This window comes from Eutrigla gurnardus (assembly GCF_963514095.1).
Source record: "Eutrigla gurnardus genome assembly, chromosome: 13".
In the NCBI taxonomy this organism is placed as follows: Eukaryota; Metazoa; Chordata; class Actinopteri; order Perciformes; family Triglidae; genus Eutrigla; species Eutrigla gurnardus.
The window spans coordinates 3,501,200-3,638,710 of NC_139936.1; the positions used below are offsets into that span (position 1 = coordinate 3,501,200).

At 44.9% G+C, this 137,511-nt stretch overlaps 14 protein-coding genes across 16 annotated transcripts in view; 6 read left to right on the forward strand and 8 right to left on the reverse strand.

Annotated features, from left to right (window-relative positions):
- The first annotated feature begins 2,673 nt into the window (after positions 1-2,673).
- On the forward strand, positions 2,674-8,260 carry LOC311023223 (aldehyde dehydrogenase 1A1-like). Its single transcript, XM_084024928.1, has 14 exons — positions 2,674-2,841; positions 4,306-4,475; positions 4,927-5,031; positions 5,140-5,280; positions 5,361-5,490; positions 5,805-5,866; positions 5,949-6,077; positions 6,202-6,315; positions 6,421-6,523; positions 7,046-7,230; positions 7,302-7,466; positions 7,549-7,706; positions 7,821-7,895; positions 8,181-8,260. Exons 1-14 carry the CDS (start codon positions 2,781-2,783, stop codon positions 8,251-8,253), a joined length of 1,671 nt encoding a protein of 556 aa, XP_083881054.1. The 5' UTR covers positions 2,674-2,780; the 3' UTR covers positions 8,254-8,260.
- Positions 8,261-8,403: 143 nt separating this feature from the next.
- tmc2b (transmembrane channel-like 2b) lies at positions 8,404-17,028 on the reverse strand. Its single transcript, XM_084025561.1, has 20 exons — positions 16,836-17,028; positions 16,638-16,679; positions 16,007-16,406; positions 15,003-15,152; positions 13,918-14,008; positions 13,757-13,838; positions 13,567-13,673; positions 13,392-13,490; positions 13,164-13,306; positions 12,929-13,076; positions 12,316-12,510; positions 12,039-12,218; positions 11,620-11,778; positions 11,406-11,534; positions 10,882-10,949; positions 10,505-10,744; positions 9,628-9,753; positions 9,450-9,528; positions 9,234-9,366; positions 8,404-9,147 (listed from the first exon to the last, which is right to left on the reverse strand). The coding sequence occupies exons 1-20, from the start codon at positions 16,879-16,881 to the stop codon at positions 8,921-8,923; spliced, it is 2,844 nt and encodes a 947-aa protein (XP_083881687.1). The 5' UTR covers positions 16,882-17,028; the 3' UTR covers positions 8,404-8,920.
- Positions 17,029-20,627: 3,599 nt separating this feature from the next.
- Positions 20,628-29,820, reverse strand: tmc1 (transmembrane channel-like 1). Of its 2 annotated transcripts, XM_084025559.1 has the most exons (22): positions 29,797-29,820; positions 28,350-28,622; positions 27,480-27,569; positions 26,097-26,120; positions 25,367-25,814; positions 25,105-25,290; positions 24,931-25,021; positions 24,779-24,860; positions 24,597-24,703; positions 24,399-24,497; positions 24,182-24,324; positions 23,965-24,109; positions 23,681-23,875; positions 23,217-23,396; positions 22,957-23,109; positions 22,496-22,624; positions 22,229-22,296; positions 21,910-22,149; positions 21,718-21,843; positions 21,522-21,600; positions 21,123-21,252; positions 20,628-20,855 (listed from the first exon to the last, which is right to left on the reverse strand). In XM_084025559.1, exons 3-22 carry the CDS (start codon positions 27,559-27,561, stop codon positions 20,632-20,634), a joined length of 2,931 nt encoding a protein of 976 aa, XP_083881685.1. In that variant the 5' UTR covers positions 27,562-27,569; positions 28,350-28,622; positions 29,797-29,820; the 3' UTR covers positions 20,628-20,631. The 2 variants fall into 2 exon arrangements, with proteins under 2 accessions (XP_083881685.1, XP_083881686.1); XM_084025560.1 differs by lacking the exon at positions 20,628-20,855 and having other exon boundaries at positions 21,127-21,252; positions 21,720-21,843.
- Positions 29,821-34,776: 4,956 nt separating this feature from the next.
- zfand5a (zinc finger, AN1-type domain 5a) lies at positions 34,777-42,236 on the forward strand. Its single transcript, XM_084024518.1, has 6 exons — positions 34,777-35,001; positions 38,378-38,539; positions 39,124-39,226; positions 39,343-39,428; positions 39,946-40,074; positions 40,224-42,236. Exons 2-6 carry the CDS (start codon positions 38,380-38,382, stop codon positions 40,370-40,372), a joined length of 627 nt encoding a protein of 208 aa, XP_083880644.1. The 5' UTR covers positions 34,777-35,001; positions 38,378-38,379; the 3' UTR covers positions 40,373-42,236.
- Positions 42,237-44,157: 1,921 nt separating this feature from the next.
- snrnp200 (small nuclear ribonucleoprotein 200 (U5)) lies at positions 44,158-56,029 on the forward strand. Its single transcript, XM_084025601.1, has 44 exons — positions 44,158-44,420; positions 44,634-44,797; positions 45,163-45,334; positions 45,445-45,637; positions 45,750-45,805; positions 45,919-46,017; positions 46,123-46,275; positions 46,361-46,460; positions 46,547-46,683; positions 46,773-46,850; positions 46,994-47,167; positions 47,293-47,430; positions 47,523-47,678; positions 47,783-47,953; positions 48,037-48,230; positions 48,332-48,455; positions 48,541-48,690; positions 48,771-49,013; positions 49,097-49,285; positions 49,370-49,567; positions 49,646-49,798; positions 49,888-49,968; positions 50,117-50,200; positions 50,426-50,532; positions 50,615-50,733; positions 50,815-50,969; positions 51,049-51,238; positions 51,331-51,504; positions 51,627-51,787; positions 51,870-52,097; positions 52,182-52,373; positions 52,461-52,639; positions 52,728-52,879; positions 52,964-53,072; positions 53,157-53,265; positions 53,352-53,541; positions 53,631-53,795; positions 53,896-54,017; positions 54,109-54,252; positions 54,327-54,503; positions 54,592-54,752; positions 54,854-54,935; positions 55,029-55,121; positions 55,400-56,029. Exons 1-44 carry the CDS (start codon positions 44,376-44,378, stop codon positions 55,547-55,549), a joined length of 6,411 nt encoding a protein of 2,136 aa, XP_083881727.1. The 5' UTR covers positions 44,158-44,375; the 3' UTR covers positions 55,550-56,029.
- Positions 56,029-59,425, reverse strand: ciao1 (cytosolic iron-sulfur assembly component 1). The gene is made up of 7 exons (XM_084025602.1): positions 59,016-59,425; positions 58,133-58,281; positions 57,942-58,053; positions 57,770-57,858; positions 57,496-57,697; positions 57,329-57,398; positions 56,029-56,463 (listed from the first exon to the last, which is right to left on the reverse strand). The coding sequence occupies exons 1-7, from the start codon at positions 59,152-59,154 to the stop codon at positions 56,229-56,231; spliced, it is 996 nt and encodes a 331-aa protein (XP_083881728.1). The 5' UTR covers positions 59,155-59,425; the 3' UTR covers positions 56,029-56,228.
- A 992-nt stretch (positions 59,426-60,417) lies between these two features.
- Positions 60,418-62,937, forward strand: tmem127 (transmembrane protein 127). Its single transcript, XM_084024252.1, has 3 exons — positions 60,418-61,171; positions 61,259-61,423; positions 61,510-62,937. Exons 1-3 carry the CDS (start codon positions 60,922-60,924, stop codon positions 61,818-61,820), a joined length of 726 nt encoding a protein of 241 aa, XP_083880378.1. The 5' UTR covers positions 60,418-60,921; the 3' UTR covers positions 61,821-62,937.
- Positions 62,938-63,609: 672 nt separating this feature from the next.
- Positions 63,610-69,130, forward strand: gatd3l (glutamine amidotransferase class 1 domain containing 3, like). Its single transcript, XM_084024778.1, has 7 exons — positions 63,610-63,830; positions 63,904-63,956; positions 64,034-64,147; positions 64,249-64,380; positions 64,464-64,556; positions 66,768-66,931; positions 68,498-69,130. Exons 1-7 carry the CDS (start codon positions 63,714-63,716, stop codon positions 68,632-68,634), a joined length of 810 nt encoding a protein of 269 aa, XP_083880904.1. The 5' UTR covers positions 63,610-63,713; the 3' UTR covers positions 68,635-69,130.
- Positions 69,131-70,399: 1,269 nt separating this feature from the next.
- igsf9b (immunoglobulin superfamily, member 9b) lies at positions 70,400-94,032 on the reverse strand. Of its 2 annotated transcripts, XM_084025030.1 has the most exons (22): positions 93,511-94,032; positions 88,349-88,444; positions 86,754-86,960; positions 79,911-80,057; positions 78,936-79,087; positions 78,636-78,753; positions 78,106-78,247; positions 77,584-77,729; positions 77,310-77,452; positions 77,078-77,218; positions 76,872-76,988; positions 76,639-76,789; positions 76,450-76,561; positions 76,186-76,361; positions 75,867-76,105; positions 75,627-75,711; positions 75,371-75,541; positions 75,219-75,255; positions 71,778-75,113; positions 71,496-71,641; positions 71,127-71,320; positions 70,400-70,945 (listed from the first exon to the last, which is right to left on the reverse strand). In XM_084025030.1, exons 2-21 carry the CDS (start codon positions 88,407-88,409, stop codon positions 71,139-71,141), a joined length of 6,009 nt encoding a protein of 2,002 aa, XP_083881156.1. In that variant the 5' UTR covers positions 88,410-88,444; positions 93,511-94,032; the 3' UTR covers positions 70,400-70,945; positions 71,127-71,138. The 2 variants fall into 2 exon arrangements, with proteins under 2 accessions (XP_083881156.1, XP_083881157.1); XM_084025031.1 differs by lacking the exon at positions 71,127-71,320.
- Positions 94,033-96,901: 2,869 nt separating this feature from the next.
- Positions 96,902-100,011, reverse strand: tmem230b (transmembrane protein 230b). The gene is made up of 3 exons (XM_084024563.1): positions 99,674-100,011; positions 97,390-97,512; positions 96,902-97,305 (listed from the first exon to the last, which is right to left on the reverse strand). The coding sequence occupies exons 1-3, from the start codon at positions 99,767-99,769 to the stop codon at positions 97,165-97,167; spliced, it is 360 nt and encodes a 119-aa protein (XP_083880689.1). The 5' UTR covers positions 99,770-100,011; the 3' UTR covers positions 96,902-97,164.
- A 5,554-nt stretch (positions 100,012-105,565) lies between these two features.
- adra1aa (adrenoceptor alpha 1Aa) lies at positions 105,566-115,328 on the forward strand. Its single transcript, XM_084024769.1, has 3 exons — positions 105,566-105,674; positions 109,524-110,929; positions 113,343-115,328. The coding sequence occupies exons 2-3, from the start codon at positions 110,053-110,055 to the stop codon at positions 113,897-113,899; spliced, it is 1,434 nt and encodes a 477-aa protein (XP_083880895.1). The 5' UTR covers positions 105,566-105,674; positions 109,524-110,052; the 3' UTR covers positions 113,900-115,328.
- Positions 115,329-117,256: 1,928 nt separating this feature from the next.
- Positions 117,257-124,021, reverse strand: dpysl2a (dihydropyrimidinase like 2a). Its single transcript, XM_084025452.1, has 14 exons — positions 123,668-124,021; positions 121,141-121,229; positions 120,740-120,924; positions 120,439-120,603; positions 120,167-120,228; positions 119,973-120,053; positions 119,820-119,888; positions 119,592-119,712; positions 119,348-119,504; positions 119,058-119,199; positions 118,752-118,922; positions 118,129-118,308; positions 117,853-118,045; positions 117,257-117,763 (listed from the first exon to the last, which is right to left on the reverse strand). Exons 1-14 carry the CDS (start codon positions 123,707-123,709, stop codon positions 117,672-117,674), a joined length of 1,749 nt encoding a protein of 582 aa, XP_083881578.1. The 5' UTR covers positions 123,710-124,021; the 3' UTR covers positions 117,257-117,671.
- A 1,696-nt stretch (positions 124,022-125,717) lies between these two features.
- Positions 125,718-129,005, reverse strand: bnip3la (BCL2 interacting protein 3 like a). Its single transcript, XM_084025019.1, has 6 exons — positions 128,910-129,005; positions 127,547-127,823; positions 127,383-127,464; positions 127,188-127,294; positions 126,950-127,099; positions 125,718-126,774 (listed from the first exon to the last, which is right to left on the reverse strand). The coding sequence occupies exons 1-6, from the start codon at positions 128,959-128,961 to the stop codon at positions 126,726-126,728; spliced, it is 717 nt and encodes a 238-aa protein (XP_083881145.1). The 5' UTR covers positions 128,962-129,005; the 3' UTR covers positions 125,718-126,725.
- A 470-nt stretch (positions 129,006-129,475) lies between these two features.
- ppp2r2aa (protein phosphatase 2, regulatory subunit B, alpha a) overlaps positions 129,476-137,511 on the reverse strand; it is a 9,030-nt gene continuing 994 nt past the window's right edge. The window contains exons 3-10 of the mRNA XM_084025315.1: positions 136,358-136,455; positions 136,044-136,209; positions 135,811-135,923; positions 135,464-135,641; positions 135,070-135,234; positions 133,823-133,992; positions 133,590-133,681; positions 129,476-133,148 (exon numbers count right to left, since the gene is read on the reverse strand). Coding sequence (XP_083881441.1) covers positions 132,869-133,148; positions 133,590-133,681; positions 133,823-133,992; positions 135,070-135,234; positions 135,464-135,641; positions 135,811-135,923; positions 136,044-136,209; positions 136,358-136,455 — 1,262 coding nt within the window. The 3' untranslated portion in view covers positions 129,476-132,868. The remainder of the gene's footprint in view (positions 133,149-133,589; positions 133,682-133,822; positions 133,993-135,069; positions 135,235-135,463; positions 135,642-135,810; positions 135,924-136,043; positions 136,210-136,357; positions 136,456-137,511) is intronic.

The following is a 137,511-nucleotide window of genomic DNA, read 5'->3' on the forward strand; positions in this document are numbered from 1 at the left end:
CTATCATCCATCCATCCATCCATCCATCCACCTACCCATTCATCCATCCATCCACCCACCTACCCATTCATCCATCCATCCATCTATCATCCACCCATCCATCTATCCATCCACCCACCTGCCCATCCACCCAACCACCCACGCATCCATCCATCCATCCATCCATCTATCATCCATCTATCATCCATCTATCATCCATCCATCCATCCATCCATCCATCCACCTACCCATTCATCCATCCATCCATCCATCTATCATCCATCCATCCACCTACCCATTCATCCATCCATCCATCCATCCATCTATCATCCATCCACCCACCTACCCATTCATCCATCCATCCATCTATCATCCATCCATCCATCCACCTACCCATTCATCCATTCATCCATCCATCCATCCATCCATCCATCCACCTACCCATTCATCCATCCATCCATCTATCATCCATCCACCCACCTACCCATTCATCCATCCATCCATCCATCCATCCATCCACCTACCCATTCATCCATCCACCCATTCATCCATCCACCCACCTACCCATTCATCCATCCATCCACCCATCCATCCATCCACCCATTCATCCATCCATCCATCCATCCATCCATCCACCCACCTACCCATTCATCCATCCATCCATCCATCTATCCATCCATCCATCCATCATCCATCCATCCACCCACCTACCCATTCATCCATCCATCCATCCATCCATCTATCATCCATCCACCTACCTATTCATCCATCCATCCATCCATCCATCCATCCACCCACCTACCCATTCATCCATCCATCCATCCATCCATCTATCATCCATCCACCCACCTACCCATTCATCCATCCATCCATCCATCCATCCATCCACCCATCTATCATCCATCCATTCATCCATCCATCCATCCATCCATCCATCCATCCACTTACCTACGCATCCACCCATCCACCCACCTACCTACCCAACCATCCACCCATCCACCCATTCATCCATCCATCTATCCATCCATCCATCCATCCATCTATCATCCATCCATTCATCCATCCATCCACTTACCTACGCATCCACCCATCCACCCACCTACCCATCCATCCATCCACCCACCTACCCATTCATCCATCCATCCATCATCCATCCATCATCCATCCATCCATCCATCTATCCATCCATCCATCCATCATCCATCCACCCACCTACCCATTCATCCATCCATCCATTCATCCATCCATCCATCCATCCATCCATCTATCATCCATCCACCTACCTATTCATCCATCCATCCACCCCTACCCATTCATCCATCCATCCACCCATCTATCATCCATCCATTCATCCATCCATCCATCCATCCATCCATCCATCCACTTACCTACGCATCCACCCATCCACCCACCTACCTACCCAACCATCCACCCATCCACCCACCTACCCATTCATCCATCCATCCATCTATCCATCCACCCATCCACCCATCTACCCATTCATCCATCCATCCATCCATCCATCCACCCACCTACCCATCCATCCATCCACCTACCTATCCATCCATCCATCCATCCATCCATCCATCCATCCATCTACCTACCAACCCATCCATCCATCCATCCATCCATCCATCCATCCACCCACCTACCCATCCATCCATCCACCCACCTACCCATCCATCCATCCACCTACCTATCCATCCATCCATCCATCCATCCATCCATCCATCCATCCATCCATCTACCTACCAACCCATCCATCCATCCATCCATCCATCCATCTACCTACCAACCCATCCATCCATCCATCCATCCATCCATCCATCCATCCATCCATCCATCCACCTACCCACCCATCCATCCATCCATCCATCCATCCATCCATCCATCCACTTACCTACCCATCCATCCATCCATCCATCCATTCTGAGCAGGCAGAATGTGGGTGAATCATTTCTCGATGCTCCAGTATTCACACTATACGGTAAAACCAACCTCCTTCTCAGCACAAGCTCCAAGTCAACTCTAACACATTAGCATGGGAAGATGGTTTCTACTTAGTGTTCTTTTTTCATCATCACTCCCCAACTCCATTCTGCTGATCCTTTCATTGTCTAACAAGGGTTAATTACAGAGACCGTGATGTCCCGGGGGATGATTCTCAGAGGGATGTGTTTATTTCCAGGCAGCCGTGATTAAAATAGACGCACCAGACAAAGTTATGTGACCACATTGTTCCTGGGAGACAGCGAAGCAGCAGGAGGCCCCTTATCAAAGCAAGCATCTTCCCAATTAGGTTGCTGCCTTGTCGATGTGGACCTGCATGTTGTGTGCTTCAACTTCAGCAGGGAAAACTCAGATTATTAGACATTTGTCAAGTTATTGTAATTATCAGTTAAAAGAAGGAGGCAAAATAAATTAAAGAGGATCAAAAACAACAAAAGAATACACATTTTTAAAGAAAAACACTTTAAATCCACTATATCAAAATAATATGATTGATTATTCATAAATGAACAATAACTCATTGTTGGGCTAATAATTTAAAACAGGCTACTTACCATGGGGCTATAATGTCACGCGCCCATCAGAGGCTGCGCCTGTCGCGCGGGCACGTGGGGTGAAGTGGGATTGGTTCCTCTGAACGGTGATGAGCGCGTGCGGCGGGAAGCAGAGGAGGACTCCCGGTGCGCCGGTGGAAGACGTGATGCTGCCGCCGTGTCTCCCCGTGCTGCGGCGCCGAGGGGCGGCAGGTATATAAGGCTGCCCGGCGGTGAGAGCGGGCAGACGGCGGCGACATGCCTGTGACCGGAACCGGAGTCCACCAGACCGGAGGCGCCTCCGCAGCATCCCCGACAGGTAGACACACTGCTCGGGATTATTATTCATTATTATTGTAATTCCTCTAAACCTTTAAATCCAGGATAAATACCTCAATCTTCTGCCTTTAAATTAACTTTCATCATAAAGCTTTAATTCTTCTCCATTTTAATAATGTTTTGGATGTTTTATCAGCTATTTTTCTTTCTTTTTCTTATATTTTAATGCAATTCATTAATATGATTAATAATCCGATTTATGGGCAACATTCAACACATACTGTCTTTGTTTTTTTTTGTTTTAATTGTATATGAATTATTGAAATATAACAATTATGTCAATAACTTACTAAAAGTACCATGGCTGATTAAACATGACAACAATTTTAAGTTTAAAGCTAAATGATTAAGACGGTTATAAATGCTCTAACCTGTGATTAAGATCATTAAATATATAATAATCTAATATAATATTCCAGGTTGTAGTAAAACTAGAAGACGTGTTCAAATGTTACAGCAGATCAAGAGTAAAAAAAATGTATCTATTTATTTAAATTTATAATAATACATACATATACATAAGACATAATTAATACAAAGAATATTAGCCAGTAGAATGATCAAATATAAAATTATAAACTAAAAACATAAAATGTAAGATCTATGTAAAAATAAAAATGTAAGATCTATGTACATAATATGCACATATATACAACATAAGATTGATTGATAAAGAGATTCCTCATTATTGCACAGAAATAGATTGCACATTAAATGTTGTGTATATATAAATATAGACAGACAGACAGACAGACAGACAGACAGACAGACAGATTAGTGCAAGTAAGATGACTATTTGTTGTGCTCTGAAGAAAAACAACAACAGTGCTCCATTATCCCATGATAATATTTACTCTAATATAAAAGCAGAATATTCCTAATCATGCAACGCTTCACTGTTTCCTCGTCGAGTCCGTTGAGACTTTTCCCTCAAACCTGATCCGCCCGGCCAGCATCCTGCTGTTCCCCCTTCCCTCTCTGCCCCAAAAAGGGGGTCAGTCCAGTCCACTGCCCAGAGCCGGAGCCCGACTTTACGGTGCCAGTCGCGACCCCTGACCCCGCGGTGTTACCCTGCTGACAATGCCAGTGCCTCATTTGGAGGCAGCTCCTCTGCAGCGTGTTGGGACGGCGACTTACACACAGGGTTACGATGAACAACCAAAGGAGCCATTCTCACGCAGTGATCCCGATATTAACTTTCACAATGTTCACACACACATGCAGTGCATACGAACACACATACACACACACACACATACACACACACACACACGCACACACACACACACACACACACGCACACACACACACACACATGCAGTGCATACGAACACACACACACACACACACACACACACACGCACACACACGCACACACACACACACACACACACACACACACACGCACGCAAACCAGCTCAAGTGGACACTGTGTCTGTTTCAGAGGGAAAGCATGGCAACACGAAGCCCGACAACGGCCACCAGCAGCAGGCTGACAACGGGCGCAACCACCAGAGTCCAAACCAGAACCACAAACCGCAGCAGCGTGGGGACGGACCTGAGATGCAGGGCCTCCCCATGCCCATCCCAGACCCCCCCATCCAGTACACTCAGGTAAGCTGCACCCAACAAGACGGGACTGAGATCCACAACCAAGTGTTGCTTTTTGAGTCACAGATTGAAAACAAATGTCTTTTTGGGGTATTTTTTTCTTTTATCCTCATCCCTGCATGTTGTGAGTTAAACCATCTGGTTTGTATTCGGGGTGAATCAACCTGATGATAAAGGATTCAGTTCAGCCTTTAATATGGCAAACTGGCACCAGGATAGTAATTCAGTATTTCTGGTTCGTGTCAAAAATAAGATACGCTGTGTCAGCTTCTAATTAGAGGAGAATGGAAACGTGATTTTAACGAGACGAGTTCGGGTATTGTTCAAAGTGCAGATCTCATAAAAAGATGAGCCTGCTGTTAAATCCTGGGGCTCAGAGGAGCTGGTGATCGTCTTTGATCTGCTTTGAAAGAAGGGATTCCTCTGAGCGTCCGATTCTCCTCTGGTGTCTCAGTTGTTCATCAATAACGAGTGGCAGGAGTCGTGCGGCGGAGGGAAGATTCCCGTGTACGATCCGGCCACCGGGAAGCTGCTGTGTGAAGTGGAGGAGGCCGACCCGGTGAGCACATCACACATCATCGACGCATATCATGATGTCATATGCTGCACATATATGAAATATTGTCCTATATGTGAATAAAAAAAACTCACATTAACCCTCTCGTAGGAGGATGTGGACAAGGCAGTGAGGAGCGCCAGGGCTGCCTTCCAGATGGGGTCGCCGTGGCGACGCATGGACGCCTCAGACAGAGGTCAACTACTCAACAGACTCGCTGACCTGGTGGAGAGAGACCGTCTGCTACTGGCAGTGAGGGACACACACATGCGCGTGCACACACACACACACACACACACACACACACTAAGACTGTGTTTTTTTATCTCTAGACTCTAGAGGCTCTGGACTCGGGCAAAGTGTTCCTCATGGCGTATTTTGTAGACCTGATGGCCACGATCAAAACCTTGAGATATTACGGCGGCTGGGCAGACAAGATTCAAGGCAAAACCATCCCTGTAGGCGAGTTAACTCCTTTTCACTTTTGCCCACTGATGGATGATGGGGGGATAGGTCCATTGGTGACTCTAAATTGCCCGAAGGTGTGAATGTGAGTGTGAATGGTTGTCTGTCTCTACATGTTGGCCCTGTGATAGACTGGCGTCCTGTCCAGGGTGTACCCTGCCTTCGCCCAATGACAGCTGGGATCGGCTCCAGCCCCCCCGTGACCCTGAATACAGGATAAGCGGTAGAAAATGGATAGATGGATGGATGGATGATGGATTTCGGTTGCCATGTTGGACATTTAACTAAACGTTTTATGGGTATTTTTTCAGATGGAGAGTATTTTACATTCACGCGTCATGAGCCCATCGGAGTATGTGGTCAGATCATTCCTGTGAGTAGAGAGTTCATGTAACCACGTACCTGATGAAGATTATTAGATGTTTTAGAAGTAAAACACGTTGATGACCCAACAGTGGAACTTCCCAGTGATGATGTTTGCGTGGAAGATTGCCCCGGCTCTGTGCTGCGGGAACACCGTCGTCATCAAACCTGCCGAGCAGACCCCATTATCAGCCCTGCACATGGCGGCCCTCATCAAAGAGGTACTTGGATTATCACTACCCCCCCCAAAAAAGCCATAAACGTACATTCAGAACTTGCAAAGTGGCTGTAAAAGAAGAAAGACTGTGGTTTTAAGTGTCACTTAGAGATGAACATGTGTCTCAGGCCGGGTTTCCTCCAGGAGTGGTGAACGTGTTGCCGGGTTACGGACCGTCAGCAGGCCGCGCCATTTCCCACCACATGGACATCGACAAAGTGGCCTTCACCGGATCTACCGCCGTTAGTACCTTATAGAACAAAATACAACATTTCTCTTCCAGCGTTTTAGGGTAATTTGCTTCTATTTGTTTTAACTTGTAATATGTTGTGGTCATCGGTTGCCAGGTTGGGAAACTCATCCAGAAGGCAGCAGGTGACAGCAACTTGAAACGAGTTACACTGGAGCTCGGTGGAAAGAACCCAAACATCGTCTTTGCCGACTGTGACTGTGAGTAATCAGTTACTTTATTACTTTATAGTTACTCCTTTAATGTGAGGATCTTCTTGTACCTTCACTGTGTCATAAAGCTGACGTTAACTGTGTGTGAATGCATCCTTCTGTGCTGTTGATGAGGGCAAGATGCTTGAAAATGACTAACAATGTATGATATAATGATATGCATGCAATAATAGAAATATGACTAAGTAATAATGGCAGCAGGTAGATCCACTGTATCACCGTTTTCACTAAAAAGCAGCACTTTCTATGAGCACATCAGGCGGCAACCTCCTCTTCCGAGAAGTGAAGCCAACCCTGAAGTGCCTTATACTTGCATTCTCTCTGCTGGCCATCAGGGGGTGACTCCTCTGGTTGTAAAAAGAAGTCCGACTGCGACTTTAAACAGTCCGGGATGGTCACAGCCCAAAATGCCAGATTCAAGGCTTCTAAATCGTAGGCCCACAAACCAACGTGTGACGTTACCATGACTACGTCCACCTCTCATATAAAGTGCCTGTTTCTGTCTCGTAGTGGAGCATGCAGTGGAGCAGGCCCACAGCGGCCTGTTCTTTAACCAGGGTCAGTGCTGCTTGGCCGGATCCCGGGTGTTTGTGGAGGAACCCATCTACGACCAGTTCGTCCAGCGCAGCGTGGAGAAGGCCAGATCCAAAGTCCTGGGAAACCCACTAGTGCCAGGGGTTGACCAAGGACCACAGGTAGGGGAGACAGTTCAGACTTCAACACTTGCTTTACATGCAAAGATAAGCATGTAAGCCGTTGTCTGCAGATTGACCAGAAGCAGTTTGATAAGATCCTGGAGCTGATCGAGAGTGGGAAGGAGGAGGGAGCCACGCTGGAGTGTGGGGGGTCGGCGTGGGGTCAGCCGGGACTCTTCATCCAGCCCACCGTCTTCTCCAACGTCACGGACGACATGCGCATCGCCAGGGAAGAGGTGCTGCTGCTCGAGAAAGCACACACCTGCACCTGTGTGTGGTGAACTGAACTTCCTCCTCATGAAAGTTGTTTTTCCTCAGATTTTCGGTCCGGTGCAACAGATCATGTGTTTCCGTAGCACCCAGGAAGTGATCCAGAGGGCCAACGCCACACACTACGGGCTGGCAGCAGGCGTGTTCACCAGCGACATCGACAAAGCCCTCACGGTCTCCTCCGCTCTGCAGGCTGGCATGGTCTGGTAGGGATCCACTCCTCAGGATGATCTGCAAAATCCTCACAGATACTCTCAGATTACACTTTGATCGAGTGTTTTCTTGTTGGTGGTTTTATGTAATGAGGTGTTGTTTTTCAGGGTGAACTGTTACAACGCCATGAGTGCTCAGTGTCCCTTTGGCGGCTTCAAGATGTCTGGGAATGGACGGGAACTGTGAGTTATACCAGGTTTTATCTCAGCTTTACATTTATTTGGCCTTCATCCAAAGCGGCTGAATAATCAGGTATTTAGAAATAATCTAAATTATGTTTTCTTCATTTATACATTCTAGTAAGGAATACTTAGTGATTCATTGGTGATAACCGAAGATGCTCAGACAAGATATTATAGTAAATTAATTAAAATGACGCCCCCTGGCTGGTAATATAAACATGGCAACATGGTCTTTTCTGTTCATGTCTCTTACATAATAAATGGCGTTTTGTTTGTTTACCACAGGGGGGAATACGCTCTTCAGGAGTACACAGAGGTCAAGGCCGTCACCATCAAAATCTCCCAGAAGAACTCTTAATGTTTTTTTATTCTTCAGATCCTCCAAACAGATTTTCACCATATTGCCCCCAGATGTTTTGAAGTCTGTATCACTGAACATTTCTCCTGTTCAACACTGACTTTTTATTATAGTAGAATATTCAACACTGTTCTCTGTATTAGTGTCTGTTATGTGTATTGAGAGACCCCTTTTTTTTTAAATAGCACTTGCCAGAAAATAATTATTTTAATAGTTATTAAAAAACAATAGAAAGACATTTTACATAACATTTACACAGATTTCTGAATGAAATCATTTAAACTGCTGACTCATTAAGAACCGGTGATCTTTACAAGGATTACAATGCAGTAGCATGATCGTTTTGTTTGTTTTTATTTTTACATTTTGTCGTAGTTCTACTAGTATTACAGATAAAAATGAGGATATTATAGGATATGACTGTGGAGGCCGTTTCCATTGCATTGATTATAGACTTCTTCACTCGTTAATTACTCTCAATTATGCATTTGGCATGTTCGAAATCCTGGTTTTATGCTTTTCATTAAGGCGAAAATGAATAAATTAATGTATATTTAGCATTTTCCTCTGTCAATCAATAACATGTAAATAATAAAAACTGATGTCTTCGAGGCTCATGTGTGCTGTATGACTGTCTTGTTGTCTGTCGTTAGGGTTTGTCCATGAATCATTGCTGTGGTCTCCTTGGAGGCCCACCCCGACCTCTTCCTCTCCCAGGACCAGGGTGAGGCCCCCGGGCATTCCCAGGAGCCCCTCTTCTCGGCCCCGGGGAATGGGTGACTGGGGCTCTCGGGTTTGGGGCAGCCAGTGACATATCTTTTTGCAGATTAACCCCTTTCGCCGCTGTACCAGGCTTTACTTTGGGCGACTTGCTGCCCTTCGGCGTCACGACATCTGAAGAAGACAGACGGAGGTCAAACAGTGGTGACGTGTCTGATACCACGGTGCAATAAAGGGAATACAGGTGTGTTTTTGTGTACCAGGTGGGGGGGGAGGCTCCTCCTCGATGGGGGGCGGTATCAGAGACTTGTCTGGCAGCAGGTCCTCCAAGTCCTTCATCACTTGATTAGTGCTGTCCTTGTTGTTCCTGCGGTTCTTCTCCTCGTCTCGGGCCTAAAGGGTTCAGCAGTAAAACAGATGGTCTTTAATTCAATCTTCAACTCAGGAAATTATGAAAAATAACTGCTCAAACTGACCATTTTCATCTTCCTTTTAAGGTCTGCGTTTGCTTGTTGGTATCCCTTCGACACGGCGTTCAGGTAGTAGAGAGCCAACCTGCAATATTAGAGGCACAGTACAACAGATTAGACCACAGTCTGGCTTTAAACACAAGACACATTATATTAATATTATGCATAATAAAGTCACACTTGCATCATGAGAAGGACAGCGGGCAGGATGAGTCCGGGGTTGGTGGCGTACGTAAAGATGTTTGATATGAAGGACGGTAAATCTTGTTCTATAGTCTCCATCACCACGTCGTACATCTTTTCCTGGCCACTGGGGGGAGAAGATGATCAAATACATCAGTACCACAGCTTTCGTATGTTTTAAGTGCAAATATTATTTTTTCAAATAGCCCCTTATTATAAAGACAATAATATTAAACAGGGATTTTGATCTAGGGCTGCAACAAATAAAATATAATGAATCACAAGGTAGCCCCGTCCCCTAAAGCATCCCCTGCTTTCTGGTCTGGTGGACTCTAAATGGACCATAATGTACTAAATGAACATCATGCTGGATTGAAGAAGACTTGAAACTAGAGATTGAGACCATAAACTCATGTTTACAATGTTTACTGAGATAATACATCAAGAGAGAAGTAGGACCATTTTCTCATAGACTTCTATACAACCAGAGAGGAGTCGCCCCCTGGTGGCCAGCAGAGAGAAGTAGGACCATTTTCTCATAGACTTCTATACAACCAGAGAGGAGTCGCCCCCTGGTGGCCAGCAGAGAGAAGTAGGACCATTTTCTCATAGACTTCTATACAACCAGAGAGGAGTCGCCCCCTGGTGGCCAGCAGAGAGAAGTAGGACCATTTTCTCATAGACTTCTATACAACCAGAGAGGAGTCGCCCCCTGGTGGCCAGCAGAGAGAAGTAGGACCATTTTCTCATAGACTTCTATACAACCAGAGAGGAGTCGCCCCCTGGTGGCCAGCAGAGATAATGCAAGATTTGGCTTCACATTTAAAATATGAGTTGATGGTTCACAATCATGTGGATCACCATGACAGTCTCCTGACCTGAAGGGCCCACAGTCGAACGACGGGGACAAGGTCATGATGGTGTAGACGACGGGCAGCAGGCTGAGGAACAGCACCAGCAGCAGCAGGCCCATGTAGAAGTTGTTGGACCGCGACGCCTTGAAAACACGCTCATGAGGAACGTTGCAGCACATCACCGCCCAGCACTGGTAGTACATCGAGGTCAGGAGGCGCAAAATGTTCAGACCCACCAGACCCGGGGCGTAAAATGCCCCCATCCTGAGGAAAACAACGGCAACATAAGTATCATCGGCTGACTTTTTAAAATCCTAACAGTATTATATTTTATGATTTAATGTCATTAAAGGAGACAGACAAAGGAAAATAAATCAACCATGCACATGTGTCATATTCACCATATCATTCCTTGGTTGAAGACGAGCCCCAGCACATTTCCACTGATGTCAAACTCGGCGTATGAAGGCTGGAATCAACAACATGATTACCTCAAATTAATTAATAAGAACTAGGTACACTTTGCATCCATGTCTCCGTTTCTCTCTCTTTCTGTAATTAAGTTCTCATTGCAGTGTCCCGTGTCACTGGATGTTCGGGATCGGCTGTCTAACCAGATGTCATCGTATGGTATCGGGTTGACCTGGATCCAATACGAACTGCTGCTGCACTCATTAATAGCCAAGTGACTCGCGATTCTCGATTCTTATAATGGATGTTCTTCCTCACATGAACTTTTAAAGTTCCACCATCCTCCTGAATTACTTTCTAAATGTATTTGGTGTTAGTGTATAACTGCTATACAATGATTAGTCACATTCAGACTGCAGACAACGGCACTAAAATTGTGTTTTGTTAGGTAAATAAAAAAAATATATATTTATCTAGATAATCTAACCAAACAGTGTAGACAGAGCCTACTCACAAATCCAGCCTCCAGGTCCCAGCACCAGCAGTAGTTGAGATAGCGGACGATGACGGCGTTCAGAAAGTCACCAATCAGGATGGTCAGATAGCTCACCTGGATGTCCGACACAACCAGCTTCACAAATCCCTGCAGAGCATCAGACACCGATGAGGAAGGAGGGAAGAAATAAGGAACAAACAAACTAAATCGCCAGTATAAAGCCACTACTGACTATTCCCACTGCATTCTCCCAGCAGGGCCCTCTGATGACGTCAGCCGGGGGCACATCTTGGGGAGGCACATCTGTGGTGTTGTAGCGGGAGCTGTAGTTGGCGTAGTACAGGTTGTAAGCCCAAATAGTTTCGTTCTTGATGGTCTTCTCTAGCTCCAACTCAAGAATGAATAAAATGCATCAAACCTTAACGTTAAACAGAGATTTATCCAAGGCTTCTGACATGTTGCGTGCACGTTTCAACATATTACTACTCCTCATTTGTTGATTTAAAATCCAGCCAGCGTCCATGGATCCGCAGCGAAGGTCCTTCAACTCGCAGTGAAGGTTGTTACCATGGAGATACAGCAGACGGCCTGAACAACAGCGCCACCTGTCAGCAACAGGAAAACAAACACATAAGGGCACATCTTCCATACCTTTTCGGTGACTTCATCAAACAGGGCGAAGAGGAAGGTGTAGAGGTTTCCCAGGAACAGGGCAAAGATTCTTCCCAGCTGCCACTTGAGGGCAATGCGAGGGTGATAATCTTCCAACTCTGCAATGGTTTCAAACAGAGGAGGACACACCAGCCCCAGCAGTGACATCACAAACTCCACCTGATGCATTTGGACGAGAGAGAGAGAGAGACGGGGTCACCCATCTCATTTTCAAGCAGTAGCTCCCGAACAAACACCACGTTTAACGTCGACCTGCCTCGTTCTTCTCCAACCACGACAGTTTCTCCTTCTCCATTTTTGCAAAGTCTTGTGATCGCTTCACCACGTAGTAGATGAGGTACCCGCTGCCTCCCAGCGTGCACAGGATCAGGAAGTTGGCCAGAACCCGGAGGAAGCGTCGCAGGTGGATGTTCTCGTCCTTCTGGTTCTCCTGTTCGTCCACGATGGATTCCTGCAGCGAAACCAGTCCGTTTAAAAGGGGCTGAACTCTGTAGTCAGAGCATTAATACAGCAGCTCAGCTCAACTATTGTTGTCATGTGATGGTTTACAGTCGATAACGACGTCCAGACCGAAGCACCCGCCCTCTGCTTCCCCCTCGGGTGAATATTTTTCAGCTCTGTCTGCACATTTGTTAGTTTGCACCGTTAGCTGCTAGCTGCCGGCTGAGCCGTTGCTATGATCTATCCAAGTAGACGACCTTTAGATTTCTTCGATATGTCTTATGGCTGTGTTGCATCCTGCTCTGCTGGTATCTCAGGTTCTTCCAAAATAGATGTTTCTATGTGTAATATAATGTGTTATAATGCACATCCTCTCTCTCTCTCTCACACACACACACACACACACACACACACACACACCTGCTCACCTTGAAGCTGGTGGTGATGGAGGCGTACTTGTTGTCTGCGGTCTCCGGGTTTCCTATCAGGTAGTCCCAGCTGGTGAACATCTTCCAGCTGAAGGTGAACTCCCCCTCCTCCGCCCCGTCGCCTCCTTCATTGGAGTTGCGAGCCATCCTGAGCCGAGGAAAAAAAAAAAACACGTTAAAAGAAAGGAAACACACACACAAACATTGTCTACATTTCATCAGGGTCCTGCCTTACGTTCTTATGACAACCATGAGGCTGTATCCAAAGATGCCGACGCCCACCAGCAGGTAGGACAGAGGGAGTCTGAACTTCAGCACCCCGATGGTTCGCACGCTGTTGTAGTAGCCGTAGAACAGGAAGGAGTACTTGCAGTATCCCTGTTGGTGTTGAAAGGTACTTAGAGACACATTACAGCGACACTAACGCTATGAATAAATGTATGAATGAAGCTCAGATCCTCACTCCGAAGTCATTGAGCACAGAGAAGTCCATGGCGGTGGCCTGCTCCTCTCGAGGGACCGTTTTCCTGGGGATGGAGCCGTAAGGAAGACCCATCAGAACCTAAACACAGGAGATGGATTGAGGTGAAAAGGTAGAGCTGAAAACGTGCTGACATGTATTAAGAGGAAGTCCGTACCTCAGGCAGCACCACCAGGCCGAACATGAAGCCGAACAGGACCAGGTTCAGACCGTACATCCACCTCAGGAAGATGAAGTAGGACGCCACAGACGATCCAAAGTGACCTACGACGAGGATAAAACACCTTGACTCAGAAATGTGGCACTAAAGTGTGATTATTCTCCAATAATGTCACAGTGGTACCGACTTTCTACATCCTTGATCTTCCTCTCCCAGGGGATGCAGGCGGTTTTGAAGTTCTCAAAGTCACGTTTGAACTTGATCAGTTTCTAAAAATATGGTTAAAATGGTTAAAATATCATCCTCGTTCTGAAGGTTGTAGTAAGTTTTGCGGAGTGAGCAGGTTACCTTGGTCATCATGACTTTGTAGGCGTACAGCTTCCTGCCTTTTCCTTTCCCAAGAGCCCCTTCAAATTTTTCAACAAACTCCTGGGCCTCCCTGTTTAATCAGAGAAAACATCCACTGATGACATAAAGAGGGAGACACATCATCTACGTCATCAGTCATTCAAAAAGGACAGCTTTGGGATGATTTACTGACTGATGATGATTTACTGACTGATGGTGATGATGGCGATTCATAAGGCGAGGGCACCGGATGGAAGACTTGGCAGGCGTGCAGGTCAGTTAGCAGCAACATGCATTAAACAGTGTCAAGCTCATGAAAAAGTAAAGGCAGCATTGTGTTGCCTTGCTTACACTGATGTGTACATGGAGCAACGTACACACACACACACACACGTACACACACACACACACGTACACACACACACACACACACACACACACACACACTCTCTAACCTACGCTGGCCCTTGCAGGGCGGCTGATCGACGGCCAACCTTGTGTGTGTGCATCTCAAACGGAGGAGAATTTACATCCAAGCGTCGTTGAGCATATGGAAAAGCTCTATATAAAACCAATGTACTATTATTATTATTATGTTTATTATTATTATAAGTGTATACAATTCTGAATGTGGATTGAGGTTTCCATAGGCCATGTGTTTTCATGTTGATCCCTATCTAATGGGGCAAACTTTAGCACCAACAAAAGGTCTTATTTGGTCTTTATTTGCTAAATTAAGCCCGTATTTGTGCTAAATTTAGCCCGTATCAGAGTTCAGTTCATGTCCAGATTCCTGAAAGCAGAATGGCGGGGGTTTGTAATGTGATGAAAACAGGGTCCCAGGAAACCTGCTCCGACCTCTCTGGTGGCAGTTTGACCTTCCACACATCAAAGAGACGTACCAAGCAGCGACGGTAGCGATGAACAAGTTTAATAAGGAATAATCAACATCACATGTACATGACATGAGTGATGGGAGCCTTTTAGGAAAGAGTCCAAAGAAAAAGTAAACAAGCGAACAAAAAAAAGGACAGTAGCAACAAAAATAAAAAACAGAAATTGAGGCTGTAGGTTTTGGTTTTTACTTGAGCAGCACGAGTCTCCTCTTCATGCGCCACGGTTTGTTCCTCAACGTAGCGATCAGTTTCTTCTTCTCCTCGACCTCCTCCTTCAGGGCCGCCATCTCTCCCTCCGACAGCGACTCTTCATCAGAACCGGAGGAGGAGGAAGAGCTGCTGGAGGGAAAGAGCTGTCACGGCTTTGACGAGGCGCTACAACATCACAGCATCAAAACCAGCAACATTGGTTTCATGCGTTGGTTTTATGCTGCTTCTTATTATTATTTTGGGTCTCCAATATTACGTACTGCGGTTCTGCATCATTGTGACCCGTGATATTAGGTCTGTAAGGACATATGGGCTCTGCTAGATAAGGCCTGAGCTTTAGTAATTCAATATTAGTTTAAATAGGTTCAATATGCTAATCGTCTTTTCATCAAAATAACTAGTTGTGTCCCTTTGCAGCACTATTTTAATAATATAAATCTTCTTTGTCATCACATTAATGAAAAGCTCTACACAAATGAAGTCATCACTATTAAATGAGCCGAGGTATGGATTTGAATTCTTCCACTGCCGAATAAGTCAAAACCTTCTTCCTTGACACTGGATAGCCGGAGCCGGTCGTTAGCTACATTTTAAAATGCTGCCAACTCCCAAAGCCTCCCTAATGAATGAGGCAGATCTGGTGTCTCAGGATGTTTTGTCCCGTTGCCTTTACTTTAAGGCAGCAGGAGCCTCAATAATAGATGACCTCATCATCCATCACAGGGTCACAAATCCGGATGAGATCTGTTGTTTGAATGAGATACCGGCCATTATGAGGCTTCTCTCAGTGAAGGAACAGCATCTGACTGTAACGACATATATTCAGGGGAACGAGTATGTTGTATTAAGTAATTTCCGCTGTTGCTGCTTCACCTCCCTGAACATATGCCTCATATCACCAGCTCCCTCCGAGGTCTGAGGCTGAGAGGAGGAAGCCCATGCAGGTGTGTGGAGAGTACAGGTAGGTTCAGAGAATACTGCACCTGCTCAACTTCCCTTTCTTCTTTTTCTTGTCCTTCTCACCACCCACATTCTTCCCTTGTTTCCCTTTAACGTTCCCCTTCTTCCCCTTGTTCTGCTCCTCCTTCTCCTTCTTCGTTGCGGCATTCCCTCGCTTTTTCCTTTTATTTTTGTCTTCCTCGCTCTCCTCGTCACTCTCCTCCTTCGCTTTCTTCCTGGAGGCTTTTGAAACTTTTCTTTTCACGCTCCGGTTGTCTTCCTCATCCTCGTCTTCGTCGCTGTCCCGCGGCTTGGCCTTCTTCTTTCGTCCTCTTTTCCTCGGTGCCTCATCCTCCTCCTCATCGTCGTCGTCGTCATCGCTGACCTGTTTGGCTTTATGTTTGGGTTTGGTTCTTCGGTTTTTAGATCTCTTCCTGGCCTCCTCTAAGAACAAATATACATTACAGATAAGTAGATGAAAGATCATCAAAAGTACAAAATACAATAATCAATAATTAACGATAAAAGTGGACATTTTGGAACAAGTTGTAAATAATCTTAAAGAAACGAGACAAAAAATAAGAAGTAATTTATTCTAAATAGTGAAAATCATTAAGACACAGCTATAACCTGCTCGATTTAACAGCTTATTTGATGAAAAGCAAACAAACTCACCTTCACTTCCATTGTCTGACACAGCGTCAACCTCCATCCCAACTGTGGACATGAAAAAAATACACAAATAATAGGAAAACATCGCTTCACAAATAGATATTTACCACTTAACTAATTACTTCTACTCGTCAGCATCAATACAAACAATTAAAGGAGGTTATTTCCAGCGTACTGGTATCACAATAAAAATCTTCTCACCATCTTCAAGGTTAATAATAACGTCGCTTTTCTTCTTCGGAGGCATTTTGCTGCATCTCTTTTTTAGTTATTTCCCGCTGTTTGTCCTCCTCTGCTCACTTCAGACTCCGTCTCCTCTCCGTCCATGAGTGCTTTCAGTGCAAGAGGCTGTTACACTTGTGAAGGTACCGTGTCAAAAGGCAGGATATACACACACACACACACACACACACACACACACACACACACACACACACACACACAGCAACAGGTGTTCTTCTGTTTAGGCTGTTCAATAACCGGGCTCCTTGACGACCGTCAAAGACAACACAGTTGATGAGATCGTAATCAGAAGGCCGGGAGTAAAACAGGATCAGACTATGGACTCAATCCAAACGCTAATTGATATTCACCGAAGCAACAAGAGCTGCTTTAATACTCAAATGTATTCAGATTGGATAATAACGGGTTAACAACTTGCATCAGGTAACGTATGTGATCATACAAGGGAAAAACCTGGATGAACTGTGACCCAGAAAGGAGACACCCTGAGCAAAAAGTAGACACGAAGGTCCGGCCCCATTAAAGTTGGATGAAAGCTTAAGTAATCCTGAGTGAAAAGTGAAACAAGTCACTGTATTTAAATACTGTAAAGAGTCCTTGCGTTGGAGTGAAAACTGAACACAGAGGAGTTACTCTGCAACTGCACTAACAGTGTTTTATTACAGCAAACACAACACTTCTCATATGCCCCGTATGGAAATTTAAGTGTCTTGTTGTTCTGATAAAAAAATAAATAATTAAAAGCTAAATAGAGGCTTCAGCAGTCTGAGTTCACAATCTTTGTGTTGTATTTCCACTGTAGACCAACAAGGAAACACTTATTATATGTAATAGTGTTGTTTAGAAGAGACATGCATTTGATAAACCACAACCGTGTTTCATGTGTGTTAGTGAAAACATATAATTTCAGTATAGATGGATAAAAATAATGCATTTAGGCGTAATTAACAGGATGTCTCATTATTTTAATTTTCCTCTCATCTGTTATATATTTAGGTGGAGTTAACAGGTTTTTCCTCACATCAAAACAAACAGCAGAAGAAGGCTACAATTATCACAACAATAACATCAACACCCTCGTGTGGCTCAAATGTGTACTGCAGATATACATGATAAATAAAAGACAATGAAAAATGCTACCTGACTCGATTTTAGCAAGTCAGACTGCTGAAGAATCACATAAAAAAGTTTAATCATCATGGATCAACCTATCCCTTTTACGAGATAATAGCGGAGTTACTTTCTATTGCCTCTACACGGCTCTCAACATCGAGTCTCCAGAGGGCTCGTAGCTAACTGAGCTAACGGTGCTAACAAGCGGTACAAAACTACGTAATGTGCCGTCGGAGCTAACAGCGCTTACCTGAGGGGGAAACCGGAGGCTTGATGCTACATTTCCGCGACGATGCCGCCCGGTTTTTCACCTGTAACCGCCGTAGATTAGCGGATCGGAGCAGCGGCCTACATGCTAACATGCTAACAAGCGCTCAAAGCGGCCGCGAAAAGGAGAAGCTCAGCTAGCGACACGTCAGTCTCTTCTCTGGTAAATCCTAGCCCTTTATATCTTCACAGCTTTATTTTGATGTTATATCTTAAGTGATATATTGCCCCTTAAAGAGTCTGTGAGGTTAAGAACAAAAAAAAGAAGCTAGACTGGAGGACTGAGGGATGAATGACGTCACCTAATGTTCCTGTTATGGTCAAATGTCACCTTTTGACCTTTTGAATAATACAGGAGGAAACTGGAGATACCTGACAGCCATGATGCTAAAACAGAGAGCAGTTCACGTCCGGCTCCAAGCTTTGTGCCTGACAGACGAGGTACAGTTGGTTAGGTTGGCCGTGACCCTGGAGGTTACAGCTCCAGGCCTGAATCTGCCCCTTTTCTACCCATAAACCATCGCGTTTGGGTCGGGGAGAGGAAGGAGACTCTGGAGGGTTGTCCATGTAAGGCCTTTATTTATTTTATTTTTATTTAATAAAGGGGAGGCAAGGAAGAGAGAGAAAGGAAGGGGGAAATAAACTAATTTAATTTAATTTAAAACTAAATATAATATAATATACAAAATTAAATAGGATTAAAGAAAGAAAACTGCAAACCGAGCATATGTACATGTGAGCAGAGGTTAACAAAGTAAAAATACTTACTGTAAGTAGAATTTTCAGGTACCTGTACTTTACTTTCTACTGCTCACATTTTCAAAACATGCTTTTTACTTTACTTTTAATGCATACTTTATACTTTGAGTACATTTCAGAGCTTGTACTTGGCTGGTAGTCAAGGTGCAAATTAAATTAAAACAAGAAAAAAAAATAGGTAAAAAGAAAATTATTATTAAAATGATGCTGTATCATATGTTGTGCATGGGTCATGGTTTTACTGTTGGCGTCCCCTTCACTTCCTGCATCCATTCAACATTCCCCTCCATCCTTTCTTACAGAATGTCTAGATGCATTATTATTATAATGTTAACGTTCCACATGTCCACACTCGATGACGACCTTTGCCCTCCAAAGCAAACCTGGACACCGTCCCCAGCCGTCCAATCAGTGCTTGAAGTGCCTCTGCAGAGAGACGATGGAGGCTTCACTCTGTCTTCCTCGGCCTTTATTAAATAATGTGATTGACGATTCTTGGCCCCCGATAAAAGAATAAAGCATAGAGGTTTACTCCGATCCCACCTCCTTCTCAAATAACTGCAGGATGAATACTTGATGCGCCTGCCATGAATTGATCATGAGCCCCAACTGGAAGTGGATTTGATTGGCACTGTAAACTAGCGTCGGTGAAACTATGAGCTTGTTGACTTGAATGATTTAGACGCAGCACTTACTCCTCAATGACAGCCCCCTTTACACTGCTCGGATCTTAAGTTTCCACTGAGCAAGACTTTGAATGACTTCTCAATATATAGAATTTCAGGTTAATAAAATTTTGACTAATGAGACAACAAGGCCAGCTAAATGACGGGGGGTTGATTGACAGCAGCGGGAGTGGAATCAGCTGCTGTGACACTGGATCTGCTCATCAGACGATACACTGACGGCTCAAATCTGAATATTTGGCACAGATTTGTTTCATTAATGTCTGGAAGGAGAAAAAAGAGAATAGTCTGGCTCTCTTTACGTGTGTTTTCCAGGTTCAAAGGTTCACAGTGCGTCATATCGTTATTATACAGCTGAACAACAGATTAAAGTTGAGTGCTTAAGTGCAGCCAGAGTAAAGGATCCGTGTAAGCCTAGCTAGGTTAAATGGCGTCGTGTCTGATGAATTGTTTAATGCTTTGGCCCAGTCACAGGTCTGGGGACAGCGAGAGGCCAAGAGGAAACATTATGTCAGTGGGTTTAGTGGATGAAAGATTAAAGGAAAGTGTAAGTATGGTGCATGTGATTTCATCTTTCTGAAATTCCTAAAAGAAATTTGTAGAGTTCATCAAAAATACTTTAATATAACATAGAAAAACAACACCTTTCTATAACAAATATATCGTAAAGACACACTTATATTATTCTGTATGCTTTACAGATTTAACTGACTAATTCACTGATCAGTGGTTTTAGAAAATTAAACAAATGTCATGCAACATTTAAAGGAAATGAGACTCTTGTTAATGTTTAATTGGTAAACAAAGCAACAACTACACATTTTTTAAAATCCTGAATACACAGTATAAATTCCTGTTACTTGAATGTATCGATAAAGTTGCCTTTGAGTGACATTTCCTGACACAATGTCTCTTAGTTTTTCAGTCCCTCAGTGTCTCTGGAGACTCGGCACCCTGTGCATCCTGGGCTCACTTTGCCGAGGAAAACCGGGCAGGTACCCGAGGGACCCGTGGTTGCCATGGTGATAGGCCCTGGCCACAGGGGCCCTGGTGGCGGGTAGTGGGCCTTCTTGGTCTCTAGCTGCAGGAGGAAGCTTGCGTCCATTCTTGCCAGGATGTAGCCTCTGACTAGAGCTGTGGTCTTCCTCATCTGCTGGATGAGAAGGTAGGACGAGAGAAATGCATCATTTATTATCATAAGTCGAACTGATTTGTAAAGTAGGAATGTTTCTGCTTTTCTTTACCAACTGATTTGAGGTCAAAAGGAAAAGTATAAATCTTTGTATTTCTTTTGACACACCAGTCAATTATTTATTCAGATATATTTTTGAGTCTAATAACTTTTTTTTTTAGATTTAGAGATCCAAAGTACATTTTATAATTAAAGTGTAACAGATTTATGAATTTTTTAAAGCCTCACCCTCTTGTAGTGAAGCGTTGTTATTTTTTTGTTGCTCTGAAACCTGCGATGAAGCTTTTCTCGCCTCCTCTACATCCATTTGTGCCTTCAGCGCTGCTAATTTGTTCTTCTTCTTGTTCTCCTCATTTTGCTTGAGAGGGGCATAAAAATACTTTATTATTACAGCACTCAAGAAATCACAGTAAAGACGAAGAGAAATGAACATCACTTCTTATATTACTGTTTATTCAGCTGCTCTTTGGACAAATATGAGATGTTACTCTGCTGCTCTCTGCTGGAGGGATGATGCTATTACAACTACTGTTTCACCTTTGGAAATACACCAGCTCGACTTTAAAGCACATAAAACTAGAGTCAATAAGAGAAGTAGACAAGAGGAAAACATTAATTTTAGGTTACCGTTTGCAGTTTTTTCTTCAGTTCCACATTTGCTTCTCTGTAGCTTTTGGATGTGGATTGCAAGTAATAAATGGCCAGACTAAAAGATAAAATAACAGGGAAAGGAAGGGAAATTATGACAAAATGATCATGCAATCTATCTTATCTTATTTGCAGAAGAATATTTATATTTATATGCACTCTGATGATGACTCACACCATAAGCAACATGAAGGGAAGCACCAGTCCAGGGTTAGATGCATAGCTGAACACCTTACTAAACCAAGCTGGGAAATCCGACTCCAGAGTCTCCTGGATCACATCAAACATCCGTTTCTTCCCACTAAGGAGAGGAGAATTATTCAGGAGGAAGTGTAAAATGCCAGATCACCTGAGCAAGCATCGTTACCTGAAGGGTCCACAGTCGAAGGAAGGGGGGATGGTGACGATGGTGTAGATGGCCGGCAGAGTGGACAGGAACAGGATGACCAGCAACATGGCCATGTAGAAGTTGTTGGAGCCCGAGGCCTTGAAGACCCTTTCCTGCGGCACGTTGCAGCACATCACGGCCCAGCACTGCAGGTACATGGACACGTGGAGGCGGAGCACGTTCAGGGCGGGCAGGCAGGGGGCGTAGAAGGCGCCCATCCTGGGGGGAAAGGTCAGGCAAAGCGTGGAGAGGAGACCCTGAAAGTCTTATTCATCATCACCAACGCTGTTTTTCTCACCATATCATTCCCTGGTTGAAGATCAGGCCGAGCACATTCCCGCTGACATCAAACTCAGAGTAGGAGGGCTTACACACACGCACACACACACACACACACACACACACACACACACACACACACACACACACACACACACACACACACACACAAAAATTCTGCAGTGAATCATATTTTTCAAAGCCAACATTTAAATTCACCTCTGGGAGATGATGCACATTTGTAGGCAGTGATATGACATCACAGTTAGATGAACAGGTGACTCACAAACCCGGCCTCGAGGTCCCAACACCAGCAGTAGTTGAGGAAGCGAACGAGCACGGCTCTCAGGAAGTCACCGATCAGCAGCGTGATGTACGTCGTCATGGTGTCGGATATGATCAACCGGACAAACTCCTGCAAACCATGGAGAGGCTGTTTAAAACATCAACATTAATTATGTAGAAGCCACCCAACATATAAAACCCCCTCTATTGTTTCATTTTAATGCAAACCTGAAGGTTTTTTTATCACAGATTTCTCAAAGTAACAGGGTTTGATTGGTTCGCATCTCTTTTTCCATCACAAATCATTTCTAAATTCAAACAAATGTCAAACACTCATTTACCACTTCTTTTTTTTACTAAATGTAAATATAAATATAAAAGGCTATAATACTGAGTATCCATAACTTGACGCTGTATAACTGATGACATCATACAATCACATAGGCGTTTCCACAGGCTGACCTGGCCCACCATGGTCTCCCAGCAGGGCCCTCTGGGAACATCAGCAGGCTGGATGGTGACGGGCGGAGCCGTGCTGTTCTCGTACGCCGTTCCATTTAAAAGACTGGCCTCCCACGTGGAGATGTTAAACTTTACTATCTGCTCCTCTTCCCTCTGCAACACACACACACACACACACACACACACACACACACACACACACACAGTGAAGTGTATTCCAAAGCGATGAACGTATCTCACGCCGCCGCCGCAGGTCTCACTTTGAGGTTGATCTCGTCCATCAGTGCGATGATGAAGGTGTAGAGATTCCCCAGGAAGAGGGCGAAGATGCGACCCAGCTGCCACTGGAGGGCGACGCGGGGGTGGTAGTTCTCCAGGGCGCTGATGACGTCGAACAGCATGGGGCAGAACATCCCCAGCAATGACATCACCATGTTCACCTGAGAAACGCGTTATTTTTTATTGGTGCAAAAGCAAAAACAAACAGTAGGGATTTAACAGATACAATGCGTACAACAATAACTAAACAAACCAAACAGATAAATAATATAGATAATATGCATCTACTGTGTTTTTCAATTAATTTAATAATAGAATAATAGTAATACAATCTTAATAGAAATATCAGTAGTACCAATAAGGAGGATGACATGATCCGATATAGGCTTTAAAATCCTGTATCACATACTCAACATGCAGTCATTCCTCTACCTTTAGGTCTTACCTCGTTCCTCTCCCACCAGGTGTGGTTCTCCAGCCCGTCGAGGGCAAACTTCTGCGAGCGCCGCACCACAAAGTAGATGAGGTATCCGCTTCCCGCGAGGCAGCACAGCACCAGGAAGTTGGCCAGCACGCGCAGGAAGCGGGTCAGGTGGATGTTGTCGTCCTTCCGGCTCTCCTGCTCCTCCAGGATGGCCTCCTGGCAGAGGGAGGAGGAGGAGGAGGAGGAGGAGGATGTTGGGTGAATGGGATATGAGTCGGTGGCTTTACTGGAGCGGCTCCACTGACCTTGAAGCTGGTGGTGATGGAGGCAAACTTGTTGTCGGCCGTCTCAGGGTTTCCTATCAGGTAGTCCCAGCTGGTGAACGTCTTCCAGCTGAAATTAAAACAGTTGTCGTCTCCGACCCCCGACTCGTTTGCGTTACGGGCCATCCTTTAATCAGAAGTGATCACAGGGTCAGTGGAACGTTGTGGGATTAATCAGCGTTGTCATCAAAACACATACGTTCTTATGACCACCATGTAGCTGTAGGCCACCGTTCCCACGCCGACCAGGAAGTACGACAGGGGCATGCGGAACTTGAGCCAGCCAATGGCACGCTGGTTGTTATAGTAACCGTAGAAGAGGACGGAATACTGTGCGTAACCCTGTGGATGCAAGGTTATTTTCACTACACTGACGCACACGTAAGAAAAGACACTTAGTGACGTTGCATACTGACTCCGAAGTCCCATAAGACGGCGAAGTCCATGGCGCTGGTGGCCTCGGCCCTGGGGACGGTCTTCCTCGGGATGGTGCCGTACGGCCGGCCCATTAGTGCCTGTTAGAAATAAGCAGAATGAACAATATGCATTAGAGGGAAACTACAGATATGTGCTGAATATATTACGTTTGTGTGTGTGTTTACCGTGTACAGTACCTCTGGAACCATGACCAGACCGAAGGTCAGACAAAACAGGATCATGTTGATGCCGTACATCCACCTCAGGAAGATGAAGTAGGAGGCGACCGAGGAGCCGAAATGACCTGAGAGGTGGAGGGAACAAATACGAGGGTGGAGCTAGAGAACGAAACGTGAGTGTAGTTCTAAACCAAACCTACTTTCAATCTCCTTGATTTTCATCTCCCATGGGATGCAGGCGGTTTTGAAGTTTTCAAAGTCCCGTTGGAACTTCATCCATTTCTACAAGAGGAATGTGATTATGTTAAAAAAAAAGCGTCATATATTCAATGTGACTCCTGTGAATGGTTACCTTGGTCATCATGACTTTATAAGCGTAGAGCTTCCTGCCTTTCCCTTTCCCCAAAGCTCCCTCGTATTTCTCCACAAACTCCTGAGACTCCCTGCGAGGAAGAAGATGATTTGATGATTTTTACAGCTGATTGCAAAGTGCAAATAAAAAACTAAAAAAACTGAGTGAATTGACCTCAAAGTCACCAGCTTCTTTTTCATCGACCAGGGTTTCCCCCTCAGAGTTTGGATCAGCTTCTTCCTCTCGTCCACGGCCTCCTTCAGCTGCTCCAGCTCCTCGGGCGACAGAGACTCCGGCCTCACCTCCTTCTCCTCCTCGTCCTCTTCGTCGTCATGGTCGTCTTCCTCGCTCGGCTCTGAGCTGAAGAGAAGAGTGGTCAGCCTGCAGAATGGGAGGATTTAACTCATCCAGAGGGAAACGTAAGATGACACTTTACCTTGTTTCGACTTTCTTGTGCTTTTTCTTCTTCACTTCCTGTGCTTTATCCTCCCTCTTCTCTTCCTCTTTGTCGCTCCCCTGTTTCTTTTTTCCTTTGGCAATTATTTCTTCAGCTTCTCCTTCCTCCTCCGTTTTTCTCGTGTTTTCATTTTTGTGATTCTTCCGTGTTTTTGCCGCCTTAACACTTTTGATTTTGGGACTCTCCTCCTCATCCCTCTCTCGCCCTTTTGCTTCTCGATCGCTCCTCACTCTCTTTCTCCTTCCTCTCTCTCCTCCTTTCTCAGGCCTGGCCTCTAACTCCTCTTCTCCTCCTTCTCCCCTAGATGCTCTTTTTCTCCTCCCGTCCCCCCTCTTCTTCTTTTTCTCTTTATCGCCGTCCCTTCTTCTTGCTCGGTGTCGTTCGCCCTCGTGTTCCTCTTGAAAAGTGGAAACCTCGTCTTCGTCACCTGTAAAAACGCAGACGCTGCGTTTATCCAGTAAAAGCATTAACATGCTGCAGAAATCATTTACACTCACTCACTTTTTAACTTTCTGCAGTGCTACAATCTGTGTTTTGATGACTGTAATTGTTAAACTATATGATAATCCTGTGATAATTGAGACATAAATATTATATGGGACTCAGTTTGGGGGAAGAAAACCTGCAGTAGATGATCTGGTGGAGCAGCGAGGTCAGATTTAGTTGATTATGATCACTGAATTATAGTGATTATTGTAATAACGCTCACCTTCAAAGTCCAGGCCGATATCGACTGTGGGAGAGAGAGAGAGAGAGAGAGAGAGAGCAAACTCAACATTTACAAGTTATTATTTCTGTGTTGCCGCCGAGTTACGATGACTTGCATCGGCATGTTTTGGTCACCGTCGGTTCATTCTTATAGGCTTTGAAATTGATTAATTCGAGTGATATGAAGTGAAATCTTGTGAGCCGCGGCGTTAAGATGTTGTAAATCAGATTATGCATCTACATGGATTAAATATCTTTATCATCACAGCATTGCTTTTTATTTTCATGACTCAGATAATCAGATAATAGGAGGCTCTTTGGTGAATTTAACCAAATGTAATGCATGCTGGGATAATTTGTGCTAATGAGTTTGATGAGTCACATGACCTTTTAGTCGACTAAAAGCAACGAGACGGCGCTCGCAATTAAAAGTCTGAAAGCGATCGCTACACACATTAACGTAAATTCAAACAGACAAACGTGGTCCAATCAGGTGATCGTAGATGCAGAGTTTATTTAATGCAGCCGATGATGAGTTTTCACGGTGCAGAGAAGTCTAACTGGAAACATTTTGTTCTTAAAATGCTGAAAATGCATATTTAGAAATCTGATCAACAGTTTTGTAGCTAAATACATTTAAACACCCTTCTTTTATTCTGAAAAGGCAACATAACTAAAGCCTTCCTCCTCTGATGACCTCAGCTTTATAAATCCAGCCCATTTGTTTTGAATATCTCAAACCACCCCTGACCCCTGACCCCTGTCCCCAGTGGAGCTCAGACTCCCTTACTGGATACCTGGCGCTATTGTCCTGCGCTAAAAAGGGGGATAAAGAGGAAAACAAAGGGCAGCACTGACAAATTGAACTGATATTTATGTAGTCGGCCCTTTGATGTGTGTCATTAGTGTAACCGGAGTGGCCAGCGCTCGGGTCATTACGGCCGTGTGCAGCAGAGGGGCACAAAAGAGACAAACAATGGTCTAATGAAGGGACACGGGGTGGGGGGTGGGGGCAGAGGCCAGCTCCCAAATATGCGGGTTGGATACCAGAAAGTAGAGGACGAATATATTTGAGGTGGTTCTTTTTTTCATAATTAAAACCATGAATCTGCAATTAAACAGCTGTTTTTACATGTCTGATGTGTTTATATAAATGAATCGAAGGCTCTATAAAACATAATAAATATTTGTGCTTTTGTCACAAGATATGTTTGATTTATCGCAACCATGGCACAGTACAAACACAGAAAAATATGCAATAACCAGTAATATTTTATCCCACATAAACTAGAAATTACAGTTAATTTCTCTGAAAATATCTTCTTTTAACAAAACGACATATGATGTGAAAACCAGGTGGCAGTAATGATGGTGATGGTCTTACTGTCGTTCTCAGAGGTGATCAGATTGTCTCCAGGCATCTTCCTCTCATGGTCCTGTAACGCTTCAAGCAGTCGCTCCAGCATCCGGCAGACTGAGGAGGAGGAGGAGAGGACGAAGAGTCAGTGGTCTCTCAGCTTCTGCATCGTTACAGGTGAGGATGATGCTTATCCCAGCCCTCACACACTGGCATGAAGAGTGTGTGTGTGTGTGTGTGTGTGTGTGTGTGTGTGTGTGTGTGTGTGTGTGTGTTGAGGGGCTGGTACATGATGAGTAACCCGCATGAGAAGTTTACTTTTTCCTCGCCACCCATCGACCCGAAACAGTAACAAAGACAGCACGGAAACCCTAGAGCCACGCAATTTCACTAGCGATCAATTATTCACAACAGTTATGACTGCCTTTATGCAGCTGTGTGTGTGTGAGAGTGTGTGTTTATGTGTATGAGTATGACGAGACAAAAAACATAAGGGTTATGAGAGAGAAGCTCTTTGTTTTTCCGCTGCAGCAGCTTCTCGGTCCACAATTAGCTTTTCATCCTGAAATAATGACTATATATGGTGTTTTATGGATTTTGTTTATTCACACATGCATCAGTTGTTTCTCGCTATTTCCCATCTGTTCTTCACACTCACCCTTGATACTCTGGCTAAAAGTAGCAGCATTAAGCTGCAAAAGCAGCAGTAAGGATGTAAATAAAGTGAAACATGAGAGATAATGTGGAATGAAATGTATGATGTCATACTGACGTGACAAAAAAATTAGACAAACGAAGCAGAGGCATGGGTGAGTGCCAAGACAATAAGCCTGTAGAGGGCGCTGTTACTCTGTAGTGGAATGTGCATGGTCATGATTATTTTTATCTTTAACTCACTTGTGTTTTTGCTGCATGCTTGTCTGTATTTGCTCCCAAAGCGTCACGGCCGGCACGTTTGCATTCATGGTCATCGCATCATGTGACGCGGGAGCGAGGACAGCGGGACGGATACACATCAGCTTCCTCTCGCTAAACTTAGCTGCAGCTCTGAGGGAATGGTTGCACAGGGAGGTGAGCGAGGTCGTGCAGGGCCAGTTGAGCGGAGGGTGGCATCAAAACAAAACTGAAAGATGCATCAGACTGTAAACGGACCTAGACATGCAGATTTCTCTGAGAAAGAGGATCATTGAAGGAAAATATTTGAATACACACATGGAGCTATGTATGTGCATTCATATACATGGTGCTGTATTTCTTTAAAGTAATATCTTCTTGGAGTTTCTGTGCAGAACAGGACATATTCACAGGAAATAGAGGGATTATATTAAAGGAGCCATATCATATAAATCTCCTTATTGTGAGTCAAAAAATGACAATCATACAAATCAAAAGCAGATATGTGTCTGCGTGTGTTTGCATTCTGTTCCCGTCCGGCCTGATTAGTATGTTAGCATGACTCGGTGTCGGCACAGTTTGTCACGCAGGCTGTTTTCTTTTTGTCCGGTACATACAGTGAAAGACTCGCAGTCATCGGCGTGTTTTGTGCAGAGCAGGCGTTAGACAGAGATCCAGCCCACTGCTGGTACGGTAAAAGGCAAAGTGGCCTGTATGTTCTGTATGTGTACGTAACATATGACCTGTATGTCAACAGGACCCCCCCTCCCCCTCTAATGCAGGTCAGAGAGGCAGGAAAAACAACACAGACTCACAGGAAGCCTGTCTGCTGAGGACTCAGCCATTGTGCTAAATGTGAAAAACATGAGCAACTACAAAGGTAAATCAATCAAATCTCATTTAAAGGTTCTTTGCTGGTCATATTAAACATATTTCCTCTATGTGGACATAAAACCAGCGGCGCCTGTGTGACTCTGCCTGTCTTTGTCTAGCAGACAACAACCAGTGAACTTTGTTTAGTGTGAAAGTCTCCTCAGCTCCACAACTGTTGACAATAAACGTGAAGCAGCAGGGAGTTGTGGCCCCCGAGGGCAAAGCCTGGCTGTTTTTGTCAGAGAGAGAGAGGGAAGGCGGCTCAGAGAGGAGTGCAGGTTAATCAGTTGTGACTGCAGGCTGTAAAGCACAGAGTTGCCAAAAGGGATTCGAATCGAGACAATCTTTTGCATACATGTGGCTTCGATGCCTTCTAGGTGGTTTATCTGGAAGATGGTTGGGGATGATTACTTAGAGGTTAGACCTGCTTTTCAGAGACTATAAGAAAAGAATCCATACAAAAACAGATAATGTCCAGGTAGAATACTGTTTCTGTTAAGTTTACGAACAAAAAGGAAATGCTTTTACAGAATATCATCTGTAATATTCACAGAAAATCCTGTGGATAAAAACGTACCTGCTTACTACTTTGCATATTGCTGTTTGAGTTTCATCCTGGTCATTACAACATCCTTAGAGGGGGAAATGGAGCACAAATAAGAACATTATTCCATCATAAACCCACGTGTCTTTGCCTAGAAACTTAGCCTTTGCCCAGCTGGATCTCTCCCTCCCTCCCCCACCTTCACTAAATTCCTTCCTCCTGTTTCCGGCTGTTTCTTGCAGAAGAGAGCGGACTGTTGTCCCAGTATGGAAGAAGAAACACAATTCAGGAAGAACAACATATCATGAGCTGGAGGGAAAGAGAGAGCAAAGCGATGGAATTTGAGAGGAGAGATGGTGGACATGGAGAGGAGGAGAAGCAGCGTGGTTGTTGTGGACGACACATATAGACTCTGTGGGGGAGAGTGAGGGAGAAAAAGTGAGCATGGTAAGTATGCGTGAGTAAAAAAAAAACAGCATCACCGAGCATGTGGGCGGGCCCTGTCAGACTAGGGGTGTTGTTGTGGGCGGGACTTGGCAGCTGCAATTGACAGATTACAGCGGCGGAGGCGTGGCGTGTCCTCGCAGACGGGGAAGCACGTGGCCAGACCCGTCTGCACGAGGGAGCAGCAACAAAGAGCAGCCAGTCTGGGGGAACAGAACAGAACACAGGACATCTGCTGCACACACATGTGCACGACACACACACACACACACACACTCTCTCTTTCACACGCTCACATGCAAAGGGTTCACATTTGTTCAACTCACGCAGGCCCACATCGAGGCTCGTAGATCAGCTGCAAGGGAGAAACCCCCACCCTCCTCCCCTCCTCCTCCTCCTCCCCCTGCACGGCAGCATGCATTTGTCACCCACAACTACCCTGATTATTTTACAAGCACATCAACACTTCATGCATACGTACCACCTTTGCTGCAGCTTTCCACAAGAACCACACTTACACACACACACACACACACGCCGTGTTATTCCAACAATCATCCAGATACCCATGTACGGTGAGGTCTGTGTGTGCGAAGAAGAAGAAGGGAGGAGGGGGGGAGGAAGAATGAGAGAGAGTTTAGACAATTTAGTGTGTGCTGGGAAAGTTTGAGGAGGGGACTCCTCCCTGGTCAGGAACAACAAGAAACACATTCATGGGAGATTTAGGAGGAGTTGTGCAGCAGCAACTAAACAATCAGGCCATGCTGATTCAGCAACATTAATACTGTTGGTCTCTCTGTTGTTGCTTCATGCCTCTTGTAGTTTGTTTCGGGACACCTTGACACCCCCCCCGGTGCATTGTACCTCACGTTTTCCTCCAGTGTGTGAATGGAGCTGAAAGTATAGCGAGGTTTCACAACAAAGCTGTGCCTGATCGCCTCACAATCATACAGACAGGCGCCCTCTGTTCATGAAATGTTTCTCTTTACTTGTGTTAACACACACACACACACACAGGCACGCAATACATAGTCGCCCCCCTTTTAACAAGGGGCTGCACATGAAGTTGAATGTGGACAGAGCAGGGTGGTGAGGGGGGGGGGGGGGGGGGGGGGATCAAGTTTTGGAGCAGTGGGTTTTAGTCAGCCCCAGTGCAGAGCTTATCAAGCCCCACACACAGCTTATGTAAATGGTTAAGCTGCTATTTCCACCACTAGCCCCTTTATCAACAGTGTCTCACCACACCGACGCCAGACACGGGCAAGCTGTGCCTCTGCTTGTGTGTGTGTGTGTGTGTGTGTAAGTGTGTGTGTAAGTGTGTGTGTAGGTGTGTGTAAGTGTGTGTGTGTCGGGTGTCGCCCCATATCTGCCTAGTAACTACAGACAGGCTGTTCCAGATTCATATAAGTAATCCTCAGACACACACACACACACACACACACACACACACACACACACACGCACAGACCTTAAAAAACACAACAAAAAGAAATAGCTGCGAAATGCATTGTATGCATCTGTTGTCATGGCAACATCGTCACCTATTAGCTCCACGCATGTGCCTGTCATGGTGGTGCAAAAAAAAAAAAAGACTTATTGTCCCATGTGCCTTCAATACAACCAGCAAGCACCATTACACCTAACCACCCCCCCCACACACAGACACACACACACACAATACTGGTACCGAAACCTACAAACAGACACACGTATAGCGCCCACGCCATGACAACCAGGGGGATGGGTATTGATACTCGACACCTCCCACTCTCCCCTCAGCTGCCTCCTCCCTTCACTGGAACCCATGAACCTTCACATACTAAACAGACACACACTTCACACACACATGCCCCTTCTTTTCTGCGTCCCTGTGCAGGGCTGCGTTAACACAACACACACACACACAAAGACCTCAGTGTAAAACACAGACCAGGTTTAACCTCGCCTCCCCCACCTTCTCCACTCGCATATGAAAAGTTTATATCCAACGTGGTCACATGATGTCGTCACTTTAATCAGCTAAATAATGCCCCTGGTTTCTGAGGACCCTCACCTGATACTTTGTTGCCAATTGCATGCAAATTAACTCACAAAGGGACGAAGCATCATGTGATATTTAATGAATTACTGATACCTCAGACTAGCACTGCAGTTATAGTGACTCAGATAATCACCAGCTGTTTTTTTTTTTTGGTTATTAGAGATTCAAAATGTAAATGATTGCCAGGTCTCCTCCCATTCTCACGTTTTCCACATTTGTGAGGTGTTTAATGAACGGGCTAATCAGGTGTTACACGTTAGACGTCTTTCTTTTGTATTGAGTTAATCAGACGCTATTTAAAGGACGCACATGTGATTCATTTATTTTGTGTGGGAGACACAATGTTATAGTGTGTGTGTGTGTGTGTGTGTGTGTGGGTGTGTGTGTGTGTGGGTGTGTGTGTGTGTGTGTGTGTGTGCCCTTTAAAAATAAAAACAAGGGAATTTCAGCAGCAGCACCTACTTTTACTGGGCTACACCTTTTTCCAGTTTCCACATGAATTCTGGTTTGAACTGGAGTGAGCAGACCCTATTAGCCAATGTACTCGCCTTCTAAGTTTCCACGAATCCACTCACTGATAGATGACAGCACGTTCCCTCACACACACACACACACACACACACACACTGTGTATAAACACACACACCACGAGGCCCTACCCTGAGTGTTTGTTTTCCGCAGGGTGGCTGTATAGCGCCTGGAGACTGTGTGACGTTACGCTGACAAGGTGGGGGGGGGATACGTTGGGACTTGTTAGACCTGCAGGGCAAACTATACGGCACACACACACACATGACACACTGCGAGTGAGGGGAAGGAACGTGTTCTTTAATGTTTCACAAAAAACACGAGTGGGAGGGGATGCCAATGTAGAACAAAACAACCAACATAATGAGGCCAAAGAGTCCAAAGTCCCACGGTTCAATCCCACCCCCACATGACATTTTTCTCACTTTCTGTATATTAATATATAATATAGAAAACACACTATAATTCAGGTGGAGAAATGTGAAATAGCTTTGTTAGATTTAGCCCTAAATAACCCCGAATATAAGAATTTGGACTTAAATTTGGGATTTTTAAGATGGTGTAATTTATGTTTAGCTGTAAAAGTGCAGCTGTGATCGCTTTCTCACGTTGCGTAAAAACCCCCAAATCTGAAACAGCACCGAGGTCATGACATCAGGGTTTACCAACGGAAACTAGTATCTAACCAATAAAAGTCACAACCCTTTTCCAACAGTACATCCTGAAACCATCGTCATGTCTCTTCTTATCTTGTGTAGCCTCCCACGGGGCATGTTTACACTCCCAACATCAACACAAGTGTGTGTGTGTGTGTGTGTGCTCTGTTGTATGTAACGGCATTTTTTTTTTTTCAAAGTGACGTTATTGTGGCCTGTTTTTACTTGGGCCAGATCTTCTTTCTTTTGTTTCAGGGATACAGAATGATGCGGAGGGCTCAGTTAAGTGTGAAGGTTTGGGGTTGGGTGTGTTGTTGTGATAATTAACATTAAGATTAGGGCCTAAGAGGCCAAACAATGCCTTAAATGAGGGCCCTCACTAGGGTTTGAGTGAATAAACCTTAAGCAATGACACTAGAATACATTAGATCGCTTCCTAAACCTGAATAAATGCAGGTTGTATTTCTGTTGTGTTTCACAGGTTTTAACAGACTATAGTAGTACAGAACTGGCCTACATGCGATATCACATTCACCAGTTTTAATAATATATATTTTTTAAGTATTGTATCGGCATCGGTATCTGTGATCCTTGTCCCGACTTGGTATCAGTTTGAAACGTTGTGGTATCACACGTCCAACTGCTCGCCTCTTGTCTGTTGTTACCTAGAAAACATGTTTACGGTCTCAATGTCAACAAACAAGTGTGTGTGTGTGAGTGTGTGTGTGTGTGTGTGTGTGTGTGTGTGTGTGTGTGTGTGTGTGTGTGTGTGTGTGGGGAGCCAAGTGTCACCCTCTCCCATAACAAACAGGCTTGTATATCTTTCTGGATATAAATCTGCACTTGTCTTTGTCCCTCTGACATAAATAAAAACACTAGGTGGCAGGAGGAGGAGGAGGAGGAGGAGGAGGGGGGGGGGCTGTTTCAATAACAAATAGTGCCATCTCACAGATATGAAGGAGATATAAAATCTGTTCCAAATCCCCCTGATAATAACCTCTTATAATAATCACACATTATTTTTTATTTTTTCATTTATGTCATGTCAGCACCATTGTTCATTTAGGCGGATTACTCACTAAAAAGGAGATTCGTGGCCTTGTAGGAGGATGACGAATCGATGTGTAATAACGCAACACTTTGCTGCGCGCATGCGCGTCAGCGACACCCCCCCCCCCCCCCCCCCCCCTTTCCTCCCCGTCATCTCACGGAACTGTACCGAGCGCTCGGGGGGGAGGGGGCTCCGCTGCCAGCCAATGGCGGCGCGTTGCTTCGCCCGTGACGTCACCCGCCACTCCTCTTTTACTAAAGAAGGAAACAAACATCCATCCAGAAGGAACGGGGAGACGGAGAGAGAACGAGAGCGAGGCAGGAGGGCGAGAGGAAGGGAGAAATTAAACCCGTCTGACACGAAGGACCAGCAGACCAGGAGGAAGGACGCCACCGGGACGCGAGACCCCCTCCCCAACGAGCCCCCTTTATTTTTTTCTCTCCTTCTTCTTCCTCTTCTTGCCAGGACTAACGGCTACTTCCCCCTGTCGTCTCGCGAGAAACTCCGATTTTCAGCAGGTGATGATCTTGGATTATTTTTTTTTTCGTGTGGTTTTTCTTCTTAATCTTTAAAACGGATGAGTTTTGAAGTGAGCTCAGCTCGTCGAGATAAACAACGGGAAGGAGGGGGGGTTGTTTAAAGTAAGCTAACGGTCGGTCACGGCGACCTTTAACGGCGGATTGAAAGGTCGGGGGGTGCATGCGTGATGGGTATTGTGTGGTAAACAAGCTCCCCTTTTTTCTTGTTGTTGTTCTTGGGTCTTTCTTTTCGCTGGTTGGAGTTGTCACCACCAACACCATCTCCTCCTCCTCCTGGCTGGAAATATCACAAGCCCTTAAACGTGACTCCGTCTGGTTTAGTGGGAAAACAAGGGAGGGAGCTAGCTAGTGCTGGTCGCTGTCTCTTGTTTTTCTATTTGCCCCGAGCTGGGGGATGGGGGTGTGGGGTGGGGGGGTCCAAAGCCAGCTAATTCCTGTCTAGAAATAGAAAATTCACGAGCCGAATGGGCGAGTAGAGCAAAAAGAGTTGCTCTGAATCCACTATAGATCATTTACGTGGGTCGCTAAATGAAAATGCCAGCGCATCTTTACTGTTTTCAGCTGTTTTTTTAAAGCACCACCGAGTCGCTTCTTGTGGTGTTTAAGTGTGATTATATTAGTCGTTGAAAACACGTAGAAAAACGTAGACATGGTAGAAATTCGGCAGAGATAGAGCTACACACACACACAGAGAGAGAGAAATAAAGCCGATGTCTGAAACAGGAAGCAGAGAGATTGCAGACAAAGGAGGAAAGAAGAAACAAAGGGAGCAGCAGAGACCACACTGTCTAGACTGTGGGGTTATTTCACAAAACATCAGTGCTGGTTTGCCTCCCCGACAGGTCTCTAGGTGATTATGTGCAATATGATGTTTTTTTTTAAGAGAATAATTTACTACAATGTGCTTTTTCCCTCATCTCCTGCTTCAGTGTGACTCAGTAGTTTTCAGCACAGCAGGGCCTGAAATATGAGCTTAGCCTATGTCTGATATACAGGAACACTATACCCCTCCTTGTTGTTGTTTTTTTTGCTAGAGATTCTCTATGAGGCCAAACAGCACACTTTTCCAGCCAGACCAGGTTTTGTGTGTGTGAAAGGAAGTTGGTGGTGAATGATTGTGGCTGGAAAACCCCCTGACTTACCCAGGCTGTTGTTCATAGTTTCACAATCCATTGTAAATGGGCATGTTAGGGGCATTTCAGCTAACGGAGCTGTAATGTGGCTGTTGATTAATCAAGTTAGATGGATGGAGTAGCTCCAAATGGTGCCAGGCACCAACAATCAGTTATGTTTAGTGCCTAACGTGTGTGCCTCTCTCTTTAAAAAGGCATTCAAACATTCTCCAGTATGCAGCGTAATTCTTGTCGGGTTGATTTAAACGTGTGTTTTTATTTTACCCCGGTTTGTGAGAGGTCTTGGTAGAGGTTAGGTTAACATGCCCGCTGTTTTTGTCTTGACAGCTGGGCCCAAACGTGACAGCTGAGCCACACGAGCCCATTGTTCCTTTGTGTCAGAAAGTCAACAGCGGTGGTTAATCTGTTAGCAGCTTTTGGTCCTTGTCGTGTTCTTTGTTGTATCCTTCGTGTTGTTTTTCTTTCTTCTTGTCAGACGAGCCGTGGTCTGAATATGATATCCTGTTTGTAGTCAGAAGACCACTTTTTGATTGTGGGGGTGTAGCGGTCAAAGTGATAAAACTGGTTTTGTGGGTTTAACGGGAATGATACTGTTTATTACACACGGAGAGAGGTAATTCCTGTCGAAGCTGCCGCGGTAGTTTACAACCTCCAGGTCAGTCCTCGGTCTTGTCTGGTATTTTTCAGCAATCAGCAGTTGAACACGTGACTCACGGGGAGAGAAGGTCTTTTGTGGGCTTTTCCAAGGAAACCCATTGTTGACACTGCAGTGATAGCATGCGGGGGTGGATCTGAGAGGGGAGGAAAGGGGGGTGGGGAGGGAGGGGGTGAGTTTAAGATTTGATGACACATGTTAGTTTGTCGGCCAGGCCAGGACACCTCGAGTGAACCGGCAGGACGTTCTGAAACAACTGCCAGCCTCTCCTGGCACATGAAGTTTGTGTCCGTGGCCAGAATGTAGATGAGTTTCACACCAGCTGACGTGTAACAGCCTGACAGGGCCAAAGGTTATTTACAAAAGAAATATGGTTCTGTCGCCGCGTATGCTGCGTTGTCTTCTTTTCTGGGGGGGAGTCTCTGTTGCTAAGAAGATTTAGAAACCAGTCAGGGCAGGACTGGCAGACAGGATGCCTCTTCCCCAAGCTAATCTAGACCTTCCTGTCTGTCCGCTTGTTCATTCATTACGGTGTTTTTGATCTGTTGCCTCAAAGGCAGCGACTCTCATTACACAACTTCCTGCTGTATTGCGTTGCAGCGGAGCGGGGCGATGTCGACGTCACGGGTCGACACGTTTTGCCAAGTTACGCACACACACTTGTTTGTGGGCGTGTGCGTGGGGCGAAATGACTCGGGCGGTTTTGGAATGGTGTAAGAATGGCGGGGGGAGGGAAATACTTTCTGAAACTGACCTACTTTGTTCATTCACTATCTTGTGTCTTTTCGGTAAGAACAGGGTTGTTATTGTAGCTCCTGGTTGTTGTTTTTTTTTGTTCTTTTCATGACCGAGATACCACCAGTGAGTCAGTTCTTCGTCTATCTGGAGGAAGTGAATAGCGTGACGAGGCAGTATTAGTAACTGAGAAGTCATATAATTATCATGATGCAGACCACAAGTTCATTTTAGATATGAAGGGTTGATTCAGTGATGCTGACTTTGTAATTGTGTCCGGCTATGTTATCGTAAAGAGGGTAGAATTGATGAGTGGATGAAAGCTGTATACATACTTGTGTTACTTATGATAGGAATATCATACCATAATAACTGTTCTGAGAACTGTGATAAAAAGGGGTTGATGGAAGAAGGGTGGTGGGATGAAAGGAGGGCAACGACACTGAACAAAGCTGTGGGACAGAACAGAGCCCAGTTTCTGCCAAGGTGCTGGACAGAACACAGCAAGGGTTGTTTGTTCTCTGGACTTCCTGTGGAGAAGCGTTCATTACTGCAGTCGCAGTCTAAAGAGTCTGTTTTTTCCACCCGATTTTTTCATAACATATCCTGTTATCTGTGAGCTCCGTTGACACAGCAGCAAGCGTCTTTGGGACCAGATTCACTGGACAGCAGTGTCTTTTCAGGGAAATGTGTCCTGTGATGGAAAACATTGCAGCTCTCCGTTATAATCCATGTTGTTTGTGATCGTGGAGGGGAATTAAATAAAGAAAGCTCTCTGTGTGTGTTTCTGTCAGTCCTAATTCTCACTCTGTGTTTCTCTCGTTCTGTTTAGCGATGGCCCAAGAGACAAACCAGAGCCCGGTGCCCATGCTGTGTGCCACAGGCTGCGGTTTCTATGGCAACCCGAGAACCAACGGTATGTGCTCTGTATGCTATAAGGATCACCTGACACGGCAGCAGAGCAGCGACCGCATGAGCCCCCTCAGCCCTATGGGTAAGTTAGTTCACAAACACACACAAACAAACAGAGATGGAGAATTCTGTCCCGATCCCAATCCAGATAGGTTTCAGAGGCACCTGAGTTTGTGTGGTAAACAAATACATGTGCCTTAAACTATATATTTACAGTTAGAGATAAGAAGGGAAGTGTCAACATTGTTTTGAAATATAACCAGTACGAGGCCAGTCAGAATATTTTCCCAGCTCTCCCCCCCTTGCCCTCCCTTGCTGTTTTTCCACTCTGCGTAATGAAAGACAGCTGTTTTCTTCATTACAGTGTTCAATGTTAGGTGGGTGTTCACTCCCCTAGAAATTTCTAAGGTCAAACATCTTCTCTCTCACAATGCGACACTGGGAACCTGTTGAGACACATTTTTCAGTCGAGACGTCGCAAAGAACGGAAAGATTATCTTGAACACAGCTTTGGGAAGGGGGAGTTTGCCCAAGTGGAGAGATTTTAAATAATTAAATTTGGATTTTGAAATTAATTTAGTGCAGTGCTTGTTGTTTTGTTGTAGACAAACACATTTTCAAGCTGTGATTGTTTTGTCTAACGGCGTTCACTCTGTTCCCACCCAGGCTCAGCTGGTAGTTCTACCTCAGAGGCCTCCGCCATCCAGAGACTAGAAGCCAGTCTCGCCAAGGTCGATGCCTCCCCTGCCTCTTCACCAGTCATGTCTAGGTCAGTATTAACTGTGTATTAATTGAAGGTAGTTTTTGTAATTTGGTGAATGTGATAACTGCTGGTCCCTTGTATCCTGTTGACCCCGGTTTCTCCCTTTAATGTTTAACCCACAGAACTATTCAAGGATCTCTTCCTGTGACCCAACAAATGACAGAGATGAGCATCTCGAGAGAGGACAAGCCAGAACCCTTAGAGCCTGGTAAAAACCAATAAACACACTTGGAGTAACAGACTAGCAGACATAAACAAGCAGCCGTTAGACTCCCAGGCAGAGAACAGGCACGCAGGTGACTGCTCACATACAGGCTTTTTAAGGCAAACATCGACCCACCGTAGCCACCGTTTATTTTGGATGCTTCGCTGCATACCTTAAGCCCCACTGTTGGTTTTACTTACAGCCTCCAAGAAAGAGAGAGAGAGAGAGGAGGCCTAAAAATAAACCTGGTTAAAAATACCTCTGAACCAGAGGGCAATCTCAGATTTGATGCTGCCTGCCAGAGGCTTTCTCAGTCGTGCACTATTTTCTGCCAAGAACAAGAGGGGGGCAATTGAGAGATAAGGAGACAATTTGAGTTGGCGGATAGTGTGTGCATGTCTCATAGAACTATGGAGAAATATCTGCTGCTTTGTTTTTGTTTATTAAAAATATCCCATAATTGCAAATTAAACCTAGCATGACTAATGAGTATTTTTTTTTCACTGTTTATTTTTTGTAGTTGTAAACCAGCCTGCTGCTTCTAGCCCTTCTCCTGTAGCTTCTTCCAGCAGTGAAGAAGGCAAGGGTGACACCCCAAAACCCAAGAAGAATAGGTGCTTTTTGTGCCGCAAGAGGGTGGGCCTTACAGGTGAGCAGGGGGGGCATGATGGGGCATCTGATGAAACACATATCATTCCTGTAAATGGTGCAGGTTGTGATAATTGATTGTGATAATTGCTCATAAATGCAAACCACCTCCTCTTCTAGCTTTGACCCCCATGACCTTTGTGCTTCCAGGGTTTGACTGTCGCTGTGGCAACCTGTTCTGTGGCATCCACCGGTACTCCGACAAGCACAACTGTCCATATGATTACAAAGCCGAGGCTGCCGCCAAGATCCGTAAGGAGAACCCCGTGGTGGTGGCGGACAAGATCCAGAGAATATAGATTTTACAAAACAACAACGGCGGCGGCGGCGGCAACGATGACAAAAAAAAAACCTTTGACAAAGACTGGAGAATGAGTGTGAACCTTTTGAAATGAGCACCGGCACGAGTGGCTAAGTGAGGATCGAAAGGACTAAAATTACAACCTCAAGAAAATGACGGAGGAAAAAAAGAAGAGAAAAAATGAAAAGATCCTGTCTGAGGGAGATGCATGAATGATCACATTTCTCTTTTTTTATTATTAATTCATTAGTTTGTTTTATTCTACTTTCTGTGGTGTGACTTTGCCGCTGTTCAGTCCTCTTTTTTTTTTTTTTTTTTTTTTCTAAGAATATGTATCGTCTTATCAAGAGCAGCCCAGGCTCACTGTCCAGGATATGCTGTGCTCCTCTCACCCAAAACCAGGCGCCATTTTGTGCCAAACCCGTAAACAGCCATTTTACCAAGACCCTGACGCAGTGTCAAGACACGAGCAGGTCTTTCAAATCATTCAGACCACACAGTTAACAGTCCACACGAGTCCCGCGTCCCTCAGCCGTCTTGTTCTGTGCTTCGTTGGTACTGGAGTCGGTCGACGTTTTTGGAGAACCGTACAACTGTCCCCCACCACGCACAAAGGGGCTTTGTTACTTTGTCTCTGTCTTTCCTAGCTTTACCTACCTCACAGCTGCTGTGTTAAGCTTTGTTGTCTTCCCTTTTTACTTTTTTTGTTTGTTTTCATCCGACCCCAGCAGAACTAATGGATCATCTTGATAGTCGGCCCGAGTGACCCTCTGATCAGCGTGTCTGCGTTGATCGGTTTGATTGTGATGAGGCCGTTTTTTTTTTTTTTTCCATTATGGCTGGAGGTATCATGCTAGACAGGGACAAACAAAAGTTACTCCACGTTTCACTGAATCTAAATCTTTTCAATGGACATGATGGGTAAAGGAGTTCCCCCCCCAACTGGTCTGAGACACCCGGCGTGGGGGATGTGTGTCCCAGAGTGTTGCCTGAAAGGAAGGATGGCACCCTTCCCTTGCAGGCCTGCTAGGTGAATTTTTAAAGCGAACAATATTGTTAGGGGGGCAAGAATGAATGGGATAAATGCATGAATTACTCTTCATCTGCATTAGTGTTTCAGATAATATTTGGCATCTCTTAACTTAGGGTTTCAGACATTTTATTTGCTGAGAGACAATTATGTTATGTTTTTATTTTAATTTTATTTTTTTCTCTTCCATTGGTATTGTACTGATGTTAGCGCATGTATTCAGTGCATTTGTGGAATTAGGGTTTGTGAACCATGATTTTTTTTTTTTATGCGCTAACAGAACGTTCATGTGAGCACAGTGTGTGTGTGAGAGTGTGTGTGTGTGTGTGGGTGTGTCGTTCCCCAAACCCCTTTTTGTCTGTGGAGCTACCCGGTTTATCAGCACATGTTTACAGAACTACAGGAGCATGCCAGAGCTAGATTTATTAAAAATAATAGATACCGAGATTAGATGTAACTTCTCATCTGTCTAACAGCTATTGGTCTGTGTGTCTGCTTTAGAGCACCGTAGAGAAGTGTGTGTGTGTGTGTGTGTGTGTGTGTTTTCATGGCTGCCTGACACATTGAAACCCACGTATGTTTGTGACTTGTGTTAATCCCCCTCGTTTTTTTGGTTCTCCCCCTGTGAGGATGTTTTTATTTTTCATTTAAGAGACAACTGTATGTATCCGTTTTTGAGTTTTTCCTTTCTGATTCTTAGTTATATGCAAATTTGTACAAAAAATTGAAAAAACAACAAACTGTGTTGATATTTATGTATTACATATAATCTTGCTATCCAGCATTACGACAGAATAGTATCATGTAAATAAAACTGTACAGAGAGACATTATCAAGCTTTGTTGTGTGTTGACTTTCGCAGCTCGCCATTTGTGTGTTTGGCTGTTTTTCCAACGGTGTTGCACATTTTTACAGCCTTCCCTGTGCAGGCAAGCCTCTCGGTTCAAAGGGGCACATTTTTAAACAGAGGTAACAGGGTAAATATGCCATAGCGTAGTAAATATGACCAACGAATATGGCTCTTTTGGGAAGCTAGTGATGAATCGTCATGAGATGGTTGTGAGTGTATATCGTGGAACTAATCTTAGTCAGGACAGGAATAGTGTAGGAGCCACATGACAGGAGCTGCAGCCTCTAATACCTTACCTAGGCTAACCCTGCCTTAATACAGAGCTCTGGCAGCACAGACCGTAAACCCTCGCTCAAGAGGCCTTCTTCCTGGAAGACAGCGATCCTGCTCCACTGTCTCCGGGCTAACGCCATACATGAAGGCCAGGCGTGTTTTTTTTTGTAGACAATGTGTTTTTCTCACACTCCTGTCGGGAGCTCTGGGGGCACCGAGTGTGTTCACAGATGGCGTCACGGTAACAGCTGCTCAGACAGCTGAGGTGTGCTCATGTGGTGTCCCTGTGACGGAAAGCCACAGAGATCACATTGTCTAGTGGACACGGGTCCAAAGTGCAACGGGCGGATTTACACACAACGCATGTTGGTTGGGAAAAACCCTGTTATGTGCTCAATCATAGGCTTTCTAAATCCGGCCAATGACAAAGTATTAGGAGGCAAATGAATCACCGACCACGGTGTCCTCCTTGCTGTCCATCACAAGTCCTACTTTGAACCAGAAGGGGACATAAGAGTGGGATCCTGAATTGCACTTTGTGTGTGTGTGTAAAAAAAAGAAGTTGGACACACATTAACACATGCTCCAGTGTGAGTAATCCCTCAACCCTTCCACACTCACACTTCCCCGTAATGTGTTTCACTGATGTGTGTGCAGCCCATTCCTCTTGTGTCTCCCTCTGTCTCTGTGTCTGTCATCGGCTGTGTGACTGAGGTTAAAAGGCTGGCTTAGTATGGATGGGGAGCATCAGAGAAAACGACAGATGTTGCTGCCAGATGTGCAAAGGGAGATGGAAGACAGCAAATACAGACACGAGCACCCTCTGCTCTCTCAAGGAAACGCTCACACGCACGTTAACGGCATCTTCCTCCTTTTACTTGCGTTTTGCACCTGTTTCAAATAATTGGGGCCTCGTTTAGAGGAACATCCACATAGACAGGAAGCATTTGCACATACGGGCGGCTGGCTGTTACTCAGAAAGTGGATTGTGTCATCCTTTTCATCATTGATTCTTCCTGGTTACCAGGATCCTCGGGCAACACACTGAACTGCCAAATCGCTCTCTATGCTGCCACCTGGCTGTGAGTGCGGTGAGTGCAGCCTATTTATATGTGTATATAAATATATACTGTACATACATATTTACATCTATATTAGTCAATATATTTCACAAAGTAAAGGAAACAGAAATAAGAAAATAGTTTTCGTTATAATAAAATTGAATCACAGACAGACAGACATTGTTATGATAAGATAGATGGATAGGTTTCTTAGATATATCAATATTATACCTGAATAGCAAATAAATTCTCCTTTTTTACGTTGGGGACTGCAGCTGGCACATTTGAGGATATTATTATTATTATTGTTTAATACAATTTTGTTATTATTATAATAATTTAATTCCAGTATTTCCCGCTAATCACTTATTAATGAAAAACAGCATTTTAAAGTTTTTTTGTTGTTGTTGAGAAGTATTTTTATGGGTAGAAGCGAGTTAAAACTGAAAGTGTAGTTCCAGAAACAGCCTGCGGGGGCGCTGCTCGTTTCTACTCTTTGTTTCCGGGTCCGTCCTTTGACCACCGGAAACGGAAACCAGCGCCAACAGCGGCTTGTTGTGTGCTCGTGTTAGCACTTCTTCTGTAACGTATGAGAGACGCATTCAGTCGCATGAAACTCGGGACATTCTTTACAAACAATCTCATGCTACCACTTTAAATATCGCACCGATGTTCCCAGCGTCTATTTAAAGGGACGCAGTGAAATCAACGCTGGATGTTTTTTTAGTCGGCGGGCTGCTTCAAGTTTAGTAAAAGTGCGCTAAAAGCTAACAGACGAAGCTCCACCATGGCGGATGTTACTGCCCGTAGCTTGCAGTACGAGTACAAAGCGGTGAGTAACAAAACATAAGCCGTGTTGGATCTCTTGTAGAGTTTTTAATATACTCACATCATCGAGCTAACTAGTAAACACCGTGTGTGTTCTTTAATTCATTCTCTGCGTTTAGCTAGCAGCTGTGCTAACTAGCGGTTAGCTTAGCCGGAGCCGGTGCAGGCTGATGCGCCGCGACTCATCGCCTTGTCTTTCTTTGTATTGATTTGTTAGAACTCCAACTTGGTGTTGCAAGCTGATCGATCTCTGATCGACCGTACAAGGAGAGATGAGCCCACCGGAGAGGTGCTTTCCCTGGTGGGGAAGCTGGAGGGGACCAAGATGGGCGACAAGTCTCAGAGGACCAAACCTCAGAAGCTGGAGGAGAGACGAGACAAGTCAGTGCTGCCAACGCTTTTTAACGTAGTTTTTTTATTTAAATTAAACAACCAACTGATGCTTTTACATGCACATGTTTAAACTATTATTAATGATAATGAATGAATGAGCAAAATGTATACTCGCTGACAACATAACCTTGAAAACTAAAAATAAAACTGACTGAAATATTCACTTTGGATTATGTGTCACAAGCACATTTAAAGGGCCGGTACGTTGTTTTTCATTTTGCACTGAATTCTGTGCTATGATTTTAATTGCTCGATCATTTGATGAAGGTTCCTCGTAAAACACCCACTTTTGTTATTTCGATGACAGACGCCACTCTTAATACTTTTCACTTCGTCTTGTTACTTCCTTGCAGGAGGCGAAAAAGAGATGAGGACAGACACGACATCAACAAAATGAAGGGTTTCACCCTTCTGTCTGAAGGCATTGATGAAATGGTGGGCATTGTGTACAAGCCCAAAACCAAAGAAACCAGAGAGACCTATGAAGTGTTGCTCAGCTTCATCCACGCCGCTTTGGGGGATCAGGTCAGAAAACTCTTAAAACAACCGTTTTGTTTAAAGTTGAGTTTGTGTTTTTTGCAGCAGCGACTAGCACCCGAAGCTTTAATTCACCTGGTTATTGTATCTTCTTGCAGCCGAGGGATATTCTGTGTGGAGCGGCCGATGAGGTGTTGGCTGTGTTGAAGAACGATAAAATGAGGGACAAGGAAAGGAGGCGTGAAGTGGAGCAGCTTCTTGGGCCTGCTGATGACACCCGCTACCACGTGTTGGTTAATTTGGGCAAGAAGATCTCCGACTACGGAGGAGACAAGGACTTACAGAATATGGGTAATTACACCAGAAATGACCATGTAGTATTTTTGTAAGTTAATAATGTTGTCAGTCACGTCACATATCAGTTTTCCATTAAAATATTGTGGACTATATCTTTGCTTTACAGATGACAACATCGATGAAACGTATGGTGTGAACGTCCAGTTTGAATCTGATGAAGAGGTGAGGGCTTTTTTCCTCTTCCTTTTTAATAAAAGTTATCTCTGATTTGTGTCTGCAAGGTCCTGGTTTAAGTAGATTGTGTCATTATTTGTTTTTTTTTTGTTGTTATTTAGGAGGGTGATGAAGACCAGTTTGGAGAGGTACGAGACGAACACTCGGATGAAGACAGCGAAGGAGAGGAGGCCGGTGTCGGCTGTGCTCTTTCAGCCAACGTAAGTGCAACATTTAAATCAATATTTAACAAAAAAAATGTTTGTTTTTGTTCAACTACTGCACACAATATTACACAGAAAGTTAATATATTTCTTGTCATTTAGCTCGGTGCTACAGGCGATGTGATGATGGTGAAGAAAAAAGACTTGCATCCTCGGGACATTGACGCCTTCTGGCTCCAGCGGCAGCTCAGCCGTTTTTACGATGATGCCATCGTCTCCCAAAAGAAAGCAGATGAAGTGTTAGAAATCCTCAAGGTATGTATAGTCTGCTGTGAGCTTTATGATTAGCACGTGTTTGTTTTTCAGACGTGCTCATCCGTTGCGTCTCTGTCTTCCACAGACTGCCAGCGATGATAGAGAATGTGAGAACCAGCTGGTGCTGCTGTTGGGCTTCAACACCTTTGATTTCATCAAAATCCTCCGTCAGCATCGTCGCATGAGTAAGTCGTTGTTGTAGAAAGGTGTCGTTTCGAGTTATTTGATCCTGTGTCTCTTTTCTAATCACTTTCTTTCTCCTGACGTACAGTTCAGTATTGTACCATGCTGGCAAGTGCACAAAGTGAGGCTGAGAAGGAGAGGATCATTGGAAAGATGGAGTCTGATCAGGAACTGTCTAAGATTCTTTACCAGCTGCAAGAGACGGAGAAGGAGGATATTATTCGGGTAAGACCTCTTGCTTATAGCAGACATTTCAAAGTATCTTTTAGTTTCGTCCGTTAAAATCTGTTATTCATGTGGTTTTGTGTTCTTAGGAGGAGCGATCTCGCAGGGAGAGGGTGAGGAAGTCTCGTGTTGATGACATGGAAGCCATGGACATTGAACACGGGGAGGTAAATAAGCTTCCTCTTCATATATCAACTGCAATCTATCTTTGGTATTTTCTCTGTACGGTAATCACTTCACTGAGTAATAAAATGCATGTTTACCATCAAATTGACACATTGTTCTTGTTGTTGTTATTCTTATCCTGCAGTCCATGGCCACTCGACAGTTGCTGGACCTTGATGACCTGGCCTTCACTCAGGGGAGCCATTTCATGGCCAACAAGCGTTGCCAGCTGCCCGACGGCTCATTCCGCAAACAGCGCAAAGGTTACGAAGAAGTCCACGTGCCCGCCCTCAAACCCAAGCCCTTCGGTGATGACGAGGTTCGTCATCAAACTAAACATCCACACACTGTGTGAATACTGTCAGGGAGCAATGCAAACGTTTCAGTGATAAGCAGTGTATAAAGTGTTCATGTTCTTCGTTTGCCATGTTATTGTGTCATCAGGTGCTTGTTGCCATTGAGAAGTTGCCCAAGTATGCACAGGCTGGATTTGAAGGTTTTAAAACCCTGAACCGAATCCAGAGCAAAATGTACAAGACGACCCTGGAGACGGATGAGAACCTGCTCGTGTGTGCACCTACGGTGAGCTCACTCTCTTCAAGACAAAAACGGTGACGTTTTTTTCCACATAAGTGAGTTTTCTACTGTAATCTGATTATTCTTTGCGCCCCCAGGGAGCCGGTAAAACCAACGTTGCTTTGATGGCGATGCTGAGAGAAATCGGAAAACACATAAACCTGGATGGGACCATCAACGTGGACGACTTCAAAATCATCTACATCGCACCAATGCGCTCACTAGTACAGGAGATGGTGGGGAGTTTCAGTAAGGTGAGCTCCAACTACCGTCACAAAGATTTGAAAAATTAAATCATCTCATTTCTTTGGCTTTGATTTCAATGATCTGATTTCCTAACTTTCTCCCCTTTTCACAGCGTTTGGCGAGTTACGGCATCACAGTGTCTGAGCTGACAGGAGACCACCAGCTCTGCAAAGAGGAGATCAACGCCACTCAAATCATCGTCTGCACCCCCGAGAAATGGGACATCATCACCCGCAAAGGTGGCGAGCGTACCTACACCCAGCTAGTGCGGCTCATTATCATCGTAAGTGCTGAAAATGTTCCGTCATCAAACGTACCTGACATGTTTGTTTTCATGATGATTTGACCTAAAACTCTGGTGTGCAGGATGAAATCCACCTGCTGCACGACGACCGCGGCCCCGTGTTGGAGTCTCTGGTTGCGAGGACCATCCGCAACGTGGAGCTGACCCAGGAGGACGTGCGTCTGATCGGCCTCAGTGCCACACTGCCCAACTACGAGGACGTCGCCACCTGCCTGCGCGTAGATCCCGCCAAGGGACTCTTCTACTTTGACAACAGGTTTGGAGAATTTATATATATATCATATTCTTTAGTTCACACGCCTGTCTTTTCTTGTTTGCACTTTCGTCTTTGATAACTGCCTGTTTCTGTCTCTGTAGTTTCCGCCCTGTGCCCCTTGAGCAGACTTATGTCGGCATCACAGAGAAGAAGGCCATCAAGCGTTTCCAGATCATGAATGAGATCGTCTACGAGAAGATAATGGAGCATGCTGGAAAGAACCAGGTGAGAAACTTTGATTTGCATTGACTATAATTACATGCATGCAGTAGCTCTGATCAACTGCTGACATGGTCTCGTCTCCCATCAGGTGCTAGTATTTGTCCACTCCAGGAAGGAGACGGGAAAGACGGCCAGGGCCATAAGAGACATGTGTTTGGAGAAGGACACCCTGGGTCTCTTCCTCAGAGAGGGTTCAGCCTCTACTGAAGTGTTGAGAACGGAGGCTGAGCAGTGCAAGGTGAGGAACAAATCAAGGTTAAGGTTCTTTACTGCTCATTCAGAACCCTGTTAGACATAAACCCTGGTCTTCTCATCTAGAACCTGGAACTGAAGGATCTGCTGCCCTACGGCTTCGCTATCCACCACGCCGGTATGACCAGAGTGGACCGTACGCTGGTGGAGGATCTGTTCGCCGATCGCCACATCCAGGTTCTGGTGTCCACGGCGACCCTGGCTTGGGGTGTCAACCTGCCGGCACACACCGTCATCATCAAAGGGACTCAGGTGTACAGTCCGGAGAAAGGCCGATGGACTGAACTCGGAGCCCTGGACATCCTGCAGGTGAGTGTGTGGAGGCTGGATTCTAAGCTGCTTTGTACGCTTCACTTAAAAGTAATAACTCAATTAACGACGTCGTCTCTTAGATGCTCGGTCGAGCCGGCCGTCCTCAGTATGACACCAAAGGAGAGGGAATCCTGATCACGTCCCACGGAGAGCTGCAGTACTATCTGTCCCTGCTCAACCAGCAGCTGCCCATAGAGAGTCAGATGGTGTGCAAGCTGCCCGATATGCTGAATGCTGAGATAGTTCTGGGCAACGTGCAGACCGTTAAGGTTAGTGTCATCTATGTCCCCTAATGATCAAATATTCTATTTCTTTTACGATTCCTGTAACTTATTATATTTTTGCCGTGTCAGGACGCTGTGAACTGGCTCGGCTACACCTACCTGTACGTGCGCATGCTCCGCAACCCCACCCTGTACGGCGTCTCCCACGACGACCGGAGCTCAGACCCCCTCATGGAGAGACGCAGGGTGGACCTGATCCACACAGCAGCCAATGTCCTGGACAAGAACAGTCTGGTTAAATATGACAAGAGGACCGGCAGCTTCCAGGTATGCACACACCTATCGGTCATCATCTTTTTAGTTAGTGATGAGTCCAGGATTTGAATCTCGTCTCTCCACCTGAAGGTCACAGACCTGGGACGCATCGCCAGTCACTTCTACATCACCCACGACTCCATTCAGACTTACAACCAGCTGCTGAAGCCCACGCTCAGTGAGATTGAGCTCTTCAGAGTCTTTTCACTTTCCTCAGAGTTCAGGAACATCAACGTGAGAGAGGTACGGGTGTCTCTCCGGACGGTTACAACCACCAATAATACTCCATTTAAAATGCTTGATTTAAACACCCGAACGTTGCTGTGTCTCAGGAGGAGAAGCTGGAACTTCAGAAGCTGCTGGAAAGAGTTCCCATCCCGGTGAAGGAAAGCATCGAGGAGCCCAGTGCAAAGGTAGCATTCATGATCGGTTTGCCAGACTGGTTCCAGATGGTCGTCGTGGCGTTTCTGTTCTTCTGCTGTTCACATGAGGTGTCGATGAGTCGCATTAATGGAACCCCAGTAAAACAGTTTCCTTGTATTTTGTGTCGTATCCTTTCAGATCAACGTGCTGCTGCAGGCGTACATCTCTCAGCTCAAACTGGAAGGCTTTGCTCTCATGGCCGACATGGTCTATGTTACACAGGTACACCAGAACCTACTTATTGCAGTTTTCACACATTTGCAAAAGGCCTTGAAGTTCTGTGTTACATATTTGACCTGAGAAGATGGAAAGAAATTCCCTTTTCCGTGTGTTTGGCTTCCTGAAAATGCTGATGCCAAACATAACTGTTTATTTCATTACATCATAAGTAGTTATTGAAAATATAGTAATACAATTAGTAAAAGTAGTTGTTTTTTTCCCTTTCAGAGTGCTGGAAGGTTAATGCGGGCCATATTTGAGATCGTTCTCAACAGAGGCTGGGCTCAACTGACAGACAAGACTATGAATCTTTGCAAGATGATTGACAAGAGAATGTGAGTCACTCTTTCCTCTCCGGATGAGGCTCTGCTGTGTTTTCTTTGCTGCGGCAGGCCGCTGATATTCACCTCTCCACAGGTGGCAGTCGATGTCTCCTCTGCGACAGTTCAAGAAGCTGCCTGAGGAAGTAATCAAGAAGATCGAGAAGAAGAACTTCCCCTTCGAGCGTCTGTACGACCTCAACCACAATGAGATCGGTGAGTCTTCTTCCCCCACGGCATGCTAGCTGACTTCCATCCTCAGCACGAAGAGCAATAACAAGCTGTTTAATGTTGCAGGTGAGCTGATCCGGATGCCAAAAATGGGCAAAACCATCCACAAATATGTCCACCAGTTCCCCAAACTGGACCTGGCTGTCCATCTGCAGCCCATCACCCGCTCCACGCTGAAGGTGGAGCTCACCATCACGCCTGACTTCCAGTGGGACGACAAGGTCGGTGATTAGACCCATTGATGCACCTGAACTGTTCCGGTTCCTCAGCCTCCTGACACGCTTTCATTCCCCCTCTTAGATTCATGCATCGTCTGAGGCTTTCTGGATCCTGGTTGAGGATGTGGACAGTGAGGTCATCCTCCACCACGAGTACTTTCTGCTGAAAGCCAAGTACGCCCAGGACGAACACCTGGTGACGTTCTTCGTCCCAGTATTCGAGCCTCTGCCACCACAGTACTTCATCCGCGTGGTCTCGGACCGCTGGCTCTGTAAGAACCTTTTATTCAGACATGTAGAGGTCACATGATGTTTATGATGCATTTTGAATAGCTTTATTTTGTTTGTTTTCTTTTTTTTTAAGCCTGTGAGACTCAGCTCCCGGTGTCCTTCCGTCACCTGATCCTACCAGAGAAGTACCCCCCACCCACCGAGCTGCTGGACCTGCAGCCGCTGCCCGTCACGGCTCTCAGGAACTCTGCCTTCGAGGCTCTCTACCAGAACAAGTTCCCCTTCTTCAACCCCATTCAGACACAAGGTCCGAAACAAGGAATACATCACCCTGCACTACACTTTGTAGCTTTCACTCTCGTTGTTGCCTCAAGGCTCTCTGTCCATTTCACGCCGTTTTCTTGATGTATTATTTTTGTGTCCCTCCAGTGTTCAACGCCGTGTACAACAGTGACGACAACGTGTTTGTGGGAGCTCCCACCGGCAGCGGAAAGACCATCTGTGCAGAGTTTGCCATCCTGAGGATGCTGCTGCACAACGCCGAAGGTCGCTGCGTCTACATCACCCCGATGGAAGCGTTGGCTGAACAGGTGTGAAATCATTTAAAAACTCCCAAGAAATCTGGCTTTGCTTTAATTCCCATCTAACACTATGAATCATCCTGTCACCCAGGTGTTTGTGGACTGGCACCAGAAGTTCCAGGACATCCTGAACAAAAAGGTGGTGCTGCTGACTGGAGAAACGAGCACAGATCTGAAGCTCTTGGGGAAAGGCGACATCATCGTCAGCACCCCTGACAAATGGGACATCCTGTCTCGCCGCTGGAAACAAAGGAAGAACGTGCAGAACGTTAGCCTTTTCATCGTGGACGAGGCACATCTTATCGGAGGAGAAAACGGAGTAAGAACACAAATACATTTCGTGTCGTATGCATTACAGTTTGCATTGTACATCTCGTTAATGTGCGTCGTTTCTTCTCATCAGCCGGTGTTGGAGGTCATCTGCTCCAGGATGAGGTACATCTCCTCTCAGATCGAGCGTCCCATCCGTATTGTGGCCCTCAGCTCATCTTTGTCCAACGCCAAAGACGTGGCCCACTGGCTGGGCTGCAGCACCACGGCCACATTCAACTTCCACCCCAACGTCAGACCCGTGCCTCTGGAGCTGCACATCCAGGTCTGTAAACGGCACAAATGGGGGTTGGCGTGCACCAAATGTGCAGACATCACTTCCTGCTAACGTATCGTATGTGTTTTTTTTAAGGGCTTCAATGTGAGTCACACTCAGACTCGTCTGCTCTCCATGGCGAAGCCAGTCTACCACGCCATCATGAAGCACTCTCCCTCCAAGCCGGCCGTGGTGTTCGTCCCGTCCCGGAGACAGACTCGCCTCACAGCCATCGACATCCTCACTTTCTGCGCCGCTGACGTGGTTCCTCAGAGGTCAGTGGCTACGATGACATCACACCGTGACGCTGCCGTTAACATCTAGACACTGTTGAACTCAGAGCATGCGTTTGTCTCTCTGTAGGTTCTTGCATTGCGCCGAGAAAGACCTCGCTCCATTCCTGGATAAAATAAACGATTCCACCCTGAAGGAGACTCTGGCCAACGGCGTGGGATACCTGCACGAAGGCCTGTCTGCCACCGAACGCAGGATAGTGGAGCAGCTCTTCAACTCGGGTGTGACTCATTCCTAATCTGCACTTCCTGCTTGGACTGCACAGGTTTCTGGATTAAATGCTTATATTTGGCGTCTCTTTACAGGTGCTGTACAGGTGGTTGTGTCCTCCCGTTCTCTCTGCTGGGGCATCAACATCTCAGCCCACCTCGTCATCGTCATGGACACCCAGTACTACAATGGAAAAATCCACGCGTAAGCCTCCTATAAGTCTAAAGCTCTCATTAAGCCGTGTAAACATGTGTATTGTGTCCGTGACATTATTCTGATTCCTCTCAGATATGTGGACTATCCCATATATGACGTCCTCCAGATGGTGGGAAAGGCCAACAGGCCGATGCTGGACGACGAGGGCCGCTGCGTCATCATGTGTCAGGGCTCTAAGAAGGTAGAGATCCTGATGTTTTCCGTCTCGTCGGCGGCGTGTCCACCGTGCGACAGTAAGAACCGTTTCTTTTCCCTTCTCCTCCATAGGACTTCTTCAAGAAGTTCCTGTACGAGCCGCTGCCGGTGGAGTCTCACTTGGACCACTGCCTCCACGACCACTTCAACGCCGAGATCGTCACAAAGACCGTGGAGAACAAGCAGGACGCTGTGGACTACCTGACGTGGACGTTCCTCTACCGCCGTATGACCCAGAACCCCAACTACTACAACCTGCAAGGTGAGCCTGGCTCTTATAGGAAGAATAAATAGGATGCTTTACTCTGGAGCAGACGTTCAAATGTCACATTTCCTGTTCACCGTTTCCAGGCATGTCCCATCGCCACCTGTCAGACCACCTGTCTGAGCTGGTGGAACACACGCTACATGACCTGGAGCAGTCCAAGTGCATCAGCATCGAGGACGAGATGGATGTAGCGCCGCTCAATTTGGGCATGATCGCCGCCTACTACTACATCAACTACACCACCATCGGTTTGTGCAAAATAAACCTCACTACTTCCTGTCATACGTCCTTTTTAAAGTATGTAAAAATGTGTTTTCTGATTGTCTGTTGTGCGGTTGTGTTTGGCAGAGTTGTTCAGCATGTCTCTGAACGCCAAGACAAAGATCCGTGGATTGATCGAGATCATCTCCAATGCTGCCGAGTACAAGAATATTCCCATCAGGCATCACGAGGATTCACTTCTCCGACAGGTACAAAGACAGAATTTACTTATAATAGACCTTTTTTTTATACATTTCTCTGCCTAAACTAATTGTGTTGCAACTTATTTTTGTCTTTCAGTTGGCACAGAAAGTTCCCCACAAACTGAACAACCCTAAGTTCAACGATCCCCACGTGAAGACCAACCTGCTGCTGCAGGCTCATCTCTCCAGGATGCAGCTGAGTGCTGAGCTGCAGTCGGACACCGAGGAGATCTTGAGCAAGGTAGAGATTGGCGGGAAGACGTTTCTGGATCGTATTCCTGTGCGTATATTTAACCCGCGTGTTGTGTTTCGTAGGCGGTTCGTCTGATCCAAGCCTGCGTCGACGTGCTGTCCAGTAACGGCTGGCTGAGTCCTGCACTGGCAGCTATGGAGCTGGCCCAGATGGTCACCCAGGCCATGTGGTCCAAGGACTCGTACCTCAAACAGCTGCCCTTCTTCACCTCGGAGCACATCAAGCGCTGCACAGATAAGGTGCGTCGTTGTTCTCCTGTTACACTAAATAAACGTAGACGGATCATACATGTGGGACTGATTGTCTCATCCCCGCTCTGTCCATCAGGGTGTGGAGAGCATCTTTGACATCATGGAGATGGAGGATGAAGACCGGACCGCTTTGCTGCAGCTGTCCGACGCCCAGATGGCCGACGTGGCTCGCTTCTCCAACCGCTACCCCAACATCGAGCTGTCGTACGAAGTGGCAGAGAAGGACAACATCAAGAGGTTTGTGTGGATTCTGGAATCACACACTGAACTCATGCAACATGGAAGAAATAAAGAGCTCATGTTGTTATATATGGTAAATGTATGCCGTTTCTTCACAGTGGCAGTCCAGTTCTGGTCCAGGTTCAGCTGGAGAGAGAGGAGGAGGTGACCGGGCCCGTCATCGCGCCGCTCTTCCCACAGGTAAAAGCCGTGTTCTCATCCAAGTGTGTCTATAAAGTTTCCTTTTGTCCTTGACGTGTAATGACTGTTTTTATAAATGTATTCTCGTTACAGAAACGTGAGGAGGGCTGGTGGGTGGTGATCGGAGACCCCAAGTCCAACAGCCTGATCTCCATCAAGAGACTGACGCTCCAGCAGAAAGCAAAGGTCAGTGAGAGACACGTAACTAAAAAGTTCCATGTTGACAGTTGTATTTCTGAAATAAAGTACACAGTAAACTTGTAACGAGGCGTTTTCACCTCAATGTACTTGATGTCTGTTGAAGGTAAAGGTTTAAATCTATAGTGTTGTGTAGTTAAATTAATAATTCATCATATTTTGTGAGAAAAATCTGAATCTCCAACCAGTTTTAAACAGCTTCCATAAGAATGCCCTTTAAACCAACAGAGGCCTCATTCTCTTATCATGTCCCCCTTCCTCTGCAGGTCAAGCTGGACTTTGTTGCCCCGGCGATGGGCGTCCACAACTACACGCTGTACTTCATGAGCGACGCGTACATGGGCTGCGATCAGGAGTACAAGTTCAGCGCGGATGTGAAGGAGGCCGACAGCGAAGGAGACAGCGACTCGGACTGATCAATGGCTTGATTATTGAGTTTCCTATGAGAGGGTCAGTCGGTGTTTGTTTGGTTTTTACTGTAGATACTCATCTGTGAGCGCGTCATCTCTGCCTCTGTGAAAATGTCATTTTATGTCTTTAAGTTGTCCCATTTTAACTCACCTGAGTGATGTCAGTCCAGAAACATAGTGTACAGGATCGGTTTACACGTAATATAATCAGGCATGTATTACAGATACATGACAAGGTCCCTGTCTGGGCTCTGATAGGTCGATACAACTTTGTATTTGGTGATTGGTTTTGATCGGAATGACATCATGATGTCCTCGGCTCTGTTAAATTAGCGATGCTCTTATTCCAGAAAGGAAAGGAAAACTGTCCGGTTATATTTTTGGACTTCAATTGTTTTGTTATGAAATGTAATTCTTGTACTGGTTTAAATGTTTTTAGTACGTCTGGAATATTTTTTTTTTTTGCAATAAAAAGAATCCACACAATTGTTTGTACTCTTTTATTTATAGAAACATGAAATGTCGATAACTTTGTAAAGCTGTTAGACTAGAAGCATTCAGGCACGTAACGTAATATGCTCAAACCTGCCGAGCTCTTCAGATAAACCATATATTATGTGTTGACCTCAGGGCCGCACAGTTCCCAGTGTAGCGATAGCATCTTGTTCCGTGAGGCTGCTTGTGTTCAGTGTTCCTCTTGGAACCTCCAGATGGAGATGTCTCCGTCGTCGCTGCAGGAAGCCAGGAGTCCGGCCTCCTTCGGGTTCCAGGCGACGCAGTTGACGTCCTGGCTGTGAGCTTTGGTCACCTGGGCGACCATGGAGAACACCGGCTGGTCCGGGTCGGCCGTCTCGTCCTCCTTGAACACGCGCACTGCGTCGTCGCCGCTGGCGGTCGCCAGAGCACCAGTCAGGCGACACCTGAACGGGGAAAATCATACTGGTTTTATTTGATCTAGCAGGATGATCAGTGAACATCATGTATGTTCGTGTGATAATGACATTCCATTGAGCTAGTGATCAATTAAACCTAAAAAAAATCATAGTATACCGATAGTATGAAAAGGCATAAAAAAGGCATGGTATAGTATGTTGAAAAAAAAAAAATGGTATAGCATGGCAAAAAAAAAGTAAAAAAAAAAAAAAAAAAATCATAGTAGTATGTCAATAAAAACTAATAAAAAAAGTCCTAGTAAAGTATTTAAAAAAAAATAATAAAAAAAGTCATAGTATAGTATGTTGAAAAAAGTCCAAAAAAAGTCAGTATAGGATGTCAAAAATAAATAAATAAAAAGTCACGCAAAAAAATCATAGTAAAGTATTTTGAAAAAATTATTTTAAAAAAAAGTCATGGTAAAGTATGTAAAAAAAAAAGATCATAAAAGTAATAGTATGTCGAAAAAAAATCATAGTATGTCAAAAAATTCAGAAAAAAAGTCAGCTAAGTATGTTTAAAAAATGGAAAAGAAAAATCATAGTATGTAAAAAAAAAAAGTCATAGTTTAATATTTCGAAAAAAAGTTATGGAAAAAAGTCATAGTAAAGTATGTCATAAAACGTCATGAAAAAAAGTCAGTTTAGTATTTTGAAAAAAGTTAAAAAAAAATCATAGTATCGTAAAAAAAAAAAATTATAAAAAGTCATAGTTTAGCATATTGAAAAAAGTCACAGTAAAGTACGTCACTCTGCACAGTGTTTGGTAATCAAGCAGCCTGATCCACAGATCTCAAAAACCTGATGGGAACGAGCAGACTGCCTTTAGACGACACATGAAGGTGAGTCTTACCAGGAGACGTCGTACACGGCCCGTGAGTGGAACCCAGACAGAGTGCAAACACACTTCCACGTCAAGTCTCCTGTTGAACGAGCAGAGACAAAGACAGCGGGACATCAGCATCCGTCCACTTACCCGCAATCATTCCCCTCGTATGCAATCATGTGACTCCAGCTCACCCTCTGCACCGTCGCCGGGACACTCCTTCCAGATCTTCACGGTGCGGTCGTCGCTGCAGGAGGCCAGCCGCTGTCCGGTCGCATCGAAGGCCAAGCTCCACACGGTGGACGTGTGTCCCTTTAAGGTGGCGCGGCACTCCCAGTCGTCGTCGTCCTCCTTGTAGATGCAGACGTTGTTGTCGTAGCTGGCTGAGGCGAGGAGCTGCACAAACACACACATACGGGTTAGACGATGTGATGACCCCGAGGTGCAGGGATCCGAGGGGCCGCCTACCTCCTGGGTCGGGTGCCACACGATGTGCTTGACGTCCTGCGTGTGAGAGTTGACGACGGTCACGCACTCGTACTCGTCTTCTTCGTCCACTGTGAAACGTGAGAGGGAGACAGATGGTTAACTTCCTGCTGAATTCAGATTCAGGCCAAACGTCTGCAGCTCCAACACGAACCTTCCCAGACCCAGACGCTCTTGTCTCGGCTGCACGTCGCCAGCAGATTCCCGGACGGCGCCCACGCCACGCACTTGACCTCGTTCTCATGTCCCTCCAACACGGTCAGACTCTAGAAGACGAGGAGAACGTCTGGGTGGAGATCTCTCCACCAACAAAAGGAACATTCAAAGTGAAACATGTCAGCTGACCTCAAAGTCGTCGTTCTTCTTCTTCCAGATGCAGGTGGTGGCGTCGAAGCTGGCGGAGGCCAGGTAGTTCCCGCAGGGCGACCACGCCACCTTCCTCACGGTGCGCTGGTGTCCGTCCTGAAGCACGCTCTTACAGATCCAAGAGTCGCCTACGAACAGACCAATCAGCAACGAGTTTGTATTTACAGGATTAAAGTCTTAGTTTTAAAGTATTTCTTTAAGTGATTCAACCCAGATTTTATCCAAGAAATGGTGTCTTCCTACTTCCCATAAATGTATTATAACTCAGTATTAATTTTATAGAAACATGTATTCATATTAGCTACACATAACCTATTACCAATTACAAGTTATCATCGAAATATGCTAAAAACATCATCAGCATCATAGATAAGACGTGTCTTTTTTGGGGGGAGAGAGAATAATAATATAATAATAATATAATAAAAATAAGATGATTGTAAATCATGAGATTTCCTGCATTAATATATATATTATATTAAACGTTATTCAAGACACAGGAAGGTCCATAAAAACAACACAGAACATACATTTTTTTTAGAAATAATAGAAAAACATATATTTTTTAAATGTAATCAGGCTCTATTTTTCACTTTTCCACAATGATAACACATTTACGATTTTTATAATTAAATAAAAATCAACACAATCAACATATTGTTGTTTTAATCACGATCAGTAAGAAGTCACTGCAAGAATAACTATCGTTAAATTAATTAAATTACCTTTACTTCATTAAAAGTTGTCACCTTAATGAGTCTTAATGGGTTTCTGATGATGTTAATTATTATGTAATTTGATTATAAGTTATAATTGAGTATTTATTTTAAATCCACTGGCATCCTGTTCGTTGACAGCTCACCCTCTCGTCCCCAGATCCGGATGGCCTTGTCGCCCCCGCATGAGGCCAGCAGAGTCCCGGTCGGGTTCCAGCTGACGAACCAGCACCGGGAGTCCGGGTGCCCGTTCAGCGTCTGAACCAGGGTCAGGCCCTCCTTCATGTTCCGAGCCGCCAAAAAAAAAAGTTCGAGTCCCTGAGAGACGTCCGTCCTCCGGTCCGTCACCGCTGACGGTTCAACTGACGCGGGATCAGTCGGTCAGTAGAGACCCGCAGAGACCGGCACAGACCCGCACAGACCCGCAGAGACCCGCAGCGCTGCTGTCAACGACAAAGTGGGGAACAAACGAGGGTTGTTTCTGCACTAATGAACAAAGTACAGAAGTTCACACAAACCAACATGCCGCCATCTTTTCTTATCGGGTGCTTTTTTTGGTTTTTTATTTTCCGCTTCCTACGTTTTCTTCTTTGGTGGTTTTAATGGTGTATGAGGCGCAACACCGCCACCTGGTGCTCCGGACTGGGATCGGAGATTAGATCAAACCTGTGACTGTAATCGGGTTTCTATGAGAAAATAGAGAAAACTGCACCCTTTCCTCCACTTGACAGGCTCATAGAAGTAAAAAAAAGAATAATTAAAAAATGTCATACTGTAGTATGACGTTTAAAATATATAGTCATAAAAATAAACATATGGTATGCCATCAAACATTTTATATAGAATAACATGGCATTAATACATTCATAATTTAGTATTTCATGAAAAAAATCATCATAGTATATCATAAAAAGACAGTGTTTGTGGTATTGTATGTCATAAAATATAATAGTATATCACAATCAATGTCATAAAATATGTCATAGTATAGTATGTTACAACATACTGTGATATTTTATGACATACTATATTATTTGTTCATGGCATAGTATACTATACATTTTTATGGTGTTTTTTAATGACATACTATAATTGTATATGGCATGTCACACGATTCAATTTTATGGTTCATTATTTATTTGTGGCATACAATATTATTACATTGCTAATGGCATTTCTATGTTATCATTTACTATGATTTTTTTTAATGACGTACCATAATATTACAGTATTCTATTCTTAGTGAAGAAGAAAAAGAATGAAGTTTATGATCATCAAATCAAAATGTAATATTAATTTCTCATTTTGGATCTGAGGAAGAATTACTTTAAACCATTCATAAAGCTATAAATTAATACTCATCAGAAAGTGGCAACTAAAATTCTCAAACCATTATTATTGAACGTAAATCATGTATTTTATAGTATAAACATAATTTACGTCTATTGTTTAGCTGCCTCGTCAGTAGGGGGAAGCACTGGCCACCACTCGCATTTAGAATGCAGCCGATAGAACCCACGAAGAAGAACGGTGTAAACGAGGAAGTTCATATTTTTACAGGAAGTCAGCGTAAGCTGCCTTTTGTTTTGTTTTGTCTTTGTTTTCTGTCTCGGATTGGTGGTCGTTTTTCACCAGAGAAGTTCGCTGCATTCGATAAAAGATTGTTTTTCATCTCATTTCTTTCCGTTAAGTTTGTTTTTTTTCATGACGGTAGGTGACATTTGGCGTTAGCTGTAAACGAGCTATACACGCTAACAACAAAGCTAACGGGCCTGTAGGCCATCTGTCCATTGTCTGCCCGTCAGGCGAATACTTTGCCTTTTTTTATATCAGACACAGTTTTAAGGCCGAACGTTGTTTGGAAACGTTAAATCCCACGGTGAACTCATCGCCAACACCGCTGTCATCCGTTCGTCGCACAGGAAACAGTTAGCTTTAGCTGTACCGGCTAACTTTTTTATTTTGGCCAGTCAGTTGGCTGACCTTACTAACGGCTCGTCACTGACAAGAAAGGAGGGGAAGCGACACTCCAACAGTCGACCGGGACGTTGGATGACCATGTATGCCCCGCCGGGTTCTGCTGTCCCTGGAGGCCGGAGGAGGAGGGGAGGAGGAGGCACCTCCCTGCCCAAGCAGCCGGAGCGGAGCCTGGTGTCGGCTCTGCCCGGGGCTCTGTCCATCACCGCGCTGTGCACCGCTCTGGCCGAGCCGGCCTGGCTCCGGGTTCACGGAGGCACCTGTCCAAGGCAGGAGCTGGGGGTGGCAGATGTCCTGGGGTACATTGACCCCAAGCTTCTGGACGGTGAGGAACAGCAAAAGTGCATTAAAACCCTACAGCCAATAATCCGGTAGCTCCCTTGTAATTCTTTGCCCCCCCCCCTCCTCCCAGATTACTGTGTAAACCCACAGACCATCCTGCTGATGAGGGTGATCGCTGCCTTCTGTTTCCTGGGGATCCTCTGCAGTCTGATCGCTTTCCTCTTGGACGTGTTTGGACCCAAACACCCTGCCCTGAAGATCACACGCAGATATGCATTTGCACATATCCTCACAGGTATTGATCCAGCATATTGGCTTCATTTTTTTCAATAAAGTATATGTAGTCATTGTCGACTAAATGTTTTCTCTGTCTCTCATCAGTTCTGCAGTGTGCCACCGTCATAGGCTTCTGCTACTGGGCCTCGGAGCTCATCCTGTCACTGCAGCAGCAGCATAAAAAATACCACGGCTCCCTCATATACGTCACTTTCGCCATCAGCTTCTACCTGGTGGCGGGGGCGGGCGGAGCCTCCATCCTGGCCACGGCCGCGAACCTGCTGCGCCACTACCCCACCGAGGAGGAGGAGCAGGCTTTAGTGCTGCTCTCGGAGATGGAGGACAGCAGTGAAACTTTTCCTGCCGATTATGACATTGCCAATCAGTTTCAGCCGCCGCCTGCCTACACGCCCTAATGCCACCAGACTGGCCTTGTTAACACTCGCTTCTTTCTCAGCACGGCTATTGGCTTGATGAGCAAAACCCCCCCCACTCTTTATCAGACGGATATCTTCGCAAAAATACTCTCCATAATGAACACAGCGTGCACAGTTAGTGCACAAACTCCTCGACTGACAGTGCTTGGGTGCATGAAAGCTTTCTTTATGTGGTGGCAGAGGTTTAGGAGATGATTCTTACTTTCGCCACTGAAGTTGGTAGTGATCTGCATGTAAATGGCTTTTAGGATTTGGTTCTTACATGTAAAAGCAAAAACTAAACTGCAAGGAGAGCTCAACGTGGCGCTTAATAAGTAATTAATGAAACAGCCGCAGCCCGAACGGCGCCAATCACAGTATTGAGGCTGAAGTGTCGGTTGTGTTGCTGTCTGGTTGGATCGTGGCTGGAGATTTGTTAGCATCGTTTTTATTTACATTTTTGATATGCTTGCCGTGTGTATGATTTTATTCCCCCCACGATGACTCAAAAATGCAGAAATGCTCTGAGAAGATTGTTTTAGACTTTCATATAAAAGTTAGAAAATGGACCTGATTATTTATTTGTCTGTGTTGTTTCTTATTTTCTTTTCTCTTGCTTTGTAGACACGCGTCACTGGTTTAGTCTTATTTAATCACATCTTTTACTTGAAATATGAAGAAATCTGTTGGAAAACTGTGAGTGGTGTTTTTTAGAAAGGATCATGGCACGCGTTGTGTGTCGGGAGAGAAACATGTCTGTATTTTTCACCATCAGAGACATTTAGTAACAGGAAACTCACCACACAAGTAGGATGTGTCGTGTTTCTTGTATTTGATTTGACCTTATTTCAGTTCCAGTATGTTCTTTTGATGCATGAGTTCCTTCGTGTGCACATTTTAAACCTTCAGGCAGTCGTATGAGAGCAGCTCACAGAAAAAAAGGTGCCAGCTGAGGCTTTAAAATTGTGATTGATGTGGTGACTAGCTGGTTGTGTATTGTTCTGTTTACTCAATTTCTGCGTTTTGTTTCCTCAAATTGTCAACATACTTTCATCACCAGTATGTAAATATTGATTGTTTCTATATAAAAGTGGTCATAATAAAAATTAATGCCATATCTTTGCCTCGTGCGTCATCTGTACACTGATTACTCTTTGCTAATTGTAAGTCCTTCACCAAACGCAGCCTATAGGCAGGAGCTGCAGTTTTGAGTTAACGGCATATTGGCTTTGACATTCTCCGTCTGACCAGGGTATTTCAGGGTTTACCGTCTAGACGTTTTAGACGCAACATGGCATTAAAGCGAGTAAGAGCCTTACAACCTAATAGACTTTAAAGGGCATACAGTATGCCTTGTACTGTATACAGGCATCACATCCACCACATACAAAGAAAAACCAATAAGCATCATCAAGAAGCTGCAGGAGGAGGCAGCGTTGTGTACAAGTCGTCATCTTCTCCTCACAAAACTATATTAAAAACCATTTTTTGCATTCTTCCTGCAGGTTTGTTTATCTAAAACTCCACGATTAAGAGGTTCAACCTAAATGGGTCAAGATATTTCATGGGTTAAAGCGGTGTTTAGGATACTCACCAGAGGTCACGTATCACTCAGCAGCCAAATGACTTAAGTTAATCAGGTGAATAAACAAGGTATTAATAGGGAAGGGTGTTGGGCACGGGAATAGGCCATTCAAGGCGAAGAAGTGATGGCTATTCTCAGAAAATGCAGCTTACGTTGGAACGTCACCTGCTCACACTCTCCTGGTATATAAACGCCGGGAGGCGCAGCGAGATCAATACTACGACCATTCCAAGTCTTCACCGTCTCTGTGGGAAACTCTGATTTACACGTTCCTCCTCGGGAAACGCTGAGAGCTCCAACGAGACATCATGCTGGCGTCCAGGACTCTGCTGTCAAAACAAACACTGGCTGTTCTCTCTCGCCAGCCGGCCTGCTTCGTTCACCAAGGTGACTATGGCAACTGGGGAAATACCAATATTGCAGTGGTAAGTGACACATATTTGGACATATTTATAGATTCACGTGGGCATTATTGTGATGAATCCAAATGTAATGCAGGTTTTCTCCGGATGCGGCTGGTGGGACGGGACTGACGTCCACGAGGGAGTCTAGTGAGTATCTCACATCGTTGTGTGAACCTGTCACCGTGCAGAGATGGTAACCCGTCTGTCTGCCTGTCTGTCTTCAGCACCATGTACCACCTGAGCCGGAACGGCGCTCGCTTCCAGATGTTTGCTCCAAACCAGCAGCAGATGCACGTGGTGGACCACATGAAGAAGCAGCCTGGCTCTGGAGAGAACCGGTAGGCCTGTTAGAGGGGGAGGGGGGGTCACACACGGGGGTCAGAGCGGCTTGATTCATTCCATGAGTTAGTATTTATGATTATTTCTGGCCGTCAACTAGGAACATGATGATGGAGTCGGCTCGCTTCAGCCACGGTCAAGGGTCGATGCAAATGCAGGACCTGTCCAAGCTGGACGTCAACAGCTTCGACGCCGTCATCTTCCCCGGCGGCCACGGCGTCATCAAGAACCTGTGAGGATTCATAAACGTATGATGTAGAAATATGAAGAAAAACGAGATTACGAGCCGGCACGATAAAGTCTGTCACTCTTCAGATCCTCCTTCGTGAAGGATGGGAAGGACTGCAAGCTGCACAACGACGTGGAACGAGTGCTGAAGGAATTCCACCGCACACGCAAGCCTATCGGGTCAGTATCATCTTGTCACTGTTCTATCTATGACTCAGTACTGTGTTACTCTACTTATGTACTAGACGTAGGTTCAAGTGTTATGGCAGCTGTGGCTTTGGGTGACTCTTCTAATTCATATAATTCACATTTTCAATTCCAAACGTGAGGCAAAACTGCAGACCGCCTCCGACTCGTACCACACTTTTAAATCAGATTACATAAGATTACATTAAACACAGATAAACACACGAGATTTAAACGATCCCTGTAATGGAATTGGGACATTGGGGCAGCTGGAGAAGGAAAAAGGTCAGACAGAGAATACTGAGCCATTTCTTCATACCTTTTGGATGACATTATGAGACGTGTTTAAAACCCATTTAAATTGTATTTACTGTACTTCCACATTGTCAGAGGTGTACTTTTACCACTATTTCATTATTCTGTCATTATATATGTCTGTGGAGATGCAGCTGCTGAAACATTCACCCACATTTGCAAAAAAACAACAACGAAAATCTGAAAACATTATTCAAATCAAATAACTGAAGTAAAGCCAGTAAAGAAATAAAGTGCCACACAGGAAGCTGTCTGCTGAAAGCCTCCATGTTGGCTCTCACAGTAGGAAGAGCAGGTAAAAGGAAGCTTACATTAAGTAACGAGAAGTCAGACCACATCCTGAAGGATCCCACGCCGAGACAGACAGTGATCCTTTTACCATGTTGGCAAACCTCGGTGATGAAGTGAGGAAGGGCAGCTGTGCAGACAGGTCACGGGGTCAGGTGAGGGGACACCTGGTGGCCGCGGGCAGAATGGCAGGAAGTTTGCAGGAAGACGGAGGATTGTGTACTTTTCTTTTTACTCTTCTGCAGCTGGACTTACAAAGTACACACCGCTGCAGGCAGTAGCTATTCCTCATGACCTTTGACCCTCTTGCTCATATATAGTTTCCCCTGGTAGCCCCCTTGTTTAACGTCACAACACTCGGGCAAAGTCTGCAGAAATGTTGACTTATGGAAAGTGTGCAATGATTTCCCAGTGGGAGAGTCAGACCTCATGGCCTTTGGGATCAGGCTTGCATACTTCAATGTGCCACCAGATAGAGTAGGACATACTACATTATGCATACTAAACAGCATGGTAGGAGGAGGAAGAGGAGGAGGAGGAAGCAGCTGTCACCGTGATGAGTTTTGACCTCGGCCCAGACATCACTTAAAGGATAATACCAGCGTTAATCCTTTCCTGTTGCAAAGAAATTCACTGAAAACACAGTGGAAAAAATACTGGCACTTATTTATGTTATAGAGGCCGTATAAATATGTGCAAAGCTGGCTTGGGTGTGCAATGTAGTATCGTTTATTATAGCAGACAGGAGACGAACGCCCTCCATTGTTCTGTTTTTGGCAGAGCTGTAATCGTTGTGATCGGATCTGTCGACACAACGAGCGGCGTATCCATTTAGAAGCAGCTTCCTCAAAGCAGTCATTTAGCTCCGGGTGGCAAACTCCTCTCTGCTGCAGCTCCTCCATGATGCAAACCCCCTCTCCTCCCATGTTTCCTCTGGTTTCATCACGGTTTCTCCTCTCTGGTTCAGGAGCGTAACAAAGAGATGAATGTGAATCTATAGGCAGAAGACATTTTGACTTGAAAGCTCAGGAGTAAATAGTGAAATTAACGATGTCTGAATTCCATTAAGCTGCTGTGGTATCCTGGTGTTGTGCATGTTGGCCCACTTCAACACTTGAATAGAACAGAGCCACCGTTAGTGGTTTAAGTACCGTTGCTCCTCCGACTAGGACAAGTCAAAAATCCCATTGGATAAGCCTGGAATAGTCACGTGTGTTGCATGTTTTTGAGATAGTGGAGATATTCAAAGTGCTTCAGGCAGACAGTTAAAAATGTCTCTTTGTGATCAGACTGTATTGACTTTAAACCCCAGCAGATCTTTCAACAGAAGTCATTCGTGTTAAATTGCTCGATTTGATTAAAAAGGATGGAAAGCTGGAGTTGGCTTGCTTCATGTTTTGGTCACAAATGGCCTAAAACACTCATCTTCTGGTCTGATAGTAGATTTAAAAGTACACCCTGAGCTCCACGCTGACGTCCCACTGCCTCATACTGGTAGAGCCTTGTTTCTCTCCCTGTCTGATACTGGTAATCCAATTATTCTCACACACTGATCTCAAACTTATTATCCTAACCTCCACCCACCGTCTGCTCCCGTTCCAGCCTGGCCAGCATGGCGCCCGTGCTGGCCTGCCGCGTGCTGCCCAGCATCGAGGTGACTATGGGCTACGAGCGGGACGAGAACACCCGCTGGGGGAACTGGCCCCACACCAACATGGTGCAGGCCGTGAAGACCATGGGCGCCCGCCACACTGTCCGCGAGCCATACATATCCTTTCACAGATCTGTTTTATTCCTTTTCTATCTTCTTAGACATGTGATGAAACGTCTGCAAACCATCCATACTTAAATCAAGTACATAGGAAAAGTATGAACTTGACACCTTTTTTTAGAGGGGAGCCAGGATGATGTAGGAGGGGTGGATTATGGGACCCAGAAGGAGGTTCGATGGATGGAGGAGGAAGGGTCGTGGTTAGATGGATGGAGGGATGGAGGAGGAAGGGTTGTGGTTAGATGGATGGAGGGATGGAGGAGGAAGGGTTGTGGTTAGATGGATGGAGGGATGGAGGAGGAAGGGTTGTGGTTAGATGGATGGTTGGAGGAGGAAGGGTTGTGGTTAGATGGATGGAGGGATGGTGGAGGAAGGGTTGTGGTTAGATGGATGGAGGGATGGAGGAGGAAGGGTTGTGGTTAGATGGATGGTTGGAGGAGGAAGGGTTGTGGTTAGATGGATGGAGGAGGAAGGGTCGTGGTTAGATGGATGGAGGAAGATGGAGGAGGAAGGGTCGTGGTTAGATGGATGGAGGGATGGAGGAGGAAGGGTTGTGGTTAGATGGATGGAGGAGGAAGGGTCGTGGTTAGATGGATGGTGGAGGAAGGGTTAGGGTTAGATGGATGGAGGGATGGAGGAGGAAGGGTTGTGGTTAGATGGATGGAGGGATGGTGGAGGAAGGGTTGTGGTTAGATGGATGGAGGGATGGAGGAGGAAGGGTTGTGGTTAGATGGATGGAGGGATGGAGGAGGAAGGGTTGTGGTTAGATGGATGGAGGGATGGAGGAGGAAGGGTCGTGGTTAGATGGATGGAGGGATGGAGGAGGAAGGGTTGTGGTTAGATGGATGGAGGGATGGAGGAGGAAGGGTTGTGGTTAGATGGATGGAGGAAGATGGAGGAGGAAGGGTTGTGGTTAGATGGATGGAGGAAGATGGAGGAGGAAGGGTCGTGGTTAGATGGATGGAGGAAGATGGAGGAGGAAGGGTCGTGGTTAGATGGATGGAGGAAGATGGAGGAGGAAGGGTTGTGGTTAGATGGATGGAGGGATGGAGGAGGAAGGGTCGTGGTTAGATGGATGGAGGAGGAAGGGTTGTGGTTAGATGGATGGAGGGATGGAGGAGGAAGGGTCGTGGTTAGATGGATGGAGGAAGATGGAGGAGGAAGGGTTGTGGTTAGATGGATGGAGGGATGGAGGAGGAAGGGTCGTGGTTAGATGGATGGAGGAAGATGGAGGAGGAAGGGTTGTGGTTAGATGGATGGAGGGATGGAGGAGGAAGGGTTGTGGTTAGATGGATGGAGGAAGATGGAGGAGGAAGGGTTGTGGTTAGATGGATGGAGGAAGATGGAGGAAGGGTCGTGGTTAGAGGGATGGTGGAGGAAGGGTGGGATTAGAGGGATGGAGGAATGGAGGAAGAAGGACTCTGATCTCCGGTGCCAGGTCCTGTATTCAGTAAAGAGAGGGAGAGACAGAAGACGGGATGCGTTCTTGTTCCTGAAACCTGGTTCTGAAACTTGCGTTGTCATGTGACCCCTGCGTTGACCTTGACCCCTCCCGTCTCTCACGAGGCCCATGTGGACGAGAAGAACAAAGTGGTCAGCACTCCCTCCTTCATGTGGGAAACAGATTATCACTACCACTACATCTTCGACGGCATCGGAAACATGGTCAAACACGTCATGCGTATGTCCACCAAGTAACGTGACGTTTTCAGCCACGGGCGAGAAAAAAAAAAAGAAATAGAGGAAGTTGACGTGCACCTGTGTGTGTGTGTGTGTTGTGATGAATTTAAAACAATATAAACGCTTTAGTTAAAGAGCCAATGTGACTCATAATGATGGTATTGGTTACGCATGCTGAAAGCACATCTGCAGGGGCTAACGGGTCGCTATACGTTTACCTTTCCACCTTTATCTTTTGACAGAATTGTCCAGACACATCTGTGAAACAGTCAGTAAAAAAACACCTTCAATTACAATCTTTTGTCACAGTTTTGGGACGAGGAAGAACCACCTTAATAGTACACGACATCAGCAGAGCGAGGATGCACACGAGCTTTCTTAGTATTCCTGGGTCTCATTAAGGCTGAATCATTGAAGCACTGTGAACATTTTGTAGTTCTTCCCTCCATATCACTGTCTAAGATGTTACATTTCTCCATCAAATTGAAATAAAAGGTAATAGTATGGACAATTACTTACATTGTTGTGCCGTTTTTGACGCCCACGCTGAGGGAAAATTCAGAATATTTAAGAACGGGAAGGAGTAAAGCCATGCTGCCATGTCGTCATGACGATTCATGGTCCCCAGATAATGAATCCTACTGACTTCGCCCAACTTTTCTACGGAAACACAAGCGGCCAGATATTTCAGGCTTTTAACGAAATGTCTCAGTGATTAATGAAATTATAAGAAATTCATGAAATTTTGTAGATTCATGCTCCCCTCAAGATGAATTGCAATACCTTTGGTTATATAGCACCATCTTAGGGACAATTTGTCAGTTAATTATAAATATATTCAAATAAAAAAATACCCCAACACATTCTCTCAGTCTGATTCGTTCAGAATAAAACAATTTATTCATTACAAACATATAAAAATGACAAAAACAACCAGGTGGTAAGATATAAAATTTCCAGTTTGTACAAAAACTTCCAAAAACCATCATCATAAAAATGCATACTCACTCCATGTGAAGACTGTCATCTGGGTCATTTAAGTAAATATGGTACAAATCTCAAATCTTAGCTTCAAAAAGGTCTGAAAACCTTCGACGTAATAAAAACAGCTTATTTTTCAGTCCAAAACAAAAAAAGGAGGCTAACGGGCACAAAATTCATGACGGACTTCACAGCAAATTCAAATACAGAATCAGAAGCCGATGAAAGATTCACAGTGTCGCCTTCACGTCAATGAAGTGAATTGTAAACATTTTTGCATATCATAACTCACTTTCATAAATATACAGAGTCGTGTGAGCAAAAGGAAAAAAAAGGTACAGCTTTTCAGTCATTTTTTAATCCCCTGATCCTCAGTTTTTTTTTACTTTAGCTCATCAGGTCAAACCTCAACTAGTGCGTTTGTGACATTAACACAAATAAGGCAAAAATCATTTTACGTATGGTTATTATGGAGTTTCCGATTCGGGTGGAGTACATTTTTGTTTTCATCTCATGAATTTGATGAAGTGGAATATAAAATACAGCGGGGTTCATTCACATTAAGGTACATATAAACATTTGTACATATGGAACATATACTGGGATTTGGTTTATAAAAGTCTCAACAAGGTGAACGTTGTTGTGGAAGATAATACGTATAAAACAAAAAAATGAGTTCAGGGAACCGACAGTAAGAACCACAGTGGCAAAAATAATAACAGATTCTTCTTCTTTTAAATAAATGATCGTTTGAAGTAACAAGAAAAAGTCATGTAATGTTTGAATACTATTATTTAAGTACTTAGACGGTGGCGTTTGATTGGCGACGCTGCAGACAGACAGACGTTATCTCAGACACAGACCTACATAATTGTCATAAGCCTCCCTTTATTATTAAAGGTATTTAATAATAACCGTTATAATATAGCATGCTGCTGCTTTTATAAAGCAGCCCGTCTCAACTCTCGTGTCTTAAGTCGGCGGTGAGCGTTTTATTTCTCAGAGGAACCTGTGTGTCTGATTGTCAAGGTTTTCTTACAGTTGCACGAGCTTCTTAGAAAAATAAATAATCCCTTCTCAGCTTCATTATGCGAAGAACAAAGTAGGAGGAAAAAGATGTCATCCGATAACAACTGAGGGGGGTTTGCAGCCCGTCACATTTGATGGCGTGCGGCGATACGGCGCCGTCTGGTTATATTCCTTTACTTTATTCTGCTGTAACAGAGGATGAATAAGAAAACAACACTTTGAACGCTGAGAAAGCTCCAGTGAGGTGTGGAAGTGTTCGGCGGCACAGTGCCGTCGTCTTCTCATCAGAGCTGCTTTTTGGTATCTGTCTTAGATGAACCTGTGAACGACAGAGCGGCGTTAGAGAACGGGAAAGAAAATGGAGCTGCATAGATGTCGGCATGCACACATTCACTGCACATGGATGATACAGCAGCAGGCAGGAAAAGGATGCAGGAGGATGAGCAGCGAGAGGGGGAAAAAAAGAGGGAAGAGGTGAGAGGTCAGGCAGAGGAACGGACCGGGTGAAGCTGCTAGAGCAGCGCTGAGCCGGAGTCCGAGTCTGAATCGTGTCCAGGGGCACAGATGGACTCCTGAGCCTGCCTGAACTCCTGGTACTCCTGGCGGAGAGCGTTGAAACGCGCCTCGCTGAGGGAGCGGCTGTACTGGCAGCGAGGCGGGTTGGAAACTGGCGGGCTGACTGAGGAACACGGGCCTGGGGAAGGCATGGAGGGGGGGGGAGGAAAACGCATGGATGGGCAGGTCATGGGACATGCTCACAAATAATCACAACACGGGGGTGAACAGCATGCTGCGCCTTCACATCACGCTCACAATGACACATGCGACACCAATAACATCAAACACAACAGGGAAGAAAAAAAAGTCACCTTTCTGTCGCCGGTCCCGGAGGCCACCGGTTTGATCGTGACCTCTCGCTTGTGACCGATCAAACCTCATGGCCTCCAGGACCTCCGAGTCCACGCACGCATCAGCAGAGTCCCACTCATAACTCTCATCTACTGATGTGTTCCTTCTAATGAGAAAACAACAAGTGGTCAGGTGACACAAGCAATACAACCGGTTATTTTGGCAACATAAAGAAATCCCTCTCCGGAGACGACACTCCGATGACGTCCGCTGTTATTTCCCCAGGTGTGGGGGTGTTTCACCTTTTCACTCTCCTCTCGGGCAGCTCCGTCTCGCCTCTGTGCCGCTCGCCCTCCTCGGTGGTTTCGGGGGAGCTGAGGAGCGTGGGAGTGATGGACAGGGACTGTCTGAAGAGACCGGCGCTCCCTCTACCGCTGCTCTGACTGGCGTAGCTGGTCCTCCCTCCCTCCCTGCTCTCCGCCTCCCCTCCCCTCCTCACCAGCCTGTCTGGCTGTCTGTAACTGTCTGGCTCTCTGGGTGGACAGTGGGCGTAGTATGGCGAGGGCCAGCTGATGCCCCTGGGGAGGTAGGACCTCGGAGGGCCCCTAGTGGCGTCCACGTGTCTCATGCTTTCCCCTCTGGATCCTGGCCAGTGTTGGTACTGGGGGACAGGAATGGACGAGGGCATAGGGACATATTTATGCTGGGCAGACCTCATGGTGTCTTGGTAAGAGGGAGACCACCTGGAGGACTCTGGGAAAACAGTGGCTTGGCGTCGTGGATCTGAGGGTTCCAGCATCGGGGACACGGTGGTCCGTCTGGGGGGGTACATGGAAGGAGTGAGGTAGGAAGGACTAGCCAAAGGTCTGTGTGCGGGGTGATGCAGCTCCAGGCTTCCCATGCTCGGGCGCCTGAACGGGACATACTCCCTCCAGGAGGAGCTCGGCCGGGGGAGGGAAGGCGGACTGCGACCCAGACTGTAGGACTTCACCCTGACGTCAGGGTTTGGGAACTCGTCCCAGTGACACCTTTCAGAAATGTACGTCCTCGGGTTCTCAAAGTGCTCCCACCGCTGTGCCCCCAAGCTGATGGACTTCTTCAGGAAAGGACGAGGCTGTCCCATCCCCGAGAGCGTCCGACATGGGCCTATGCTTAAGGACTTCTTCAGGAACGGCACAGGGGCTTGGCATATCCGCGATGCAATGTTATTAGTCCTGCTGCCCTGAGAAGTCTGTCGTTGGGGTCTTTCCGACAAAGACTCGCTACTGTCTACGAAACTCTGCGAGTGTGATGACGCGATATCTGCCACTCCTCTAGCTGCACTGAACAAGGTGTGAGCTGACCGGGATCCGGGTCTGGATTCAGGTCCGTCTGCGCTTCTGTTCCCGACCCGAATTTGTGTTTTCTCGTTGTAGAGCTGCTTGCTGGTTTTCTCAGGACCAGATGACGATGGTCTGGTCTCATCTGGAAATCTGACTCTGTGTGTGGAGTCTCTGGCTGCCACCTGGTGTTTCTGGTCTTTTTTATCGCCGTAAAAAGAAGCGGCCTCTGCAGCACCCGCAGGATGGAGGTTCGTGTCCTGAACATGAACCTCCCAGTTATTTGGAACAACATCAGGCTTAGCCCCCGGGGATGTTTCCGGCTTTAGTTCTGAACTTTGTCCAGCCGTGTCTGTGGCTGCGGCATCTTCCACCGGCTCATCCACGCTCATTTCAATGAAACCTGGAAGGCTCAGGTACTCGAGAATTGCACTTGTCTGCTGTGGGGACATCTGGGGAGACGGAGCTGCAGGCTTTGCCTTGAAGGAACTGGATATTCCAGGGACAGAAAACTGTGATAGGTCACTCTCGGCCTCTTCTACAAGTGTCAGCGCTGAAACGGGACTTGGACTGTCGGAGAAGAGACACTTGTCGCTTCTCCTGGAGCGCGTTCGCACACCCTCCCTCTCTAACTCAGGGTTGAACCCCGAGCTCCGCCGGTCATCCCGGGCCTGAGCGTCTTTCTCTTTGGCCTTTGCCCCTACTTGCTCATAGGGTAAGGTAGAATAACTCGATGGGCTAGGGTTCCTTGTGGCTGTGTAGTATTTTGCAGATTTCTCAGGCTGATTATACGCCGCAGACGTTGAACTTGGTGGCCTCTCAACCGAAGGACCTCTGGCGGCTGAATCCCAGGGCTGAGTGCCTGCATGCGAGTATGAATGTCTGGACCTTGAAGCACCACCTGCGTCCTGCGTCATTTTCTTTAAGCCCTGCTCAGTCATGGATTTCCTGCAGCTAGCCGGCTCCCTCGGAGGACTCAAGGACCTGGCTCTGTCTGGTGTTTCAAGACACAGGACGGGGGGACTTTCTGAGGTGACGTCAGGCGAGAGCATTGGGAGGGAGGTGTTCTGGGTAACCGGAGAGCGCGACGAATCGACAGCAAGAGAGTCCTCCGCCGTTTCCCTACATGTGCGAGCGAGCTGTGATCTAGGCGACGTGGTCTCCCGCACAGGAATGAGGCTGGTGACCGATGTAACAGGGCTAATGTCCCACTGAATGTGAGACGTAGGGAGGCGGTCCATTGGACTGCTGGTGTTCCCAAAGTAGCACGCTCTCCGATAGTCGGCTACCCGACTCGTCTGACCCGAGGGCCTGTGTTTCTGTCTTATGGTAACGTCTTGTGGCTTCCACACAGGCTCTTCCTCTGAAGTGGGCGTGTTCCTTTGAGGGCTTTTTGTCTTCGTACACTGCTGCTCGTCTCTCCCACGACCTCGACTCCTTTGTTCCGCCGTGTAGCTCTCCAGCTCCCTTTCCAATTCTTCCCTCTCCTTTGCCAGTTGGACACACTTGTGAATACTACTCCTCTCCAGCTCACCCTCCAGTTTTGTGACCATTGTGCTGTCATCGGTCAGCTGACTCTCCATAGGCTGGTAGTCTGAATGGTGCGGCCTGTTTCTGTCTCTGTCCAGCAGCTTTGTTCTCCTGCCCAGACTCGGGAACAGATCTTCAGTGTGGCCCGGCATGCGATGTCTCCTGAGAGAATCGCTGGGTTTTTTCTCGCTGTTGTCTGAATAGAAGCTGGCTCTTTCCAACAGCGCCTCGGAGCCCTGTTCGTCATCGGAGTAAAAGCAGCCGTGGCGGGAGAAGTTTCTGGCCATGGCTCGCACTCTTCCAGGAGAGGAAGGAGGTCTGCTCAGCTCTGGGACGTCCACAGTCAGAGGGGAATCCTTCCGCTCGTCCTTATCCGAGCTCAAGACGCTCGACTTCGGAGATTCCCTGAGTGACGTCCTGTTGCTCCCCGAGCCGCTCGCCCCGCCGTTACTTTGCAGGACCTCTTTCCTCAAGCTTTTCTTGTTGGAGGGGCTGGAACCATGTGGCAGCGGTTGGACGATGAAGCGTCCATCCGGGCCTCTGGCGATGGACTCCAGAGCTGTTGGTGAGGTGTCCTGAGAGCCCAGGTGACTTTCAAAGAGTGTGTAATGTGGCGGCGGGGATGAGTTGGCCAGGAGTTGTTTCCGCTGATCGTGGTATTCCCCACGACTGCCTTTACCGAAGGACGAGTGATCGGACTGTGAGGAGGAGTTGTTGGGGAAGAAGGGAAGTGGCGGACACAGCTTCAGCTTTAGGACGCTGTCTGGGCTGCGAGGAGGTGAGCGACCACTGAGAAAGACATGGAAACGTTTTTTAAAACAACCTTACATTACAGCAGATTCTAACAAAAAATATTAAAAGAAAATATAGAGCTGCACTGATAAGGACACTTACTTTGGAGAAGAGTTCTTCTGGAGAGCAGATGGGAGATCTAAGAAAAGTTAAAGGAAGGACTGAAATGTCAGCATAGCTACATTTGGAACATAAACTTTGGTTTGCAATAATTAAACTTTATGGAGAACATTAAATCTTTAAATCCGATCTACCTTGTCTCCTTTTTCTGCGCCGACGCTGTCTCCTTTGACTCATGTAGCACGCCGTCACCAACGAGAGGATGATGGCCACAAACAGGAAGCACACTCCTCCTAACACGCCAGCCAGCAGCGGCTCAGGGATGAACTCCAAGAGACTCGAACGCAACGGGTAAATCTCCATCCCTGTAAATCAGCTCGCAGTCAGTAAATGAATGCTAATTTTGTAAACATCCAATATACTCATGGTAATCTATACAAAGCCCTGTACCTGTGGTGGATACGTTGACAGACTCACTCGGTTCACTGAGAACTTTGTTGCTGCAAGACATCAGCCTCAGATCATAACTGGAGTCCTGAAGGAAAGACAGATCAGGTGTTTGATCAAACATATAAATCAGATTGTTTTGATGAAACACAATCTTTGGCACAATAGCTGTCGTCTCTAAATGCAACCAGGTTGACAAAGCACGAAAACCTTTGAAAGTACATATGCTAAGTAAATCATTACCCTTAGCAGTCCTTGGACAAGCAGCTCACTCTGATTGGCACTGATGTCGCTGCTGAGGACGACCCACTGGCCCTGGTCCCGGCGGGCCTGCAGCACATAGCCCGTCAGCGGAGCGTCTGGAGCCTCAGGAGACGACCACTGGAGGAGAACCCCTCTCTCGGTCCGGTTGGCTGACAGGAGTGTCGGAGGATCCAGGATTGGCAGAGTGGTGACAACTGATGGTGCTTCTGTCGGCACAGCTGATAAGATGACACAAAATCAGTTGATGCATGCTTTGAGACACAGAGAGCGTGAGAGAGTTTCTAACGTGAGGCCTCACCTTGTGTCCGCACGGAGACGATTTCACTGAAAGGTCCGGAGCCGAGTTTATTCTGAGGTAGGACGCTGAACTGGTAGCCGGTGCCAGCGAGAAGCCCGGTTACCAGCAGGTAGTTCTTGGATGTCGGCACAGGCAAAGACGCCCATTCATGTTTCCCTCTGGACGCCTGCTTGACCCTGGAATAAAAAAAAAACGGAGCATCAAACAGGATTATCGTTAACAGATGAGAAGGGCATCACACAGCATGTATTGTTTGTTACTCACCATACAGTGAACTTTTGGGTGTATCCACCGTCAAAGCCAGGCACCCAGGACACGTTGGCCTGGTTCATCTCCGCAACGACGAAGACAGAGGACGCGACATGAGGACTGGTGCCTGAGGAACAGAGAAACACTTCTGTCAGTTTGCATATTAACACACTATTTAGCGTGAGTCGAGACCGGCCGACTCACCCAGCACCATGACCAGAGTGCCCGCACTGACGGTCGCTACACGATTCGTGGCCAAGCACTCCCAGCCGCCGTGGTGATCTTTGCTGAGCGGCTGCAGCAGGAGGGAGCCGTTGGCCAAAACTGTGTACAAGGAGCGGGGACTAGGGCCAATCTGTAGGGGAGGGAGAGCAAGAGGTCAAAACAAGGCATGAGAAAAGAAGATGCGTTTGTGCAGAGTGGAAAATCTCCAGTACCTTGCTCCAGGTTACGTTTGGAGCGGGGTCTCCAATGGCTTCACAGGGGATGATCAAGTCTCTGCCCACTTCCTGGAGATACTCGGCCCGGGGAGGCACTCGGAATGATGGCGGGTCCTGGAGGAGAGAGAATGCACGTGTATTAAATGTGTACACTCATGGTAAATGTGTGTTTCTGCAACTTAAACGGAGAACACCAGCCTCACCTGCAAAATGACCTTGGTGGGTTCAGACTGTCCCATGGTGCCGTAGCTGTTATAGGCCGTGCACGTGTACATGCCTACAGCGTTGTCATTGGCTGTTGCTATGAAAACGGAGCCCTCAGAGTTCACTATCCATCCTGGGAACTGGACAGATCAAAGGAAGGGGAAACAATTATACATTTACGAGACGTGTGCAGTTTGTGATACATTACGTTTTCTATTCTGCGTCGCTTACGTTGTCAAGGTTCAAATGGTTCCCATCTTTGGTCCAGTTGACATACAGCACAGGGGGATCAGCCTGGACCGGGCAGATAATGACCCCCTCCATGCCTGCAGGCAGGTACGTTTCACGGGACATTCGCCCCACGCGTGCAGGGTCTGAGACGGAGGAAGAGGAACCAGTCACACAAATGTTACGATGCTCTTGGTCAGAGAGTATTTCTCTGTAACCCTGACCAAGGTTAGGGCTATAAAAGAATAATGGGTTGATGTAACAGCGGAACCCTTACGTTTGACTTTGAGGTGTGCAGAGGCCGAGGGCGGGGTGAGTAACCCGTTAGTTGGAATGCAGGTGTAGTTGCCAGCATCTTCTGGGATGAGATTAGGGATAAGAAGTGTTCCATCCACCAAAACCTTCACTCTGGACTTCAGGGACCTAAAGACAAAAAAATGTGGTGTAATTTAGGAAGTGATCAAATTGAAAACTAATTTTAATGTAATGGAAATAAAAAATACTTTTTTAAAAAGGTTATTTATCAGAGCATCGAAGATATCACAATAATCCGAACTGTAATCTCTTTTGTTTTTAGCATGGTCATGACTACACGCTACAATAGTCTTATAAATAATCTAATTACAACTGATTGTATTAGCAGCATGCTTTGGAAAAATGCCCCATTGAGCCACTGTGTATATTTAAAAGCTTCCTTTAAATACACTTCCCAGTATTCTATTAAAGCAACTGTGTTTTACAGCAGACTGTCAAAAGTATCTTGGGTTCATGAACACATTATACCATTAGAGGCACTCACTCAATATGGTAAACATTCTGTCCTTGTTTCAGCCACTCGTAGGTGAGGTTAGAAGGGTAGGCATCAGCCTGACACTGCAGAACTGCATCCTGGGACATGTTGAGAGTGGTGTCCTCGGGGTAGATGAGGATGAGTGGAGGTCCTTTTGACAAGTCAGGAGAAACGATTGTGTTTATGTATAGTTATGCAGTCAGTCATGAGCTGGATGAAAGACATCCGTGGGGATTGTTGCTGTCAGTGAATCAATGCTGGGGATGGACTGTAGGGGGCAGTATAGACTCTGCAAGCATGACTGTCGGCCTGTTTGCTGGGTTTGTGCAGAAGCGTGGACAAAACCATAAAGCTTTTTAAGGAGAACAGAGATGGGAAGATAAATCTTTAGTTCCAGAAAAACAGACGTGGTGGATGTTATTTTAAAAAACACTGTTTTTATTCCTGTGTCTCGTTCACCTACACATCAAAGCAAAGTGCTGAATGCAAGATGAGAAGGGGTCGTGTCTTTCACCGATGCTTGACAGCTCAACACTGACCTTTGACCTGCAGCTGCGTAGAGTGAGTGACGTTCCCCTCCGTGTTGGACACGTGACATTTGTACACTCCTGAAATATTTCTTGTGACGGAGGCCATAGACAAGGTACCATTGAGTACCTAAAAAGGAGGGGGGGGGGCAAAGGTGAAGAGTGGGAGGATCACAGAGAAAGAGAAAAGTTGGAGGAAGAACAAAGCAGTCTGTTTTGAAGGAACATCAAAGCTGCACCTCCTACAGAATATGCTAATTATAAAGTATTTAATTTAAATACAGCAAAATGCCATCTGTTAATCCACCTCACTTTTATTTTTTCATGCCTCTCAATTCGGCTCTCGTCTTTATGCCAGACAACAGTTGGTCGAGGGTTGCCATGGGCTCCACAGCTGAGAGTCAGCGAGTCGCCGAGCAGAACCTCCACGAAAGTTGGTGGCGTCTTGATGAACACAGGCGGAGCTGGAACAAAAGGGCAGCACGGATTAGACATGAACTCCTATTTACGTGTTCAATTCAGACATAGGAGACAACCAGAGCACTAATTTGACTTTGAGCACTGAAAGAGTCAACACCTTCGAGGTGGACAACATCTCAATAAATGCTTAAAAACCTCAGCAAATCCCACAAAAATGATCTTTCTTGTACATTTTATTTTGCCTGTGTTTTGCTCAAAAAGCATCCATACTAAAAATATATGCAGTCATTCGATTGGAAAGGGATTTGGATAAAGCATGACCTCATCTCTCTGTGTCCAGTTTGGTTTTGGGCATATTCTTGCGTAACATGCATTCATATGATTCTCAATACATCCCACTGATGCAACACTATCATGTACAAAGGTATCCAGTGTTCACCTGCAACCTGATGCAGCACATGTAGGCCTCTCATTCACTGCAGTACAATCGTATCAAATCCCAAGCTTCACACTCTTAATGGCACTTCAAACTTATGAGAGTGTCAGTGACAAGAGAGTGGGAAGCAGGTGGGTTCAAGAGACTCTAATTTAAGCATTTAACCTTAATCTTAGCCCACACAAACCACTCATACGCTGTCCTGCTCCTGTTATTCTTAAGGCTGACTCCTACGCTGACATCGCTACAGAGCAGGCAAAGAAGAGATGTGATCACCGTGTGCACGGGACACTTCAGCTTGCCAGGGCCCGCAAAGTCCCCAGCCAGGCTGCATGCCGTGGCTGTTCAAAACAAGGACGTTGCCAGCGATGACCAGTGAAAGAAGCCACTCCCCCCCCCCCCCCCCCCCCAAAACAACCGCAGTGCTGCACCTGTGATGGAGAGGAAGGTCCATGTGCCGTTTCTAAAGTCATCTTTTTTACTGTCCAGGAGCAGGATGCGACATTCGAACCAGCCCTCGTCCTCCAGGGTCAGCCGATCCACCAGCAGAGAGGCACCCCGGGTCAGAGACACACGGCCTGTGGGAGGAGGGGGGAGGGCAGAGAGGAAGGGGTGAGAGAGGGAGAGAGAAACACAGTCAGACAGGCAGAGTCAGCACATGCAGGAAGAGGGCTTAGCACGCAGAGGACACAGGCATCCAGTGTCACAAAGGCAACAAGTCACAGACTTCATGTTAGCACAGTATGAACATAACTCTAATGTTTGTCACAAATAACCTACCACATAATTATGATTTATGAAAACAGGGGAGGTCGACGCTCAGAGGACGAGAAGTCAGCGGCCCTCGGTTGAACACAAAAACCACTCAACTGATGATAGCAATAATTTGAGAGATTAAAGATGAAGCTGGTGTCCTGTCATTAAGGGTTTGGGTGGAGGTGGAGGTGGAGGGGGGCGGATCTAGGATGAGCAGCAGGGATACTCATTAAATTGCTAAAAAAGAAATATTTTTTTTTTCTTCTTCTTCTCTTCTTCTTTCTTCTTCTTCTTTTTGGTTTTTGTATTTTCCAGCAAGTCGGCTGTTTTTGTTCATCAATGGTGGAAACTGGGCAGAGATTACAGATGCATGCTCTGAACTTGTGCCTGAACACCAGTAAACCACACGGACGGATCCAAGCACACATCTCACTATCACACACACACACACACACACACACACCGCACACCGCGCACACACACACACACACACACACACACACACACACACACACACACACACACACACACACACACACACACACACACACACACACACACACACACACACACACACACACACACACACACACACACACACACACACACACACACACACCGCACTCCCTCTCCTCCTCTCTGTACTTCTTACAACTCCTCGTCAGGCTTTGAAACTTGATCTGCTGGTTGCCTGGTGACTGCAGCCTGTTTTTCAGGGTACTGAAGTTACCCTTCCCCACCCACCCCCTTCCTTTTATTCGGTCTGTCTCTCAATGAACCCCCCCCCTTCGATCTCAGAGCTTTAAACATCAGGAGGATGCGTGCAGGGGGGGTTAACACACACGTTGCCATGAATGTGGAGAAGTTTCTGGCATCTCGTCATTGTACTCTTTTGCAGCCAACATGCTTAGAAGTTATCAGTAATGTCACATTCAATCCAAAATAACATAATTAACTAAATACCACTCTTTATTTGATTTTTAGATACTGTATATAAGAGCAGAGAACTCTTGAATGTCCCGCAACGCTGAAGCAACGACACCCGCGAGAAAGGTCACATCCTCAGCGTTCACGCCGCTTTCCCTCCAGACGGCAGCGTCTGGAAGCTATGACATTCATTCAACTCCACTCACGGCCTTAAGACAGGGCAAAACACACACTGAGAGTAAAGGCAGACAACAATGGCTAACAATTAACCCTGCATTCCTGACTGGGGCTGTTGCTGCGCTTAATAGTCAGGTTTAATGTTTGACTGACCTCCTAAAACGCCGGCGCTCACTTAAAAAGAGGCACCATAAAAAATGAAAGCCTCTCATTTCAGTTAGCATCTTCGCAAACAGCCGGGCAGGGCGAGGAGAGAGAGGAAATGTGCAGGCAGATGATAACAGGTGTGGGGATAACTTTAGGCATATTCCCTTTATCTCTCTGTGAGGGATCCTCCCTGAGCGGCTCGTTGCCTACACAACATTTTCCAGTCGGACAGTGAACCGACCGCAACGCTGCAGGCAAAGAGAGAGAGGAGAGAAAAAAAGACTTTCACGTGCAAAATCACACAAACGCTCTTTACACGCACCTAATCCTCATGTGGCTATATATTATGGGTTACTTAGAGATCACCGTGGCTTAGGGCACCCTCTGACTGACCATGTGCACTGATCTTGTTGGTCCAGCACGTGGGTGTGTGTGTGTGTGTGTGTCGGTGTGTATACATGTTGATTTTCAAAAAATTTGGTGAGCGCCCTGCCCCCTGGTTCTCCACGGGGGAATTCTCTCACTGGCGAACACTTAACCCTTTCCCGTAAGTCCCCCTCTTGTCCGTCACTACAAAGAGGAGGCAGCCCCCAACACACACACACACACACACACACACACACACACACACACACACACACACAATCCCCATTTTCTCGGGTTACCATAGCGATGAGACGGAGAAAAGCCCGGGCTGTAGGTTTTGATTTGAATTCAGTTGCTGTAGAAACGCGACAGGGCCAAACATGGGTATGGGAGGGTTGATCACACACACGGAGGTGGGGGGGGGTTTCCACTGTCAGAGATTTGAAAAATTACAAGTTCGGGGGTAAAAATAAATGTTTAGAATTTGAAAAACAGCCTTGTGTTACATCCAGGGGCACCAGAGGAGGGATACATGAATGAGAGAGAAAAAAAAAGGAGTGTTTTCCTTTCAGCCTGGGGACAAACAAAAGCTTGACGCTGTGTGACAAATGTTGCTTTATTCAAGTTTGAATGATGCATCTCTGGACTTGAACTGAAATCCGCAAATGGCACTCGGCAGGTGCTCTGCCCCTCAGGCTGTTGTTTTTTCCTCTCCGACGGCACGACCCAATGCAAAGACACCGTAATAGCAACGACACGAGAGAAACATTATCAACCATATCAGTAAAGACCCGCCCTGTTTTTCCCCATTCCTAGAAGACTTGAGCAAGAGGTTACGCAGAGGTTACTCGTATTGTGTGCATCGATACTCCACTGACAGCCTATGAGAGGTTGATCTTTCTGACCTTTGTGCTCCGTAACTCCCCGGCAGACACATTCATCACTCCCCCTGGTTCTACATTAGCACAATGTCCACAAGTCCTTCCTCAAGAGACAAACGTCATTAGACTCGAGGGTGGACGGGGAGGACGGCTGAAACAATAGCTGCTGCTCCTTTCTCGCGTCCACCCCCCTCCTCCTCCTCCTCCTCCTCCTCAGTGTTTCTCCTCCGGCAGCTATCACATGACAGCTCCAGTCTACCTTAAAATGAGCCCTTGTTTCCAACAGGTCGAGCTTCAGTGAATCCGAGGGTAGGAAATGGAAACGCTAATCCACCAGCGCTGTGTGAACTTCTAAGACGCACCCTCTTCATATCAGCGGGAGTCAGGTTCTCGCCCAGTGGATGGCAGGTTAGGAATAACTCAGATTTCAGAGCCGTGCCGCCGAGGCCCGGAGCTGGTCTAGCCTTACGCTTTCTGATCTCCTATTCTTTCTTCTTCCTCCCCCCCCACAAGACAAGATTGATGAGGCATCTTTCTGCAAGTGAAACCACCGCAGGCAACCGAGCTGAAGACACTTTTTTTCATCACTTCTGGCACTTCCTCCGCATGTTTATTGTATTTTAGCAGTTTTGTGGCAACAAAAGCTCCAAGGCAAGAGTTTTACTGTTGCAAAGGAGTTAAATCAACATGTGATTTTTGTACGGGGGGACTCCCACTGGTAGCTAGTGACATAATAACACACGGGGTACACACTCGCTAACTGTGGAGGAAGACAAGATAATTCTGTTTGGAAAAGCATCAGCGCTGCTTTTCTTTGTCCATCCGTATGTGCATAAGAGAGCCGAGCGGAGGTGCATTGTGGGATGTGTTTTGATTTGAATACAATCATAAGTCTGGGACTGGCCCCCGGCCTCTGACAGCTCACCCCTCCCACTCCCCCAAATTTCTCTCTTCAATCCTCCTGTCTCCCTAATCAGTTTAACCCTCTTATGAATAGCTCTTTGTCGTGAGATAGATTACAGTTAACTCTGTCCCTCTCGCTCTGTCCAGCTCCCGTTAACCCCTACACCAGCAAGCGCGCACACAGCTCACGTGCCAAAATTTCACTACAGAGGACACTCAATTTACCACAGACGTTTGGCCGTCCTTGTTAAAAAAAACAAGGGGAGGGGGCAAAACATTTTGGAATATGGAATTCGGACGAGTGAGATTATGAGAGAGTGTTTGAACTGCTTTCTGGTACTGAACATGAGCTTTGTTTGCTGGTATGCAAGAGATAACACTGGAGTTAATTATTAATAGTTGCCTAAAATTTGCTTTAGTTAGAGCATCAGGAAATATCCCTGAGAATAATCTTCATCGTTGTTAACTGTTCAAAATATCCCATGCAATGTTGATTATAAAAAGACACTGATCTCATGCTCCTCGAGCCTGTCACACACACCCAAGGCAGGAGGTAACAGAGCTTTTGTAATGGCCTAAACTGGGGAAAGACTCCCAAGTTGGAGCCACCTATTCTTCTTTCATTGTGCCCTTGTTTGCCACGCATGACCCTGGTCTAGTTAGAGCGGAAAAACTGGTTGGAGATGGATAAAGGTGATCAGTTTCACCTTTCAGCTGGGCTGGTTTTTTTTCTGCAAATAGAAGTAAGTTTGCAAAAGCTTAGCTGTTCAACAGTTTTTAGAGTTCAGCCTTTGTGCGAGTGTGTACGTGACTTGTGCATGTGTGTGTGACAAATGCAAGCCGTGACTCCTCCAGTGTTCAGAGGTCACGCTGAAAGCGTGATGGCGGCCTGCTGAGATCCGGGGGTCTGCCCATTGTCGTTCTAACCTCAGGTCGGACTCCCCTGCTCACAGTCTCTCCCGATTTACTCCAGCACACAGGAGACATTTGATCTAACCCTGCAACAGTAAACCAACCTGACACTGCAGGTCTTGAACATATTGTCTCAACAAATACACCTCAAACAGACTATATTAGCGTGTCAGTCAAGAGTGTATCCGGCAGGATTCCTCTTTGTTGTGAGTTGACTAATGTTCAGGACTGCAGGGCATGCTGGGTGTGAAACGAAGAGGAAGCGGGGACTAGGGGTACTAATACCTTCCTGATTCAGACAAGAGACGCCCTCAAACAGGCTGGTGTATAAGGGGGTCAAAGCAAGAACACCACTCAGTAGCGCTCACACTTCTCAAATACAGAGCGCAATCTCAAATACACCTGATATCGTATCAAAAAACACTGGTTTAATGGATGACTGAAATAGTCGTCCAAGATATCGCTGGCTTTGATTCCTTTCATCTCAGTTTCTAAAATTGGCCTATAGCATCATTGAGCTTGAGACAAAGCAGCAGACCAAGGACAGACAGCCTTTGGGAATGTTTTTTAATGTTTTATTTTAGTCTACTTTAGGATTTGAAATCCAATGAGTCCACCACAGAAAGGACAGGAAAACATTTGAGTAATGCATACGGATGTCTGGCACCTTACTTAGCTTTATTGGAAGCAGCCATTATGTTGTAAATCCACCGTAGTGCTGAAAACCAGTACTGGCCTCGTCCCTACTCTCCGGTTCCTGATCTCAGACAAGCCAGGGCAAAGATCGAGAAATGGTCGCCTGCTTGACTGTCTTGCGGTTAAATCTGAAATCCCCCAACATTTTTAATTTGAGGGTAGAATACATTAGACCCACAGCACTGACACGCTTCACATGCTGCCATCTGCCTCCAGTGGGAGGGGAGATACGAGGATCTAAGGCAGACAGGGGTAAAGCCCACACCAGACGTGTACACACAGGGGATAGGACCGGCAAAATATTAGGACTCAAACAGTCTTCTACTCGGAGCTACATCTCTGCAATGTTGTTTACTTCATTATAGCTGCTTGTGCATCAGATGACTGCCCCTAAACAATGACATAGTTAACGGCCAGCAAGAGGGTTAACACGCCAAACACGGTCAGACGTTGTAGACCTTAAAATGCAGTTGATGAGTTGTCACGACGCCGCAAACATTTTTCTTAATCGGAGGCTTTAATTCTCAACGGGAGCTCCTGTTAAAATAAGTTCTAATACAACAAATTTTAAGTGAGGGTCCCGGTACATTTCAGTGACCTAGTTGGGACAGTATGGGATTTTGGGTGTCCTAGTAGTCCTGTTGGCTTTGGCATTGCAAGGGGAGGTTGTGATACCCCTCTTTGTCTTTTGTCCGCTGGTAGAACAATGACAGGATTATAGGGCTCCAGCAAGAAAACTCCCATTATTCCCAATGCTTCATCCATCCTCCTTCCAGCACAACAATCTCCCCTTACTGGGTCACCCCTCAGCATACTAATAAAACACTGTCATCAGACCACCAAGCCCCCCCTACACTCCTAATCCCCCCCCCATACACGGCATTACTACTATCCCCCTTCTTCTTGCTCAGCTACCCCCACCCCCTTTAACTGCCTCTATTAAAACACATCCATTCTTGCTCTTCCCCTTCTCCCTGCTCCCTGTCTGGACACACACAGACTGAATACCAGCAGTAATTACAGGGTTTGTGGTTTGGATGGATTACCTATTTGGAGTTTTGTTTCATCCAAACTTCCCCTCCCCAAGTCTTCATAAATACCGGTGTAGCCTACACCGCCTTATGCCTACCTTTGCCTGCACAGGACAGATCATGTTACTTTAGGGAAAAGAGCAACGCTGCCACATGGACACCTCGCTAAAATCTACTGAACCATAATTGGAGAATTATTTCAGAATCCTTTCAGAAACAAACTGCTGTGATAATAGCTCCAGATTCAGCTCTTCTTCGTCCTTCTGAGCAACGTTTTCAAAGTGCAATATTAAGTTCTGTGTGCATCGCTGAAGCACTGGAAAAAAAAAATTCAATCAAAGAAAAAGCCTTACATGTCTACTTCAAGGGAGCGGACTTCCAGTCAAGCAGCACACACTGCTGCAGATACAACATGTGTTTTTCATGTGTGTTTTCTCTGAAACCAGTGCGTAATTGAACCCATCTGAGGGACTCTTACCCTTGTAGTTTGGATGAACTCGAGGAGCGTACACCCCGAATTTGATGAGGACGGGAACGTTGTAACCGAGACGCACCCACTCCACTACATGTAGAGGAAAGAGGTTCGGGGTGGTGGCTTCTTTGGATGGGGGACTGAGATTGCAGCTCAGTTCTGCAGAGCTCCCCTCTCTGGCACGAACCAATGATGCCACACCTTGAGACACACCTGTAAAAGCACATCACCAGAATAAAGCATGAGATTCTGACAGCACAGAAGGTGATAACCCCCCCCTGTAAAATGGAATAAACACATAAACCATGCTCTCTCCTGGGAAATATGTGCCTTTTAAATAGACTTATGGCTGCCAAAGAGGCCAGATTAACCTCTCTGGATTTTTTTTTGGTCATTCATTCTATGCTGGGAAAAGTTCAGAAAATATTTGCAGCAATAATTTGGAGTGGAAGCAGGATAACTGGTCAGCGGTTGGTGGCAAACCGATTGACAGAAGCGACAACTGATCCGTGAATGATTATATTAAACTGTGGGTGACTAAGGCATTCCCAGTGTTCCCTGATAAACCCCCGGGCCACCGGAGGACATGTAAAACAACCGCGTGCCATTTGGTGACAAGATCATATAGCCGCAAAGCCTGCAAACACACACGGCAATCCCATTAGTGACACCTGGAGCGGCCTCTCTCCGCCCCGACTCCTCCCTCGCTGCCATGTGCTCACGTGGGTGTGTGTACGCAACTGGGTGCCAGTGTTTGCTCTACTACTCATCTGGCCTGGTGATTACTTTAATCTCAGGAGGGGGTGGGGGGGGGGGGGGGGGGGGGGGGGTGGTGATGCTCTGATGCAGGCCAGCAGGACCCTCTGTGCTCTCTCCAGGCCGACCTCCCACCACCCCCTGGGGTACACACATGGTCTGCGGACCAGCACAATCAATCCCACCCCCCACCCACACACACACATGCATGCAACACAGAGAAGCGTGCCTAGGGATGGGGGTAGCATAAATCCCAGATTGATCTAAATCCACACCCAGAGATATTATTTAAGTTGGATTTTGGCCCATTTCCCTCTCGTCCACTCATTAGTCTATGTTGTAACTGACCCCTCCTCTTCACTTTCCTTAATGTAAGGCAAAAGGAGGCGTGCCAGATATACTATATGTAGGCAGCGGGCCGACAACATATGCCAATTGCTTTGCGATGCTTTACAATAACATGGAACATACTGCAGGTCTTGTGAATATTGGTAGACACTGAACTTTTGTTGAAGGTATGCAAACAAATGGCAGAGACAACTGGTCATATTAGAACCAAAGGAAGCCCTATGAGAAAGTCTATATCACTTCCTAATATAACTTCATGCATTTAGACAAACAGACTGCTTTGTGAATTGTGATTTTCATCACAGCTAATCCGTGTCTGAGTCTGTGCATTTTGTGATTGATTAGTTCGTTAACAGTTTCATGAAAAAACAGATTTACCGTTAACAGGAAATGTCTACCCATTTGAGGAAAAAACTCTCTCAACATGTGGAAATCAAGTATGGTAATGTATTCTAAGCGTATGTGTGATGGATCCATATTTGCATCAGCATACTTACTTAGCAGACAGATGGCTACAGCAGTGGTGACAGCCTGAAGCCACCGTCTCTCCAGTCCCATGGCCGTCCGTCACACTCCTTCACACATCTCCCGACCTGAAAGCGAAGACCACACATCACATTCACTCTTCGACAGAACACGACGGCACCATTCAGATTCACAGCTGCACAGGGACGACTGTCACACCCCCCCAGACAGATCTAATCCCTCGAATTAACAACACCACCACATTACAGATGCTTCTTGGTTAATAAATAACTGTATTCTTTGAAAACGCCTAATCCTCTGGAAAATTGCATGTCTGACTGGTTGGATTAAGGCAAATAACATATTCCAACAAAGTGCCAGTGTGTGTGTGTGTGTGTGTGTGTGTCCACAGGGAAGACTCTACTGTAAGTGTATGTACAGATTAACCTGACGCTTGTGATTGGTTCAGGTCATCAAGATGGTGTCATCACATGCTAAATAGGGCAACAGCAATTGACAGGTGACACAGGCAATATTGAAAAGGCGAGTCTGTCCCCGACTCCAGATGTTATCTCGTTACCGCTGCTTTAAAAAGGGGAACTTACGTGGCATTAATTAATTCAAGACTCCATCGAATACAGCACGTGTCACAGCTCACCTGACTATTCGACGCACAACCATCGTATGCAAATGAACCAGCACAAATCCAATGATTTAGATCTCCTAATGAGCCCAACAAACAAGATTCCACTTACACAAATTGTGGGCCTACTTCACAGCGTGAACGACGAGAACAGCTGCAGCAACTCACGGAGGCCCTCCACCTTAAATTGGATTGGCGGCACAAGTTTAAGTTGCTGCCCTTCAAACATAATGGAAGAGCTGACCCCCCTCCCCTTAAATCACTCCATGCAGTACCCCTAATACCATCTTATTACTTTAAGTTCATTAAAGTCATATAAGAAGGGGGCTATTCCTAGAGCGAATGTAAGTGCTGGATTTTAGCAGCTGCTGTAAACACAGAAACGCAGGGTAACTGAATCACATGACGAACATGTTTGGTCTCTTTGCACTTAGGTTTTGCACTTGAGTAAACAAACATCCCAGAATAGAGCCGAATAGTGCGTTTATCTCCTTGTACTTGACCAACATGGGAGTTGAGAACGCTGCTGATGGAGCTGGTCGTGATGCACTGTGATAACTGTTGTTAAGCATCTTTCCAAGGCAAAAAAAAAAAAAAATCAATGTTGCACAGGCACTGAAAAGGAGTGGGACAAAAACGATTTAGAGTGGGGTTGGATTTCCTGTAAATGCTGATGAAGAGGAGAGGGTGGCAGGACACGAATCAAGGCTGAGGTTTTGCACGACAGAATGTTTGTTAATGAGGAAAGGATTACTCCTACTGAGCAAACATTAGCACTCGGTGGGGGTGTCGGAATAAGTCTTATAATGGATTTAAAAATAATAAAAGTAATAAATCTTTTCTGTCTAATCATTTGAGTGTCAACCTCCAGCAGACCAAAGAATGATGGAAACGAGTGGACATCGCTGCATCATCTTCACAGTCATTTTAACAACATGACAGCAACAATAATGAGAAAATCCTAGAATACATCTGATAGGTAACGTAAGCTCATATCCAGACCTGCGGTAACTTTAGACAACCTCAAGAATAACTAAATCTATACTCCTGTCTGCTCCGCTGGGCCTCCACAACAGAATACATGAGTGGCTTGTGGCAACAGATAGACAGGGCTGCACCCACTACGGAGGAAGCATGGAGGGCGGCTTTGTCTGCAGGTGCAGGAGTAGAGGGAAGGCAACCAGGCTATTTCTTCAGGCAGCAGAGCAGAGCAAGGGGGACCTTTAATTGGCATGTGCTTCAGAAAAGAGACCTCATTTTTAAAACCTGGACACGAGGAGCTGTTAAATAGTTAGATAGTGAATAGTTAAAAACAGCTTTGCCATAATAGACACTTGCAGACCTGTAGGCAATTACAGTTTTATCTCAAGTAACAAAGAAAGAATAACTGTGGACAGCGCCGATTTAACTTGTGCATGTGAGAGGTGACACACTAATCTCCTCACAAGGGTATCTGAGGGAAAATTGGCATAATTAACAACTGCTCACAAATCGCCCACAAGAGAAGAGACCGAATGCTTTGTGAGAGTTTGGTATAAAGTTTTGCAAACGGACATCTGCAGTGAAACAGATGTTTGATTTCGGGGACGTAAAGGCTAAAAATGGGGATGCAAACAAGCTCCATTTAGCCGTATAAGAAACGTGTGGACACATATCTGATGCACTGGATTTCAATGACACAAATTGCTTTAGATCTAGTCATGACTTAGCCTTCTGTACTGGACATATGTAACACCCAGACTAATCCCGCCCCGCTGATCCGAGTGTTAATAGTGTAATTGAATTAGAGATCAAATTGGTGAGCCAAATGAAGGACACTCTTGTCATCTGGCCGTGCAGTGATCAATCACGGGTAGATCAAGTCACTTAACACTCCAGATTATTCTGCTTGCTGGGAGTCCAGAGACGTTGGAGATGACATGGATGGTTTATTAACGGCAGAGCAAGCAGGTTGAATTTTACACATTGTATAGTGGACCACAGGCAACACCGATGTCAGGGATCCTCTATAACAGCTCACTGTTGTCAAAACTACTTTTCTCATCTCCACTGCCAAGCTAGTACTTTATAAATGCAGACTCAAGCCACCATTCGCCCTCTAGAGAATTCAAATTTCACTAAATAATTTGCACAAATGTGTTTCCAGCGTCAGCATTTAGTTGGATGTGTTGTGTTTGATTCTAAGCTGTCAAGCCACAACAGCTGGTAAGCCTCATCTCTCCATATGCAATGGCACTAGAATGAAGTGATCGGGAACTGAATAATGCAGAAGTTAAGGAGCACTCTGTAGAGGAGTTAACTCAAGCAGTGCAGCGCTCTTTTCCTTCCCATCACTTGATAAGATGTCAAAAAAAGATAAATTGTCGTGTCCACTCTGTCACGCACAGAAAACCCAACACCAAACTTCAACCCTGTTATACTTCAGTACCTAAGCGGAACTATCAGTGCTGTTTGCAACAGATAGGGGCCTGATAAGAAGAAGCATTACTCTCTTAGTAATCCTTGTTAATCCTGACAAAGGCTGTAGCCTCTTCGCCTGGAGCAACTTAGCGAGAACTACGCATTTCACTCGGAGAACTTTCACAGCCGAACAGAACCATTTCACACGGAGGCAGAAATGTCAACCACAGCAAAGACAACACATCCGCACAAACAGTGCATGTGTCAGTTATTTACACAGAACTGGGTCGTAAACCATCAATCCAACCTTGACTGGTTTTACCAGCCAACTGGGGCCCTCGTGGATTTATTTCCCCCGGCACTGCAACCCAATTTAGCATCTGTATTGACGTTTGTTTTAACTAAAGGAAATGAGCTGGGCACGCGAGAGAAGCCCGGGTCTCGTGAAGGGGAAAGCCTACTGTATATGGATTAACATAGTAATCGCTGGTAGCCTGACACACAGTACTGCAGGGCAAACTTTAACAATACTGACTAATGCCCATTGATTTCTCTTCATTTACTCACACACAGGAACTTGAACAGTGCCACCTACTATGCAATGCAATTTTGCAGCGATTGAGCATTACTGCAAATCACATCAATAAATCAACTCATAAGCTCCGCACACTAGTGGAGTGATTTCATAAAGCTCAGTGGTCTCAGGGGAACCACATGAGTCTAGTGAGAGCAAAGCAGCTAATATCCGTCTTGCAAGTCCCGAGTCTATTGTACTTCCCTGCCCCCCGACTCTCAGGAACAGGTCAGTCCCATAAAAACCACTTTCAAGACACGACAGTGGGAGGCACCGAGGCTGAAAAGCCAACAACCGCAAGAGGAGAAGTTTACTGCCAGAGAATGTTATAACTTGGAAGATCGGTGAGACGTTAGATCCCAAAACAAACCCTAAATATTTCACCTCACTGATGTGGTTCTCATATCTTCTCTTTGGGACCATCTGTTACTGCCCTGATGTAAAAAGGCTCTTTCAGACAAGTCAACACCAATAAAACATACAATGGTGGCCATTTATTGTACACTGCGTGGTCCTTAAACTTCATTAGGCACTTATTTCAATCTCTTCTCTTTGGTCGACTACATTTCTACACTTTTCGGCTTGAACATACAGTAGTGGCTAAATGATTATATCTTAAGCCTTAATAACCCAGCAATTTGGAGTAACCACCTTCAACTCCAGCATGAGAATCTGCCTCCAGGGCAATAGTGCAACACACTGTTGAAATGTCCAGGACTGCTAAATGTTGAATTATGTGGGGTATTACCCTGTTAAATGACACCTGACATGCAGGGACTTTGTTGAACTGGAGACCCGGGATGATACGCTCAATATTTCAGGGATTCTGGAGGAGAAAAAACCCTCTGTAACATACAACCTTTGACAACATATAAGCTGATTAAGAACGAAGGAGGCTTATATTTGTGAAAGTAAACAGTGTGCATACGGTCTTATGGGCCAACACAAGGGATTACAAACATCCAGAGTAACCTCACGTCTCGCCAACCAGTGATAACAAGCACAACAAAAACAAAGGAAGGGAAACACTGGAGCAGGGAATGTCTATCATGTAAAAAAAATAAAAGAAGCACGACAGACATAAGGTCCTGAGGGCAAATCTACGGTCTGGTCCATATAAAAGCAGACGCCGAGCCTCGAGCTCTTTCTTCTATCTTGTCTGAATCTGCACCCCTGTATCGAGATGTCACAGTCCAGACATCCTGTAAAACAAAACAGGTGCACCTTTTGTCTGGCTGATACCAAGCTGAGAGGAGGGAGCCCTGAATAATAACAATAAATATATTTAAAAAAAACACTATTCTGACTATCTTTCTCATTATTTTAATCCTGCCAGTCCCGACATAATTCACTTTTGGGTCATAACAGTATGTTAAATCTATTCACTGCGGCATTAGAGGGGGGGACATTCATCGGGAGATTACAAGTGGCGCATGTGATGCACTAAACATAAACAAAGGCGCGATATCACGATGCATCTTATTTACTAGAATACCAGACCAGACTGGGAAAATAAACTGATGGCACAGCCAAACACAGGATGTTATCCTTTATCTCTGCCAGCACCGCTCCTTTACCTTGCTTGAGGCACTTTTTCCACTTGAGGCTGAGAGGAGAATCTTTCAATCCATTGATGCTTTTGTTGTTGTTTTATTTACACCCCTCTCGCAGACCAAATGTAACCGTCCATGCCTTTTTCTCTACAAGAAGTCAGATTAAAAAACGAGATTTAATAAAAAAATAATAAATAGAAAGTCTTGGATAAAACGCAGGTGGTCACATTTTTTGTTCTCACACCTGGATGAAAAAAATTAATTAAAATCAATCCTCGGCGTCCATGCTTATTACACGTCCTAAAAGAATACTTCGCGTTTTCAATAAAAATCCATCAACAGTCCAACATGAGTCATGAGTCCAACAGCGGCCCATTCAAAGTGGATCTAAACTTCCCACGGCTCAGTTTGTTTTAAGTCCAATAGTGTCCAAACTTGACGGGAGCACCTTTAATCACGAGCGGGAGTTCATAATTAACTTCGTGAATCGGTCGACGTGCAAGTTTATCAGCAAACAGACGCAAGTTTCACCAGAAAGAGAGCACACGCTGCTGCTGCACGCTTAGTTTGAGCCCTGCTGTTGATACTCTCCCTCCGCGTCTCCCCTCCCATTATGACCAGTCCCTCCTCCTACTACAGGACCAGTCAAGTCACACACAACACAACTACTGCACTTCCGGTTACACCTTACAAAATAACACCACTACTGACGAATAAAATGGGTTTCAATTAGTCAATTTAATAGTCAAATTATCTTATAGTTTTAGTAATCTGTCAGTTTCAGTCATTTATTGGGATATATACAAATATTTGCTGTATCTTGTTTGTGAAAATAAATTGAGAATTTGCAGTTGTATATCATACAGAAGTGTCAAAATTTCTATTACTCAAGTAGAAGTGCAGATACTTGAGTTCAATAATACCCTTGTAAAAGTATAAGCACTGATTCAACTTCTTTACTAAAGTAAAAGTGGAAAAAGTACAGGTTCTGAAATGTACTCAAAGTAGTACGTTAAAAGAATATCTATGTATTGGCTGTATTTTTTAAGGCAAACTGAATCAGGCATGTGAAGATGCGAAAAATTCGGATTGAAATAAACTGTTGGTAGTAAAAAATTAGGAATATTGCTTGTGTTTCCTATAATGACCCTTAACTTCTACCATCAGTGTATGAATGGGTAAATAGACTGAATAGACTAGAAAAAGCTATATAAAAGCAGGTCCATATCGCATTAACATTTAGTGCTGCCAAAAATAATAACTCTAAACCAAATTTTAAGTATAAAATAAAAATAAATTTAAAAAAGTATCGTTGCAAAGGCTGTGAAATAGTGTACTCAATATGTGATCAAAGTCTGATAATCCGTCACGTGGAGGGAAAATACGCTTTTAATCTGAAGTTAAAATACCACACTTCCGGTATTTCCCCGCTACATCTGTGTGACTTGACGCTGCTGGTACCATGATGGGACTTAAAGCGCCTCAGACAAAAGCGCCTTTTCGTGGGAAAGGCTTGGGCATCGTAACAAAAGGCAAACGCACACCTAAAAGGACACGTTTGACTTGGAGCCGTTTGGTGGCAGCATCCAGCATATGCCATAAACAAATAAATAAACATACAAACATATGTTATCAGGAATAAAACGCCCATTAAATGTCTCCAGTATGTGAAATGGAAAAAAGGTTTGTGAGTGGGGTTTTGCCACACCCACTACACACTATACCGCCAACACTGGGCGCTTAAAATGTTACTATAAGGACTGAATTAAACGAAAGATATTCGACATACCGTAACACACGTTTCTGTTACATTCAAAGTCACCGGAAAAAGTCGGTAAATAAGAGATCTTCTTAACGATGTCCACTTCTCTTAAAATATTTGACAAAAACATTATTACATGAATACAGAAATATTATATAAACCAGTTAATTAATATGTCACGTTAGACTTGAATTTGGCATAAAAATGTGTAACGTTAACTAACCCGCCCTTAAAAACTGCAAGTCACCGCCATTCAAATATAGTTTAGCTTAGCAATAGCTAGCTAGCTGTCCGTAAGCTAACGACTCAAGCTAGAATGAGTAGAGTAAATTCTCTTCATAAACCTAACGTCAGCTAACTGTTTTTAATAATACATTTATTACCAAAGCGTACTATAGCTGTGTTATTTTGGTAACATTTACAGTAACACCCGAATATTGAGGTTGGCTAACGTTATGCTAAGCTAAAAACGCATCGATAACTTACCTCTGATTCTTAGCTGTCAGGCTGCACTTCGGTCAAAACGTTTTTTTTTTACTCCGTTAAGCTGTAAGAGATAACAGAAAGGGGAAAAAGAACTTTCTTCGTAAAGTTTTCCTTCAGTTGTACTTGGATACGCCCCTTGTATATTTATGGAGAAAGACAGTTTTGTAACTTCACTGAAAAATCTTATCTTACCTCAAAACCACGTGATGTCCTTCAAATATGAGCTGGATATCAGTCAAAGATGAGCAAATGTATTAATATTTATTAATTAACAGCCAGTGCGTTAACCTTAGGCGGTGATACATGTCCATCGGTAAAGGGTTAATAACGTTTGTGTATTGATCCAGTGACAGAAACACTAAAAATAATAAACAATATGACTCCGATATGATTTATCACTCGAGATTTTTTTTAAATTTATGTCGATTTTGCCTTGATAACTTGTGACATAATGTCATATACTGATATTATCTTAACTGTGGAGAGTACCTGTAATATCCCTTCAATATAATGCCACTGCTGTTATTTAGTGTGTTATACTGCCCCCTGTCGGCCAGTATGGTAATGACCAATATAATTAAAAGTCAAGGGCTATTAGAAAGCACACATTTAATTAAAAATACCTCCACAAAGCACGTTCAAATTATCTTGAAACTGGTGAGTTGATTAGGGGAGACGTTTTTTTTTTAAATGTCAGGTATTAATAGCTTGTTTGCTTCCTGTTTGACTGTGTTTACTGCCACGGTGCAGGTGCACCATATGGAGATCAAAGGATTGGCATTAATCACATGAAATCCTCCAAGAAAGAACAACTCTGAACAGTGAGAAAGAAAGAAGCGGAGAGGAAGGACAAGTGTGTTATACGGTATATTGATCATATTGTGAACGAACCAATAATAGCCTTTTATTAAATATCTCTTACCTGTCAGGTTATGGTGTATTATGCAGGTAAATCAGTTGAAACTCAATTGCCATGGAGATTAATTTACCACCAGCTTTTAAAAGTTTTTTAAAAACAGGTGGGTCCATCACCTCAAATTAAAGAACCCACAGTTCAGTATTATCTGGCAGGAAAATAATTAAAATTAATATTTAATGTGTTCTATTCTAGACAGACTCAGTGTGAAGTTATTGTTATTCTAAATGACACAAATAACATAAGAGATCCTCATAAAATTACAGCTTTATTAAATTATCGAGCTAACAAAAGAAATATACAAATCAAACGATGTCTGATAGCGATTTGGCTCCATGACAGCAGGCTGGCGTCAACTACCTCAGCATATCTAAGACAGCAACATCAAAATCATTTAGATTCCGATGAAGGTAATACTGGATCTATCCGCGCTCATTGTTGCCTCAGTGCATTTAAAATGAACACAAGCAGAACATTAGGAGTGCATGTGAGTACAAGAAGACTGCGGTGTCTGTCAGTCATCAAAGTCCGGGATATCATCATAGGAGTAGCCCCGGTAGCCCTTTGATGCGTAGTAAGCTATTCTAAGGTGGTAAATTCCAGGAAGGAAGACAAGAATCCCGATGATGAGGACAGGCACAGTTCGGTCCGAGTGCTAAAAAAAGAGAGAAAACATTCATTTTTAATAAAAAAAAAAGGTAAATACGTAGTTCATGCTGTAAAAACTCTGTGTACTCACAGTGACTCCAAAGTATCCAGCCAGGAGAAGGGAGCCGATGATGATTAACAGAGAGCCGATTAGGAAGAGGACTGTGGCCAGCGCGATGGCTTTGTATGGGACTTTGGGTGGGCTCCTTTTGAACTGCAGAGGAGGAGAAATATTTAATTAAAAACACTTTTCTCTGACACAGCGGGCTCCCTGTGACAGTGCTCATGCATTGAACTGGACAGGCATAATTAGAATTATATGAGGGCCGTTATTATAATATAGATTATGCTCAATGTGTCCCCCCCAAATTAATTGATTACGCTGCACTCTTCTCTTTCCAAATATATTAAAAAAGTTTGATGGAGTGGAAACAAACATTTTTGATACCAGTGTCGGATCTTTTGTTACCATAACAACTTGTACTAATCTAGAAAAGGCTAGGAGAGGAAAAAGGAGAAAAGGAGGAGAGGAGAAGATCGCAATGAATTATAGTAATAGATATATAAAAGGAGAGGAGAGGAGGAGACGGCAGGGGAAATGAGAGAGGAGAAGACTGGAGAGGAGGAGATAGGACCACAGGAGAGAGGGTTTAAGAGGAGGAGATAGGACCAGAGGAGAGAGGGTTTAAGAGGAGGAGATAGGACCAGAGGAGAGAGGGTTTAAGAGGAGGAGATAGGACCAGAGGAGAGAAGGTTAAAGAGGAGGAGATAGGACCAGAGCAGAGGAGAGAAGGTTAAAGAGGAGGAGATAGGACCAGAGGGGAGGAGGTTAAAGAGGAGGAGATAGGACCAGAGGAGAGAGGGTTAAAGAGGAGGAGATAGGACCAGAGGAGAGAGGGTTAAAGAGGAGGATATAGGACCAGAGGAGAGAGGGTTAAAGAGGAGGAGATAGGACCAGAGGAGAGAGGGTTAAAGAGGAGGAGATAGGACCAGAGGAGAGAGGGTTTAAGAGGAGGAGATAGGACCAGAGGAGAGAGGGTTTAAGAGGAGGAGATAGGACCAGAGGAGAGAGGATTTAAGAGGAGGAGATAGGACCAGAGGAGAGAGGGTTTAAGAGGAGGAGATAGGACCAGAGGAGAGAGGGTTAAAGAGGAGGAGATAGGACCAGAGGAGAGAGGGTTTAAGAGGAGGAGATAGGACCAGAGGAGAGAGGATTTAAGAGGAGGAGATAGGACCAGAGGAGAGAGGGATGGAGAGGAGGAGATAGGACCAGAGGAGAGAGGGTTTAAGAGGAGGAGATAGGACCAGAGGAGAGAGGGATGGAGAGGAGGAGATAGGACCAGAGGAGAGAGGGTTAAAGAGGAGGAGATAGGACCAGAGGAGAGAGGGATGGAAAGGAGGAGACAGGACCAGAGGAGAGGGGGTTTAAGAGGAGGAGACAGGACCAGAGGAGAGAGGGATGGAAAGGAGGAGACAGGACCAGAGGAGAGAGGGTTTAAGAGGAGGAGATAGGACCAGAGGGGAGAAGGGTTAAAGAGGAGGAGATAGGACCAGAGGAGAGAGGGTTTAAGAGGAGGAGATAGGACCAGAGGAGAGAGGGTTTAAGAGGAGGAGATAGGACCAGAGGAGAGAGGGATGGAGAGGAGGAGATAGGACCAGAGGAGAGAGGGTTAAAGAGGAGGAGATAGGACCAGAGGAGAGAGGGTTTAAGAGGAGGAGATAGGAACAGAGGAGAGAGGGTTTAAGAGGAGGAGATAGGACCAGAGGAGAGAGGGTTAAAGAGGAGGAGATAGGACCAGAGGAGAGAGGGTTTAAGAGGAGGAGATAGGACCAGAGGAGAGAGGGATGGAGAGGAGGAGATAGGACCAGAGGAGAGAGGGTTAAAGAGGAGGAGATAGGACCAGAGGAGAGAGGGTTTAAGAGGAGGAGATAGGAACAGAGGAGAGAGGGTTTAAGAGGAGGAGATAGGACCAGAGGAGAGAGGGTTAAAGAGGAGGAGATAGGACCAGAGGAGAGAGGGTTTAAGAGGAGGAGATGAGAGAGGAGAAGACTGGAGAGGAGCTGATAGGACCACAGGAGACAGAGTTAAAGAGGAGGAGATAGGACCAGAGGAGAGAAGGTTAAAGAGGAGGAGATAGGACCAGAGCAGAGGAGAGAGGGTTAAAGAGGAGGAGATAGGACCAGAGGAGAGAGGGTTAAAGAGGAGGAGATAGGACCAGAGCAGAGGAGAGAGGGTTAAAGAGGAGGAGATAGGACCAGAGGAGAGAGGGTTTAAGAGGAGGAGATAGGACCAGAGGAGAGTTTGAGTTAGCTTCTTCGATAGTTTTGAAACAATTTCCCGGTTTTACGGTTATATTGAGCTTAACTCGTCTTACCTGTAAATCAATGTAGCCGTCATCATCAGTGGCCAACCTGGAGTACTTGACTTTGCTGTTCGGGAGACCGTTGGACGCAACTTTACGAGCTGACATCTTCTTCTTCTTCTTCTTCTTCTTGGCTGCTCAGGAAGCCCGCTAACCGTTTCGTTCGTGTTTCAATGCGGCAGAAGCGGCTACAGAAGCAACGCAGACACCGTCATCGCTCTCGGTGCTAAAGTTAAGTGAAATATCACACCATGTGTGTCCAACGACCGTTATTTCTTCCCAAATCTACCTTAGGGAAGCGATGACAGCGAGGCGTCGTCTGTCTGTTAGCTTCCAACACGGGACTTCCGTGTTTTCCTCGCGCTGTCCGCACTGCGCACGCGCACATGGACGCGTCATTATCTTCGCCTGCGGGGGGAAACAAACTCAAACCAATGTAATTTCAAAATAAAGTGGCGCGAATGCGATGCGAGATCAAGAGACAAAATTGTCAAAAACCTTTATTATAATGATCCCTCCCCCCTCCCCGTAATGGTGATTTGCAAGGCAGCGTATCCACCACAAGGGGGCGATGTCGAGTCATTCATATGTTAATATGAGCAGGTTACAGTGAGCAGAAGACTGACACTCCGGTGTCAGATTCATCTCTTTGTGTGTGTGTGTGTGTGTGTGTGTGTGTGTGTGTGTGTGTGTGTGTGTGTGTGTGTGTGTGTGTGTGGATGTTCATTTCCTGGGGTGTTCTTCATAATCACACTGTGTTCTCCGAAGATAAGGTTTCTGTCTAGGCTGCAGATTCTTTTTGAAACACAAGCAGTCCTTCTATTTCTTTTTTTTTAGCCAGGTATGCAATCTTATTGTATAATCACAATATCTATTTCACAGAGCCTATTTGCATGGAAATCTTTACAAAAACAGAAAATATGAACATTGGCAGAGTCCTGGAGGATAAGAAACATATGATTATTTCTAATCAACCTACTAAATGTACTTTTCTACAAAAATATGACATATTTTATCATGATATATATGATATATTATCAAAATGAGTCCCAATTCAAAACTATTAATTGCTTAATCTGGTTGTTTTGTATTTTGAATGGAAACACACTTTCAAGTGTATATTATGTTACCTCTGCCAGCAATAACCTGGCCTGTCAAATAGATAATATAACACAAGAAAACCTGACATTTGCTTACAATCCCCCTGAAATGAATAATTAAAGCTGCTGCGATAGGTATACAGTCTGTTCCCCGCATTTGTCTGCTGCTCTGTGGAAAATTGGACTGTCACATAGATAAATATAAACTCTCCTGTAGGCTTAATATAGATAGCTTCCTGGCCCCCTGAAGCAATGCAACAGTGGATCATTGTGAGTGTAGCTTTCTGGCAGTAGCTGTGCGAGGGTACAGTCAAGGCTAGATGCCCACAGGCAGTAAATAATCCAGAAACGCACCGCTCCGTTGAAGAGCAGTGATAATAAAGTAAATGCATATTCTTATTAGATTGGCTGGTGGCATCAATAAAGCGCTCAAATTGTGAAGAGGACGTCTCAAGTGATCATCATGTGCGCTCAGTGACCTTGACTGCAAGTTGCATTGTTGTAGTTAAAAGCCTCTCCGATGCTCTCAGGAGGGATAAAAAGCCTGCAACCATTCATCTGTGTTTCATATTCCTGCTGTTTTTCACTTCAAATCGATGAATCACTCTCCGTGTTCGCCCTTCTTGCACAATTGTCTGATGCAGATATATGAACAAATATATCCAAGCCTCTGCAAGACATAATCTCTATAAACCACCCTGGATTCAACTGGTATCATCTTTGTTTAAGAGGGATTAAACTAATGTTTTTTTTCTTTTACCGGCTACTTTAAAACGCATCAGTATTACAAATTAAAGTGCACAAATGTGGTGTTCACTTATCTCCCCTAAGCCCTTGTGTGAGCCACCACTTCCTCCTGAAACAAGCGATGGTGCAGCCACGTTCATGCCGCCATCTTCACCCTACCTGTTACCGCCGGCGACGACAGAGGTCAACTTTGCCCTCTGCTTTATTAGCGATGCCAGCTTCCCCTCACTCATATGTCCCTGTGCCGTGTGACTGCTTGTTGGCTGCACTCATTAGACACGACCGAGTCTGCGTCACCGCTCTGCGTATTCCTATCTACACCCAAATGTCGTTTTCCACTTCCCTTATTTGTCCCATCTCGTCCCTTGGATGTCCAATACCTTACACATGAAGGTCACTGCACAAGCCACTTACCCGTCAAACATTTAATTTATACGCTCCTCAGGCATTCAAATCAATCCACAAGAGCAGATAAAACTGCAATAATTTCCCCATTGGTGAATTCAGAATGCCTCCGAATGGGACTGAAGTAATGGCTGTTAGTAACCCTGATGCCCTCTTTTTTTTTTCTTCTTCTTCTTTTTTTTTTGGCTGACATACATGTGGGGTTTTAGGATTTCCCCAAAAAAATATCAGTGGAATTCACAATATAAATTACAGTACAGCTGCTCAAATGACATCTGGAGTTGTGATTTATTAATCGGAAGACAGCTCAGACTGTCCCCGGTCAGAGGGGGGCAGCGAGCGTTAGATAATCCCTGCCACGAGACCACGATGCCTGCACAGAAGAGCATCGTGAGCCTGTGTGTGTGTGTGTGTGTGTGTGTGTGTCCCCACTATAACCCCAGGGCGTGACACTAAACAGTGAGAGAGCAGCATTTAGGCCATAATTAGAGTCCTGTGCAGAGTGGAGCTCAGTCTGCTGGGATAATTAGGTCCGTCTTCATCACGGCGCTTCTAGATATCAAACCACGGCCATTAATCCACTTAAACATCATGCAATCTCCCCGTGCCGCAGCCGTGTTCACTCTCAAACCCACCAGGTCTCAGAATTCATCAAAATGTGGCGTGTGTGGGGTTTTCATGTGCAGGTGGTTCTTTTTTTTTTAATATGAAATCAGCTTTCATTCCATTATTTTTAGGCTCGTCTAGACACGTGGAGGAAATAAATCAAATCAAACTTTATTTATACTGCGGCTTTGGTGCAAAATTGCAATGCAAGGTGCTTAACGGGAAATAAAAATGTGATACGGTACAAATAAAACACAACATGCATAATACATGTGTAGCCAGCATGGCATATATAATGGTTAGTACGTCCCATAGATACATGCAGTCGCATACATCCATAACCAGCTGAGCTGAATTGGTTCGGTGCTTTTTGTTATATTAAACATATTAAATGCAGTAACAGAGATATGCATGGAAGAGGAATGTGGTACAACCTCTGGGTTTTGTATCAATAGACACTTTAACGGCTTTGATTCAGACTCTTCAGAGGATGAACCCCACTGGTCTCGTCTTGGTGATCTCCCAACTTTCCCTCAAAAGCCTCCAGTAGGTCAAAGTTTTCACTTACCTGTGACTGATCTCAATATCTTCTAAACAGCATTTTAATACAGACATTCATGGTCCTCAGATGGTGAATCATTTTGAGGATCCCCTTGACTTTTCTCCAAGCATGGACCACAATGATGATACTTGTGTTTTTCAGTGAAATGTCTTGACAACTGTTGGATGGATTGCCATAAAATTTGGCACAGATGTTCATGTTCCTCTCAGGATAAACCATAACTTCTTAAGTGACCCCACTCTGACCTTTAATCTATAGCGCCCTCATCAGGTAAGAGTGTCAACTCATCAAATCTGCAATGTATGCAGGGTTGCAGAAAGTTAATGCCTTGTCGCTCTGTCCTTTGTGAACGATTAATCAAGTGTTCTTTGCTGTTTAATCTGCATGTCCAGGTGTGTGTGTGTGTGTGTGTGTGTGTGTGTGTGTGTGTGTGTGGTGTGTGTGTGTGTGTGTGTGTGTGTGTGTGTGTGTGTGTGTGTGTGGCTGAGAGGATGTTCGAGATGAGGATCTTCATCAACGATGACAAACTCGGTCACCTTTACTTCACAACGTCATCTCAGTTTTTATGACTTCGATTACAACACGACACAGGAAGTGACTATTTCCTTTTTGAATTTTTCTATTATCTGCATTCCTTTCCTTCTAAGGCTCCCACCATTTCACCATTTCACCATTTCACGGTTTGACAAACAAATCCGTGCCCTGCGGCCCAGCGTTGGCTGCTTTTTACATGCTCTGTTGATTGAAATCTGTTCTCTTTCTCTCTTGGAAGATCTCGATGGGACGAGGGAGGGGAATCTCTTGATATGCAATCAAAGTGAATGTCAGCGTAAATGCCAACGTTAGTTTGCGAATGCTCGTCTCAGGGTCCCGTTGCCTCCATGACAGGAAATGTTTCTTCCATCGCAGGGATATTGATTTCGGTATCTTTCAAACTCAGCAGCCCGCCTCGCCAGCATGGGCGGCGCAGACAGGTAATTGCTTTTCCAGCAGGTTAGATAGCAACCGGTGGAAGAAGAAGAAACACACATGAGCATCATCCCACTGCGTCGTTGTTTCACTGGGTTGGTTTTCAATGCAAACATAATTGCACAATAATTGGTCTATTTTTTTTAATCGTCACCTTAATTGCTTTGAAAATTGTTTTTTTTAAGCATTTGTGAGATTCGCTGTTATGAAATAATCCATTTGAGAACAGAAGAAACATCCATTAATGTTACTTTTTTGGTGATTGTGGTGTGTGTGTGTGTGTGTGTGTGTGTGTGTGTGTGTGTGTGTGTGTGTGTGTGTGTGTGTGTGTGGATTTGTCCAGCAGGATGTACAAAGACACTAGAGCAGCGTGCCGTGAAAGCCCCGCTGTGATGGAGCTGTACACTTTAAACTGTGGAGTGTTTACTTCACAGGTGACTCAACATCAGCAGCCTTTTTTCAAGGTTAAGAGAGGATTCATCCACAGTGGGAAGAAACACAAAAAAAAAAACAATAATAAGAAATCAATGTAGTGTGTGTTTTCATGTGTGTTCGTGTTCCTGTTTCTAATCTATCTCTTCATCACAGCTTTAATTGAAAAGAGAGAGAGAAAGGGAGGAAGGCACGAGCGTTGAATAATAAAGAGCCTGATGAAACTGTAAAACAGATCAACTGCTCCTCAGGAATTAATGCACGTGTATCGACAAAGTCGTGCAGCAGGCGGATCATTTAGAACCTATATGTGTGTTTATTATATGAGTGAATATTACGTTATATTCAGTCTTTAATCCGTTTTAAAGACACGTAATGACATGATGACTCTGTAGTGGGAGAATGATCATGTTTGCACAATATATCTTCTGTTTAATTGTGCATTATGAGATGTTTTCAATGTAAAATTATTTAAATATTATTATTATATATATGTACATTATTATAAAAAATATAAAATGTTTACTGGAGAATCCGTACAAGGGAAATAACATTGTAGTGTTACTCAAATATAGAAAGGGTATACATGTAAACTTATTTTTTTATGTATTATTTCAAACAACATGCCTTGGAAGAAGCTTAGCTTTATAACTTATATATTTTAAATAATTTATATTCTGAGAAGAACCTGTTTGAGCTTTTACATCCTTTGTTTTTTATCAGATAAAGTACAACGTTTATACTACATTATAGAGTCCCAGATATTAATATGAGCAGAAACTTTTTCTCCATTGAGTGACGCTCGTTAAAGACACAAACGAACAGTCATGTTGGCGGACGGTGACTGATGACGCACAGGGAGTGATGCTGATGGGGGGGGGGGGGGGGGGGGGGGGGTGAGGATGGTTGGTGGTAAAGGGGAGGGGGAGGGGGGGGGGGGGTCCGAGGGGAAAGCTTGTGAGTCATTTCTACCCCTACTCATCATTATCTGGAGAGACTTGGAGCACCTGAAGGTCGGGCGTTTATACCGTCTCTCTCTCTCTCTCTCTCTCTCTCTCTCTCTCTCTGTCTCTCTCTCCCTCCACGATGAGCGCGCTCTCCCCATCACCGTCTCCAAACGCGAGTCCGGAATCGCAACCGACCGGGACTCAGGCGGGTCCTCGGGATGTGAACACCGAGCTGAAAGTTTCAGGTGAGTAAACCGGAGCATTTTTAATGATTCATTTTTCATTTTTTTATTTAACACTTAATAGAAGCGTATATTTGTCTCCCGATGCCGATTCTAGCTCGCTTTAATTGAGGCGTTTTGTGGGATTTACTGTGCGTGCTGGGAATGCAGATGTGAGTTCAATTTAATTAAAAACAAAGAAACATTTCATTAATTTAGGATATGATCCTAAATCGTGCAAAAGTAGCCATGAAAATGGAGAGAAAAGAGGCTGCTGATTCTGTTGATTCTCTTAAATATGATGACCATGATTTTCACATCAGTTTGAATAGAAAAAGCAACATGAGGTGTCAAATGGCTGCGGACCATCACAAGTCCACATCCCTGTCATTTTTTTTATTAAGGTGTCACTTTCTGTCAGGTATACATCAGCCACAGTCCCACACACAGAGCTGGGAATGAGCCGGCACACACACACACACACACACACACACACACACACACACACACACACACACACACACACACACACACACACAGCCATGGAGTGGATATTTACTCCTGGCCAATTAAATTGCTGCAGACATGGAGAGGCTGCAAGTCTCCTGCTGTGCTCAACTGTAATTGTGGATTCCAGGTCCAACAACTCAGCAGCAGCTGCTCATCAGACCCTTCACCAAAGATGTGTGTGTGTGTGTGTGTGTGTGTGTGTGTGTGTGTGTGTGTGTGAGAGAGAGAGGGAGAGAGAGAGAAACAGCCAAAGAACACACACGTTTGTAGAAAAAAATCTGTGGTAGAGGAAAATATGTTCATTACATTAAAAAAAAAATCACTGCAAGGTATGTAGCACATCTGCTCATTGGTTTACACCTGCTCCCTCACTGGGAAACACCACTGTAGATGCATGTGTGTGTGTGTGTGTGCGCGTGTGTGTGTGTGTGTGTGTGTGTGTGTGTGTGTGTGTGTGTGTGTGTGTGTGTGTGTGTGTGTGTGTGTGTGTGTGTGCGCGTGTGTGTGTGTGTGTGTGTGCGTGTGTTACCCTGCATGAATATTAAACAAATCGATGCTGGAAAAGAGCACTCGGATCCATATGCATGCCAAATGAGATCTCCTACACCTCTAACTTCAACTGCTATCTGGTCAACAGGTCTGTTGCCTGTAGTCTGGCATCATCTGAGCTGTAATTGATCCAAATTGAATGGTTTTAATTGTTAATTCTGGTGATTATAAATACTTACCAATAGCAAATCATCTGTCAACCCTCAAGTCTTTCCTTCTAGTCTCTGTTATACAACTGAGATGATTAGAACCACTTAAATCTTCTCTCCCACGTTGCTTTATTTTTAATGTCATAAAGTCACCGAGCAAATATGAACACATCTAATTACTGATATAAACGCCCGCCTTTAATTCGGAGAGAATAAACAGAGACGGAGAGTCAATATTGACTTTGAACTTGTCTCGCAGTAAAAATCCATCAAGTTAATTTCTCCACTCTGTAACGCGGCACGTTTTTTGATATATATTTATATATATATAACGGCAACGAAACAAATTCTAATGCCGGAGGGACGTTTAATATCTTAAGCCGAGGTAACTTAATCTGTGCAAGAAGAAGACGGCGTAATGAGTTCCTGCAGTTCTCCGGTGGATAAACGTGTAACTCTTTACTTTTCGTAATTACATTGGAGCCGTCCACCCACCTCCCTCTGTTTGAGTGGGTGGCAGCAGCATTACCAGCAGCAGCAGCAGGAGCAACAGCAGCAGCATTAACAGTAGCAGCATTAACAGCAGCAGCATTAACAGCAGCATTAACAGCAGCAGCATTAACAGCAGCAGCATTAACAGTAGCAGCATTAACAGCAGCATTAACAGCAGCAGCATTAACAGCAGCAGCAGCATTAACAGCAGCAGCAGCATTAACAGCAGCAGCAGCATTAACAGTAGCAGCATTAACAGCAGCATTAACAGCAGCAGCAGCATTAACAGCAGCAGCAGCATTAACAGTAGCAGCATTAACAGCAGCATTAACAGCAGCAGCAGCATTAACAGCAGCAGCATTAACAGCAGCAGCAGCATTAACAGCAGCATTAACAGCAGCAGCATTAACAGCAGCAGCATTAGTAGCAGCATTAACAGCAGCATTAACAGCAGCAGCATTAACAGTAGCAGCATTAACAGCAGCATTAACAGCAGCAGCATTTACAGTAGCAGCATTAACAGCAGCAGCATTAACAGCAGCAGCAGCATTAACAGCAGCAGATGCAGCTCTCAGGTTGAACACAGCGGTTAGAACCAGAGACATAAACGTTAAACACATGTAAACGGCACATCTGGTGAACGAGCAGAAGGTTTTGTAGGGCTCGGAGGAAAAGGTCAGCCCGCTGGTGTAAATGGTGTAGAAAGAAGGGGGGGACTTGAGGGGACTGCATAATGCCTTCACCTCACCTAGATAGAGATAGTCAGTAAAAGAGGGCAACTCAGACCAACTATTAATTTAGCTGCAAATAAAGCAGCTTAACAAAATCCCCCCCCCCCCAATCGTCAACATGGCCGCATTACTTTTACTAGTCCCATCTAATCTGTGTTTAGGTAAGGAACACCCACATTACAACCGTGGGTAATCTGGGGCGGACAAGATTATTTTCACATCTGTCAAAGTTGGGGTTGGGCTCGCTGCTCGGAAGCAAAAAAATGGTTTTGAAGTCACAGAGCGGTTAAAATGTATGTCTTATGGCCAAAGTCACGTTATTGTTACTCAGAAATACAAATGAGCAATTTGATTTTCTATTTTGTATAAATGGAGAGAAGGGAAACATCTGATTATTACTACAGGCTATTCAGGGGTTGTGTTTTTACTTTAAATGAAATGCAATTGTACAGTGGATACATTACAAAACTATGCAGAAAAAAAACTAAATAAAAATTGCTGACAAAAGTTAAGGAAACAGTACATAGTGCTCAACAGCATTCTCACTGCCTTAACCACGAAGCTAAAGCTAGCAGGCAAGTAGCTTAGCTTAGCATCAAGCCGACTCTGTCCTCGGTTACAAAAAATGAGCCAATAATAAGCAGCCATTAAAGGTTATAAAATAAACACATTATATGAGGTTTTGTTTACCAAAAAGCAGCGATCGAGCTAAAATCCAGCAGGCCGTTAGCGTAGCTTAGCATAAAGAGGGGGAAACAGCTAGCGGGACTCCATGCGAAAGGAAGATAATCTGCCAAATAGCTCACTTTAAAAGCAGTAGAATGTATTATATTGTATAGTTCCATATAAAAAACAACATATATTAATGAAAATCTACAGTTTTATGTGGAATTAAGTGCTGGAGATATTTCTTGACCTCTTAGAGGTTGTAGTTGGCAGATGTAGTATCTTTTGGACGCAGCCAAGCGAGTTAATTGCCTGCTGGCTGTAGCTTTAACATTTAGTGTATAAATAGTTAAAACAAAGGTCATAGTGGGGTATTGATTCGTTTAAAGGAGGGATTAGGAGCCAGGTCAGGCTGTAAAATGCTGCACATTAGTTCGCTTGACTGAGGCTGTCGCATTGCCGACTCTGGTTTGGCTCGTTGCCCATCTGGAGTTTTTTGTAAACTGTGTGACGTTTCCACCGGATGATTCAGTGGAGAGAAAAAAAAAAAAGGTACCTGAAAGCGCTGATATTAGTCTCGATGTTCCTCAACCTCACATTGTGTTCAGTCGATAACACAAGATGAGGCTACGGACGCATCGATCTGACAGCAACCGTGGCGGAGACATTGTCTCTCGCCCACAGTCTGGATAGCCCTGAGCCGCCGGTGACACGGATAAGACACTGCACAAGGGTGAACAATGATCTCTTGATAGCTTCTGTCTTTCTTTTCAAAGGCGCTGGATAGTGTTGCTGTTTCCTGTTGTTGCCTTCGAGGTCCCCAGAAGCTCCCCGACCATCGAACCCCAGAAAAGTGGACTTTTAAAGAGCTTTATTTCCCAAACTGTGAACATCCACCTGCACATCCCAAACCAGAAAAGATGCCTTTTCCTAACAGCGTTTTTGTACCAGCTGCACGATTAAGTCATTTTTTCCTGACTGGCATTTCCAAGATGGATTACCTGATTCCTGCTCGGTGATTTTCGGTCCTGCATACATTATATTTCTCTCTCTCTCCCGGTGTTTTCTGCACGCATCCCGCGGTTTTGTTTTCTTGATGCATTGCCAACATAATGGGCTCATTTCGCCAGAGGCATCATCATTCAAACTATGTTGTGACTTAATGTGATCATTACTCCTAATGGCTCTTATGAGAAAAAGCCCCTGATGTCCCTTTGTGCAACAAATTAAAACAGGTAGATCCGCTAGAGTCCACCTGAGACCAGCACCAGCATCGGGGATTGTAGAGTCGATGCGTTGGACACTATGACCCCGGCTCCTCTGACACAGAATTGCTCCAACTGCAGCCAGGTTGCGGTCCCGGAGCTCAACGTGGTCAAGGCGGTGGTTCTGGGCCTGGTGCTCGGCAGCTTCATCGTGTTCGGCATCGTGGGCAACATCCTGGTCATCCTCTCGGTGGTTTGCCATCGACACCTGCGGACGGTCACGCACTACTTCATCGTCAACCTGGCGGTGGCCGACCTGCTGCTGAGCTCCACCGTGTTGCCCTTCTCCGCCATCCTGGAGATCGTGGACCGCTGGGTGTTCGGACGGGCCTTCTGCAACGTCTGGGCGGCGGTGGACGTGCTCTGCTGCACCGCCTCCATCATGAGCCTCTGCGTGATCTCCGTGGACCGCTACATCGGCGTCAGCTACCCTCTGCGCTACCCGACCATCGTGACCAAACGGCGGGCGCTGCTGGCGGTGATGCTGCTGTGGGCGCTGTCCGTCGTCATATCCATCGGCCCCTTGTTCGGCTGGAAGGAGCCGGCGCCCGAGGACGAGTCCGTGTGCAAGATCACGGAGGAGCCGGCCTACGCCATCTTCTCCGCCGTGGGCTCCTTCTACCTCCCCCTCGCCATCATCCTGGTCATGTACTGCCGGGTGTACGTGGTGGCTCACCGGGAGAGCCGGGACCTCAGGGAGGGCCGCAAGACGGAGAAGTCGGACTCGGAGCAGGTGATACTGCGGATTCACAGGGGCAACGCGACGGCGCTGGAGGACGACGTCCACAGCAGCCGCACGCACTTCGCCCTGCGGCTGCTCAAGTTCTCCCGCGAGAAGAAGGCCGCCAAGACGCTGGGCATCGTGGTCGGCTGCTTCGTGCTGTGCTGGCTGCCCTTCTTCCTGGCGCTGCCCATCGGTGAGTATCGTTATGAGTCATTTCGAGAGCAACAGTTGCTAAAAAAAAAGGTGCTAAATTTGAGATTCAAAGCATTAGCATGTAAAGAGATATACTCCCTCTGTGTGTGTTGTTGTTCGGGTTCCCTGGGCGTCGTTTATGTCCGACTGAAGCCGCCGCCATGTTGTAATCCACGTGGAGGCAATCAACCAATCACAGACATTCTCTGCACCTTAAAGAAATCAACAATCAATAGCCGATATAAGAGAGTTAGATGAGAGGATTGATACCATACATTAAGCTACAGCCAGTATCAGGTTAGCTTAGCTTAGCATAACGACTGGAAACAGAAGGAAACTGAATCCTTACTAAAGGCCTTTATTAAGGGTTGTTTGCTGGATTAGTTCTTGGCTTTCCTCAAGTCCTCAGTGACCTTTAGGGGTCAGACTTTGTTGCTTTCGGACAGAAGCTCGTTGTTCTTCTCTGTTTTCATATGCAAAGGTAGTTTAATAAGCCAATATGTCTCCTGGCTCCAGATTCATATCAAATGAACAGATATTCTCATCCAAATCTCTCTAACACAAGTTAATGTGTCTCCACAATGTCACAGTTCATTTAATTCATCAATCACTGCACGGTTCCACAAATTAAAAAACGCAGCTTCATGTATTTGAGTAGTCAGACCACTTCCAGAAAGCTATTTAACTTCTGCATTAATTCACATCCATTCATCAAGCCACGCCGCTGACAGGGTTTTTTAAGGGCCGGTCCAGTTGCATGCCGTTAATTGAATTGTTCCTTTTTGTGGGCGAGCGCTGAATTTCATCCTCTTGAGTAGTAAAAAGCTTCGCCTCGGCCAGGTAGACGCTCTATAAATAGGCCCAATAAAAATTTTAGATGTCTGACGCCCGCCGGTGCGCCCGCATCTGTAAACAAAAAGCAGTTGAGACCAAGAGATACTTGAAAACACGGATCTTTGAATGAAGCTTGACGCGGTTTCTCTGCTCCCTGATGTCTGCGGACTCTCTCCATGCCCATGCTGGTCCAGGAGTGACAGATAAAGCCATCACAGCGGTGTCAGACCTTATTAGATTTCCCTCCCCCACTGTCCCTGAAGGGGAATTCACACGGCTTTGCAACTATATGTGCTGGTGTCAATATGGAAGGAATGTGAGAAGGAAATCCTCACAAAATCCTCCTGGGTTTTTAATATTTTTTTTCCATTATTTATTCCATGCTCTCATACTCATAAATATAGCTGCTATTGGGCCTTTTTTCAGACTGAGAAATGAGAAAAAGCCTCAGTTTACCAAACGCTGGCCTCAGACTTCACAATAAGTGTCTTGAAATTGAGAGATTTATCAGCGAATCCCTGAGACGTGGTCTGGTTTTGTCATTTAGAGTCCAGATACGTCACGCTTGTTTGGTTTTGGGGGTTTTATCAGAGTTGATTTGTGGACTGTGCTCGTCTCTCCTTGGCATTTCAGCCGTCGCAGATTTAGAGAATAACTTCAGTGGGCGATTACAGCAAAAAGGCCGATGATGTCATGCACTCTGTAACCACGGTGACGTCATGTTGTTGCGATTAGAACGGTCAAATGCCCAAATTTACAGCAGATATAAACAGCCTAGTAGAAACACACAGTTTTGGTGGTTTTAAGTTATGTATTTGAAGGCGTGGTTGCCTTTTTTTTTTTTTACATCAATCGTAGCTCCAGGTTTAATTATGAGAATATACAATACGCATATAGAAAGAGCTGCATTCCTCTTCTTTCTATGTAAGGGAAAGAAGGAATTGTTGGGTTTTTTGGCACAGCCGGGAAGAAGAAAATGTACGAGTCTTACAGCCGGGCAGAAAATCATTTCTCCTCAAAATATCTCTCTCCACCTCGTCTTTCTATCCATCTCTACATCACAAGCTCATTTTTTTAAACAGCCCACGTTTAACCGTCTGAAATGTCCCGGCCAATAAAACGTCTCACATGACAGCTTCTCCCCTTCTACCTCAGATAGATAGATAGATAGATAGATAGATAGATAGATAGATAGATAGATAGATAGATAGATAGATAGATAGATAGATAGATAGATAGATAGATAGATAGATAATTAGATGACCATCAGTCGTGCATGTAATATGCCCGTTAAGCAGTTCTCTCTGCTCCGTCGTTAAGGATCCCGCTCACGCGTTTCTCCTCTGAATGCTGCACAATTTATGACGGCCTTTTAATAAAAATCCTTCACCGCGATGGCAAGCAGGGAAGCGTTCTCTCTCAAGTTCCAAGATTAAACTATTAGAAAGATGAAGTGGATTCTAAATCAGAGCGATGGTGAGGGAGTATGATTTTAGCCATGCTAGCGGCACGTGGAGCTGAAATATATCCATGTTGGTGGTCCTCGTTCATGTTTTTCACCCTTGTCGGTGTCCCTACAGGCTCCATCTTTCCTGCCTACAGACCGTCTGACACCGTCTTCAAGATCACCTTCTGGCTCGGCTACTTCAACAGCTGCATCAACCCCATCATCTACCCGTGCTCCAACCAGGAGTTCAAGAAGGCCTTCCAGAGTTTACTTGGAGTTCACTGTCTGAGAGTGGCCCCCAGACCACATCACCACCACCACCACCATCACCACCATCATCTGAGCCCGGGTCAGACTCAAGCACACGGTCCCAGCCAGCCCCTCAGCCTGGGACTGGCTCCCTGCCGCCTCAGCCCGTCCTCCTCCTCCCTGGCCCTGTCCAGGACCCCGTCCTCCAGGGACAGCAGAGAGTGGAAGGTGTTCCCCGGGGGTCCCGCGGGGGGACCGGCCGAGACAAGGAGGGACAAAGTGGCCAAACTCTGCAGTAAGAGCTTCCGTCGGAGCTGCTGCTGCGTCCTCGGTTCCCCTCCGCCGGAGTCAAACTGTGCCCAGCCCCCTCCCCCCGTCGGAAACCTCCCCACCATTAAAATCCACCAACTGTCCCTGTCGGAGAAAGGAGAGCCTGTATAACCACCGTAATCCTTCATCCATTAGTCATGACTCCACTTCTCAAGGTCACGGATGAGTTTCCTTTTTTTGCGCCGTTGGGCGATCGCTGCTATGAAACTTAACATTTTTAAAGTCTCTGCTTTTGTGAAATATCTATATTGGTAATGCATATTTCATTTGAGCCCTTTAATGAGATGAAAGAACGTGTGAAGATCCTGTAAAGACCAAAAGATTACCAAAATGTTTACATATTTTCTATTCCAGAAGAGAAGTTTGAACGTTTTTTATCGTGCATGATTTCCGCGATGCTCCCGTCGTCTCCAAAGTTTGTTCCTGTTGTCAGAATGTTATTTAAGCTCCGAACTCATGAAGAAGAGAAACAAAGTGAAAACAAAGGGACCTTGAGTACTCCTCATGTCACATTACAATAAATTTGTATGACACGTTCTTATGTAGGGATTTATGAGGACATTTTTTTTTAAAGATGATTCATTGAATATACACAGCCTCTGGGACACGTCAAGTTCATGTTCCTACGATGTCGTGTACCTCCGAGTGGCGCCAGATGGATGTCTTAATATACATCAGTGGAATTTGAACTGACCTTGTGGCGCCGCTGACCTCAATCCTGACCGGGGCCCACAAGCCTCTTAAAAAATCCACCAGATTTAGAGATGTCAAGTTAAGTCATGCACAAGTCTCAGACGTTCTTCTCTCGGGGTAGAGCGCTCCACGTTTCTGCACTTTTCTTTCTGTTTTTTTTTTTTTTAGTCGTCATCCACGTGCAAAAGGTCTCGACCTTTTTTACGAAAGGTCGTACCAGAGTGTGTTTTCAAGACTGCAAAAGTATGTTTGGTGTCTCGGGTGAGAGGACATCCTCTGCCCAGCTGTATTGATTTCTTCTCTTTTCTGTAGTTGCGCCTCCTTTGAGTGGGGATGCAGGGAGGGATGCAGCATGCTAAGTGCAGTGGAAGGGGCAGTTGACAGCTTTTTGGGGGGGCAGGGAAGGGGCAGGGTGGGAGTGCTTATCTGTCGTTGACTGGCATGTCTGTGAACCTGTAAATCACACCGTCTCTGCACGGATGCCATTAGGAGGAGAGGAGGCCACCAGCCGCAGCAGTAAAACCCACAGATGGTACAGATGACCTAATTCATCCCTCCATTGTCTCCCTCTCTCTCTCTCTGCAACAGAGAGAGCATTAAAAACCAATGAGAACCCAGCGTGCCACCGTTTACAAACATATATATCATCTTCCAAAATGCAATAGCCTGTAATGAATACCATAATTAGAAATGCAGCCTCGCAGGAGTGAGATATTACTTGCAACAGAGCGAGAACGCAGAAGTGTGCATCAGTAACGCTCCTTAATGGCATGTATACATGGTTAAATGATCAGTGAGTGTATTATTGTTATGATTATTTAATATTCTGACAGTTGATGAATCACTAAGCTGACTCCAATGAATCAAATTTGTGACGATATTGTGGCGTCTGTGTTTTTTAAGTGGATTGAAAGCAGAGAAATCACTGCCGGTGACTCATGTTTGCCTACCTTTCCCAGGAGGGCTCCAGCCTTCCCTTTTTAGACCCTTTTAGGATTCCCCCTCTCCCGTTTAATCAGGGCATTCATCCTGTTAAGTCCTAATTGGACAACTGTCAAACAAGCCAGGGGCGGGGCTTAACTCGTCACTGCACATTTAGCTGATGTGTGCATTCAGTGTGACGTCGTCTCGCTCAGTTCATCCTCCTGGCAGCTTCCCCGCTGGGAGAAGAGTCTGACGAAGTGGAACAACAAAAGGCTGCTCCGAGGGGGAGGCCGCTCACTGCACGGCTGTGGCTCCCCCTGGTGGTCCGCTGCGGTTACTGCATCCACAGGTGGGATTCTCTCTAAAAAAAATAGAATCAATTAATTAAATAAAATAAATTACTAACACTTTATTAAACAGAATGTCTTTAAGCTTATTATTACAAGGACACTGGAGAATTTCTTATATATTTTGGACATTTTTATGAACATTATCCTACCAAATTTAAAGATCTCTCTTGGAATAATTTCTATTAAATATTAGGGATTATAGCATTTCAATTAAATGCTGTATCATAGGTTTGTACAAAATAAAAGTCTGTACCATAACTTTCATTTTTTAAATATTTTAATCCACTAAAGTCAACACAGATAGGGTCAAATGCTGACAAGACCGATGATTTCCCCACCCGAACCCCTGGCATCCTACAAAACAAACACGACCGAGAGAGTATCACACTTGCTGGGAGAAAAGGGGAGGGGCAACAGTGCTCGACATCACAACTCAATAATAACCATCACCAAGACACGTCCCCCCCCCCGCCCCCCCAAATCACCTCACATTATAGCTTGGCATACAAAACCTACACTTGACAAAGCAACGAGGAAGAAACAATCCAGTTTTGTACAGTGTGAACCTGGTTTACTACCTTTGAATGGATCTGGTGTGGACTGTGTTTGGGGGGGGCTGGGGGTGAGGGGGGGGTGGATATCCGATTATTCATTCACGACACCGAGAACAGTGGACACACGGTCAACACACTGTGAGGGATTTCATATACATACTGAAGCGTTTCTCATCAGGTCTCCAAAGATCACGGTCCCACCTCTTTAAAGAGCCTTCATAGATACAGTGTGCGATCAATATCTTACAGAACAGGCAGGCAAAGTAGTCGACAAATATCCTAAAAACATACAGACATATCCAATACAAAGAAAAAGTTGCAAGCTCACATACATTATCGTTTTCTTTTTTAATCGTTTGGATTGTTACAGGTGCAAAAAACGAATTGTGTTAACTAGCGTGGGCGTGGACGCCGTCTGCACATTTACAGCAATGGTCACATTATAGCACCGGGTGCAGAGAGGTTGTCGGCTACATTCCCATCTAGCTTTCTCCGTAGTGTCTCGTCTGTTTCCTGCACAATATACACACACACCCGTCTAATGATCGGGATCTTGTTGCCCTGACAACCTTCTAACAAACACGAGGAAAAGAAACAAAAAAAAAACACAAATATGATGAAATATACGGTTCATGTTTCTTAGACAAAATGTTCCAGCCATTTCTCCAACATCCCCCCCATATTCAGGGCGGATGAGTAGTTTAACCTTAAAATACCCTTCTTTTCCTTTCAGTGCAGTCAGACCTTTCCAAAAATGACTTAATGTGATAAAAAAAAATACATATACTTTTTTAAAAATGAAGAAAGTGCAACTATAACACAAAAGGAAGACCACGGTGAATTGTTCTGCTGTACAAAAAAAATAAAATCCTGCAAACTTCATATAAAATTATGTGTTATGAGATGCAGAAAACATAATCTTTTTCCTTATTTTTGTGGCAACAACGTAACACTTAACTAAAAACACTGTTGGACGGAGGCTGTAGTTTGACCTGAAGGTGGCGCTGTAACACGGCCGCCAGCACATTCTAACTTGTATCTGGGGAAATTAACAAAATTGTAAACCCTGAAGTTTCTAAAATGCCTTTTTTCTGAGCAGAGATGACAACTTAACAGCTCAAACATGTACAGCAAAAAAAAAATATATAAAAATGTAAACAAATTAATATCAATAATTAAAAAAAAAAAAAAAAAGCTGCTTCAATTCACTCGATCCTTCCTTGACGATGGAATGTGGCAGGAAAGAAGAAACAAAATGGAGTGGTGCTTTCTTCTGTTTGTGTTGCGTGAAGTGACATAATGGTGGTGTGTGAATGGGAATGGATGGAGTGCTCGTGAGCTGGCTCAAATGAGGAAAAGAGCTTAGCCGAGGCTGGTGATGTTGGCTTTTCCACCAGGGGGCGCCACGATGCGCTGAGTGTTGCGACGGGGAACGTTGTCATCGACTTGGGCACCTAAAAATAAAAACAAATCACTCAATAAACCATGAGTTTGCTTGTAAGTCGGCTGAAGCCAGGAATGACGAACTGTGTGTTTCGCTCACCAGACAGACTGAAGCCAGACTGATGAAGGTTGCGCACTGGCTGATGGGTAATCTGCTGCTGCACCTCTCGCTGCTGCTGCTTGGCGGGGGAGGTCTTCACCGAGGAGACGGTGGACATCACCTTGGGAGTCACGGTCACCTCGCACACCGGGCCGTCGTACAGGCCCCTGGGGACTCCTCGCAGCTCCGTGAGCTGGAACGCCATAAAAACAGACCGACGGTTAAAAACGGCGCGCTGCGAGGCTGCACCTGCTCAGACGAGCCACCGGGACTCACCCTGCTGCGAGCCTTTATCCTCTTGTAGACGTGGTCGGAGAAGGGTTTGCGGCTGACGTAGCGCCCGCAGCCCTCCGTGGGGTGGAGGCTGCCCTCCTCCAGCACGATCTTACCCTGGCTGATCACCACCACGGGGCCGCCGCGCACCTCCAGGCCCTCGAAGATGTTGTACTCCACAGCCTGGGCAATGAGGAGGTTTGAGTCAAATAACAACACTGAGATAATAGAACACATAGTGATATAATAAATGGGCATAAATAATGTGTTTTTACATCCAAACAGGTTGTTTATTTCTCTAAATAACTATGATAAATAAAAAAGTAGACGGTTTAAACTGATTCGTCTCAAATCTTTTACGTATTCTTCTCATTGAATATATTTTTATTATTATAAATAACAACTGCAGTCACTAAGTGAGTTTACATGTTGTTAATGGTTAAACACATTTTCTCCTGCATGTTATTCTGCACTACTACATCCATCGTCACTCCTGTAGGAGTGTTTTAAAAGATTTAACAGCCATTTCCTGAACAGAGCTGGGTTAGGTTTCTGGCAATAACAAGAAGCATGAATCATTTAAAAACACCGGATGAGAGTGAAGACAGGCAGAGTAACCCTCTCACCAGGTTGTGGCTCTTAGCAGAGATGATCTTGGTGACATCCGGGTCCCACAGCACCAGGTCGGCATCAGACCCCACGGCGATGCGGCCCTTGCGGGGGAACAGGTTGAAGATCTTGGCTGCGTTGGTGCTGGTCACCGCCACAAACTGATTCTCGTCCATCTTGCCCGTCACCTTTTTTTTGGGGAGGACAACAGATCACATGCTTACTCACGCAGCGGTCCGCGAGGCGATTTTGCTCTCAAGTACGTCACGATAGGACGATTTTTGGGGAAAATTTGTGAAAAAGTGGGTCGCATTCAAGCTCACCACGCATTTGTCCCAGATTAGGGACATCCTCTCCTCGGTGCCGTTGGTGCCCTCTGGGATTAGGGTGAAGTTATCTTTGCCTATCGCACGCTGAGATGTCTGGAAAGTGCAGTGAGCACTACCAGTCACCTGCAAGTCCCCACTATGGAAGAAAGCAAGACATGACAAAACCAGATTTAATAATCTCTCTTTGTACTAAGTACGTGTATATAAGGGAAGCTGGGTAAAAATAAAATGCAGCACACAGCAGTAACGCATGCCAAATGAAGGCCCGAGCACAGAACACCTACCATGACAACAGGGAGTTGAGGTAGTCGGGGGTGGTTGGATCTGGACTGAGCGGTGGAGAAGTGACAAAGGCGGCTGCCTTGGCCCAGTTCTTGCTCCAGTAATGGGTCCCATCTGTGCCCAAGCTGGCAGATATGGGCTCTCCGTAAACCACGGCACCTAAAAACAGGAGTCGTGATGTCAGCACGGAAAAAAAATCCAGTTTATTTGTTGGAAAAAAGTCTTCAAACTGTCTCTCTTTCTTACCCTTTTTCCTGGCAAGGGCAATGACATCAGCAGCACTCTTACTCATCACCTTGGTGATGTAGAGGGGACAGTTGGTCTGATTGGCGATGGTGACGGAGCGATTCACTGCCTCGGCCTCCACCTGCAGACGCACAAAGTCTCATTCATCAGCCGCCTGGTCTCTATACTGCTTACTCACCGTCACTGTATTAATTAATCTTTAAAGGACACACTAAATCATTATCTTACCTCCTCAGGGCGGCTAAGCACATGGCCTTCAGGGCCAGAGATCCCCAGCTCTAGAATACGTCGCTGCTCCTAAAAATAAAAATACACACAAAAACAATATGATCCAAAATGTCATAGTTGAGACTCCACCGACGTCATCCGCGGTTCTGTTACCTCTGCAACGATGTCTCCGTTCTCAGCGTGCACCTGTGCGATAGCTCCAAGGTCTCTGATGACGCTGAACACCTCGTAGATCTGAAAAGAAAAAAGATGACAAGCTAGGTAGGGCAGTCATCTACCACCCACAGTCATCACAACCCAGACAGCTATAGAGCCCACTATGATCATCATCCAGAAACCGAGCGTACCTCAGAGTCAGAAAGTTGGAAAACATCCTTATAAGCCAAATAGACCAGGAAAGAGTTGACACCTGAAGATAGAAAACTTATGAGAGAAAACAGCCAAAAGGTGGAACAAAGAGAGCAAAAGAGGGAAAATCCCAGAGTGTAGGAGGAAAGTAAAAATCAAAAGTAGAGACATTTAGTTACTGGTTTATGGTCTGTGCTTATTTATCCCCCCAATGCAATGACTTAGAAATACTTTCTAAGGCTTGATATATGTGGAGAATCTGACTGCATACCATGATCCTTCACCAGGGTCTCCATCTCCTCCTGGGTGCCTTTGTGCCACTCGGTGATGTCCACGTGCAGAGAATAGTCGCAGCAGGACTTGCTGTCGGCCCACTCCCTCCACTGTTTGAAGGCCGCGACCAGGCCGACGCCGGGCTCCGGCACCACGTGGTCAACTACGCAAACATACAAACAGAGTAACATTATAAACTGCACGGCGTGCACGTGTGCAGCGTTATAACACCCTGCAGCGGTATGACTCCGCTTTACAGCCGGTTTAAAAAACACACGTGTGACTGAGATGATACACACTGATCATAGTTGTCCCGCCGGCCAGGGCCGCCTTGGTGCCCTGGTAGAAGTCGTCCGCCGCCACCATGCCTCGGTCGGGCATCTGGAATCGGGTGTGCACGTCGATTCCCCCGGGCATCACCATCCTCCCATGAGCCTCTATGATCTTCACTCCCCCGGGAACAATGAGGTTGTCGCCGATTTGCCTGAAGGAGAAAAACGAAACCCAGAAATTAACAACAATCTAGATTCCATAAGTCAAAAGGTACGGGTAAAAATATATGTTGATTATGAGAATTACATTTTCTTTTTTTTATTTGAAAGTGTTGCCAACAAATAAATACCAATAAAGTGAAACATTTTCACTGTTGATGCTCCTCAGTATGTAAAAAATAATAGTTAAATCAATGTTCAAATCTTACTTGATGACTCCATCCTCCATGTAGATATCAGCCAAGAACGACTGATCATCGTTCACTATCTTTGCTCCTTTGATGAGGAGACGATCACTCTGAACGGATGAGACAGAATTTTACATTTAGTACATTTTACGTAAGCCACAAGATGATCCGGCCCTCCTGCTGAAGAAAAGTGAGAAATCAACTCTTTTAATCCTTTGTAACTAAACGTCTATTCCATAATTCAACGTTAAATCTGACTGACTTCAAAGACAAAAGACTTGTTATGAGTCATGAGGGCTGCTGGAAGTTTGTCACGGCTAAAAGGTCACCGCATCGCATGGAAAACATCGGTCGATCCATGCTGTCGCGCTGCTGGCGGTACGACCATGATATGATTTATTCACACACACACACACACACACACACACACACACACACACACACACAAACACACCCACACACACACACCACGTTTGACACCTCGTTAGAAGGGAGGGAGCCAGTCTTGATCAAACGCCGTGAGTAAGAGCACAATCTCTTGAGTGGCACGATTAACTCAATATGTTGGAGATGAAAGGAGAGCGTACGAGGTTTGGCCTACTTCTCCGACAGGCTTCCCGGAGTCTCGGAGGAGATGGGAGAGCTAATGAAGACATGAGTGGTCCACTGCAGAACCCTCACAGCAGGAAACACTCAGTTTCTAATGTCCGGACTGGGTGCACACGGACAGCGGGAAGGCAGTAACTACACAAGTTATGGGCTGTATTGACAGGAGGCCATTACTCTTGTATAAGTGGGTCACGTGACCTATGTTCTCTCTGCGCCCGAGTGGTCAGTGACGTCACATGCCTTTTCACTCAAAATGGCTTTTATTGAGCATGGCTGTAGTCCAACAACTACATAAATGGGCGTACCATTATGTGGGTGTGTGTGCACGTATATATATATATATACACACACACACCAACATATAATTAATATAAATGGGATGGAAATAATTATAATAACACATGTCAGTATGGCACAATCCCCCAAAATGAAAATTGATGACAGTTTCAACAAAAATCATTATCATATTCATTATAACCTTCATGAATGTAGAACATATTCTTATTATCAATAGACTGTGATACATATTTAACTGTGTTTATTTAATAAACTGGTAACTGAGGAGATGTCACATCTGAAGTGGCCCAAAACACTATTTCCAAGATGTATTTGCGTTATTGTCTGTGGGTAAATTTAGAGTGATATAACTAATGCTTATAAGCAGCAGCTCGTAAACAGCAAGCCGTGCTTGTAATCGTGATTAAGAGAATATGTTGCTTCTCCATCATTCTCATCATTAATGCATCAATGTACGGCTGAAACTGGTAATTCGTCTTTTTTCTCTTTTTTTTTTACAATTTTGTTTAAATGTTCAATAAAACATATGTCAACAAGTTAATGATATTCAGTCGTATTAGCCGATTAAATTTAAAATTGACAGGAAAAAAGAGAAGTGTACTATTAATTTAACTGACTAAGAAAATGAGTCAATGCTCAAAATAATGACATTGTTTCTGTCATTCTGCTGCCAGACAAAGTGACTGTGTGGTGGTACTGTGGTGATACTCGATACCACTGTATGTTTGAATGAATTCAGCTACTGTTCGTGGACAAAGCTGAATTTTGCTGTTTTGTTAAAAACTGTGCAGAGCTGAAACTACAGTAACAGCTTCGTTCCAGCCTAACGGTGGTGTCTGAGGGCCCGGGGGTCATCTGGGGGTCTGCACGTCCGCACGTTGTGTCTGGGATGTCAGGTCTGGATTTTTATAACAGTGACAGAGACCTCGATACCGGTACAAAAAACCAAGCCCGATCCCGAGCCGGCATTTTTTAGTGCTACTGAATAATCAAACGTAAGAGTATTTGTAGAATATACGCTTCAGTGCTTTGGATGCATGATGAAAGCTTAAAGGGAAAAAAAGGTTTGGATGGGTGCTTTCCAATGACCTACTTTGCTAAAGAGGTTTTACTTATTTTAACTATCACGGCAGCCCTTCTGTAGGTCCTTAATACTGTGCTTTTTTTGGTAAAAAAAAATAAATAAAAAGAAGCTGCAGCACCACAAAGCAAAAACATAATCTCAATTTGTAGTATAACACAAAATCATGGTAAAATAAGCTGTAGCAATGGATGATTTTGCAATAATAAATAATAAAAACTAGATGTCAAGATGATGAGGTGATGACAGTGAAGGCACCTGCGCCTGAAACCCTGCAAGTGAGGATGCTGATGGGGAGGGGCTAACGGCTAATAATGGAAGCTAATATAGCAAAGAGCTGCATAGAAAAATACTAGGTTGACATTTCCACACATGTAATGTCAAATAGGTTTCTACGAGGTTGCTGAGTGTGGAGAAACAGGGCTGCTGCTGTTAGCTAAGCGCTGGCTAGCTTTGGGTCTAATCCTGAGGCTCAACGTACGTTACAAAAAAATTAAAAAAAACACCACAAACGTAGGATATTTGTATGTTTTCCTCTCCACACAGTGACATAATACTCACAGTGATCCGTGGAATGTTCTTCTTTCCCTGGTAACCCGACATTTTGGAAGATGTCTCTCTCTGAACACAAACCGTCCCCCTCTTTGCCTCTTCGGCTAACGCTAGCTAGCTAGCTGCAACACCTCCGCTGCCGATGGAGAAGAAGGATGAATGGATGCTCGGGGGTTCGGGGGCCAGTCGACGCCCTTTGCTGCGGTTTCTCTCTGCTTGTCTCGGCTGTTTCTGTCGATAGTTAGTGACGTGAGCACAGCGCGGGCCAGGTGAGTGATGTGAAACGAGCGGTTTGAACGGTCCCGTCTTGGATTTGCTCGCTGGATCGGGTCCCTGAAGACCAGGCAAAAAAAAAAGCACCGAGAAAGAGATGGGCCACAAAGAGGTACCGCGCATGCGCACTGCCCCGCCCTGCTAAATTCCCATAAATTGCCAGCGGGTGGGGGGACAGGTTAAGCATCACCTGTTTAACTGAAAATAATTATAAATAATAAATCATTGGGCTACAATTATTTAAAAATATAATTATTATTAAATGAAAAGAATTAATCCTAAATCACATCAGTGGTTGTTTACGTTTGTAATTTATGTAAATAAAGTGATGATCTTGACCCTTGACCTACGTATTTTCTTACATGGATACTCTTTTAATTATAGAATTATGTATAGTTAGAACAGGAGAAGCCTTGACCGATAATGGATGGATATATTGGAAAGAATTAAAAAACATGAGTAATATTACACCTTAATGTCATGTTTCCACTATGATAATTAAAGGATAAATAAAAGATTATCTTATTTTAATAATCAGATATTTATATATAATACTTATAATTTAACCAGGGCCCTGTCCTGTCTATGTGGATTTGTTAGATTGAAAAACTAAAACTAATTTATAATAAATGAGGCCATTTATTTGACATCAAATGGTCAAATTTGGACCAACAAATGGACCACAATGCACGAGACTAAAATGTGCCAGTCAGGCATGCAAGCATGCAAATAATAAGCATTATAAGCAACTACAAAATGCACCAAATCCATTCAATGTTGCCCCCCGATGTCTTCTTCGTTTGCCCTAAAGTGTGAAGCTGCCGAGCAGATGTGAATGAGTAGAACTGAGAGTGCACTCACTAAATCTTTCCTGGGTTTAAAAAAAGGTCACAGATGCATGTAGCTAATTTATATATAAGACATGTAAGATTTAGCTAGTAAGATGTAATTTACTGTGTTAACATGGCGAAGGTTCCCCACAGGATTACGGGGGACATTAAGTTGGAAGAGGAGTTCGAACCTCACCTAAATTAGAGGGGAAGGACATGAACTTAGATGATATAGGAGTGGTGACAAATTGGAATTGGTGAGGCAGGAGAGAAGTGGGGGGCCAAGTGGCTGTGATTTATCCTTTCTGAAAACCTACCAAGCCATGCAGCCATCACACACATTCACATTCAAACTTCTGATTATTACTCTGTAATATTTCTACCTGAATCGTGTTGAAAATATAAATTAATTAACTTCGGCCTCATCCTCAGCACAAAGTCCATTCAACTAATAAGCTTTCCAGGAGCCAATAATGATGATATGCCATTTTATTAGATGTCTTAAATAATGCATTACGGTCTGCAGAGCTCTAGCCACTCTCTTATATCTCAGTCGCTGCATACAGTACAAACTTTATTCAAAATGTTCTGTATTGCACACTGACTAACTTTACATAAGCCTGTTATAGTGGCATGTACAGTTTGAGTTATTATGAGATATATATATGACGCATTAAAGCCTGAATGCATCTTGAGACCAATACTGCAGATACTGTACATTATAGTGAATTATTATTCCTATGAATCCAAGTCACCATCAGCAGATGCTCCTCTGGCTTTTTACACACAGCAACACTGTTTATTGTATCTGTATATGTGAGATGACGGTGTAATCTATATAAAAGCCAGATAACACTCTTCAATGAGGCCCCTGGAAATACCTTCCTTCTGTGGTGCTTTCTGCCACGGACCCTTGAGCAATTAAACGACAACAAACAAAAAAATAACACATTACGTACACTGCCACAAAGCTATGTAATGACGATGATATAATATGCATTTCTATCAATGTATAAGCAAAGTATACGAAGTCAAAGAGGTGTCTATTACATGGGGCAGATCACAGTTTAAATTATTTTTCACATCTACGTCTTTAAATACCTAAACATTTCAATCAGAAAATAATAAAACAAAAACAATCGCAGATAAATCACCAATGTGCAGCGGTGAAAGATACAAATTTTGGCACTTTGCCATCGCTTCTATGTTAGGTCAAAGAAAAAGATATGTAGGCAAAAACAAATAAAAAATAAAATAGCATATGGCCTGGTAAATTGCCATCCGCCCTAGGCTCCACTATCATATCTTAGAAATGTTTACGCTTCATGCTTCAACCTTAAAAAAAGCTTTTTAAAAAAAGAAAACCCTCGGGAGTCAACAAACAACGTATTCGTGAAAATGTGTAGGATTTAAAAAAACAATCCCACTGTGCAGCGTCATTTGCCCCCCCCCCCCCCCCCCCACTCCCCCCACAAATAACTGCACCTCGAATGTTTATCTCACAAAAGTTAAGGCGATAAAAGACCCCTCTATTTCCAGAGCCAATTCAAATTTGTTGCGGATAATAATGGCGCATATTTGTTTTTGGTTCGTGCCGACCGAGACGGCGCTTGGAAGAAGAAGGCCCGATTCCTCGTGACATAACATGAAAACAAGTGGAGAAAACTTCAACTCCCAGAAAGCCACTCGACATAAAAACCCTTTTCATTTAAACAGGGTGACTAATAGTTTTGCAGCTGCTGGGTACAATTTATGTTTTTTTTTGTTTTTTTTTGCCCCGTGTCAAAATGTGATGGTGTGTAAACTCTAGAGCTACGTCTACAACGTGAGAGGATTTTAACGCTGACTGGAAGGGGAAACGTGGGCCGAACAACAGATGCAGAGAAACAGCTTTGACTACGGGAGGATGGTCGAGTAGACCTCGAAGACGAGGGGAAACATCCAGGCACTGCTTCATCTTCTGTTCAGTAGGAGCTGGTGGAGGCTGTGGCAATTCTCTTCCCAATGTACACCCTATAGGGGAGAAAAACACATTAATAAATAAATCCAGACATTAAAGGAAAACAAATGCAGACATGAAGGGCGTATGGAAATAAATCCATATCGATTGGTTTTATAAATGAGGCCCAAGTATGAGCGGACAGCTTACAGATGAGATAAAACAGAACCGTAAGAACTCCAGACTCACCCGAGGCCCAGAGCGAGAATGTGCGAGATGAGCAAGGAGGGGATGAAGACTTTGAGGAATTCGGCAGAGAAGATGCCGCCTTTCTTCATGACTCCGCTCTTTCTCATGCTGAGAGACACCGAGCGTCGGGGGTGCCTGAAGTGGAATTCCCTGTCGAAGAAACCGTCAAATATCAACAAATATCTCGAGCGGACATTAGAATAGAACGATCCTGGAAGTCGCCGGAGTCTTTGCTCACTTTGGTGGAACGTTCTCCGGTCGGCTGGACCAATCGGCGACCCAGTCTACTTCTTTGTTCATCAGGATGTCTTCATCCCGGTCCTTGTCTGGACCGTCGTCCTCCGACTGCAAACACAGAGGGAAAGGAGTTCGGGTTTTTATGGTGGAATGAAAAAGGGTTGACATTTAAAAAGAGTTAAATGTGTTGTTGTACCTGACTGTCTCTTGGGCTGGGCATCTCCACATCAAACGTGATCTGGCCCTCATCGGCATCTGGACTTGGTGGCCTGTGTGGACTGTGAATAGAAATGGAAAAAATACAACGTTTAAACACCAAACGCTGAGTTTTAAAGTGCATACAACGGCTTTTATCCCCACCTATCACAGGAGGAGCTACTCTGGCTGGATTCGTGCTGTGCATCCAGGAGGATCTTTTCCATGTCCCCGTTGTGGATCGAGGAGGACGACGGCACATGCTCCAGTCCTCCGATCAGGGTCTCGTCGCTCTCCGGCACCGCTTCCAAAGTCTGCAGAGTTTCACTCATGTTGGCGTTTGCGTTTATTTGGTCTGCGGCGGCGTCGGCGGCGGCAGGCGTCTCTGGCAGGTTGGGCTGCGCGCCCCGGTTCCCATTCAGCTCCAGCTCTACCCAGGAGCCTTTGGCAACATAAAAAAAAAAGGTCAACATGGGGGAAATTCAGCTTGTTGTGTTCACCACAGCAGAGACACGCCTCACTGCTGCCCCCCCCCCATTCAGATGCAAACAGCTGACCTACATTTCCTGCACCACTGAGTGACACTGGTGCATTCAAATGAACCGCACTGCATCGGCGACAGCGTGCATTTCTGTGTGCCACTGCCCCACAAACAGCTTTGCACATTTTATTTCCTTCCCAGCAGACAGGACTGATGGGGGGGGGTTATGTAATCTAGTATAGCCAGCGGGATTAGCACACAATCTATATGACAACACGAGACGCCTTTCCCAGCCACGTCTCGCTAAAAATAACACACAATGCATGCATTTCGACGACGCACCACGTATGCACGGCCGACTAGCCGTCTGCAGACAGTGTGTCGTCATCACCGCTGCTTTCATGTGAAGTCTTGCATAACTGTGTGCACTGTGATGTCCAGGCATGTTGCTGTTCCAGCAGACTTATTGTTAACACACACATCTATATGTATATTTGTGTGTATATAGATATATATATATACGCACCACTTTTCGTCAATTCTGGACCGGGACCCACCTTTTTTTTTTTTTAGTTTAGTGTTTTTAAATGTGTTTTCGAAGCTGTAATAGTCAACATCCTACATTAGTCCTTTGGAATATATATTTTTTGTTTAATAATACGGCTGGTCGACGACACAAGGAGCGAGTGTTATGAGATTTTTTTTATTTTTTATTAATTAGCATGAAATAAAAGGAACATTTATTCCGTCTTTTGTCCCAACTTGTTTTCATTCCGGTTAGAGCCCGCCCAGCGCCAATACGACCGCGCGATTGGCTGCCCCTTCCGTCACTCAAACAACTGCCGCGACGCGATTGGCTGGCTCGCGGCGACGACGCACAACGTCGCCCTCCCGCCCCTCCTAGAAGAAGAGGAAATACCGTTGCCGACGTTAACTTTTAACAATAAAATCTACACGAAGCGAACATCGTCGGAAACACGCAGACACGCACGCTGAGAACACCCAACGTCGTCGTGGTGCCGCGGAAGAGCTGGCGGCCGTACGTACCGTGAAGCCCGGGCTCCTCGTTATTGTTTTGTTGAGCAGCAGCGGTGGACATGTTGGCTACCCAATTTTAGCATTCATCAACATGACGCGCTGCTGGTGCGGTGTGCGCATGCGCCAAATCTGTCCAGAGTCCAGCCCGGACTGCTGACAAGATAAGAGACCAAAAGGCAGGCCCTGGATCAGTGATGGGCAGTTTGTTTCATTGTTAAAACATGTTTGTCCTTTTAAAAGCACTTCAAAAACGTGGTGCTTAAATGGGCATAATATAAGCACATTTATTATTAGGCCTTTTTTTTTTTTATAGAAGCAAAACTCAATAACAAATATCTCGATCCAAGTCTATAGTCACGTGATCATTCCCCATATACATGCCCTTTATACTTCCATACACAAACCATAAAGCAGATTGGTAATTTTAGTCAGAATTGAGGTTTGAAATTCTTTATTACTTTTCATCTAAATTGTCCTTTATTCCATTTTTGACAAAGACAAACATAGCTGTACAATTAACCATTTTGTAGCCCCCCCCTCCCCCCCAAACTCTCCTACAATCTTTATTCAAGATCCCCTTGAAAGAAATAAACAAAAACATACAAATTAATGAAATTCACAAAAAATAAAAAGTGCATTTTAACTCCTGTGATACATTAGACACGTATATATATATATATATATATATATATATAATGCTGCTTCAAGTGGAATAAAACCTCAACTTCAATTTAGGCCGTTTCCTTGAGATTTCACGATCACTAAAGCAAGTTTCACTCAGCCAAGGATCGTGTTCAGTGTAGGATCTACCTGTATACAAGGCAGTTTTAAATAAAGTCCTGAAAAGCTGCTTTTTTTTATTAATTCATTTATTTAAGGTAGAAGGTTTTGATCACAGAGCAGCGGTAAATTCCCCTGAGCAGTCTCCGGAAACCTCCAAGAAACATACTTGATTATCTTATGTCTTCTTTGCGCTATAATAAAAAGGCATTAAGGGTTATTCTGAACATCTTTGTGATTCACGCCTTGAACGATACCCATGAGGACAATATGGAGGGCAAAAGTGAAGAAGAAAGTTATTGGTTAGGTGTTTATTTTCTTTATATGAATGTCAGTGACTGGTTTTCATACAGTCTGTGATGATCGCCTCTGTGGAATCTGCAAAGATCTGCTTTATAAAACCCAAAGAAAACCGGCCATTCCTGTTCACGTATTTTTGTATTCTCAAAACAAAAAGGCTGTAAGAACAAATTAACAGAGTAAACACTTCCTTATAATGCATGACAGGGCAACATGAGGTCACTGATATTTTCAAAACAGAAAAACTCTCCCCGTTGATTGGTTCACCCTCGACTGTGGAATGGTACATTATACAGGTTTGTACATATATAAATATATGACAGGAGACAAATTACTTGAGAGAACCTCACACAACCTTTGCATCAGACGCTACATTAAAGTAGTTTTTCAAAAATGTTGAAAAAAAGAAAGAAAAAGCATCTCATTACTAGAGGACATTAGCGGAGCCCTGAGAGAGTAACACTCAACAGTAGCGTAGCACCACCGTACGATGATGATGAAGATGGGTGGTTATTTTGGTGGCATCCTAGTGATTGGATATCAGTCCCCCCCCTCCCAAAAAAAGGTAGGACCGACTCATTAACTTACATAATGATCCAGTGGACCAATATATGCGTCATGCCCTGATTCAATGGCTCAATCTGTCATCAAAAACAGCTTTAATGAAGTGGGAAACTGCTATAATAAACCTGTTTGCTCAAGAAGAGAATTGGCAGCGTGTGACTAAAGCATAATGTCGCAGGGAAACAGAAGAGCAAATAAAAAAATCAAATAAAAAAAGTATTTTTCCCCCACATGTTCAATACAGTCAAAGACCATTTACATACAACAATCTGCAAACCAAGTGCATTGCAAATTCTCCTTTTTTTTCTTTTTTTTGTTTTAAATAATCAAGTCTGTGTCCTCCTGCATCACAGGAGAGAGAAGACATTTCATACAATAATTCAAAATCAGTAACACTGGCTAGTCAACCGACTTGACTAGCTTTAGAGAACGTGATTTAAACAGTTTTTACTTTATGTGGTGATTAAAATGTCTTTCCCCATTTAGACCCGCGGGGGGAGTCTTATTCTTTCACAGCGAGCAAAACGATTCATGAACAAAACAAAAAAAAACCCTGGCACATAAACAGAACGCTAATATCCAAATTAACTCAGAATCTAACTCTGAATCCTCCAAAAGAAGTTCTACACAAACATCATTTACAGTCAGCCAAATAAAAAAAAATAAAATTGTTATAGTGCTTATGACTACAGAGGTACTGACTCCAGAAAAAAAAAAAAGTACTTTTCTTTCATGTGAAAAACGTCCCTGGCTCCTCGATGTCACAGAAAGTCTCTAGCTTTTTTTTTTTTTTTTTTTTTTTAAAGAAATACCCGCCTGAATGAACAAAGTGTCCCAAAGTGTCACGACAAAAAAAGGTCACCGGATCGGGCGACCTTCCATCTACAATCAGTCTGAGATAGACAGCTAAAGAAACTACAGTGATCAGACTGTAATCCTATTGCCTCAATTTATACAAAAATAAATCAGCTATAGTGATTCTTCTTCTTTTAGCATCAGGTACAGTACAAAACATCATAAAAAAAAAAAAAAACTCTCAAACAGAAACTAGATCCAGAGATTAAAGCGATCGATCAGATCTGCAACAACACGACGACAGGCTTTGCGGGGGAAAAGTTGGCAGCGGCGCTCGATTTTTGGTGCCACCGCCCACTAGAGAATTAGGCTACGTCACGCCATTATGCCCGTGAGACAGCGTTAAATGAATATCGCTTTATAGAATTATACTGTAGGACTGCTTGCTTTGGCATGATTAGCACTCATTCATCTCCCAAAAAAAAAAATCACAATACCTGACGCTGTTCCTGGGACAGTGTTAAAAAGGACTACATTGGTGGTTTTTTTGGCCATTAACTAGAAATGATGAAGACATTACTGCTTGATTTTTCCTAATTTTCCATTTCAATGCACAACATAAATCAACAAACAGGCTTGAAAATGAAGTGATGCATCTCAGTGAACATTTAGTCAGATTTTGAGTTCAGGTAACCGGCTTTTAGTATCAGATGTGACGTTAAGAGTTTTCCCAGCACGTCACCAAACAAATACTTTGTTGAAGACAAAACAAAAAAAGTTCACTGAGGGAATACACACCAAGTCAGTTTCAAGTGAGTCGACTTGATCAGCGTGTCGAAAGGAGTATAAACCATCTGATTGGTAAGCAGTAATGCATTTATAGAGAATGAGCTTTAAAAAAAACGTGATAAAACATGAGAATAGTCCTTTAAACAGCATTCTTAAGGAAAGAAGTGGTGAGTGAACTTGGCAACTTGACAGATACTCGGGGCAAACATGGAGTGTTGACAGCTTATGTTTCAGGCCGACACGAGAAAGAGGAACTTGGTGACAGAAAGACAAAAAAAAAAACAGTAGAAATAATTTCCTATTCAAAACTAACAAATTAAACTACAGAATCTTGACTTTACACATGAATCATGTCACGATGGCACAGAAATAAAAGAAAACAAACGAGCCAAACGTGTCTTTAACACGTTTTTCCCTTTGGTTTTGGGATGTAGTGGAGTTGCAAATGGTAGCTTAGTGAACCGAGTGCTCCTTGTGGAGAAACCCCCCCATGACACTAATTCTGGACTCGATCTACAAACTCCCTGCATGTATACGTTTGTCATACACACTGGGACATGCGCTTTGCGATGGCCTGCTGGGATGTGCTGTGTTAATGCCACTGTTTGTTGTCGACACATAATAAAGTCACCGAGGGGCAGATCATACCAAGACTTGGGGATTTAGGCAAAAGAAAGACAGATATTGTTTGTTTGTGTGTTTCAGAGCAGTGGGGAACTGAGATGCTAGCGTTTCAACCGCTAGTTCAGTTTCTCCTGGAATATGTACAGATTGTTGGTGGTGGCCACAGCTATGATGTTGTCCAGGGGATGCCAGGCAGTGTGCAGGATCTTCTTGTTAAAGTCCAGACTGTCTACACTGATCTCGTCCTTTTTGCGCTTCCCACCCGAGCTTACTTTGCGAGGTTTCAGGACCGATCGCGGCTTGCTGTTCTCCCGCGACGCCTCCAGGGTGACGTCCTGCCGATAGCCTCGGTCAAACATCCTGAAGAAGTTGTTGTAGGAGCCGGTCATCACGACGCTGCAAAAAGACGGGGCGTGAGTGAGGGGCACGCTACTTTATGATAGTGACGGATAATTAATCAAAAAGCCAACACGTGTCGTTCTCTGACGTGAATCGATACCAGGAGCACGATGCACAACAGCCCATCTGAAACCAAATCGTGTGCAGCCTCGTGCTCTGCACCGAGCAGATAACCAGAGTCTTTGATAAGGCCAGTGTTGTCGGCCAGTTTAGTTACGTCAAATTAAAGGTCAGACCAAAACATTTGCACGCGCCATGTTTATTAAAAAGTGTGGGGAATTCAAAAGGCATGATGACTTTCCAATTTGCAAATGTTGCTATCAAAACAGTGACTACCATATCTCCCCGAGTAGATATCGTATCATCGTGCAACACAGTTCTTAAAAAAAAGGCATCTTTTGACCCGGATATAATAAACATAATAGATTAGACACTCACCTGTCGTTCCCATTCCAACAGCACTCAAACTTGTCGAAGATGCAGTCGTTCTCGTAGAGTGAACACAATTTACTCCTGAGATATTCATGCACCTGTTAAAAGAACGTGATGAAGAGGTGTTGTAGTTACAAGAGGGGGAGATTGCCAAATCGTAAACAGACCTGGATCATTGGGTCAGGCCGTACTATCTGCAGGAAAGAAACTGATGCAACAACACGGCAACAGCCACAGACCTGATATGTCTCTACTGGCCGGGACTCCATGTTGAGATCCCAGATTTTGACGGACAGGTAGTCGCGGGTCATCATGTAGCGTCCGCTGTGGCTGAACTTCACATCAGAGATGGAGGAGATGATTTCAGAGAAGAACGAACGATTGTTTGGATCCTCTGGCTCTTCAAACTCTTGAAAAAGAAAAGAAAGTGATGCACGTCGTTAGTATGGCCTGCCCAACATCCATTAACTGGAATGTCAGGCTACAATTGTACATAGCTGTGCACAATTTAATGCAGAGACATACAGCTCATGTTTTAATAGTCTGGTCGCTGCAGACAGTCTCTGTCAGTCCCACAATTTTGGTAACAACATATTAGCATATGTATCACGTTTCTACAAGCATGCATTCTCTAAAAAATATAGCAGAGAAGTATCAGCTTTAAAATAATGGGGAGAGCACTGGCAACCTCCCATATGAGGCTGACTCTTTATTCACTTCTTAACCTCACGGCTCCTCTCTTTTATCTAAATCCTGTGCACACATTAAATATCAACATGTTCAGCTACTTCTGCCGCAAACTGTTGAGAGCAACAAGTAATTCATTTTTTAGCAAATAGCCTTTTTTCACAGAACACATTTTGACTGGTGATAATAGGAAAAGCACAAGTGTTACTAATGACGGCTCTGTTCTACTGAAGTGTTACAGTGAGAATGACAGTGAGCCAGCATTTATTAAACCACCAGCACACTGAAATCAAAGCAGCGTAATGGAATTCAGGCATTAATTTCATTATTTACACCTGTGCTATTTCCTACTGTGAGAAGTCCTAATATCTCCCATGACTATTGAGCTCACACAGGTGTGCCGTGTTTAAGCTAATTACACTTCTACCTCATTACAATTAACTTTCCTGCCGGTGCAAAGCTGTTCCTCAGCCCTTCACAGAGCAAGGTTAAGATCACTGATGTGTTGTACGCTTCCTGACTAATTGGGACTTTGCCTCAGGAAACTGGAAGCTTATTTAAAAGCAGATTTCTTGGCAGATGTTGCTGCTCAGCTGTTAGAAATCCCACACAAATGTCCAACACATGAACGCCACTCTACTCAACATATGGTTGATAAATATACTATTGCCCTTCACAGTAAGACTGGCCTCACAAAAACATTGTTTTCCTACTAAAGAAAGCTCACAGAATTATTTTTTTCTTTTCAGAATTTAAGGGCTCCCCTGCAGACCCAAAGCATGAGTTGAAGTCGGCTTACGTTTGGCGTGCTTGTCACACAGCGCTGATGCCCTCATGTCACACAAGCGGATGGTGCCCTTGCTGCTGCTGTAGACAAAAGTGTTGCATTGGTTGGGGTGGAACTCTGCTGCTGTGATCACCTCGGTCAACTCCTCCATATTGGCTGGCTTAATGTCAACAATATCTGAAGGAAGCGAGGTTAAGGTCAAAACATTCCCACCAAAATAAATAAAACATTTTTTTATTAGTTGCAGAATTAGACCAGCCTATAATAGAGCTACTGTTTAAGTTGAAAAATCCTTACTTAGGGGGACATCTGGTGGTGGAATCACATATGACACTTTGGACACTAAATTACGATTTTGTTCATAAACTTAGTGTGCCGTGAAATTAAAGAACATAAAAAAGGATACTGAAGCTGCGGTCGTTGATCTCCAGATTCCATAGGTTAACGCGCAGGTCATCCGCAGACAGGTATGTCTCACAATCACTGTTGACTGAGATGGAGTTGATGTGGTAGGTGTGAGCATTCGCAAACACTCGTCTCGGGCTGGCTTCCACCATCAGGTCCATGGGCCTGAAGATTGGTACCTGAGGAGAGGAGCGGATCACATTAAGGTCAGTGAAAACTTGTGGTAATCATTATTGTCCTCTTTTATAAGCTGCAATTATGGATGCAATTAGGCCTTTTTTTTTTTTTTTTTTTTTAAGTATTTCCCTCCCCAAACAGGCACAAAAAAATACAGCAATTCATACACACCCGTAGTGTTGTGACAGTATTGAAATCTCTGTATCGCCCGTCCTCTTCCTTTAAATTGTAGCCCTCTGGTCTCTTGTCACGTTCACTAATCTTCCACAGCTTTATGGTTTTATCTGCCAATGAGAAAAGAGCAGAGATGATGAAAAAAAAAGCTCATCTGTGTGAGATGAAAAGGTTTTCTGCTTAAATTAGCTAAACTCATAAATTGTATTAGAATACTCTGGTTTACTGACCGTTCGTAGACAAGAGAAACTGCGCTGCGTTCTTCTGAGGCAACCATCGGATCTTGTTGATCTTCTCCTCGATCTCGAGGCTTTTCAGATAGTCAAACTCGGGCTCGTGGCTCTGGAAGGTGCTGTAAACATTGTACTCTCCTCTGCACAGTGGCTGGTTCTTGCTCTAAAACAATGACAGACCCCAGATCAGAGTTAAATTCACGTATGCAAGAAATATACCAATTCTGAGAGGAAAAGCCGGTATTTCAGCTGGCATATGATCAAAAGCCACAGTGTCTTATAGTTCAGTTCGGTGAGTCACCAACACTTACCTCTGGCTCCTGCTGAAAGATGACAACACGACCCCCCTTGTCCCCAGTGGCTAGCAGCTCCCCAGAGTGGTTGAATTCAACAGTAGATATGATGTCAGCTGTCAATAAGGAACAATGTCATCATCATTTTTTTTTAATTAAGCACCAAAGATCAATTTGCTACTGTAGTGGGGAGCTATATGTATACATATATTAAAAAAAGTCAAGTCTGAACACTATTTGGAGGACAAAAACGTGCCACTTGCAGTACTTTTCAGAGATGAGCAATCAGATCCAACAATACAACAATCAATCCCCATTTAGAGGCTGGCACTATTCTGAGCTAATCCTTAATATAGACCACAGTGTTGTTCCTCTTTTAAACAGGACAAAGTGCCTGATACGATCTGACTCCACACAAACTCAGAATGCAGAAGAGGGCAGAGTGAAAGAAAGCGTTTCAGTATTGTGGTGTTTTCAGCCCGTGTGTACCGCTATGTATCGGCACAAGGAGAGCATCACATTTATACTTGTTCTCAAGCAAAGCTTACAGTAAACAACCGTGTAGTCATTACACACACAAAGTAAATCATCTACTGTAAACATAGGTGTTTAGGGCACTGTTGAATTAACTTGATGGACAATCAGAAAAGGTTTTTTTCTTCTTTTCATATATGAGTAAAAACCAATGTCTGCAATGTGTAAGATATGTATATATACACACACACATCACCTAGTTCAAATCAGAAACAAGATCTTCCTCACTGCAGGCACTTGAACATCCTCATCTGTGGTTTCTAGCAGGGAACTCTAATATGTGGTAATGTATAATTAAATGAAACCTGTCCTTCAATTATACATAACCACATAGTAGTGGTAATGTATAATTAAATGAAATCTGTCCTGAATGTGGATTATCCAAAGTTATTAGTCTGTGTAACCAAGACAGCGTTTTTAATTTCACCTCCATTGTGTTGTGCGTTTGCAGTAGAAGTCTCAAGTAAGAAATTAATCTCCACTGTGCAACACATTTTAATAGAATAGAATAAGTTTATTAATCCCAGACTGGGAGAAGTTGAATCAAAGGAAACTGATTCGTCAACCTTAATAAAAAAAAGGCACTGGATCAATAACTTCATACTTGTTTTAGGAAATGCCCTTGTTGCCCCGCAGAG

Bases quoted from the DNA above. Each gene is read 5' to 3' on its own strand.
- LOC311023223 (XM_084024928.1), top strand. From the start codon at position 2,781: ATGCCTGTGACCGGAACCGGAGTCCACCAGACCGGAGGCGCCTCCGCA. The intron at 2,842-4,305 runs GTAGACACACTG...TGTCTGTTTCAG, and splicing joins CTCCGCAGCATCCCCGACAG to AGGGAAAGCATGGCAACACG. The intron at 7,707-7,820 runs GTAGGGATCCAC...GTTGTTTTTCAG, and splicing joins CTGCAGGCTGGCATGGTCTG to GGTGAACTGTTACAACGCCA.
- tmc2b (XM_084025561.1), bottom strand. From the start codon at position 16,881: ATGCCTCCGAAGAAGAAAAGCGACGTTATTATTAACCTTGAAGATG. The intron at 14,009-15,002 runs GTAAAAACCAAA...CTGATTAAACAG, and splicing joins AGGAGACTCGTGCTGCTCAA to GGAGGCCCAGGAGTTTGTTG. The intron at 10,745-10,881 runs GTGAATATGACA...TGTTTTCCTCAG, and splicing joins TTCAACCAAGGAATGATATG to GATGGGGGCATTTTACGCCC.
- tmc1 (XM_084025559.1), bottom strand. From the start codon at position 27,561: ATGCTGGAGCGACTGCTTGAAGCGTTACAGGACCATGAGAGGAAGATG. The intron at 24,325-24,398 runs GTCAGTATGCAA...TTGCATCCACAG, and splicing joins CCGTCTTATGGGACTTCGGA to GGTTACGCACAGTATTCCGT. The intron at 21,601-21,717 runs GTGAGTCATCAT...TTTATCTTTTAG, and splicing joins CCCTTCATGTTGCTTATGGT to TCTGGCCATTTATTACTTGC.
- zfand5a (XM_084024518.1), top strand. From the start codon at position 38,380: ATGGCCCAAGAGACAAACCAGAGCCCGGTGCCCATGCTGTGTGCCACA. The intron at 39,227-39,342 runs GTCAGTATTAAC...TTTAACCCACAG, and splicing joins TCTTCACCAGTCATGTCTAG to AACTATTCAAGGATCTCTTC. The intron at 40,075-40,223 runs GTGAGCAGGGGG...TTGTGCTTCCAG, and splicing joins CAAGAGGGTGGGCCTTACAG to GGTTTGACTGTCGCTGTGGC.
- snrnp200 (XM_084025601.1), top strand. From the start codon at position 44,376: ATGGCGGATGTTACTGCCCGTAGCTTGCAGTACGAGTACAAAGCG. The intron at 47,954-48,036 runs GTAAGTGCTGAA...TCTGGTGTGCAG, and splicing joins TAGTGCGGCTCATTATCATC to GATGAAATCCACCTGCTGCA. The intron at 49,969-50,116 runs GTAGCATTCATG...GTATCCTTTCAG, and splicing joins TCGAGGAGCCCAGTGCAAAG to ATCAACGTGCTGCTGCAGGC.
- ciao1 (XM_084025602.1), bottom strand. From the start codon at position 59,154: ATGAAGGAGGGCCTGACCCTGGTTCAGACGCTGAACGGGCACCCGGAC. The intron at 57,698-57,769 runs GTAGGCGGCCCC...GTGTTTGTGCAG, and splicing joins TGTGGCACCCGACCCAGGAG to CTCCTCGCCTCAGCCAGCTA. The intron at 56,464-57,328 runs GTAAGACTCACC...TTCCCCGTTCAG, and splicing joins GCCGTGTACGACGTCTCCTG to GTGTCGCCTGACTGGTGCTC.
- tmem127 (XM_084024252.1), top strand. From the start codon at position 60,922: ATGACCATGTATGCCCCGCCGGGTTCTGCTGTCCCTGGAGGCCGGAGG. The intron at 61,172-61,258 runs GTGAGGAACAGC...CCCTCCTCCCAG, and splicing joins TGACCCCAAGCTTCTGGACG to ATTACTGTGTAAACCCACAG. The intron at 61,424-61,509 runs GTATTGATCCAG...GTCTCTCATCAG, and splicing joins ATTTGCACATATCCTCACAG to TTCTGCAGTGTGCCACCGTC.
- gatd3l (XM_084024778.1), top strand. From the start codon at position 63,714: ATGCTGGCGTCCAGGACTCTGCTGTCAAAACAAACACTGGCTGTTCTC. The intron at 63,957-64,033 runs GTGAGTATCTCA...GTCTGTCTTCAG, and splicing joins GACGTCCACGAGGGAGTCTA to CACCATGTACCACCTGAGCC. The intron at 66,932-68,497 runs ACATATCCTTTC...CTCCCGTCTCTC, and splicing joins CCACACTGTCCGCGAGCCAT to ACGAGGCCCATGTGGACGAG.
- igsf9b (XM_084025030.1), bottom strand. From the start codon at position 88,409: ATGGGACTGGAGAGACGGTGGCTTCAGGCTGTCACCACTGCTGTAGCC. The intron at 78,754-78,935 runs GTGAGGTGGATT...CCTCCTTTTTAG, and splicing joins AGAGGCATGAAAAAATAAAA to GTACTCAATGGTACCTTGTC. The intron at 71,321-71,495 runs GTGACTTTTTTT...TGCCTTCCCCAG, and splicing joins CCGGGACCGGCGACAGAAAG to GCCCGTGTTCCTCAGTCAGC.
- tmem230b (XM_084024563.1), bottom strand. From the start codon at position 99,769: ATGTCAGCTCGTAAAGTTGCGTCCAACGGTCTCCCGAACAGCAAAGTC. The intron at 97,513-99,673 runs GTAAGACGAGTT...CCTCCTCTGCAG, and splicing joins ACGGCTACATTGATTTACAG to TTCAAAAGGAGCCCACCCAA. The intron at 97,306-97,389 runs GTGAGTACACAG...CTCTTTTTTTAG, and splicing joins CTGGATACTTTGGAGTCACT to CACTCGGACCGAACTGTGCC.
- adra1aa (XM_084024769.1), top strand. From the start codon at position 110,053: ATGACCCCGGCTCCTCTGACACAGAATTGCTCCAACTGCAGCCAGGTT. The intron at 110,930-113,342 runs GTGAGTATCGTT...GTGTCCCTACAG, and splicing joins CTTCCTGGCGCTGCCCATCG to GCTCCATCTTTCCTGCCTAC.
- dpysl2a (XM_084025452.1), bottom strand. From the start codon at position 123,709: ATGTCGGGTTACCAGGGAAAGAAGAACATTCCACGGATCACT. The intron at 119,713-119,819 runs GTAAGATAATGA...GTGCGTCTGCAG, and splicing joins TGCTTAGCCGCCCTGAGGAG to GTGGAGGCCGAGGCAGTGAA. The intron at 118,046-118,128 runs GTGAGTCCCGGT...ATGGCGTTCCAG, and splicing joins GGATAAAGGCTCGCAGCAGG to CTCACGGAGCTGCGAGGAGT.
- bnip3la (XM_084025019.1), bottom strand. From the start codon at position 128,961: ATGTCCACCGCTGCTGCTCAACAAAACAATAACGAGGAGCCCGGGCTT. The intron at 127,295-127,382 runs GTACAACAACAC...CTGTGTTTGCAG, and splicing joins CCAGCCCAAGAGACAGTCAG to TCGGAGGACGACGGTCCAGA. The intron at 127,100-127,187 runs GTGAGCAAAGAC...TTTCTTCGACAG, and splicing joins CCGGAGAACGTTCCACCAAA to GGAATTCCACTTCAGGCACC.